At 48.7% G+C, this 117,462-nt stretch overlaps 1 protein-coding gene across 1 annotated transcript; it reads right to left on the bottom strand.

The window, feature by feature from the left end:
* Positions 1–17,764: 17,764 nt before the first annotated feature.
* Positions 17,765–116,488, bottom strand: LOC144175851 (sialin-like). Its single transcript, XM_077704868.1, has 10 exons — positions 114,690–116,488; positions 78,558–78,892; positions 38,674–38,931; positions 35,803–35,977; positions 34,609–34,745; positions 26,551–26,751; positions 25,656–25,788; positions 24,436–24,591; positions 23,646–23,731; positions 17,765–19,580 (listed from the first exon to the last, which is right to left on the bottom strand). The coding sequence occupies exons 1-10, from the start codon at positions 114,730–114,732 to the stop codon at positions 19,335–19,337; spliced, it is 1,770 nt and encodes a 589-aa protein (XP_077560994.1). The 5' UTR covers positions 114,733–116,488; the 3' UTR covers positions 17,765–19,334.
* Positions 116,489–117,462: the final 974 nt, after the last annotated feature.

The raw sequence follows: 117,462 nt of genomic DNA, 5'->3' as shown, positions 1-117,462 counted from the left end.
GTGTACACCACGCAGTTATCAAGCCGCTATAACGCCGCTGAGTCGCCAACGCACGCCGCTGACGACGTAGTTTGAATGCGTTAAAGATATAAGGCGCGTCACTAACACTGATATCAGCGTCGCGTCCGTGGCTTGGTCGGTAGAGCGTCGCGCTGCGGCCGCAAAGTCCTCGGATCGAAACCTGGCGCCGGATGCTGTTTCTTTTTTAAATATAGAGGAGCACTGCGGACGCCGACGCCGCCGCCGCCGCCGGCGGTGGATGGTTTGGGGTCGCTTATAAAGTGCATTCGCACTTAATAAATTCAAGACGCCGTTTCAAGTGAAGAAGCGGCAGTGGCAACGCAAGCTCGAAGCCGAGGAGGCTCACGCGGCGCCGCCGCCGCCGCCGTCGCCGCCGGCGCTGAATATACAGAAGGGATGATTTCCCGGAACTCGCCCCGCGCAAGGCCGATAACCGCGGCCGGGAGAAAAGCAGAAACCGGAGCCCGTCTACCGGCCGCGCGGCGAGCCGCGATAGGTGCAGAGGCAAATCACGTGACTCCACGTGGGCCGCCGTCGCCACGGGCGGCACAGCTGCGGTGGCGCGCCAAAGGTCAAAGTCTAAAGCGCGGCGCAAGCCGCTCCAGCTCGCGGCACAACAGCACGAGACGCCCCGCCGCAGCAGGCGCCGGCTCCGCGGCCTCGGACGAACTACAGCAACTACGCACAATGGTTCAAGAACAGAAAGGCACGATCGAGAAGCTCACCAACACGATAGAGAGGCTCACCAGGCAACTCAAAGAGCTCAGGATCTCGCAAACGGGAGGCAAGAAGGCGGCAGCCGCGACCACCACCTCCGCCATCGGCCCAGCGCCGAGCCAGCCAGCGCGCCCCCCGCTAGGGCAAGCCCGGGCGCCGTAGCAGCAACAGCCGCAGCAGCGGCAGGCGACGAGGGAAACCAGCCCTAAGCCGCGCCAGCCACCGCAGCCACAACCGCCAGCGGAAGACCAGGACTCCCCGACCCCCGCCAAGCGGCGAGCGAAGGAGCACCACAACCACAACGTGCAAGAAGAGACGCTGGACACGGAGGAAGACGACGACGACGACGCCGAGTCGATCGTCTCGTCGGCGTCGATGCAGACGGCCAGCGAAACTAAGACCCCCGGGTACGCGGGTCTGAACAACCGCTGCCGCCAGCTCTCCAACGTGATGAACAATTGGGGCAAGAACCTAGAGGGCATGGAGAGACGTATCACCAGCCAAACGAATCGAGCAATCAATCAACTGGCACAACAAATCATCCCCGAAAACATGAAGGCGTTCATCCTCGACGTCGTTAAAGAACACTTTTACAACGGAGACGCCCAGCACCCGCCATCATGCCAAGCCACAACCGCACAGCCCGAAGCCTGAAGATTTGGCACTGGAACGCCAACGGCTTCCGCTGCCGAAAGGCAGTGCTGCAGCAACACCTGCGGACCCTGGCCGCGCCGGACCTCCCCGACGTGATCATGGTCCAAGAGACGCACGCAGAAGACGGCAACGCGATGTCCCTGCCGGGCTACCGCGCGCCCGCCCAGCGCCCGCACCTGCGGAAAGGGAGCGGCGCAGGGCGTGTGCACGTTCGTCCGCAAGGGGCTCGCCTTCATCAAGCACGAGCACATTCTCAGTCTCCGGGGCAGCTCCATCGAGCACTGCGTGACCGAGCTGTCGATCACCTCCACCCACAACAACAACAGGAAGAAGAAGACGACGCGCGACACCATCCTGGTGGTGAACGTCTATAGCAATCCGCAGCATCGCCAACAGAAGTTTCGCGCACTACTACACAAGGCACGCAACGCAGTCTCCCAGCACGCCGACGCCACCGTCGTCGTGTGCGGCGACTTCAACGCACAGCACCGGGAACTCGGCTACACCGTCACGACGGCCAAGGGCAGAAGCCTGCTGGAAGACGCCGCCGAGGCCGGATACGTCCTCCTCACGGACCCGTCCCACCCGACGTGCATCGGCACGTCGACGGTCCGGGACACCAACCCGGACCTCTCGTTCGTGCTCCTGCCCGGCAGCAGGACCGCGCGTTGGAGGAACACGGGCCACAACCTGGGGAGCGACCACAATATCATCGAGGTCACCGTGCCGCTCCGCTCCGGCGACGGCGGCGGCGGCGGTGGAGGAGCCGGGCACATCAAGCACCGCCTCACGGACTGGCACCAGTTTCGCGCCGCGGATCTGGGCGAGATCGACGACATCGAGAAGTGGACCGAAGGCCTCGTAGCGGCTACCGAGAGTTCGACGACGGAGATCGAGACGTCGGAGGACACCACACGCATGGACCCCCGCCTGGCGCACATGCTGGAGGCGAGAAGATCACTACAGCAGCGCTGGAAGCGCCAGCGCCACAACCGCACCCTCCGCAAGCGGATCGCGGCGCTCGGCCGCGAGATCGAAAAATACAGCCGCCAGATGTGCGCCCAGCAGTGGTTCGAGCTATGAAGCGAGGCCGACGGGCAGCTCCACCGGGGAGGCACGTGGAAACTCCTTCGCCACCTGATGGACGAAAGCAAGAGTAAGGAGTTCCAGCGCCACCGGCTCGCCCAGATCATGTACACCGCCACCAAGAGGCTGGGGGAAGAGGAGGTGCACAAACGCCTGAACGAGCGCTACCTTCCCGACACCCCGAGCGAGACGCACGCCGAGTACGCCGGACCGCCCAACGCCACCCTCGACAAGGCCATCGAGGAGTGGGAGGTTCGCCAGGCGACCCAGGCCCTAAACTGCCGATCGGCAGCGGGTCCGGACCGAGTGAGCAACAAGGCGCTGCGTAACCTGAGCGACGCAGCCATAACAGCCCTGACGAAATTCTTTAACAAATGCTGGCAATCGGGCAGCCTCCCCAAGCAGTGGAAGACTGCAAAAACGATCCTGCTTCCCAAGCCCAACAAGCCGCCGGGCGTCGAGAGCCTGTGCCCCATCTCCCTCACCTCGTGTGTGGGCAAGGTGCTGGAGCACGTTCTCAACGCCCGGTGGCAACGTTACCTGGAAGACAACGGGCTGTATCCCGATTCGATGCTGGGCTTCCGCGCGAAGCTCGGTACGCAGGACGCCATGTTGCTCCTCCAACACGAGGTGCTGGCACTCCCACCCGTGCCCACCGCGAACAACCGCGCCATCCTGGGTCTGGACCTGCAGAGCGCCTTCGACAAGGTGAAGCACTCTGCGATCCTGGCCCAGGTCTCTCGCCTCGGCCTGGGGCGGAGGTCGTACGACTACATCCGAGCCTTCCTGTCCCGGCGCACCGCCCGGCTGGAGATCGGCCGAACGCAGCTCGACGAGCGAGAACTCGGCAGCACCGGCACCCCGCAGGGCTCCGTCATCTCGCCGCTCCAGTTCAATCTGGTGATGATCGGGGTCGCCCGGCGCCTGGACGCTCTCCCCGACGTCAAGTACGCGATCTACGCGGACGACATCACCCTGTGGGTTCCGGGTGGCAGTGACCGCCACATCGAGTCGACGCTGCAAGAGGCGGTGAACAGCATCGAGGCCAGCCTGACCGGCACGGGTCTCCGGTGCTCTCCGCAGAAGTCCCAACTGCTGATACTGCCCCCACCGGGCCGGTACCGCAAGCGCGCCGCCGCCGAGGCGGAGCGCAACATCGCCGTGCAAGCGGGGAACGGCACGGCCATCCCGAAGGTTCCGAGCATCCGGGTCCTCGGCATGCCACGATCGAGCGAATGACAACGAAGATGGGCATCGCCACGCGCCTCGTCAAGAGCGTCTCCACGCGCGTGCGGGGGATGCGGGAAGCCAGCCTCCTCCGTCTGCTGCAGGCTTTCGTGTTGAGCCACGTGGCGTACGTGGGCGCCTTTCACCTGTGGAGGACCCAAGAGCGGGCCCGGATCGACGCGGCCATCCGCAAGTCGTACCGGGCGGCCCTGGGCCTCCTCAACGGCACCAGCAACGCGGCCCTCCTGTCCCTAGGCGTGCACAACACCCTGGCGGCAGTCAGCGAGGCGCAGCGCATGTCACAAATCGAACGCCTGAGCACCACCAGATCGGGCCGGAAGATACTACAGAGGGTGGGCCTGAGCCCGCCCCTCGGACCCGCGGCGGAGGACGAGCTCGTTCCGCTGCGGGACGACATCGCCCGCCGCGTCATCGTGCCGCCGCTCCCGAGGAACGTCGACCCGGAGCGGAACGTCGAGCACAGGTCGGCGCTCGCGTGCGCGCTCGCCAAGGAGTACTACGAGCGCGAAGGCGTAATGTTCGAGGACGCGGCCAAGCACCGCGAGCGGGCCGACACCTTCGTGGCGGTGGTCGTGAAGGCCACCACGGGAGAACTGCTCAGCGCCGGGAGCGTGCGGGCCACGACCGCCCGCCAGGCCGAAGAGGCGGCGATCGCCCTCGCCCTGGTCCGGCCGGGCACGACGACCATCCTCAGCGACTCCAAGTCGGCGATAGCGAACTTCGCCCGGAGCACGGTGTGCAAGAGCACCGCGCGGCTCCTCTCCAGCATCGGGGAGGGAGCCCGCGCGAACAGCACGAGCATCCGCTGGTTCCCCGCCCACGTAAGGTCCTCAGGGACCTTACGCCCACGCGGGCCGGGAGCTGCGAAACGGCCACCGCATCCGCAACGAAGAGGCGGACGCCGCGGCTCGAGACCTCGCCACGTGCCGAGCCGCGCCCCGCCCCCTCGCCCGACCCCCCTCCGAGCCTGGAGAAGAACAGCAAGACGACGACGACGACGCGGAGCCCCTGACCGCCTACGGCGCCACGCTCCGGTGGTACAGGCACGGGAGACGAGCCTTCCCGCCCCCCCCCCATCCGGGGCTTACGAGAGGGGAGGCAGTGCTCCTGCGGCAACTGCCGACAGAAACGGTTCTCACGCCGGCGCTCGCGCGCCACGTGTGCCCGGACCTCTACGAACGAAGTGAGTGCAGTGTGTGTGCGCGAGTGCCCGCGGACCTTGCCCATCTCATGTGGGGCTGCGAAGAACACTGTGCGCGTGATGGAGGCCGCGGCCTCCCACCGGACGTTCGCGACATGATCGGCTCTACGGAGCACGGACTCCAGCTCAGGGCCGTCCAGCGGCTCTAGGCTGCTCTGGCGCGGCAACGGTGAAAGGAGGACCCGTGCTCCCCCCCGGCTGCTCCCCTCGGGAACGGCGACAGGGGGCGGGGCGGGGACACCCCTAGTAGCCCGAGCCGCAGGCCAGGCCCATTGCTTCGAGGTCAGCCCGATACCTAGAATAGGTAGATAGACAGGGGTGACGGCGAAGCCCTGCGTAGCCTGACCCGCACCCCCCGCCGGACAACGCAATAAAGGTCATTTCTCTCTCTCTCTCCTGACGACCGTCTCTGCTGGTTCGTGGCACACTCCCTCCAGAGAGAGAAATAACTTTATTATGTTTGTTGGGTAGTTGGACGTGGTGGGTGCCCCTAGTCCAGGGCTCCAGTCTCCAGGGCGCCGGTGGCTGCTCTGGCGATCGTTCGGCACTGCTCGTCGTAGTCGGCGCTAGACAGTGCCTCACCCCACTGCTCCTCTGTTAGAGGGTGTTTGTGAATTTTGTGGCACCCTGCTGCCGTATGGTAGAGGGTGGCTACTTGGTTGCACTTGGGGCACAGCTTCGGGTATTGGGTTGGGTACAGTTTGTGTAGACGGGAGAGGTGAGGGAAGGTGTTCGTTTGGATTGAGCGAAGTGCTGTTTGATCCTGTCTTTGCAACTTGGGATGAGGATGTGGGAATTTAATTCGGGTTGCTTTGTAGTAGCTTAGAATTTCGGAATATGTGGGCATAACAGGAACAGGAAACTCTGCTTGGGGGCTGTCAGCTCGGGGAAGGGAGGCGCGAGCCCAGGCGTGAGCCTGTTGATTGCCCTCTAGAGTTTCATGGCCAGGGGCCCATATGATTTTGATTGGAGTATTTGATTTGTAGCCGATTGCTAATCTGTGGGCTGTTTTGCCGATGCGCCCTCTCGCCCACTGCCTGCAGGCGTTTTGGGAATCAGAAACAATGTTCATTCGTGAATCCTGCTGACCTGATATGATAGCTAGAGCGATTGCCGCTTCTTCTGCTTCAATAGGTGATGATGTCCGCACGCTAGCAGTTATGGTGCGTTGCTGAATTGGGTTGTGCGCACAGATGGCGGCTATGCCACCGGTACTCGTAATGGCAGCATCTGGGTACCACGTGTACGATGAATTGCCGTATATTCTTTCGATATTGCGGCATCTGTCCAACCTTCTGCCGTAGAGGAGTGTAGGGTTCATGTTTTTAGGTATGGTTGCTACTTTCAGGGCCCTGGATATGCAATCAGGAATCTCGTGGGTGGTTGCGTGCATGGTGTCATCTACACGATAGCCCAGTCGCTTTAGGGTTTCCCTGCCAGTGTGGCTGGTTTTTAACCTCTCAAACTGGCCTATTCTATGTGCCTCGAGTATTTCTTCAACTGTATTGCTAATTCCGAGTTCATTTAATTTCTGTGTCGACGTCCATTGGGGTAATCCTAGCGCCATTTTGATTGCCTTTCTAAGTGCTGTGTTGAGTGTTTTGATGTTAGTGGCTGTTAAACATAAGAATGGAGCTGAGTATGCGACTCGTGAGATTATGAGAGCGTTGACAACTTTTAGAATGTCCCCTTCTTTCATCCCGTGTCTTCTGTTGGTTACTCGGTTGATCATTCGTAGTGTTTGTTCTATTTGTTTCATTAAATGGTTTAGGGCTGTTCCGCAGCCATTGTCCTGCTGTAGTCTTAGCCCCAGCACTTTTAGTGTCTTTACTGTTGGGATAGGTTTCCCGTCTATGTTGATTGTCATCGGAGTGGGTGGTACGAATGTTTTTCCCGGTGTTCTTTTGAGGATTTGGAGCAACTCTGATTTTTCCACCGAGCATTGTAGTCCGCACTGGGAGGCATACTTTTGCACGGCCGTTGCTGCTGTTTGTAGGGCTTCTTGCTTTTCTCCATCTGACACCGTGGTTGTCCATATGATTATATCGTCGGCGTAATTGCATGACGGATATTGGGGATTGTGTTTAGGGTTCCTGGAAGCTTGTGCATTGCTACGTTAAAAAAGCATTGGAGATATCACCGAGCCCTGTGGTGTACCTTTATTCGGTGCTTTGTGCGTGTCTGTGCGTAATCGTCAATTCCTATCGTGGCCGTCCGGTCCTCTAAGAAAGAACGCACATAGTTAAATATTCTAACTCCGCAGTTTAGGTCGTTAAGGTTGGATAAAACTGTTTGGTGGGTGATATTGTCGAATGCGCCTTTTAAATCAAGGGCCATGATGACCGCTTGATTTACACAAGAAGCTGCATCTAAAACTTGTTCCTTTATTTGGAGTAAAATATCCTGGGTTGACAACTTTGGTCTGAAACCGTATGTTGTAGTAGGGAAGAGATGGTTAGCCTCTATGTAGTTCTGCAGTCTATCCAGGACAACATGTTCCATTATCTTACCTACACAGGAGGTTAGCGATATTGGCCTCATGTTACCTATTGACAATGCTTTGCCCGGTTTGGGGAGAAGAATCATTTCTGCGTGCTTCCATTCCGGTGGCAGTGTTCCTTCCTCTCAGTGGCTATTGTAGTAGTTTGCGAGAGCTCCTATAGATCTGTCGTCTAGGTTTTTCAAGTATTTGTAGGTTATTCCGTCTTTGCCGGGTGTGGTGCTCTTTGTTATCTTAGTAAGGGCCCTTCTAATATCCGCTTCCGTAATTGGCCTGTCTAGGGTTGGGTTGGCGTCGCCGCTGTACGTGTAGGTTTGCGGCCCAGTCCGTGTGGGATTTCGGAGATATTTGTCCACGAGTGCTGTTTTTAGTTGTTCCTGTGTTCCCGGGAAATTGTGTATAATCTTGTTTACATCGTGTTTTTGTTGCTGGCTGCCTTGTACTGGGTCTGCTAGTTGTTTAAGTAGTGCCCAGGTTCGAGAGAAGTGCAGCGTACCTTGTAGGTTGTTGCACATGTTTGCACAGTTTTGGTTGTTTAATTCTCTCGCGTATTCATTTGCTTCCGCTGTTATCTTCGCTATTTTAATTTTGAGCTTCCTGTTGTGTCTTTGCCTTTTCCATCTTTTCTTCAGGCTCCTGCATGCATCCCATAGATGGAGTAGTCGTTTGTCAACTGCTGGGATGTCTTCTGTACCCACGATCTCTCTCGTGTGCTTTTTTACGTCCGAGATTAGTTGCATTGTCCACTCCTGTATGTCCCGTATGGGTTCACTATCCGTGGATCTATCCTTACGGACAGCGTCCCAGTCGGTGATTTTGTTAGTTCGGATTTTTCGTTTAGGTGCTGTTTTCTCTATGCTAGTAATTAGTATGTGATGGTCGCTACCGAGGGTTTCCCCCGTGTTTTCCCAGCTGACCTGAGTTACGTTTTTAGTGAAGGTAAGATCGGGACACGTATCCCTGGTTACACTCGTTCCCATTCTGGTTGGGTATTTGGGATCGGTATGCAGTGTCAGATTGAGTTGACTGGCTGCTTCATACGTCTTCCTTCCTTTACTGCAATGTTTGGAATATCCCCAGTGAGGGTGCGCGGCATTGAAGTCCCCTACTACAATTAGGGGGTCTTTATTTGCTATTTTGGCTGTAGCCGTCAGCAATTGGTGTATTTGGTAGTTTTTATCCTTGGGGGGGGGGGGGGCTATAAAGGTTAAGTATCCACGTCCTCGGTTGGCCTTTGTTTTCGGGAAGAATTTCGATTAGTGAGTGGGCGATACCTGCTGAGTCGATATTGTGCTCAATTGCTGTGTGCGTTTTCTTTACGAGAGTAATGACTTTGGTGGGATCTGTCCCTTGAAAAGACTGGAATCCAGTTATCGCCACTTCGGCATTGTTTTCCTGTAAGGAGATAATGTCGGGGGGTTTAGCGTTTGTTTGGGCATAAAGCGAGAGGGCGCTTCGTTTTTGCCTGATGCCCCTGCAATTCCACTGCCATATGTGGAACATGTTTACTTCCTTTCTTTATTTACGTTTGCCCATCATGTTAATTCGTTTCGGTTTCCATGGTGTTTTCGTTCGGGGATTTGAGTTTCCTTCTTTTTTGGTCATCGGTCTCATTCAGTTTGTCCATGATGCGTTTATACAGGACGAACAACTGTTGGATTTGCTCTCTGAACTCGTGGAAACTCTGTGCCACAAAGACAGGGTCAAGAACAGCTGGGGTTTGAGGTTGGGGATTGAGTGGGATTTCCATGTGTGGTGTTTGTGTGGGTGAGGTTGGCACGGCTGGTGTGTGAAGTTGGGCAACGAGTGGAATTTCCATGGACTGGCTTTGTTGGGATGAGGGGGGCAAGGTTGGTGTGATGGGTTGTGGTTGGTGATGGTTCGGTTTAGCCATAAGGTGCCCTAAGTTGTTCGTTTTCCTTTAGTAATTGCTTGTTAAAGTCTTTGGTTTGCTGCAGTTCGCTTTTGAGTTGTTTGATTTCTGCTAGAATTTGACTTAAAGTTGGGTCGTTTTTGTTGGTATCATTTTTGGGAGCAGTGGAGATGAGGCGGTCTGCCCAGCTTACCGATGATGATCGCTGCCCTTGGTCCGCCTTCCGGCCGTGCCTGGTTCCTGACGGGGATCTTGGTCTGGATCCGGCTCGCCGTCCATTGTCTCCATCCTGGGCCATCCCTAGTGGTGCTGTGGTGGATGAGGGGGTGGCTGGGTTTCTTGTTTTAGACCTGGACCGGTGTCGTTGTCCGGTTTGTCTCCAGTCGTGTTTTCCGGGCGCCGGTGGTTGAAGTCTTGTCGTCAGTGGTTTGTTTCGGTTTTACAGGCGGTCTGTATCGCTGGTTGCAGGCCTTGAACCCCGTGGAGTGTTCTCCTTGACAGATGGCGCATTCAGGAGTGCACAGCTGTTGAGGGTTGTGTTTTTCTCCACAGTCACCGCATGCCCCCTCTGATGAGTTCGGGCAGACATCCGCCCGATGTCCCATCTTTCTGCACACGTGGCATACAAGGGTGGATCTTCTGTAGGGGTAGCATCGGATGTATGCACCCCAGTAGCAGATGTGGTGGGGCAGAGTTTTGCCCTCGAATGTGATCACTGCTTCAACAAGGTGGAAATTTGGGCTGGTTGGTACATTTTTTGATGAGCGAAAAAACAGCGCGAAGAACGGGACAAGGAAGGACAAACGGACGAAGCGCTGACTAACAACCAAATGCTTTATTTCCGCGCACGGCTATAAAGGCATCGAAGAAAAGGGGGGGGGGGCGACACAAACACACACAAGCTTGAAGATTACTAGGCGAGGGGTTCAGATAGATAACTTATTTCTTTTGATAGTAAGGCCAATGATGGGGCACTCACGCACGTATCACCGAGCTTCTGAATTCTGTGCGCCTCGCTAATCTCACGAGTTCGTTGGTCCCTGTACTTTTTTATTATTTCGCACTTTTCAAATAAGGGCTTGCACCCGCATTGTCGACAATGGTCAGAAAGATGACTGGTGGGCACGCCTTTTAACGTGTTCGCATGTTCGCGCAGGCGGTCATTAATGCATCTGCCTGTTTGGCCTACATAGCATCGACCACACGGAGAAAAAGGGATTTCGTACACAACGTTGACACAGCATTTGACAAACTTTCGGGCGTGATTCTTCGTACACGATGGCTTTTTGTTGCCTTCGGCATTTACCCGCTTACAAAGACCAGATAATTTGTTCGGAGCTGAAAAAACCACCTTCACACCCGCTTTTTTCGCTACTCTTTTTACATTGTGTGAGACTCGGTGAATGTAGGGTATAACGGCAAGTTTTTCTTTTTCTTTCTTTTCAGGCTGGTCACTATCTACATTGGGCTTCTTTTTTATGTCACGAACCAGCCGTTCTGCAACACTCATGATGAAGGCATTAGGAAACCCCGCATCAATTAGACGGTCGACTTGCCTCAAAAAACTAGACTCGACCACATGCTTACAAGAGCGCGTAAGGGCTGATTTTAAGCAGGAATTTGCTATGCCTTGTTTCACAAGTTTAGAGTGCGCCGAAGAGTAGGGTAAAAGCGCCTTCTTCGACCGCGGCTCATACGACCAGCAAACGTGATTAGGGGTGAACGAAAAATGCATGTCTAAAAACCTAATTTTGCAATCTACCGGAAGTTCGTTAGTCAGGTTAAGTGGTTGAAGTTGAGTTTTAAAAACGTCAAACATTAGTTCCGAAAGTTAGTTCCGAAACTGCTGAAGTGGAGCGTCCGAGCATTCTCGCTTGGATGACGTTATATCCGTCCAGAGCTGGTTTCGCCACCCCGCAATAACCGGTTCCCAGCCTTCATATTTTGATACGAGACTGTGTATATTGCGCACGGAGAAATGTCTTCTCAGCAATGCCTATACGTTTAGAGGTGAAGCCCACTTTAAGGAGATCGACGTACGCTTGGGCTTTGTATGCTGGCTTTCCACATGCCTGCTGCGCAGTGCAGCGTGACCATCTGCGGAGGGAGTGTGATTACAGAAAACGGCGCTAACTCTTGAGTTACCGAAAGTATCCCGAAAGAAATGATATGACAGTTAGCCACTAAGACGACCATTATTCCAAGTTTCCTTTACTTGTTAGTTAGTTCACAGCGAAGTTGTAAACGTTACAGAGTAACTGTTTGCTGTTGATACATCCATCTAGAGAGGGAGCATATATGGTTACAGAAAACGGCTGTAACCTTGGTTTTACGGAAGTATTGGGGAAAAAATGATATTATATGACAATTAACCGCTCATACGACTATATATACATTACTCACAAGAAAGAAACCAAAGTTAAACGGAATCTTCATAAAGACAGCACAAGCTCCGCTGGCTCAGCATTGGTGGAATTTGGTTTGTTTGTCCTAAATTTGGAATACAGTAAAATTTTGTTAAACCGTACCTACATAACCCGTAGTTTCTTTTTATACGCAGTTAAGCCGAATTCTCAACTCGGTTTCCTTTTAACTTATTGCATTCGGATAAACCGTAGTGCCGGTTAAAACGTACTTTCTCGGCGTCCCCGTCATGTACGGTTTAAAGGCCCAACGCCCAACCACATGCACGCGTAAAATCGACGTACTCGCGCAAGGATTTACGCCTGCGGCGACATACGCCGCTGCCTTTACGCCGACTGACGACTTCGGAGAGGGCGAGTAACCACATATCGCCGCAACGCGCGCGTAAACCAATGCGCCGCGCAGTGTGGCTCGACTACCCCGGACTCAGCTTTGTGGCGACCAGTTCAACTGCATTTTAACTCAAGTAAAACAAATAATGCCTATCCTAAAAAAAGTACGCATATTTAATGCAGAAACAACTAAAACAGTTCTTGGGACATCAAGAAACGTTAAGAATTAGTATGCATACTTGGCAGGCAAAAAACCCTCCGCTACATTTGGCGTAAACTGCCTTGCTCCCATAGTTGGTCGTGCTTCGCGTGTTCCGGTTATTTGCTCCCCGTATTTTACAAATTACGTCGTTTTAATTTGCTGTCTTGTTATGCGACCTGACCGCCACCGTCAGAGGTCTACCGTGCGCCCGAAAGTTTACGTCGATGTCCGGCGGGCTCTGACTTGGCCGTAACAAGCGCGTAGCAATGCATTCAGCGTACGCCGGATTACGCCGGTTCCTTACGCGCTTACGCCGGTTTACGTCGTTGCGCGAGTTCGTCGGTTTTACTCGCGCATGTGGTTGGGCCTTCACGTAATTTGAGCGATAAACTGAGGTGCGAATCGAATCAAATAGCAAGCACTGGCAGTGTAAAATGGCAATTTGTTGTTCCATTTTTTTAGCATTCTGTCCGCAGTCATCGCCCCCCCCCCTTTTTTTTTTTTCGAGTGTATTGCACTTTATGTTCGTTCCCACCCTAAAATAATGCCCGTGAGCGCGATTTATGTGTCAGTAACAATAAATAAATATATAAATAAATACTGTTCGCAAGGTACATAATTGAAAACTGAAGGAATTCCAAACTAATTGCTTCGCAGCCAATCCGTGATTCAGCCCTTCCGCGTAATAAAGTACCAGAAGATGTGGATGAACAGTTGTCGTCAGTACTGACCATATTTACGTGAACTAAATCGGGTGTAGGATAAACATGTAGGGCCCGGGCTGGGGTGCATTCATCAAGCAACCTCAAGTAGGGAAGGTTGGGCTACGCTAAAACGAACAGCATACATCCTATAAGTATACCTTCGGTAATGATTTATTGGTCAGCGGCTTGACTGAAAGGAAAGCTTGGGTCAGCCCAATGAGTTGTAGGAGAGAACAATGGTACGAGTAACTCTTATAAATAGGAAAAGAGCGTCATAAAGTACGGAACAAAGTCTTAACTGTGGGAAAGAAGCAGGATGAGTACAGGGCAGCAATGTGATGACGAAATTTGGCTGCAGAAAATGAATTTAAAGAATGTATGGTAAAGGTAGATGGAATTTTATGGGAGAGGTCCTGCTGTGGGCATCAGCAGACTTAAGATAAATCGTGTAAGTGCTGTTTGCACAATAGTGTACCTTCGGCCATCAAATAAAGCCAATACTTTTACTCGGCGCGTCCCTTTAGTCCACACGTGGAATTGTCATACGAGGATCGTTCCGTGACGGGCTTCCTTCTTCTAAAGGGACCATATTCCTCGGATACCAAAGCGGGGCATGGAGGGGGTGGGGAGGAGGGCAAATAGCTTAAATGACAAATTGCACTTTGCATTCCTACATCTGCATCATGTGGCCTTCCTGGTCCTCCAGGTTTTTTCCTGATCAGTAACTAATACTTCTTGCTGGAATGAATTGCCCTCAACATTTATTCGTTTTTCCTGATGTACAAATTCACTTTAAGCAACAGCATTGCTTCGAGTGTGGTCGAATAACGCTGCGGCTACTCTGCAGTCCGCATCTTTCCGCTGGTGCGTTTGTGCCTGGCAAGCGCATGGCGTACTCGACGATTGTCTTGATATCTTTGCAGGGCTCGAAGTGGCAGGGCCCGTCCACCCACTCTTTCTCAAACGCAAAAGGGTGTGCTGAACGGCTTGTTGGTACACTGGAACTTCAAGAGAACAGCTGAGACGTTGGAACTAAAGAAGAAACACAACACAGACGCTATGTTGTGTGTTTCTTGCTTAGTCCCGTCGACCGCGCTGTTTACTTTAAGTTCCTCAAACGGTTTCTTTGGCTCTCCCATTCCTCCAGCTCTTCATTCGTGACACAGGTCTTTATACCCGTCTTCATACTTTCGGCCGAAGGCGGGACAAAACACCGTCCCACAAGCGGGCTGCCGGGACAGCGGGACCACAGCCGCGAAACCGAGACATGTAGCGCCTAAATCGGGACGTCTGGTCACTTTATCTTGCCTTGAATGTTTTGTGCCGAACTCCAAAGGAACCAATTAGGGCTTTCAAGAAGTTGAGCTAGGGAGGCCGGAGCGATACTTAAAGCTTTGTGCTGTAGTTTAATGCTAATTTGACATTGCAGCCCAGCTAGTAAGATCGCGCCTATCTCCTTTCTTATCACCCTTTGTGCCGCTGAATAGCATTTACAAGAATATTCAGAATGAATTTTACAATCATGTCATGCATTTGCACCGTACACAGTTTGGACAGCAGCGATACCCACAATCTAAGCATGTTGGTCTAACGTGGTAGTATGTTGAAGACGGGGTAATGACGATGAAGGGAATTCCTAGGCGTATGTATACGTATGAACAGACATATTAGCCCTTTAACTGCCACTACCGAGATAACTCGTGAAACCTCCCACGCGCACCCCCTGCTACTCCCGAGTATACGCCTCGAGCTTCGCGATCGCTGCGCCGCCTGCCGCCGCTTCTCCGCGGCGTTGGGATTTGCGCTGCGTGACTGATAGGGGCTCGTGCAGTGTTTTGGTTCTATTTGGCTTCTTTTCGCCTTTCCGCGCCATAAAAAAATGTGTTATGGTGACGACTATAGGCAAAGAGTACGTTTATGTTACTTAAAAAGCAGCTGCGTCTTCGTAGAGTACGCGATCGCCTGCAAGAGCTACCCGGGGACGCGGTTCTGCGCGCTTCATCGCCGCTCTTCCGGGCGTCGGCGACGGCAGCAACATATCACCCATGTCACCTCCAAAACATCAGGCACAAATTAATTCTACTGACGCCTCGTTTAGACCTGATACTGGCACAATGAGAGGTTGGCTTCATTTTGCAGCGTGGACAACGAATGCGGCTTCGTTTCGCATATATACGCGGCAGAAAAATATGTTTCGGGGACGTGATTACTCAATCCCGGACAATAACTTATGCCTTTTATAAGAATATAAACCATGCGAAAATGTAAAGTATATTCCAAGCCTGTGCGTCATTAAATATGTGCCCACACGTACGCCATATAGCCAGAACCAAGAAAATGAAACCACAGAAAAATAAATGCTGTGCCAATGCGGAATTTAGAAACATAATAGCTCTAACGGAAATAAAAAAAAACAGTGCAGCTTCTGGCATGCTAAAGACGTTCGTCTAGACTTAAGCCAGGTAGGTTTCACTAGACCAACTATACGCGAAATGCACTGCTATTTCGCGAGAAATCGGGGGGGGGGGGGGGGGGGGCGGGGAGGGGGACGCCGTGTACAAATGCGGAGCGGAATCAAGCAATGAACGTTTTATTAATCCCACACATAAATCCAGTGTTCACTTTCCTTTTGTTTTTCTACTTCAACGAAGAGCTGATCGTACGGCGGACGCATTTTTGGAAGTATACAGGGTAGGCTGTTCAACAAGCGATGAAATGTGTCTTTGGAAGAGTGTGGTATGTGATAAGGCCCTCTGATTTCAGTTTCTGGTTTATTCTGCAGGCTCCCTGTGCCATATGACAATATTTTGAAGAAGCATTTAGTCGCGGACGCGGATTATATTGTAAGCCCGTCTCCGCGCTGCTCGCAGAGGATATATGTTGCAAATGAATTAAGGTCTGCGGGCGCGCACCTCATGACAAGACGACTCTGTCGTGTGCTGATCCCCGAGTATAATTATGCATTGTCCATCGTACTTTTGTTGAATATTCCCGAAATTAACCCAGACTGGCTTGTAAATGGTCGTGATCAATATCTGAGGTATAATATTGGCAAACGTAACTGGTGTGCTGTCAGGTATGAGTGCTCCGCTGATTATGTAAGCGCACAAAACCGATTTAAATCGTAGTGTATAGCCGTAGCATGAACATCTGAGGAACCGGTGGTTACGGAGACACGCCTAGTAAATTCAGGTCAGTGTAACTACAATCGGCTCCATCATACGCCGGTTCCGCGACGCTGGCCTGTGACACACACCTGGCGCTTATACAGACCGAAAATACCACACTAAGATCGCGTCGGAAACATTTGCACTCTCGTAAACACACCCCATTTGCGAACAGAGTGACTGCTACACAAAAACATGAATTTCAAACGCCCACAATCGGTAAATCTCAGTCGTGAACGTGCCGCAAAAGCAGCGGCGGCACTGGGGAGCGGGGCGCGGACTCCCGCGCCTGCTTTCGAAACGGGCCGCTAGGGGGATTTCAGTGGCGCCCCTACAGGCCGCGCTCGAGGCGTATACTCGTGTTGCTGTTCTAACTCGCCCCTGCCACTCCCGAGACAACTCGGGCGAAACAAAATGGCGTTCATGTGCCGCCATCTATGGAGAGGTCACCTAAAAGCTGCGAAGGGAGTCCCGCTATTCTAGGGACCATACCCGCTATGTGTGTTCAAGCTGCCAGGTGCCGCTTTGTGTGGTTCCTTGTTTTGAAGAGTTCCACACTAAAAAGGTTTTCTAAACGGCTGGACATCCTACTTTGCAGATCATTCTTATGTTAAATATTGTTAATTATTTGTATTTAGTAAGCCATTTTTATTTGAATAGGGTAATCCTGAATAAATATCTTTACATGTCCTGTGGAGTATCATGGTGCATTCCTAGCATAAAATTTCCACTGAACCAACATGAAAAAAATACCCGGCAGGGGGTGAGGAGCAGGCAGAAAATAACCCGGCAGTGAAAGGGTTAGCTTGTAGCTGCACATTATTCATATTTTATGACAAAATAAAAATCAGTTAAGAAAAATCACGAGGAAAAAAGGGAAGAATCAATATAATCCCGACTACACAGCGCACTTATGCCTCAGCTGCTTCCGTGTACTAGATGAGTTGGCTTCTTAACTCGCTAAAACCTCACACCCAGCACTTACCGACTTCAGTCGCATAATCAATTGTACAATCATGCAGCCGTTTTTCACCTATTTGGTAATAACTGTCCCCACCTCCACTTGGGTCGTGCTCATTGCGGTGCCAATATGATTTTTTTTGGAACTGCTTAGCTGGCCCTGCGTCATTAACCCTTTCACCGCCCCTCCCGAGATAACTCGTGTAACCACACGCGTCCACCGCGTGTGGCCACTCCCGAGTCAACTCGTGTGAAAAAAATCACTGTGGGAATGTCGTGCCATCTGGTAAAAAATCACATAAATGCGCAGATCGTGTTGGATATATTTTAGACAACAGGTGGAACGCATGTTTGCACAAAACAAACATGAACTTGCACAGAGCGAACACGAAAAAAATACCCGGCAGGTAGTGAGGACCAGACATAAAAAAAAAAAAAAACTCAGCAGTGAAAGGGTTAAACAGAAAACTGTCACTATCATTTTGGTACCAAGCCGTCGAGAACAGGGCCAGTGGCCGTTTGCAGAAAGGAAACCTGCAAAAAAGAAGAAAACACAGCGCACAAAACGCCAGGGTTTGTACCGTCAACCTATCCGTGTACTGAATTTTTTGTTCCCTTGTTTTTCTTTCTTGGTGCATGTTTTACTTGAAAGAATAATGACAAAAAGCGAGTACAGTTCCTTGAAAGGTCTCCTGCAGACTTTTATTTCTGTCTTACCCAGAGCAGACCACATTTTAATAGACATATTACAACAGCAACAGTAGCGTACTTTCTTTGCCCTGCGGCACATAGCACATGCATAATTATTTCGTAGGACTAGCTTCGTTGCATCCTGTTGAGCATGGCAATCAGACAAGTTCTCAGTCATACAAGCTTGCACCTGTCAGTGACTTCGAGAAAATGCGTGCCGTCAGAGAGACCTCATGGTGGATGCATAGTGTATAACGTCGTTATTATTTCGTGCTTCAGGCTTTGTTGGCAGTGTTGAGTGCGAGAAAACAATAAAGCACAAACTTCCGTACTGAACGATTGGTGGTAGATCTTTCATTGCGTCCTACGTTAGGACAACGACATTACTGAACATGGAAAAATTAAGCAGAAACGCTTTTTCGGGAAATCTATATCTTCGGTTTATATATGTAAGAGGGTCTTTGCATTAGACTGTGCAAAATTATGATGGGATGACTGTACATAAAAGAGATTCGTGTCTGTTGTTTGCGCCGGATGGCGTCGTCATTCTCAGTTGCCTGTGACATGAAGACACCATTGCAACAAGCGGGAGGGCCGTGACATCAAAGTAATTGACTATGAAGCTGAGATGGCGCTTACAACGAGCAGTTCGGCTATCTCCCACGTCCCAATGCTAGTGTGGCAAAAGTAATTTTGCCGGACATTGAAGAAGCAGAAGCATAGAAGCAGAACCTGTGAAAATTGACTGCTCTGTTCAGGGATTCCAGGGCAATCTCAATCTCAAGGGAACAGTGTCCAGCTGCCCAGTCGGGGACGTTGCCCAGCCGACGGGGACTACGATCTTAGTGCGAGTACAATGCCTGGAAGGTCCTTGTTTTCTCTTTTCTGGCACGTTACTTGCATCAGAATCGTTTGAGTGGGAAACAATTTTCGCTAACGAGTATGTTACGGTAGAGTGCAAGTTGCTGCTTTCGCACTCTTTCAAAGCACTATACATTGCCTGATTCTCAGAGGCTTCTGGCAACTGTTCCTGACAAAAAAGAACTATATGACGTGAAGAGATTGTTGCAGTGGAAGTCAGGGGGAAAAGAGTCACCACTTGACAACTCGCGTGGCACTTGCCGTCATGTGAGTGCGGAGATTTCAAGTGACGCATAAAAAAATACCCTCACAATTCATACCTGGTGAGAGTGGGGCAATGTGGTGTATGTCATTGCTTCTGATGTAACGAGCGTTACATAGTGTCCGTGCATTGAGACTCTTACCGACGAAAGGACACGTGGTGTATAGGATGGACTTAAAAGCCGGCATTATCCAAGTGGTTCCAGTGCAATAACAGTCTTAACCCGCAGGCACCGACAGTACAGCAGTACAAATAAACTACACTTCGCACAACCTCAAGAGTCAGTACTGTCACGTGATCTTCATTAGCCGTGACCAGTGAGGAAATCAAGATGGCGCTTGAATGTAAGCGATGTGGCAGGTGCTTGTGCGGGGCTGGGCTTGTACCACATGGGGTGTGCTGGATCTTGGAAGTAGCGAGCCTTGCCCTTGATCAGAACATGTGGAAGCTCTCGGCGAAGCTGGTGGTCAGATCGAAGCGGTGTGCGTGGTCGCTGTTTTCGAGCGCAACCGCTGCAGCTGCCGCTGCGGCTGAGGTGGCGGCCACGACCGACTCATCTGGTCGCGGCACTGCCCATGGCTGCAGCTCGGCTGAACCGAAGACCAGGAAGGCCACCGCACCCATCAGGTAGATACCGCACGTCAGGTAGAACACCGTGGCCCAGTTCTCCAGGCTCGGCTGCACGCAAAGACGGCAGGTGACCGGTTCATAAGGGACAACTGGGCTCGTTGGAATTGCATTTGGAACATCATGATCGTAGCGCACTTACACACGGACACTAAGAGAAGAGACGACACACCACAGCGCTGGTGTTTGTCTCTCTTTTCTTAGTGTCCGCGTGTAAGTGCGCTACCATTAAGATGCTCCAAAGATGGGTTCCGGTCTAATATGATCCCTTTAGTGTCGTCATCTATGTTCGAACGCTTCTATACACGCCTTTAAGGGGCCCTGAAGACAAAATACAACTTTGTTCGGTTTGAAAGAACCAGCCTTCGGTAACACCTTCAGCCCCATTTCAGCCACGGAGGGTGCTTTTTTTTAAAAAAAAGTAAGTGCAAGAAATATTGGACAACTTTTGAATTTCGGTTTCAGTGACATAATATGGGGAGCAGGGCCAGCAATGAAACATTTTACTGCGAAGCAAAAATACATGCCTAACCGTCCCCCTCCCCCAGTTTTCATTCCGGTGAAGCCGCTTTGCAGTCAAACCCGGTTACAACGAACAGCTTCATTCAACGCGAGTTGTTCGCTATACGAAGTATTTCGATTTAACCGAACCCACTTATAACGAATTTCTGTATCAAATTCGCTATAAACAATGTGAACAATTGATTGCAAAAATAAAGAAAGACCACGCCACTCGCCATGAATAGCAATCTTCTAAAAAAATCATTGCAGAGAAATGTACACCCATTTGCAATAGACAGGGATTTTCGTCTAAATAGTGCGTTTAGCACCATCAATGAGCATCGCATTCTCGACACGCGACATCAGTTCAGGGAACTCCAGTCTAGTTCTTTGCATTTTGGCGCACTATCGTCGCAGCACATCGGTAGCAGAAATGGCTTTTTGCAACGTCAGTCGAGGTCGATCGTCTTCCGGCACCAGACACCATCACGTCAGCAACAGTTTCAGAATCCAGCGGGCTCGCTGTCACAGGGACGTGACATCGCGGCGGCCGTTGGCGGGCGTTTGGTGTACGATCGCGCGCGCTGAGTTCGGTATATCCAATGTTGAGTCCGTTATAAAAAATACATTTTACATGCATAATGGCAGAAGAACTTTGAGTGTTCGCTATAAAGCATAATTCGCTCTATCCTATCCTCTTTCACAAGTTGCACAATCGGCTGGACAACGGTGGCAGTGTCGTTTACAGATGATTGTGGAGATCAACCTGAGCGCGAATAGGCGTAAAAGTGACTGAATGTCGCCGTTGTTTCCGCTTCAAATTCCAATATGCCGAGCACCTTCCGGTTGAAGAGCAACTTTCGCGGTTGAAACGCCGGCGTGAGCCCATAATTCTTCAGCTTGAAAGGCTTTCCCAGCTACATTTTCGCCTGTGTATTTCACGCCTAAGTATGCGCCCATCACCGGTTGCCGGTTTATGCGTGCACGCACAGCTGGGCTTCATGCCGCTACCAATGACATGCCCGTTGTGCTGGTGAGAGGTCTAAACGTGGAAGACCCATGGCTCAGTGCTCCCTGTCTGCTGTCCTCCGCAACCGAGCGGTTTGGGTGTGGGTTGGTGTGTCAGACAGCAAGATGCATACGACAGGAGAGGGAAACGGACAGCCACATGCTTGTCCGCTGGAACAAAGCTCCAGGCCTTCCAGGCTTTAACTAGCTGTAAGACGGACGCATGTTGTTCGCTTGGAGAAAGAATAGTGGGAATAGAAGAACCGTCGGGCCGAACGGAAGCGCAAACGGGCACGAAAACAACGGAAAGCCGCTGCCGCTACCGCCGCCATTGCCCCCTCAAGTTCCCCTCCCGGAGAGAGAAAACACTTTATTGAGCTAACAATGCTGGCGCCGTTAGGTGCCAGAGGGAGTGGGGCCCTCTTCACGGGCTCCATATGCTGTTCGGGGCTCCAGGATGAACAGGAACCTGTCCGCTTGGAACGCTGACGTGAGCCAATATTACTTGTTCAGTTTGCAGGGCTTTCAGAGCAACATTTTCGATGGTTTCTTTCGCTTCTAAGCAGGGGCACATAACCGGTTGCCAGTTTATGCGTGCACGGGCTGGGAGTGGACGGAGAGGGGGACGTCGACGTGCAGGGGCACATATAGGTTTCATGTCCTAACTGATGACATGTCTGCTGTGCTGGCGGGAGGTCTAAACGTGCACGTCCGTTGCCTAAATGCAAACTTTCCGGGGTCCTCAGTGGTCGAGCAGATTGTGTTGGTGTGTTACGCAGACAGTAGGATGCATACGGCGCGGCTCGATAACACACAGCTCCATGTTTGTCCGTTCGAATGAAGCTCGGCTCCTACCAAGTTTCTGTCAGCTAATTGGCTAGGAAGTACGCTCAGTAGCAAATTATAGACAACCGCCTTCTGTTTCGTGGACTCTGTGGACTGCGTCCATGCAGATTTGCAGGCCATCCTTCTCCTCACAGTGGACGGGCGCTATTTTTTTATCAGTGTTCTAGCTGCGCATTTGCATTCAAGTGATACGATCAAATGGAACATCAGGCCCCACTGCAATTGCCTGTTCATGTTTCTTGGAGGTGGCTAAGGTCGGCGTCCGCCAATCGCGCAAACAAGATTCTGTGACGTTGTGGAGAAATCTCCAGAAAGTGGCTTGGAAGTCGTTACTCCCTCATCTGTTTTCTTCAATGTCTACACTACTTGCTTGAAGGTTACAATAGAATTGGTATCATTGTTATCGAGACAAAGCAGACTTTTTAGTGAACAAAACTTGTGTTTTGACTTCATGGCCCCTTAAAATGTCGATCGAAAATATTTTTTATTGTGTGGAAGTAAAACTGCAGCACCAAGCATTAAAATTAAACAGTTGAAATAAAAATTTCGTTAGGTTTCCACGTGCCGAAGCTACGCCGTGGCTGTAAGGTTGTACACTGTGGTATGTTCGTGCGTAGCGGTTCCAGGCTGTGTGCTGGCGAGTTGTGCGCAACGCTATGTTACCACAGTATATAAGTTGATTGCAACCAGTAAAGGCTCTCTTTGTTGTTCGTCGCTCCTCTCGAGAGACTGAGGCGGAAACCGTTTTGTCTCACTTTCACGCCCTTTTAAAGCTACCCGAGATGCACACCGCCTGCTTCTGTGTTCCTGGGTATGAATTCCTTGACATATATAGGCATGCATGCCTCTGCACTCAATCACGCACACAGCTATGGAGGAGGGGGCGCCCCCCTGATCATCTATAAAGGCTCCAAGTCTGCCCCATCCCTACATTGCCTTTACTCAAACAGACATTGGGCAGTAGCAGGCCCGAAATCAATTTCTCAGGCAGACCTCTTCTCCTTTTCAATAAACAGTTACTCTCTCTCTCTCAAACAGACATGTCCCGTCATTGTTTAAAATGTATGGTAATGGGCGTGCAAGTTTTTAAGGATAACGGCGGCTGAGGACTCTTGATTTTGCAAAACTTTATTACTGTAACTGTATGCTCGCCACCTCCGCCACCGGAAAGTTGGTGTCCAAAGTCAGGTTGCTGTGAGAAGCACGGCATCGCTTCATTTTGACCTTTGCATCCATTGAGAAGCTAATTTTCCTTGAGACCCGACCGGAGTTTCCCAAGGGAGCCACTTTCTCCACACCAGATCTGCTGAATACGAGGAATGTCACCATCGCTATATTTTACGATTGGGACCCAAGAAATTCGAAAATACGCCAAATATAATTTAAATAGTGATTCGCAGTTAGTGACACTCATTAACGGTAATCCTGCTCAGGGAAACTCAAACCATTTTCTGTTTTTGACCATCCCACCTATCTCCCATGCATCGTGTAGAACGTAATTAAAAAGCCGCATAAATATGTTTTTACAACAAAAAAATCTTAAAATCATTATTCATTGATTGTTTTTAAACCGATAATGAACAATAAATTACTACAAATATGTCATATTTATTGACTAATTTAACTTATCTAAATTTATGAATGGTGGACAGTAAAACTTGGCCACCCGATGAAGAATCCTGAGCAGGAGGATGCAGGCGCTGGCAATAAGTCCTTTGCAAGCAACTTCGTCCCGCTTATGGAAGTAAAGAAGGAACTCACAGTGGGAGACGTAACCATGCCGACGACCAGTGGCGCCAGGAAGCCCGACGCATTGGCCACGGTTCCAGAGATGCCGTACAGGATGCCTGCGGTGACGCAGCGCACGATTCGTTCTTAGAGTGGGTAGTGAAAACCTCTTATGCACTGCTAAACTGTTAAAATAAATTCGTATATCACTTAAAATCACCCAGGGGCATAAATAGTGCAGGTGCCTATGAACATAGTTCGGAATTCGTAGGCATTTCATTATTTCACGGAAACTTTCATTTGGCAGCTTTGAACGCTCACCTACAGTGGGCCCTATGTATTTACAATGGGGCACTCAATAAAAAATTGCGTCAATGGCCTTCGGAAGGCCTTTGAAACGGCCGTGTGGCACAGGTATCGGTTAAATGAACGCTGCCGTGCTTGAACGCATTTTCACGAAGTGCTCAATGCGTCTTAAGACCGTAAATTTATTGAACTGATTTTTGCGGTCCCAACGCGTGCTCATAGCATGTCCAAAACCAAATCTCAAAACTAGCATATATTTCCCCATTGAGCCGATTGAATGAGCACCTATTGTGTAGAATTTGTTGTGTAGCTGGAATGGCTGGGCCTACACTTAAAATTTGTGGAGTGCATTCCTTCTGTGACGTAGACGCTTCCTAAACCAGGATTTTCTGTAGTTACCCTTCTGACACATAGGACTGAATGAGTTTTTGTCAATACCTTAACATAGCGCACGAATTTTTCTGCGGACAACCCCACCGTGGCAGCCACTGAACAGGCGGAAGTAATGAAAGTGTACCTGCGTGTGCGGGTGCCATGTCGACAAGTGCTGGTGTAGCCCCGCCTGAGGCCAGTCCGTAGATGCCCATGGCGAGCACCAGGAGACACGAGACCAGGGCCTGGTTGCAACCGGCCCAGGGAACCAGCGCCAGCACCAGGCCGGCGCCCGTCAGGGCTGTCAACGAGACCGCGATAAGCACGACCGCTATGCACCACCACACCCTTAATTGCTGTGTTCCTCTAGCAGCAAAATTGATTTAAAGAATTAGTCAGAAATTGTACGTAATGTTTCTGTTCGCTTTACCAGGGCGGCTCAAGTGCTCTTTACCAATGCACGCACCGGCTACACCACCAGTGGCAATATTGCAGCACGTTAGACGCACTACATGTAGCAAAAATCTAGAAATGCCGCCCTACCGGCTCCCGTGGCACAAGTGGCGCCAGGAACCACTGACTCTACTCTGGTATTGCCCAAACTGGCAGATATTTGTGACAAGCACACGCCTTTGCAGGCGCGAAGCCTCAGTTGAACGATATACCTAAAGAACCAACACAAATACACGCTGCTCACGATGTGGGCCTTCACCAAAAAGGCACACCTCGTGGGAAGGCAATCATCTGCCCTTTCTTTCATGCCCCTTTTCCCTTCAAGCAGCAGCGCTATCCTTATGAAATAACATTCATTCATTGTCTCTATCACTTACAAACAGACTGCCCGATCATCGACAGCGTTAACTGATGATTTGTAACACGAAAGTGTTTTATGCCGGTATACACCAAGGTTTCGCTGGCGTCATATCCGTCACGGAAATTACGCCAGTACAGCGGAGCAAGCGGCTTGTAAAGGGTGTACCCCTCCACACAAGGTCTTCTTGCGGGGAAGCAACCTTGAGTACTAAAGAGTATGTTAAACTTAGGGTTCTTCGTTTTCGGGTTTTATATTTTAGCACAAAAAGTGCTTTACGCCGGCATACACCAAGATTTCGCTGACGTCATATCCGTCACGGAAATGACGCCAGTACACCTTTGCCGAAGCGACCCGCCAGCAGGACGTCGCTCGCCAAGCACACCCAAGACAGCCGCCGACCCGCAAATCATGCTCAGCTGCAGATTTCGCTGCACATTTCACTTTCGTGTTTTACCGATTCCTATGACAGAGGAATCAACCACAGTTTTTTCTGTGTTTCCTGCACACACGTTTTGGCGGAATGAGCGCTGCTTTTGGAGAAGCGCACTCACCTGCGGTCTGAAAGAGCTTTCGGATGAGCGTTGTGGAAAGGCGCCCCTGGCGTCGCATACGGTCGCTCAGCAGTCCGCCGGCAAGCATACCGGCGCTCTGGGCGCCAAACATGGCAGCATTTACCAGGCCACTCTGCATGGGCGAAGAAACAAGAGAACGAGCTCAGAGGAGGGTATTCTTTAAATCACGCGCCCCTGTTCGCACTACCCATACTCAAAGCAGAGGTCAGATGAGCATTAGGGATTGCATGACATAGGCTATTGTTGTGGAGCGAGATAAATCAAGTGAGATGGAGCGGTCCTAGGACATGTGAAGGGTTTTAAATGCGGGTCAAATTTATCAATCTCGAGTGGCTTCAGGTACCACGGTTTGCGCGGCAGTTCATTCTGCCGTAGACTGTTCGTATAGCGACAGTAATGGTTGTCTGCCTCGATGAAACGCAGCGATAACACGCTAGCTGCTACCAGAAAATCTCAGCGCAGCAGCAAAAGAAAATGGCGCCGCCATGGAGGAACTTTCCTAGGTGGGCGCCACAAACACGGCTGCGGCGGCCATCTTTACATTCCTGCAAGACTACGAACGAACTTGGAGCCGCGAGTGGCCGCGGTGGTGTAATCAGTAACAGTGTGTACGCTTTACCGCTTGTGTATTCTCCGTGGTATCCTCCATAATGGGCCCTACTGTCATATTTAGTATACGAAGGTTAGCTAGCAGAAACGATCGGTTAGGTACGCTTCCCTTCTCAAACCAGTATTGCAACGCAAAAGTCGGAAGACAACCGTTTTTGCAGATAAGCATTGCGTTACTTTGCTCTTGAGAGTAGTAGAGACTGAGAGGTCCTTGGGAACTCAGGAGGACGACGGCAGCCACAGCCCTCGAGTTCACGACACATACCCTTGCCAGCGGCATGTGCAGCACTGCGGCCAGGTAGGTGGGCAGCCCCGTGAGCACGGTGAACTGTCCCCAGAGGCAGGCGAAGCGCGATGCCGTCAGGGCGATGAGCGGCACCGAGGTGAGCAGCGACCACCACGGGGTGGGGGACGACGCGTGGCCGGCGGCGATGTCCAGCTGGCCTCCCTCCTCGGCTGACTTGGCCTGCCGGAGAGACCGTGGGACCGTTAACAACAGTGTGCGTTTACAGGCCTCAAGGGACACCGAAGGCTACCAGCAAGTTGGTTTCAAACTAAAGTCTGACCTTTCAATAGCCATTTCAGCGTTTATTCGGCACCAAAAGATGCCTTAATTCCTGAGGAATCGCTACTCAAACTACGTATTTCTCTTCCTCATTTCCTTCGCAAGGATTGTATGACGCAAACAACTGCTGCAGCCGCGGTTTGCATCGCGATAAACTGAAAGGTAGCGAGGCAGCAGTGATATTTACCGGTATAGAAGCGACCGAATGCAATGCTACCACGTACCGAGTGGTTTCGTCTGTTTCGGTCGTGTTTTCGCTAACTCCCACGCCCTTTGCTGCTCCACACCACTAAGCGGTAGTAGTAAGAACTTTATTACAGGAAAGTAGGCACGAGGACCCCGGGGAGGTAATGGAGGTTCCTTAGTGGTCGAGCAGCGCTTTTTATGCTGCTCGACCACTATGGGATCCCTGGTCAGTATTGCCGCTCTGTTGAAGAAAAGCATATTGTCCCTTTTAGGCCGCGCGAATCTTGGCGTCCAACCAACCGCTCTTGCGTAGCTCTTGCACTCTTCCTCGCGTAACAGCTCCGCCCCGAGTGTGAACAAGTAGTGCCATCCAGCGGCTGCCAGGGGAAACGCTACATTCGCCAGATGTTGCGTGCACTTGAAAATGCGGACCTTAGTCAAAATAAGCGTTCCCGTGTTTCTTCTGGCGCAGCAAAAGGATGCCTTTGGTCATAATAAATGTGGCTATGCCCACAGTACTGTGCAAGAGTCGCACAATTATCTGGCCGAGCTACCAGGCATCGCCAAGCATTATGCCGAAACCTAAATGAACTTGTTGGCGTTTGGGCTCGCCGCGCGATATATTTTTTTACCTTTCTTTTTGTTCTTCGACATTCAAACATGACACCACGAAAACTTTCCAGTTAAGATTTCAAAACTTCTGACGGCATATTGATAAATTATTTGTCACGAATTTTAACCCCTTCCGGCGTAAGTTGCGAGGTATAGCCAGGGTCAGTGACACCTGTCTTCACGGTTTCGCCATTTTGTACCGTATTTTAGGAAAGCTACGCGCAAGAGTAATATATTCGTGTTCTCGGTGAGCTAATCTATCGATCTAGAACAACCTGTATTTTGCCTTCAGTGTCCCTTTAAAGGGGCCTTGAGGACAAATTCCCAACCCAGACAATACAAACACATCCTGAGTACGTCCTCTTTTGATACTCAATTGGTACGAGAAAGGTCCTATTGTCCGGCCTCAGGACATCCTCAGAACATCCTAGAAAGGCAGCCAGGGATGATTACAGTACATTCACAGGACTACTGTACGACGCCAGGACATTTCGAGGACTACTTTCTAGCCATGCTTTTTTTGGCTAGGTGTTATGCACAGGGTGTTCGTGAAAGAAGGGGCCTGGGCTTGGTACTGCAGTTGGGCTTGGTATTTATGCAGTTGACTTTTAGTGAGCTTAGTGCTTTAAAGGCTGCTTTAAAAATGAGCAAGGTACCTTGTTCATTTTTAAAGTAGCCTTTGGTAACCCACTATGCATCATTTCATCCACGAAAGACGTTTTCTTAAAAAAAAGCACGACATATTGAAAAGCTTTCTAATTTCGCGCTACATGATGTCAGCCGTGACGCAGTACAGGGAACACTAAAAACACAGTCATCAGTGTTTTAACCGAACGTCATCATTCAAGTGATACGATTAAACCGAAATAAAAATCCCGCTGCATCGCCCAGTAATGTTTCTTGGCGATGGCTTCGGTTGGCACCCGCCAATCGCAACAAACAAGATGCTGTGACGTCGTAGAGACCTCGCAAGAAACCAGCTGGGAGCCGGTCGGGCAGAGGAGTCGCCACGGCTTCGTCTTTGTTCTTAAATATCTCCATTATTTTTGGAAGCTTGCGATGAATTTGTATCATTGTTATCGTGACAAAGTAGTCTTTTTAATAAACCAAAGTTGTATATTTTGTCTTCATGGCTTGTTGAACATAGAAGACAAGGAAACTTATTACAACGTGAACAGCATTTACAGGCCCCGTCAGCTCGGCTTTCCTGAAGGCCACGTGGAAAGGCCGCTTCACGTGGCCTTTCGTTCGGTCCATCGTAAAAGCGCTTCGGCGTCACCCGCTTGAGCGTCCATTGCGGGTGAGGGGGCGAGTTAATAAAAACTTGTGATGACTTGACCAAATGTTGTACCGCACTGGAAGGGATGTCATCAGTGAGGTCAAGGCCATGGGAGTGATGTTTAAATCTGCCTATGGTGACACTCCCGGCGATGCAATCGCCAAATGTCGTGAGGGTATTGCTCTATCTTAAAGCTGCAGTGAGTAGGTTCCGATCGGATGAATCCCGTTGCCGAAGAGAGATTTTGCGTTTGGATCGCTCATAAAGGGCTGCCGTAAAAGAACTAATAAGGAGGGTGCAGTGACTGGACACGCGAGCAGAGCGTAGAAATCTAGTGGTTGCAGGGCTTAAGACCTGGCTAAACTCTGGCTAGGACGCATTCACGAGGTAACATGCTTGATGGACTGTTTAATGCATGTTGGGGGAAGAGGGCAAAGGGGAGGGGGTTGTTTTACCATGCTGCGTACCATGATTTTCACTGGCATAAAATACTACCTTTGGTTTCTGATTTTTTCCCATAAAGTCGTACGGTTTAAATATGGTAGTCGGATAAGAATAACTTATGAAAGCTAGGATAATGCTGCCTGCTGGGCACATGCACACAGTGGGTTTTTAATTTGCTACGGACATACCTCACTTTTTTTATTGTGTTTAACGTGCAATATATTTGCACAGAACCGCGGGCATTGACGGTCCACTGAACTGAGTGCCAACCAGATAAGACGTGCCTCTTTTTGGATGTTGGGAAGTTTCCGTGAACTTTCTTCGCATATTGATAGCCGTGAGGAAGTAGGTTATGGCGTTGGTATTATTCTTCGTACGGGGGAACCGAAGGGGCTGGTTCCGTTACCATCTGATAAAGGACAATAGGATTTTATCGGGATACACTCTTGGATTGTCTCCACTGGTTGTTTTCACTGGTCGTATGTTGCACAATAACTCACCCGCGAATTTCTCACTTACAGGCTATTGATTATCTTTTCCATGCGGTGATTTCTGTTACCGAGATGTGCATTCTTTCGTGGTTTTTCGTCGTAAGCTTGGCCTCCACAATTGCGAAAGTTGTAGAAAATTCACGGTTCTGTTTATTGATTTTCCGGTTCCTAAGGTGCACAACTTGCGCAAAACTTGTTACTGCGGATTTGTGCCCAGCTTTTCGGTCCATTGCTTTATTCAATGGTAGTGCCCGAAAGTTACTTATTTTTCTGCAAAGTTCTCACGCACAGTCCGCGTTGAATGTAATACCTTGCTTCGCGTTCAGTATCCCCTTTAATAGGGCGTTCTATCCCACTGGGTTGGGAGGCACCAGGCGTAAGTCTATCGGGAGCAGCTCCCGACGAATAATTCCAAAAGAACCTTAGATATTTCCATAAAGTACTCTAGCTAAATTAGCAGTTAGGAGAAAAACTTGTGTACTCAAAGTAACGCCGTTAAAAAGTTCTCAAGAGCGGCAGCCAATATGAAAAAAAGAGGTCCCCAATCCAAGCTGTGAACGTTGTTGGGCATCGAAGCCGCCGAAGGAGGCCACGGAACAACGCACGATTGTTTGCAGGTTTCGGTTTAACATAATACTTAATAGTTAATTAAGTTAATGAAACTTGTAAGGACTACAGCTTCATCCCTGCCCGTTTCATTATGGTTTTCTAAGGCTGCTTGAATGGCTTACGAGCGGCGGCTTCATTTTGTTTGTATTAAAACTGCGACTGACGATTATTTATTATAACGGCTCAGATAATCCTCCCTACTTGTGTGTAGTCGTTTGAGCAGTAAACCAAAATCATGTACCCCTCCTTTAAACGACGACTATGGCTGAACGCGAAGCTTTCTCGTGACGGATTCTTTGGTTGTCTTCTAAGTTTTCCAAACCGCTTCGACCTTGTTGAAAGGGAGCAGTTTTGGGTATTAACACTCAAAAGATGAACACAAGCTGAGACCTATAGAGGGCTATCGGCCAATCTCCCTCTGCAATGTTGACTATAAAATATTTGCAAAAGTTTTATCTAACCGTCTTCAACATGTAATTTCTAGTTTAGCTGAGTCTCACCAAACGTGCAGTATTCGGAACAGAAGTGTTCAAACGAATAACATATGATTCGGTTGAACAGATATGGCCCTTATCCAAATTTACCTAGCAGAAGCATTTGATCGGGTGTCTCACGATTTTTTATTCGCACTTTTGGAAGCGGCTAATGTAGGTGATGTGCTGTATCAAGGCATTCAGCTTTGCTACAAGAATCTGGTCGTAAATCGCGTTCTCTCGAAGCCAGTTCAGATCAGGTCGTCTGTTCGACAGGGCTGTCCACTATCGCCTCTACTGTTTGCACTGTACATAGAGTCTCTTTGCCTTAGCATACAACAGAGCCGAAGGGTACGTGGTTTTTAGTTAGCGTCATGTGAAGTTAAAGCTCTTGCGTATGCTGATGACATCGCCTATTTTTGTGCTGACAAGCGTAGTGTTCACGAAGCCCTCATATTGACTAAGGAGTTTTGTGACGTGTCCGGAGCGGTCATGAATATGGAGAAAACTAAGGGGTTTTGGTTGGGCCAGTGGGGAACCAAACCTTCCAAATTTGCAAGTATTAGTTGGCACAACACGCCGCTTGAGTACCTTGGCGTGCCTTTGCACCAAATAAGGAACTCAGGACCACACTCGTCTTCAGCAATCACGCATGTCAACCGCGCCTCGCAGGCATGGATGGGGCGAGGACTTTCTATATTTGCCCGTGCGCAAGTCTGCAATGTCTTCTTGGTAGCAAAGCTTGTTTATGTGCTTCAGGTACTGCACTGTGCGCGGGCGAAAGTCCAGGCTCTATACATAGTATTTGCTAGCTTCGGGGGGGTGGGGGGGGGAGCCAATGCGCAGGGATGATTTGTTTCTTCCTTTAGGGTCTGGTGGTGTTGGGTTAATGCCTTTGTTTGTGCACCAACTTGCGCCTCGGTTTTTCTTCTGCAAGTTGGTGGAGAATCCAATTTTACTTACTGTACTCCAAGAGCGCATAAGTTACCATTTACCTTTTCTCCTTGTTTCTACAGGTGAGGTGAACAAGAAGCCGCCATGGGGTTTTCTAAAAGAAGTTGTGGATACTTTTCATTTCCTTACTGCGCGGTTTTCTCAGGAGTACCTGTTTAGTCTTTAAAGTAAGGCTATGACGCAAACTTTAATTCATAATCTGTTCCTCATGCCTCTTTATCGCCAGCCATACTTGCGGGACCATAAGAATAATGTTTTAGATCGTGTCAAGCGCATGTGCGTGCTGCAAAATGCCAAAACGTTTTAAATGCAGAGCATTTCTAACTCACGATGTCACCCGTTCTAGTTGTCCGTAGTAGTCCGCACCCCTCCCCCTACACTATATAAAAAAAATAATACTTACCGGTGCCTGGTTTCGATCCCACGACCCTGCGGGCGGAACGCAAGGTACATGGTGCTCTACCCACTGCGCCACAAAGCCGACACAGAATGGAAGGCTACGAACGCGCCTGATATCCTTGACTCATTCAAACTACGTCAAGAAGCTGCTGATACAACGCATTCACTACCTGTGGGCGGAACGCGGGGTACATGGTGCTCTTCCCACTGCGCCACAAAACCGACACAGAATCAAAGGCTACGAACGCGCCTTATATCCTTGACTCATTCAAACTACGTCAAGAAGCTGCTGATACAACGCATTCACTACCTGTGGGCGGAACGCGGGGTACATGGTGCTCTTCCCACTGCGCCACAAAACCGACACAGAATAAAAGGCTACGAACGCGCCTTATATCCTTGACTCATTCAAACTACGTCAAGAAGCTGCTGATACAACGCATTCACTACCACCAACTCCCCAAACACTAAACGTTAACGCAATACACCCACCCCTTATGCGACGCATTAACTCGAGTCCCCCTCGCGGGGAGATGGGCCCAATTTTTTTCTTTAAGCCCCATTCGCAAACGCTTCGTTAAAACATGGCTGCGCGAAAAAGGAATGCGCGAAAAAGGAAAGAGGAATCCCTTGGTCAGACAATTGCCGCTTGTGCAATCAACCAGAGACTATTGACCATTGTTTTGTGCTGTGCCATGACGCGGTGTTTTTCTGGGATGTTTTGCAACAGACACTAAAAAAGGACATTGACATCACCCCGTACACCATTCGCTTCTTGCCATTTGAAGACGTTAATCAGGTGCCATAAGACGTTTTTGTTGTACTAGTGTTGTTTAGCTTGTGCAAGTGCCACATGATTTATTGGCATGCGGAACCCCCTAAGCCACCCCAGTGCATTTTCCGGGAACAGGCGGCGTTGGTACGGAGCGTTTATGCGGCGCAGCAAGTGATCCACCGGAATGGCTGCCTCTTTTGGATGCCTGAGTTTTGAAACCGCGCCGACCTTTGTTAGGCCGACGTGCTTACCCTTTGCTGTCTGTTAGTGTTTATATTGTGTGTTAATTGTCTTGTCTGAGTTTGTCTAAAATTTCCATCCATTAAAGAAAAAAAAAAGAAATGGAGCAATCGGATAGACGCCATCTTCATAACGCAAGGGACTCAGGTTCGATTCCGGCTCGGGAAGCGTTTTTTTTTTCTCTTTCACTTCGGCTTTTTCGAGTTACAGACGACATCAGTGAGAGCACTAAAGCTTCGCTTTAATATAGTCCGTTTCGAGACAATCCGGGTAAAGCCCGAGTTGCAGCCATTTTCTATAACCATGCGGCTTCCGTAGAGTGCCATGTGTTGACGCCGTCAGACAGGAATTCCGAAACGTTTGCAACTCCACGGCTAACTATGAGAAGTAAATGAAACACGGCGTAATAATAGCGTTGTCTTAGCGGCAAATTGCATTATGATTTTTTTCAAGAAATGAGGATTAAATTAAAAGCTACAGAGAACCCGCGAGAAACTTGTTTTTGCCGAAAAGCGTTCACGATGGGGGCAGCGCAAAGCAAAACTTGGACAAGAAAGACCACGGGGTGAAGCGCTTCGTCCCGTGCTTTATCCCGTGGTCTTTTTTGTCTAAGTTTTGTTTTGCGCTGTCCCCATCATGAACCTATACCAACAAGCCCAACTCGTGGCTCTTGGCGTATTTGGCTGGCGGACGCGAAAATTTCGGGGGCCGAGCCGTATATGCAGCTTCTCTGCAAAGGCTGAGTGTGACAGTGTGCGACAATTCTGCTGGTCTAATTAGTCGGGAAGAAATGCTACACTTCTCGCTCAGAGGGCAGCGATAACTTGCATAACGAACTACATTACTTCGGCCCCCCTCCCCCTCCACCATAAATCCCCCATTTCTGTCGCAAGGTTTGTAACCTGTTAAATGCAGAAATCAAGGCGTAAAAAAAAAAAACAGCGTGCATGTGCCCCCCGTGCATGGAACGGATAATAGGGTAACGTTAAGGGACAAGAAGAGAGCGGAGTGGGTCAGGCAACATATTAGTGGAAATCAAGAAGAATAAATGGGTGTGGGCAGGGCACGTAATGCAAAGGCAAGATAACCGTTGGTCCTGGGCAACAGTGGATCCCTAGAGAAGGCAAGCGTGACAGGGGGCGGCAGGAAGATAGATGAGCAGATGTGATTAGGAAGTTTGCGGGGATAAATTGGCCGTAGTTAGCACAGGACCTGGATAATTGGATATCTATGGGAGAAGCCTTTGCCCTCCAGTGGGCGTAGATGGAGTGATGATGATGCGCCCCCAGAACGCACCTGTAGGGGTGGCAGCGGCCTCTGGCATCGTCCTCGGGTGATGTACTCTCTCTCGTCGTCGCTGATCCAGGGATCCTGTTCGGGTGAGCTCCGGACCCGCCACGCGTACAGCACGAAGTAGCCGCATCCCACAAGGCCTGCAGATCAGATAGCAACAAAATATTCTCATGCTTTCCGCACTTGTTGCGCGAAGAAGTGTGCAGCGAGGGCTCAATTACTTTAGCTTTGAAAATACGCGTGGTACCTTCGTAGAAGGGTTCCGACGGAATGCGGTGGGTAATTTAGGGCTATTTTCAAATTGCGATTCAGCACATTTTGGAACTGGCGCGCCAGCGTCGGTCACATCACGAAGCAAGCTCTTCGGACTGGTTGCAGGCAGTTTTTTCGAATAAACCAAAGATGGTAGTTGTGGTCAAGAGTCTCTGCACCCAACATACCCGCACTGATTTAGAGCTAAAATTACCGTTCTTGAAGCAAGTAAAGCGAGCGTTGTATCTGCGTTTCCTCTAACATGGCGTGAGATTTGCTGCTTCGGCGAGTATAAAAGCAAGCGGGCTCCAAAGACGGGCACCAGGGAGCTATTTTGCATTTGGCATTTTTTCATGTCATGTGCACGTAAAAAAGTTTGTCGTCTTTAATTTGGCCCCACCTTCCTTATAGCTTCCTGGTTTTAATGATATCCCTTGGACCGACAGCACCTCCTAACAGTAAACGAAATAAAAGCACAATTGTGCTACAACCGACATGCACAACGCTACTACAACCAAAGTCCTCTCTCAATCAAAATTGTAAAGCGGAAAGTGACATAGAAAGTTTTCTGGCGTTATTACACTCGTCAGAATTGACCACTTTCGTTCTTAAGTGTAGTCATCTCTTCTCGCCGGACTACGGAACACTTCGGTACTCTGATGATCCCTTACTGCCTCCTTCTGGTCAGTACGGAAGATTACACGCGTTCCGGGTTTCGTGCTTCAAGAGCTACAGTCAGATAACCAAGGACCTCGTATTCTTCCGAAGCTCCTGTTCATCTCGTAGTCTGAGGGAAAAGAGGACGGCAACGACACGCTCTTTTACTTTTGGTTGATGTTAGCTGGTTGATGTTCCCAAAGTAAGGAGCGCTGGCCTTTTGCTATGCGTTACCGTTCTGTGTTGTCATCGTTTAGGCTTAGCGGAGCGGCGCGAATAATGACTCACCAAAAACGTAGAAGGCGGCTTCCCAGCCCAGGGAGTCGCAGAGCAGCGCCGTGAGGGGCATGGCGAGCACTGCGCCCACGTTGGCGCCGACGTAGGCCACGGCTAGCAGGGACCCGCGCTCGTGGGGGGGCGCCCACTGGGCCACCATGCTGAACATGGCCGGGTACGTCACGCCCTGCGCGTGCGCGGCCAAGGTATAGAGCCTTTATCAGGCGCGCACCCGACGCAGTCATCCAATGCTGGATCAATCGGAACAAGTATGTGTTTGGACAAGGCATGCATCCTGAACATGATGATGATGATGATTGTGGGGGTTTAACGCGCCGACGCAACGCTGGCGATGAGGCGCGCCGTAGTGGAGGGCTCCGAATTAATTTTGACCACCTGGGGATCTTTAACGTGCGCCGAAATCTCGTACACACGGGCGTTCCTGCTTTTCGCCTCCATCAGAAAAGCGGCCGCCGCGGCCGGGAATCGAACCCGCGATGCATCCTGAACACGGAAGGGAAGCCCGGCATGGGGTAGTGCTGGAACGCATTCAGCGTGCATGCTCCCTAAACCTTTGCGATTTGCGCAGAAGGTAGGGCAATCTTACCATTGCACAGAACACGAATGGATGCTGCGACGGACAGTTGGTACAAAGGCGTGCTCGCCACAGCCATCACCTAGATTGATGACTCAGACGAATGATGAAACGGGTAGGCTGATGGGTTGAGATTTGATTAAGCTTTATTCATTGTTTTTTTTTTCGGTGAGAAGGACGCGGGCCGAAAGGTTTATATATCTCAGCTATGGTGCTACCGCTCTCTGTGACATTTTTCGCAGGGGCTTCCACTACAGATGCGGCTATTTTCGACTCGACTAGCCTATTAGCAGCACGTGCAATGAAAACGAGTGAATATATATATATATATATGATGCTACCACCAAAAAAGACGCACGGTCAAAGCGGGGGTATATACAAAACGTGTGTCTGGCAGAGAAGGCCCTGAAACGTATTTTTGTGTTACTTTCGTGGGAGCTGACATGCCCTGCAAAAGGTATAGTGGTGAGCCGTGTTAAAGCGGTCATCTTCCCGGACATTGAACCACACAACTCATCTGTGAAAAGTCATTCGTGAGGCGAGTGTAGGGTTTACGTTTCAGCGCCTAAAGCAAATGGCAGGGATTGCGGAAGAATAAAGACCGACAGAAAGTGCGAACACACCATGTTTTTGTGAACGGTGTTATCCCAACGATTGGTGACTTTCATTGAACTTAGTACTGACTCGTTAGACGCTGCCGCGTCTGTGCCGAGTACACCTGATGATGGAGCTGTTTCATAAGCCGTAACAAGATATGGATTCCAAACTCTTTCACGACTGCATGACTGAAGGCGTGACTAGCGCAGCACTATACATTGTCATGTATTTGGCGTTAGGCCTATTTAGCGGATCATGTGCGCGTAGTAAACCAGCGCAGAGCGATCTCACTCCTTCCCCTTCTGGCTTTCTGGGAAAAAAATAAAGCTGTTTTTCTCTCCCTCCCTCTCCCAAATATCTCCATCAGTTCTCTGATCTCGGCCAGTTAACGAGCATAAGAAGTGAGTATAAGAAGTCATTCAGGGGCTTATTACGCACGGTAACGTATTCAGTCCATTTCAGTCATTCTTCCTGTGCTAGGAAGAGAGAAATTACGTACACAAACCGCCGCTAAATTCTAATATCAGTCTGCCCTGAATCTCAAAACTTCCATTTTAATGTGCCTTGAGCTGAAACGTCCCCTGCTGCTGGGATCATTTCTAATAGGAGAAAAAAAAAATGGGCTGGAGATAATTTGTGCCAACATCATGATAACTAACGCATGACATCTTGCCCTATAAATAACAACTGAGATGCTGCGCGCATTGAAATTGACTTGAATAGCTTGCCAGTTTGATGCCCACCAACGTACAAAATGTAAGTCAGTGAGGATACCGGATGTGACTGGTAGCAACCATCTTTAGTATTGCAGGAGGTTGCATATATATACAGTAAACCTCGTTATAACGAAGTCCTCGGAACGATAAACTGACTTCGTTGTAAGGCATACTTCTTCAAAAGCAGGCATGCTGGGCTCTTTGGGCATCATGAAACACTTGCAATAGAGCAAAATGTCGAATAAAGCGATTTCCTTATAACGGGGGTTGGCTGTATTTGAGTACAAATACTACGAAATATGTTTTTGTAGGATACTCACATGGGCTGCATGAAAGCTGAAGTAAATTGCACTGGGTCTGAACGGTACACTGGAAGAAGGTTTTCTAGCGTCGCCGTTAAATCGTCGTTTACATTGATAACAATAGTCTGACCTGAAATTCACCCCGATTCTCGCTGCTGTGCCTGCGAACAGAGCGCAACAACGTACGCTATCCTGTGTTCTCGCTAGAGCGCCTGCCGAGGGTCCACGCGCTACCAGGGTAGCCGGTGTGCAGTCATGTGACCATTCTTGCAGTGTCACACAGGATCACTTACGCGAGTAGCTATTACCTTGGAAAAAACGTGTATGCAACTAAAAGTCATCTATGGTTCAGTAACTCTTCAGGTGTTTTGGCATATCTCCCTCCGTGTAAATGAAATCGGGTCATAGTTTTTTCCAGGCAATTTGTACCTCTAAAGCCCGAAGCCACAATGAGAATAATTGTGCGACCTTTTTGAGTACACAGCTGTAATCTCCCTCATCCTTTAGTAGGTGCACGATTATTCCGTTGTCTACTGATCATTTCCTTCTCTTCATAGGTTCCTTCATGCGCCATTTCCGCCTTTTCAACCTGAATGAATGAATGAATGAATGAATGAATGAATGAATGAATGAATGAATTAATGAATGAATGAAAGGGGAACGAGGAGCTTGCCTCTCCGAGTCCCTCGAGCACCCGGACGGCGACGAGGGTTCCAGCGCCTCCGTTAGACGCGACCGAGGCCCTGGCGGCGGCCGGTGTCACCAGGGATCCGAGCGCAGTGCCGAGCATGCCAAGCCCAAAGGGCCACTTTCCGCCCACCACTCCGGCCAGCCAGCCGCCGGGCATCTGGGTGGCCGAGTAGCCGTAGAAGAACGCGCCCAGCACCACGCCCTGCGTCCATGGGCTCCACGAGAACTCGCCCTCGCCCGCCTGCACAACGTTAATCGAAGCATAAAGCAACGAGGTTATCTCATTTCACTCCTTCCAGTCGGTGTTCGCATTCATGCTCCCGCTAACTTGAAAGCATGCATCAACAACCCGTTTGGAAATATGTGCTCAGTGTATAATCGCTCGTGGAACCATCAAAGATTTGTAGAAGATGGGAAAACCTGGGCAGATGTATACACAATAGAGCACGGTTCTACGCATGCGCAGGGCTAGGGTTGGCCGCTATGTGCATGCGCACCTGACTGACCGTACACTGGCGCCGCACCGGGACCGGGTTTTCTTCATACCGCATCCTTTTAATGACGTCAGAAGAATCAGACCGACCGGATGGATTGCCCACGCTCATTGATGTGTTTCCAGCCGGATGGGGGAGACGTTCTTGGGTTCATTTTTAAATTCTCTTGTAGTGCTTCGCTGAGACAAAGTTAAGGGTTGAGTCTTTCTGCGAGTAAGGGTCATTCGTAAACGCCACAGCTCAAAGGTATGTCGCAAGACAAAAACTTCAGCGATTGGTTTGCCTGCCCGTCACGTAAAACGGGACATAAATAGATTTTGCACATTGTTGCTGACATGATCAGAAGGAAACACAACCGCTGCGGCAGGTTCAGGATGACACACGATGAACGTTGCATAAAACGTCATATGTTGGCATAAGACTTCGCGGATTTATCGCTTCGAGTAAAAATAGTTCCAATGCACAAGCCACTTTCATGTCTAGTTGTTTTAAAAAGAAGTTTTTCCACCTTGAATACTCGAAGCCGCACTTGTTAAAGCGCGACGAGGATAAAGCGTGTAAAAGCGCAGCAAGCGACTTTGAATGTAAACAGAACATAAAAAACTGGCAAATGAACGAAAACATGTAGGGAACACAAACAAGCTGATTATGATGACACCAGCTTGCGTGATCGACTACTGTTCTTCCCCACAAGAAACTCTAGTTGTGGGCGTAGCGGCCTTGTGATCTCACCCTTTGAGCTTTCGTGGTGGTGTTGTGCGTACCTTGTTTATTGTATGCGGTACTAATTGCAATAATTGGCATTAAACGCGCTGGGAACTAGTTTTGCAAGAGCTATAGGCTATATGAACAATAGACGAATGCATCGGACCTATCGACCAATACACCTATAGGAGTCTATAAACTGATTAAGCCTTATGGTTTGATTCAACTCTACGGTGAACTCTACGGTTTTTAGATGCAAAGCATCTCTTGCTCTCGGCTCCGTCGTCCATCGTCCGTCCATCCACCGGCCCAGGAAGACACCGGCAACACTGTCGCTCCAGCATCTCATGGTCGGGGCTATTTCCCTCCCTTGTTGTGGCGCCGTCCACACCGCCACTGCGCATGCTTGGCCCGGCCAAGGAAGACACCGGTAACACTGTCGCTCCAGGAGCCATTAAAGGGTAAGACACCACCGGGCGTTCAGCAAGCCGAGCATGCGCAGTGGGGGTGTGGACGGCGCAACAACGACAACGGAGGGACACAGCCCCGTCGCATCTAATAATATTACACCATCTTCCCATAGGGGAACCCTGAGTAGTGTGCGAAACAGCCATGAGCTCAACACAATTTCCCATTTTGTAGTTCCGGTAAGTGAAAAGTGTGGTAGTTACCTCGGAAACAAAACTGTAAATATAACGTTAGCTACGTACCTCAACTTAACGGAAACGACGAACTGAAAAATTTCCCCGCATTTCCCCGAGGGGAAGAATGTGAAAGTGCGAATGCAGGAGTTGAATTTGCGCGGTTCGGTAATGTTCGCGAAAGAGAGATCACACACACACACACACAGCTACAAAGAAAGAAAGATGCATTTATTCACAGACACCTATTTGTGTTGTCGTTGTACTTGATTGCTAGAGCGGATCTCAGCTTTGAAATTTCGTGTCAGTGCTCCTTTAAGCGGGTGCATTAGCCCTTCTCACGCCCGATTCCTGGCCAATCCCCCATGTGGGTATGTGCCATGCACAGACACCTATTTGTGTTGTCGTTGTACTTGATTGCTAGAGCGGATCTCAGCTTTGAAATTTCGTGTCAGTACTCCTTTAAGCGGGTGCATTAGCCCTTCTCACGCCCGATTCCTGGCCAATCCCCCATGTGGGTATGTGCCATGTCAGCGGCCAGGCAGCGCGCGCCCATCTCCCCCCGTTGCCAAGGAAGACGAGGAGCGCGCGCACCCGCAGCTGTTGCTATGTGGACGGACGGCGGTCAACGGAATTCAGGGTCGCTTATAAAGTGCATTCGCACTTAAAACTAATGGGCACTTGAATCGACCCCATGGCTGCTTTGCATACTACTCAGGGTTCCCCTACGGGAGGATGGTGTCATTTTTATAGGGAACCAGATAGCCTTGCCTGACGTTCTACGTAATCTACTGGAATACAAAGCCTTGCGGAAAGTGATTGTGAGCTTGGTTCTTATAGACTTATAGCTAAGCTGAGAACGCGCACGGGTGCGGTACTCTGTAGCGGACCATGGGGACGCTATCCCTCTGATACCGCCGAAACCAGTTATTCCAGTGAAGGTGCACCGGAATCCAAAGGGGTGGGCGCCGAACCTGGGAAATTTATCGGACAGCTGTAAAATTGCTCCATAAATATATCGGTGAAGACATTGAGCGAGTTTTCCTGTGTGTGTGTGTGTGTGTGTGTGTGTTTGCGTGTGTGTGTGTGCGTGTGTGTGTGCGTGTGTGTGTGTGTGTGCGTGAGTGCGTGCGTGTGTGTGTGTGTGTGTGTGTGGGTGTGTGTGTGTGTGTGTGTGTGTGTGTGTGGGTGTGGGTGTGTGTGTGTGTGTGTGTGTGTGTGTGTGTGTGTGTGTGTGCGGCAGCTTCCGAGGCTTCAGAATTTCTATTGAGGCTTCTATACACATTTTTTTGCAATCACATGGTTCTTTTTAAACGCTCCTTGAAAAAATTGACAATTTGAATGCACATGTTGCGGAGAGGTCGCACCTGCACTTCCCCGTCCCCCGTTCTCGTGTTTCTGCGCCAAAAGCAGCCCCTCGCTTATACCTGCACGTGTTCATTAGTGCACACTCTACACACGACCTCTGAGCTTTTGTTGTTTAGAAAATGTTTTCGCCTTCTTTGGTCACTCTCCTCTTTTGTATATATCTACACATTTATTTTCTACCCATTTTTTTATTTATTTCTCTGCCCATGTGTTGCCGTCTTGTATGCCTAATACTCATGTACCCAGTGCACCGCCCGAGAAGGCCCAGCGCTGTTGGTGAGCAGTTCAAATAAATAAATAAATAAATAAATAAATAAATAAATACATAAATAAATAAATAAATAAATAAATAAAACTCAAGTAGGGCTTTCAAGCAATGACGCTCAATTGGGATGGGACCGAAGCCAACTTGCATTGTGGTCTACGGGATACCTTAGTATACCAAGGGACATTTAGCTTGCGCCGAAATCTATGAACACATGCACTTGTGTTTCTCGCCCGCAGGAGAGAAAGAGCTGTTCCCGATCCGCTCTCTCACTCACTCTCTCTCTCTCTCTCTCTCTCTCTCTCACGAGTAATGTGTCACTTGCCATTCCACTCTGTGAATGCGGATGACCAGCTCAGCTGTTTCTGGCTTATTGATTGGCCAAATGCTCCGTTCAAACGGCGCCGTCGCGCCGGGAAAGCGTTCAGTGGAATTGTAGCCACGCCGACGTCTTGCATTTTCGGCCTCGCGGTATTCGGGGTCCCGACGGGCATCGCGCTTACGCTTGGCCGCGCGGCCCGATCTTCGTCGGTGGTCTACTCCCGCCACGTTCGCGTCCATTACCGCCTATTTTTTCATGGGTAGGAATGACTTTGTAACACACGGTGTGCGAATGCCAGCTTACGAAGGTCAAGCTTACACTGATCTCATTTAGATCATATCAGATCAGATTTATTTCCAGTTTTACATCAAAAGAAAAACGGCGGAAAGAAAGGCAAAAAGTGTCGGAACACCTGACGGAGGCCAGCCCTCCCTTAAACAAGAAAATTAAAACAAAATACACAATCATTAAAATACAAAATACAATACTGACAAAAAAGCAAAAAAACCAAAAATGAAACCGAAACTGTGCACATAAGAGGCTTGAAAGCGTGAAAGCAAAACTAAGAGAATAAGGACAAACGTTGGGTTCATTAAAAATGAACGAAACGAAACGGCACAAGCCAGAACCAGTAAGCATTTCAGGAAAATTCGTGGACGTTGTCATCCCACTGGTTTGTCTCCGTAAACTAGCATTTCCTGAACATATTTTTCTTGAATTTGTGATTCGGTATGGTTGCGTTTGCTAAATAAAGAATGGTGGGGTGTAAAGTTAGAGTTTGCGGTATTCGAGATGCTGAAGTCTGAATACCATATTTGGTACGAGCTTTAGAGCATTGAAACTGGGAACACCGAATATTATAATATTATAAACGTCGGCTTCGCTTCCAAATATAAACGCGTTGCTAGAAATGCATTTCCCAGGGGCAATATACAACATGCAATATATCAAAATATGAAGCGCCGGAGGTGAACGTGTGGCGGAAGGAGAGGGTGTTCCATAGGGAGGAGGAGAGAGCAGCTTTTCGCGGTTCACGCGTGGAAAAAAAAAAAAGGGCGCAGCCTGCGCTAGTGTTGCAAGGCTGGAGGAACAGCAGAGCTTAGGGCCGACCTGTCTTTTCCTCACACTGACAGCGGACCGCAAGAGAGAGGGAGCAGCCGGACCCCAGCAGCGCAAAGCCGTTTTGGACGGCACTGTAGCCAACGACCATTAAAGTATGTACAGTGTTTATTCAGTATATCGATCGCCGTTATCCCTTTCGTAGTCGTCTTCCGAGGGCACAGCCGAGTAGGGCAAATCTTCTTGTAGCGCGTCCTCGCCTCGCGATCGACCTCCACTTCTTCGTCAGCTGGTCCGGTGGCCGTCTCCACGTGTGGGTTGTTACGGGCTGCTTTGAAAGATTTGTCCTCAACGTCTACGGCACGACATACCCGTGGCGCGCCGGCTACAAGATGACGACGAAGGCGGGATCTTCTCATGTGGGGTAAGCGCACGCGCAAGCCTGGACGACGCCGGGCTGTCACCGCGAGGCACGTGCTCACGTGCGCTAGGGGTTTTCTGTATATTTCGGACGGATTTGTGTCGGCCTAAGCAGCTCTGCTGATAAAAAAATTGCGCCCACCTCCCCTCGCGGGAACCCTGGTGTGATGCGACGCTGAAGGGGGTTCCATTGTGCGTTTTCGTTGGGTCGATTACTCGAATTGCGTGAGCAATCGTCGGGTAATGCGAGAGAGACAGAGAGACAGCACGCGTAGCGCCGAGGACCGTCGACTGAGAGACCGGCCGGAGCGCAGCACTCCGCGCAGCGCGCCCGAAGGAGAGGAGACCGCGGAGAGAGACGCGCTTGCGCCGCGCGCAGCGCCGCCCACCGGCGGAGTGAGAGTGCGCTGCGCCACGCGCCCGCAGATGTTGGGCGAGCGTGTTCGCTATCGGAGGGAGGAGAGAGGGTGAGCGGAAGAGAGACGCAGCTGCGCGGACGCGGACGACGATGACGCAGGAAGGACAGGGACGCCGGCAAGAGATGCTCCTCTCAGCGTCGCATCTAAAAAACATAACATTAGAGTTTGACTGTAACAGCTAAGATTGATTGATTGATTGTAGGGTTTAACGCGCCGACGCAACGCAGGCGATGAGGCGCGCCGTAGTGGAGGGCTCCGGATTAATTTTGACCACCTGGTGATCTTTAACGTGCGCCGAAATCTCGTACACACGGGCGTTTTTGCTTTTCGCCTCCATCAGAAAAGCGGCCGCCGCGGCCGGGAATCGAACCCGCGACCTCGTGCTCAGCAGCGCAACGCCTTAACCACTGAGCCACCGCGGCGGGTAACAGCGAAGATGTAAAAACGTCCTCGTGAGGGTTAAGCACTACTATACAAAGACAGCAACTAGTACGTGGTAAAACGAGCATGCATTCGGCTTGCCGAAAAGGAAACACGTACCTTCCCAGCGCCTTTGATAAAACTACTAAGCTACGGGTGCTCTGACTCGTAAAATAACAGATGCGTTCTGCTCCCGTATCAAGGAAACACCGTGACAGAATTCGCGTCGGCTTGAATGTCGTCCGGCTATATAGAAAGCAATAAAGCTGGCAGAAAGATGCGGAAATGAAGCGCGCGGCTTCTCCGGCGTGTGTTCACGTTGTTTTCCACCCGAAGTTCGACCAGGAAACCTCCCGGGATGCATTGGTTTCAAATGTGCGTGTGCTAGATTTGAGATGTACGCGCTCTTCCTGAAAGCGCCTCAGAACGTCACTATCTTCGAATCGGAGCTGTGCGGTGCTCTCTCGAAGCCGGCGACTGTCTGAGAGAGACAGGACAAAAGCGATGCATCCGTATGCATAGCCCCGAAACATTGTTTTTACGTGTTGTACTTCCAGGCGAATCAGAGGCGTCTTAGAGTGCGCTCTGAGCAGGTATAGCGGTAAAAGACCACAGTGCTTTGGCAGATGAACCAAGAAGTGCTTACGTTCAACGTATTGAACGAGCACTTCCGTAATAAAGCGTTTTCGGATAATTTGAACTATGTAGCGTCGCATACCGTGTAGCCTACGCTATTTCATTTGCCTTTTCCCATTGAAAGTATGTATTGAAGAGACCCCGCATGATTTCTCTGTTGGGTTTTCGGTTGCGCCTTCTTGAAGCCGAAATGAAGTTCCACGACGTCAGCGCAGAACGGCTGTGTAGCTGTAGTTTTAATGTAAATGCGCCAAAGAAAGTCATACCAAGTTCGGCTGCTATGCTGACTGCATGCAAATAGATTTACTAACCTGGTAATGTAAAGATTACACAATGATAACAGCACCCTTTTTTTTTCGTTTTTTATAACCTGTTGGGTTTATTCGTACGGTTTCCTAGAAAAAGGTATGTGTGGTTCTCGCTCAAATGGGTCCTACCTTAAAGAGACTCTGAAACAATTGTGATAATCGCTTTCACTCTTTCCTTCGCCTCTGGAAGCATTGTGGAAGCTGTTGTTATCGCCAGCACGGAGCTGCACTGGGTGACTTGTTCGTCGCGGGAGACCCTCCTTCCGTTTCTGCTTTGCTTTTGTGTCTATCGAAGGCTATCGAAAGCCTTGACTGCCGCAATTGAAAGAAATCCTGCCAATAGCTCTCGCATTGCTGTAATGACGCAATTTGGGCGCTTCAAGAACGCAAGAACCGGGAAAGAGAGAAAAAGCTTTTGAGCAAGTTTGTAAGTTATCTTATGGTAATTTTTGGCGGCGGCACTTTGTGACTCCCTATTCCAGTACTGGATGTGTTTGTTGGCTACGCTCTGAAAGCATTTAGGATTTAGAAAAAAAAATCAGAAGTATTGCAGGGCCCTTTAAACAGTGTTGCAAAGCTTTGACGTATGAAAATATTGTACGAAATCTTGTGTAACTGGGTAAATTAGAAATGTATTTCATCGCAGTTTGAAAACGAATCTCGTCTCGCGCTGGGCCGTGGTTTGGTGGCGAATGGTAACGTTAACTCAAAGCAACAGGGTCGCGTGTCAGTGCAAGATCGTGGTGTCATAATGTCGCCCAGACTTGCTTCACTCAAAACGGGACGAATTAACGATTCCTCACGGAAGAACCGTTAATTCGTCACGGAGGAATCGTTAATCGTCAACATGCGCTTCCCATCTCTTGAGAAATTTTCGGAGATTCACGCTTGTCAACAGCTATAGATGGACTCATTCGTAGGAGCGAGTTTTACGTTGTGATCATATTTTTTTTTTAATTAATGGTGGTTGGATTATTGTGGCGCAAGGCCAGTTAGGGCAAAGAGCGCCAAAAAACACTTACTTACATAACTTTTATAAAGATTATGGGCACAATTCGTGCGTCTCACCAATTTCGTCTTTGCCACGTTCCTGCCGTGGACCGAATAGGAAGCTAGACGCTGTCATTAAGTAAGCGGTGCGCAAAAAGCGGAAAGCATGCTCAGAGTCCTCACCGGCACAGCACGTCGGGCCGTAACCTAATCAGTGTAGTGCGACATGTTACGTTGCAGGCGATGCAACGTATGCATTTAGTCCGTGGGTTATGAACACTCTAGAATCAGAATTCGGATGAAGATTTAAAATCGCAAGAATATGAGGGCCCCGGCAGTTCAACATTAGCCTACTCCATTTAAGTATAGATGCAGATGCATTGATATGCCTCCGGGAAATTGAAGCAACTGGTAGACACGCGGAAAATAAAGATTTCTGTTGTGCTTGATTCTTAGAACCTTCTGGGAATGCGAAGGCAAAATCCTGGTTGGACCTCGCGTTGACTTGCTGTTGAACGTTCTGTTAATCACCACTTGACTGGATTAGTCACCCTGAGCTGGTCAAGTGGTAACGTGCTCGTTCCGCTCGCTGGCAATCGTCATTTTCCGGAGCGCGCTGTATCGCCCTTTCTCAGAGCCTTCCTCTGATCCTCCTCTCTTACGGCTGTTTCCCTTACCCGGCGCGCGCTTCCGGGCTCACACTCCCTGGCTCGCGTTACTTCAACTTTTTTGGACCACCTATTTTCTAAACCTCACAACGCGCGTGCTTCAAATATTAAGGATTTCGCCGTTAAAGCGTAATTGAAGATTTATTTGCAAATCTTCAGAAATGCGTAAAAATATTGTCCCTCTCCATCGGGAACTTGAAGCCCTGCCCGATGAGGGCGCATTGCTCCAGCCTCGGCAGTCCACAACGCGGCTTTTCTGGCAGTTTTACGAGAAAAAGAAATGCACCGACCAAGGCGCGACCGGAAACCTGATTTAATTGGCACAGACAGGGCCTATGAACAAGATTTGATACACGAACACCCGTGTGTACAGGTATCAGCGCCACTGTACGGGCAGTTAAGAGGGGCGGAACGTAAATGCAAATTACGCGCTCCGAAAGGTGTGAGGTTTCCTTCTCGTCAAGCTCTTCTAGCGCAATTTTCCCACGTCGCGTCGAGGAGAAGTGGCGTTGGCGGAAGCGAAGATCAGGCAGCGAGTATAAACGCCGGGGGAACGCCTCCAGTCTTCTCACGACTGTCAGCCCCTCGGCTATTGTCCGTGCACGGAAAGGAATACCATTAATGTGGGCGTCGTTACACGCTGTTGAACGCATAGCTGCACGCCCTACACGCACGTACACACCTGCACAAACATCGGCCTGCTCTCCATTTCTGGGGCAGCGCGGTTGACCGCTGGACGTCGCGAGCGAAATACGGAGGCGTTTATCCTCGCTTGCGCTTTTGGTTGTCGTTTTCGACGGGCGCGTTTCAGTCGCGGCCGACGTGTGGCCGAAAGGGAGCGTGTCCGGGACAACTTCCGGATCAACGCAGTTCCGGTGCTTCGGGCCGGAAGCGTTGGAGGAAAGACACGTATCATTTCCGGCGGTGCCATCGAGAACGTGCGTGTCTTTTGTGTTGCGCCGAGGAAGGCTGGAGCGCCCAGGGTCATCGCTTCGGGCGTTGCAACGGACGTAATACTTCTTTCCCCGGCGGTCATATGTGGGCAACGTTACGTATACGACGATCTCGAAGTCGTGCGTGCGCTGTGGGGGCGTGGTGTAGATCGGACTGGTGGATTATTTCCTGTTGAGAACCCATAGCAGCCGCAACCATTTTATAGAGGTGGTTGTGTTTCTATTAGCAGCGGGTTAGACATTTGTCCGAACTTAGATTTTTCCGTTAAAAATACAACAAAGTAACGCCTATTTAACAGGCGTAAGGCTGTCGCCTCCTTCCGAGCTCAAACGTTTCTGTATGGGAGTAGCTGGAGGTTAACGGTCACAAAAATATGAAATTTTAGTTTTTGGCAACGACGTCGATAGCGATAAACGTTTCAGATAATGCACGGTTTAGCGAGAATTTTGGCATTTAAGGAAATAATGGGGTGAAGCTTCAAATATTTCTTGTTTTATCTGTAACTGCCAGTATAAAAAAAAATGGGGGCCAGCTAGGTGCTTCCAGATGTCGTAAACACGTTTCTTTCCTCGATGGTCGTATAGGCTGTACTTCGGTGCTCTTGACAAGAGTCAACCGACAGAAGAAAACTGTTATTCTGGTCAATAAATTCACAATGACCACAGTTGATTGGGCAAGCTACTGGGTCGTGACTAGACCGGATAAAAATATAAATGTGTAGAAATAACAATGCAAGTCTTTAGTTAATTCCTTAGTTAATGCACGCTTATATGTTATTACAAGAATTTTGTAACCCCACCCTGTATTGGCCTCACCGGCCAACAGTATGAGTAAATAATAATAAAAAAAATTCCCATCACTTGCAGCTTCACAGAGATTTAATGTGAATGGGCTATGTTTATAGGAAATGATATCCGAACTTCAGGGACAGATGGAACTAATTTAAATCCAGCCGAATATATATACACCACCGACAGTTTCTGGGAGGATAGCCTGTAAACTCAGGAAATTAGGGGGATTCGGTCGTTTAAGGTGGACCGATATGGGCAGTATTTTTTTTTTAATGTCAAAGGGAAAAACTACTCATAATGTCTGTGAAGTGTCCCAAGTTAGGAGGTTTAGGCACAGATTAATTACAGTTACTTTAAAAAAATTCATAAGGACTGCAAAGTGCGCGTAGCACGGGGAGAAATACATAAGCAGCTGGTTAAAAGCCTTACACCGTCAAACCGGCACTTGGCGCCCACTTCTCTGGCAGGGATAAACCTTTGCTCTGCAACAATCCAGGAGAGATTAAGAACTATGAAAGTACCGTAAATAGGGCAGTGAAGTGTTAAGGGGGCGCTCCATGCACAGAGTATAGATAAAACCAAAAGATGGTGGCGGTGACTGTTTGGACCTTAGCAACGACAGTCAAAAACTTGCAAAAACAAAAAACAGAAACGCTTGCGAGCGGGACGAAGTCGGATATGAAATGTCAATAGGCGTACAATAACCTCCAAGTAAGATACCAGAACGAAAAAAATTAAAGCTGTTCCACTCAACGCGAAACTGTCAAGTGCGGAGCAGTAATTCGATGATGATGATGATGCTTAGTGGCTTCCCCTTTGTAACGGGGTGGCGTTGCACAGCGGCCTTAGTCGCAACGCCACTGTACAATCACCTCGCCAAAAAATACAAACAAAATAAATAAAAAATAATGTCAAAATAAAAAGAAAATACTTTTACGAAATTTTTGTGCTAGTCTGACTTCTTTGTTCGCATGTCTTCCCAGATATTCTAACCTTCTTTTACTAACCTCTACTGCTGTCCAGTTCACTTTTCCGCTAACCTTAAAGCCAAGGGCTTCCGGAAGCTGGATGGCTCCATCACTGAGGACTGGACGGATACTTTTGCACTCTGTTACAATATGTCGCATGGTTTCTGGCTCATTTCCGCAGCCTGCGCATAGTTCTTCCTGTACCGGCTCGAGGATAAGCGTTTTTGTCCGCAAGCAACCCGCTCGGGCTTCAAAAAGCAATGCACTCCCTTTGGTATTATCGAATAATTTTTCCCTTGTGATCTCCTGCTTCCCGATTCTGTAGATATCTAAGGACTTCTTCGCATCCATCCTCTTTTTCCACGTCGTTGTTTCTGTTTCTTTCACTTCATTTTTTATTGCCTTGGTTGTTTCCCCTGCACTTCCAGGTTTCATATACTTTGTCCTGAGCCTTCTGGTTCTTTTCCTCCATTGTGTGTCCACGCTTTTCATGTAAAGATACCGCCAAAGGGGCTGTGGCGCCCTCTCTTGACTAGTTTCAGTATCAGTTTGGCGTCGATGCCGAAAGTTGTCCAGAGAGGGCGCCGTAGCCCCTTAAAAGGGCCTATAAAGAGATACCTGAGTGAGTTTTCATTAATTTGGGGTAATTAATGCGTTGATTCATGGTTTTTCTCATGTTTTATTTTATTGTGTAATTACTTGCGGTCTGGCAATGGAAGCCCCCATGGCAACGGCGCAGCGCAAAGATCACCCCAACATTTTGCGTGTGAGTAATGTGTGCCTGTGTGGCCAATGGGATTGACATCGAATTCGTAACGCGGAGGAGCCAGGTTCGAAGGCGACCTGGGCAAGCGGTGGTGTTTTCGAAGCCTCTGTCTGGGCGCGTGACGCCGCATGACGCGTTTCTACGGTGGCTACATGCCGTGACCCCGGAGGAGCTACGACGACAAGCCGGACCCCTAAAGTGCGTCGCACTTAAAAAAATATCCGTGGTTGATTCCTCTGTCATAGGAATCTGTAAAACACGAAAGTGAAATGTGCAGCGAAATCTGCCGCGAAAGGAGCATGATTTCCGGGTCGGCGGCTGTCTTGTAGGATTGCCGCTTTCCCCTGGAAAGAAAACCGACCCTCCGGGGGTGGGGGCGCGGTATATAGAATGTTGACTTTGCGTTGACAAAAAAAAAAACAGCATGTTGTTTTTACATCCAATTTCATCTATTGTACCGTTTTATTGGAGAGAAAGCAACATAACGTTTGGACTGAAAGTGACTGAGGTTTTGGGTATTGTTATGAACGTGCTGCACTGAAAAGTAGCAGCACGTACTTCGTATATTACAAGTTGCTTGCATCTGAACCTAGGCGGCGGCATTTCGTTGCGTTGCTCCTCCCATTGATCCATCTCCATCCCAGGGAGACCGCTCGCCTGCGTATTTTCTCTGCTCGCGTGAATTTCCGCAACTTGTGGACACACATATTTATCGTCATTGTTGCTGAATTGGCGCTGATAATACGCCCTAAAAATAACCCAGGCACGATGACCGAAAAACCAACCAATGACGGCCGGTTTTTGGCATGAACCGGTAACCAGCCCGCTGTTTAAAAACTCGTTCGGGCCGATCAAAAACCGGGCAGGTGGCAACCCTGTCTTGTGGTTGTGCTTGGCGCGCGACGTCGTGCTGGCGGATCGCTTCGGCAAAGGTGCGAACACTTCGGCCCTGCTTCGTGGTGTGTACGGCAGACGGCTGCGCTGCGACGAGCTCAGCTTAAGGAGCGCGAGAGGCAGGGTTCGTAGCTTGCACCGTGAATGCGCGAACGCCTTCCACTTCCCGATGGCGTGTCTCTTCGCGCCAAATCAGTCACGTTCACAGCATTCGCACGTCGGCGTGGTTGCCCTTTTGCGGCGTCATCGCGCTGAGAAATGACGCAGCTTACGCTGCCCGATCGAGGTGCCAACTATCGGCGCTCGTTAGCGTCATACTTCGCTTCACCTCTCCCAGACGGAAACACCACCTGCGTCAATGAAACTTTTTCTGCCGTTTCTTCTGTTATCATTGTATTGGCGTCATTTCCGTGACGGATATAACGCCAGTAAAATCTTGGTGTTTACCGGCATAACACACGTTCGTGTTAAAATTATGCTATTTCTCTAAGGGTAGTGCTGTACTTTCTGGGCCTCGAGCGGGCTCCATGGCAACAAAAATGTTTGGAAGCAGGTACATGAAAATAAATGCAATATAGTATAAAATGGGTTAATATACATCCAAATTCGTGTAAGGAAAGTAAGCGTGTTCCTAAAGCTTTGAAATACAACTGCAATAAGTACAAACGGGGCAGTGAAGCTGTTGATATTATTGAGAAGATAGAATACTGGCGGAAGAAAATCATACAGGAAAATAGCATAAAACGACTGCAACCTGGCACGCACAAAAGTAAATTTATTTAGGACTGCTCTTATCACCCGCGCAGAAATACTACACTATCCTTTCCAGCAGCAGTTTAAATGCCCCGCAAAGGTTGCGTATGCCACCACCCCCCAACACAAAGGGGGAGTCCACAACCGCTATCTCCACGCCACAACCCGCACTAAGACAATGGGCAGTTCTTACGCATATAGACGCTCATTCAATTTAAAACCACGGGGCGGCTTTTTCCGGCCTGTTCCGGCCGCCGGAGATGACTTCTGGCACGGGGGCGATCACGCGGCCAGCATCGACCCGTGGGGGGTGTCGCGTGACTTGCTCCGGCCGGAGGTCACACAGCGATCCGCACGTGTACAAGAGTCCCGCGAGACGCTCACATGACACCCGCGGAGATAACGTTCCGCTCTTCCCTCGACAACGGCGAAACAAATAGATGTTTACTTTCCGCCCCACGCCTGCGAGCTGACAAACAACGAGGCGGAGTCTAACAACAGCCAGAAAACACACATACCGCATGTACGCGTCCTTCGTTTATCGGCTGCAAATATCGTCGAGCGTATCAGTGTGGGACCCTTCGCTGCGCAAGAGTGCGGCGCTCGCATTGTCCCCCTTGGTTGCCTGACTGGGTTGTGCGTACTCTCCCGTTCTTTGGGTATGCTAATAATGTTTCCGAATTCAACAGACTGCTGCAGACAGTTATCGGCGGCTGCGATTGTTGCGTAGAGGGCCGTCTTTGATAGCGATAGCGAAAATACCGCTGCTAGCTTCCTCCGGTTGCGGCCCTGGACACACGCTCAGGTCGCCGATAAGTTGTTGTGTCGGACGTTTCATAGATAGTAGTTGTAGAGGCCCGAAGCAACGCGCGGCGAGTATTTCTTATCTCAGCACACGTCTGCTCTCTCAGGGAAGTGACGCAGCGGGTCCGTCCTGCACGTTTTTACGTTTTTTGCACTTTGAGTGTAAGCTTCGAGTATTGTGAGATTCGTGGTGCGTGCTGCGGTGTACTTCGTTAGTGTCCTACAACACATCCAACTTTACATGCACTTTGTTGTTGTTCCTGTTGTTGTTGTTGTGGTGGTGTTATTGTTGTTGTCATTGTTGTTGTTGTAATTGTGTACATTTCGCAGACTCAGAGCTTAGTTGTTGCGAAACAACATTGGGATTTTGGGCTATATTCATAAAGCTTGGCTAGCATCCCAGATGTAGTCTAGTAAGGCACGAAAGGAAGGCCTCTTGCCGCAAATCAAGGCATGCCACCATCGCATGTTTTCACCGCACGTCCTGGATCTTAGCGCATGTCCACAGTAAAGGTCCGCGAGAAGGTTGGGGCATAGATGTTACTAAAGGGAGAACTGGCGCCACGGTCTAGGGGAGCCCTGCTTCAGCGAGCGTTCCGTCATGTACCGGGCAGGCACGTTCCACTTGTCCTTGGCATGGCTCATGAACCGAGTGAAAAGTTACCTCTGGCTGCAAAAATGCTATGATATCACTGTAGAAGATTAATCGAATTTGTTTTGTTATTGTAAAATTCAAGTTATTGAAAGATCTCTTTGCCAGGGATTAATTAAAAGCCTGATCCAAGATGAACAAAAAATGATGCTACCCTTTTTTGTTGATTTAGGCTTAGAGACAACAAAATCAGCCTTGTGGCTAGCCAAGCCAAGTAGGCGAGCTGCAATGGCGCGGCCCATGACGGCCGGCGACTGCAGCGCCAGATTTCCCTCTAGTATATATTAGTTCGAAACTCTATGGGTTGTGAATCCCACAGGCCCGCGGTAGTACCGTTTTAATCAGTACATGCGGACCGGAGCAAGAGCCACAACATCCTCTATCCTGGTGAGGTCAGGGCGGAGGGCAACCGAACACGGGGGTATAAGAGCTCGCGTTCGGCGTTTGAGGTCGTCCTTTGCAGGCATACGTGTAACCCATATGTTTTTTAGAGGATAGCGGAACAGGGGTATTATGTGACTGGAAGTAAGCCTGTTCATTGCCTGCAGTAGTGGTGCGGCCAGCCACCAATGGCAATATAGCACCTTTTGATGATATTTGGCTATGGAGCATAATAAATTTGTTGACAACCTATTTGAGGCAATAGATCACCCCTATGGAGTTTTTGCGAACTTGTATGGTAGAAAAAGATGGATGGGAAGAATTTGCACCCTGCCGGGCGTCGTATATAGCCACCAATTCGAGCAGGATTGGTGTATATATTACAGAGGTGTAGGAAATACGGCCTTCTAATCCTTGGGTGAGTAGGGTTCATTCACTGCGTGATTCAACATGATCCTGTGCGGCAGACAGATAAGCGACAGATAAGCGACAGACATCGTCTGAAGCCTGGTTATTTGGAAGGGAAGAAGAGTGCCCTCCGCTCTAATCCTCCGCTCTTACGGCAAATGGCGTGTTTTGAAGATGTTAATGATCGTGTACCCACATGGTGGAAAGGTATCCAGTGCTTCCCGATGAGCCAAGATGGCGGGATTGTAACAGTCGTGCAGTGCGAGATTGTTCTTAAAGCACGAGCATTTGACAGTGACGCTGCTCGGATAATTGCGTAACGAAGTCGTCAACTGTGAAGCTGGGAGGACCGGTATCGAGACCGGTAATTTCACGCATGTCTTTCTGATTTACGGCTTCCGGCTTGGCATGTTGGCAAATGGTGAGACGCAGAAAATGGGCTCTAAAAGCCAAACGACATTGAACACCAAGCGTCAGTACTTGTATACCATCTGCTTTTGGTGCAGTGCAATGCGGCAGATTTGAGCGAATGTGGTATTGCCCGGCTGTTTTGAGCCATTCTGTAGTGGTAACAGACTGGTGAACATGCAGTTTAAGGATACGGAACTCTTTTGCTTCTACAAGCTGATGTGTGCCTTTAGAGGAGAAAGTTGGACCGCGAGCTTCCGACATGGCACGCCTTTAGAGAAATGGTGAACATAACATCACACACTTTGGTGCACGTGTGCGCGCGAGTGGTAGCGCGCATTCGTCATTTTGTTTTGAGCGTGGCTGCTTGAAATAAGATCTTTTTTTTGTATTTACTATGCGAATATATCCCACTACCAGGGCTTGCTTAACGGGAGTCATATAGCACTAAGCAACAATACCACTATCGTCCTAGTAGGGATGCATTTGTATACAATATTTTGTATGCTACTTAACAGCTATTGAGAGGCGGTAGTTATTCACCTTCATCCATACACCTCACTTCACTTGTGAAGAATCCGTTTCTTTTATTCAGCGTAAGAAAAGCAAAAAAGAGCAGGTTACCGTCCACGATAGCGGCATCTATTGTCAAGCAGGGTGTCGTACCGGAACCGAACCTGGCCGGAAAGTAGGAACTGAATAGTTGTTTTTTAGCGGGCCAAATTCGAACTTGAGCTGAACCAAACAAGGGAATAACGGTTACCGGCTCACGACGATAACACTTCGAGAATAGTAGGAGAAAAGAGTGCCGACACTCTGTACCCTTATCTAGTGACACTAGCCGAGTGCAATCGACAAGACCGCCGAGACGATGAAAAACATTTCATACCCTCCTCCATCACCATTTGTAGTGGATTACAACAGCTTTGCTGGACATCAACTTTCGCAGAGCGAAATGGCGACCATTTTTTTTAGTGTTGCGGTGCGGCGCACATTCTGTGTCCCAAGTAACGAAAACATTGCAGCGGCGAGCGGATTGCAAATCACGCATGCGTACAAACACTGGAAGTGCGAAAAGTCATGCTCAGCCAAAGCGGTTTCAGCGCCGAATCATGACATGGCGCACTGATCGATAACGCCGGCTTCAGACATATAATTAGGGAAAGGGCTCATATTAAACCCAGGTGACATGGAAGCGTTTCATAGCGTGTGCTTCGCGTAAAGCAAACACAAGAAAAGGACAGCGGTGATAAGCGATGACATTGTTTGAGACGTGCTTCGCATTCATCTAGGCAGCGTCAAAAATACGCAATGACAGCGACGTGTTTTATACCGTGGGCTTCGCACCAATTTAATCGCGAAATTTGGAGACATGCCGTCAACGAAACTCGAAAACATTACTCGCAGTGCAAATCCGAAGGGCCACTTAGCGGTTTCAAATGTACGTTAATTATTGCTTCCGCGTTCCCAATTCATTAGTGCTTTGATGCGCTTAGCGGTCACCAACCACCGTTTTCCTCACGCGTGACGCTATATTTACTTTCGCGTTCACTGTCGGGATACAAGCAAGTGTGAACAATGTCAGTTTTCAGTGCCTTCGGAATTGACCCACCGCAGTGGCTCAGTGAGTAAGGCGTGCTGCTGAGCGCGAGGTCCCGGGTTCGATTCCCAGCCGCGGCGGCCGCTTTTTTGATGGAGGCGAAAAGCAAAAACGTTGTGTGTACGAGATTTCGGCGCACGTTAAAGATCCCCAGATGGTCGAAATTAATCCGGAGTCCTCCACTACGGCGCGTCTCATAGCCTGCGTTGCGTCGGCGCGTTGAACCCTACAATCAATCAACCTTCTGGATTGTTTCTAACGTGGCAAAAAGCTTGTTTTGTACCAACCAATTAAGATTAGATTTCGGCGGACGTTTGCTTTTGCTATCTCTTTTGTCTGTTTATGCGCATCCTGCGTTCACTTATCTGTTAAAAAAAAGCTTACCGACATGCAAGCAAATATTTGCGCGGATGAATGTTCTATTGTTCTATTTTATAGCACGCACAGGTGTCAACAAGTGTTTATAAAAGGTGCTACGTCGGGAACCAGCACAAGTTCCTATTTATTAGGGAATGTTAAAAACATAGTAGGACGTATGTATACATGGCGCTAAACTGACACTTCCTCTTTTTTTCCTCACTGATGACCATTGTAGTGCTTTTAAATCCCATGCCTTAAAGGGCCCCTGAGATGGGGGTTTTTGGGGGGTCGATGGTATCGGAGCGCAACGGCTATTTCTTGAACTAATCGTGACGTGTTTGTGCGCTCTTGATTTAATCAATTTTTTACGAGCGTAAAAACATCAGAAACCTACAAAAAACATCTTTTGTGTGTGTGTGCTTTTACACAGTCACACATATTTATTTTATACCGCAGCGTAAAACACTTACACACCGGGCCAAACCGGGCTTGACGCTCCTCCGTTCTCGGCGGAAGGATACAGTGAGCGCAGGAGCAACGACGCTTGCAGCCAGCGTGATCGCTCAGCGCTCCGTGTCTGGTGTTAGAGTATCATCAGTTTTCTTTGCATTTGCTTTCTTGGACGCTGTACCCGAAAGGATTCTTTGCACCATCTGTGTTTCGAGCGGAGCCTCGACGTTGTTTCAGAGGTGGTAACGAACGGCGCGCCAAGGGAGCGCCGCGCCGACGACGAAGGCGGAGCGCCGCACGCAGCGCTTGGACGACGCCGGGCACTGCTCGTGATCACGAGGCGCACGCTCAAGTGCGCTGACGCGGGCTGAATAAATCAGTTCAAGCCCAAACGCTGTCGCAGCTGATTCTCTGCGGTGGTCGCGACAAGGGCAAGAGCATGCTCATCCCGTAACGACAACTGCCAAAGAGTTTCATTTCATTGCTTCCCATCAAGTCATGATCGCAGGAAAGTGTGGTTTGCTGCACCGGCCTTCTGAATGAACCTGTTGCCTAGTGTCCTTAGCGCGCTTTACCGTTTGCCGTGTTAAATGAAGCAAGAGTAGCCGTTTGCCGCTGAAAACGAAAGGATTGCACTCTGCGGTTTCTGCATTCCGTCTTACCGGCTCTGCCGAGTAGCGACATCTGGCGAATTTGTCTCAAAGCAAATGACACAAACGTTTGTTGCCCAGAACTGTTCGCTTACGCTTGAAATGGCTCGAATCTTGGACGTCTTAGATTGAACTCTCACAATACAATAATTTTTTTTTTTTAAAAGAGCCGTATACTTCTACTGTAGAGCTTAAAAAATTGAAAACATGACGTTGACGCCGCCATCTAGTAGGAACAATTAGGACCAAGTATTGCATTAACCAGAATTCACGCTACCGCTAAATATTTCGATATAAAATGAGTAAGATATATTGTAATGATTGCGCAGTTACCTATCATACCTTGCCCAAGACGATTTTGAAAGCATAAAAGAGCTATGCTAGTTCATAAAGTCATCTGAACCATTGGAAGCGTAGGAAGCTGGAGTAAGGGCGGAAATTTTGCTCGCTCATTCTAAAAAAAAAATGTCATTTATCGTGCTCCTGATCATCATTTAGCAAGAATGTAGTAAACAACATTAACTAAGATTGCTTGCATGAAGCGCCGAGCACAGCGCATTTGCTGTGCCGTAAAGTTCCGGAAGAACGCCCACCCAAATTTAAGTACAGTAATATCAAGTGAAAAATACGAGATGGGCGAAATTTCGGGTCAAGCGCGGAAAGGACGAATAAGTGACCGCATCTACACATGAAGAGATGATTCGGGTTTGTTTTGTTCACTCATCGGCGCTAAAGCCACGGATTTTACGGGGTGGGCGCGCGTCTTTCAGTAAATTGAATATTTCACCCGTACAAGGGGGTGGGCGATGTTTCGGGGGAGGGCGTTCACTCGGAACTTTCCGGTAATCTAATCAAAACGCGAGCGTACATTTCACCGGCGCAGGGATTCTAGCCACCTTAGCAGGGGGCTCGCTACTACAGTCGGTAGAAATTCTAGCCTCTGTATCGCTATGTAGCGACGCTAAAAATAAGTTACCGTTCACGGAAACTCTCGCGCATGCAAGGTCGACTTCCGCAATCACCAGTATCTCCTGCTCAAAGCCTCAAAAAAAAAAAAAAACCAGTATCTCCTGCTCAAAAAAAAAAAAAAAAGGACGTCGTCGTCCCATGTCGACCCACTCGCTGAAGTAACCATGGTAACGACGACGCTCTAAACCAAACCGCCGCCGTCAGAAATCGCGGACATTCCGGCGGCCAACCATGAAATGAGTGCTTCGCCTCGGACGAGGTCGGACTATGTCGTCATCGCAAGCCGCCGAGCCAACAAATAGTTCTGTCTCGTCGGGGTAATAACTTTTGTTAGCGTGAGCGAATATGCTTACTATTTTGGGACTTGTTTCTACAAGAACTATAGAGTAGTTTTCTGACACAAACAAAAACACTTTGAAGTCCATCTCAGGCCCCCTTTAAGCACCGATTTGCCTCGGCAATGAAGCAAAAACCAGAAAGTACGAGCGAAAGAGAAAGTAAATGCAGTAAAAATGCTGGACTTCCCAAGCGAATTACAAGATGGTAACCAAAAAACATTTATTTTGTTGACCATCCACGAAATAATGCACGTAGGATATCAGAGATGGTGTCAGCGCGCAACATTTTACATCGGATTGTTGAAGTCTGTTCGGTAGCCTAAACATTAACGCCTTGAACACACTTTTTGTGTTAGTGAAAATTCAAAAGCGAAGCTGTACACATTACCACACAAGACCTGTACGTTAAGAATGATCGTTGAATGAAGTGGAAAACAACAACAACAACAACAACAGCAGCAACAACAAGAACAACAACAACAACAACAACAAACCCACAGTACGGCTGTCCTTATTTCAGAATAGCCTCTTATTTTTCTTTTATGTTTTTCTTACTCTGTACTCGTAATGCGTTTTTGTATTTTGTGCTTCGTTTTACTTCCGTCCCGCAGTGTGTTCTCATTGTCTGAAAGCTTTCTCGACGCCACAATTTATCACAGAGAAAAAAAAGAGACGCGTGCACTTCCGACCGCAAATTCAAGATCAAATCATTCGCACACAAGTTTGATTGTACAAGGGGAAATATACGTGGCTTAGTTGTTTTGGTTTCCACAACACTGAAACAAGGGCCCCCCAAATAAAAATTGCTGCGCTGTTTCATTATATTCCACCGCAAGAAATCTGGAATAAGAGAACAAGAACTCAGCCGACGAAGTCGTCAGCTGAATCTGAGGTGTGAATTTGAGGCCGATCGAGTCTCTAAGGGTCTGCGGAGGCGAATCCAGTGGTTGCATTGTTTGCTTAGATTCACACAATTTTCTTGTGTAGTTTTTCCTTAATCAAGGGTTCGACGAAATGTCGTCTGTTCAGGCATGAGAACGTACAAAAGAAAAGCGAACACTGATCACGAATAAAAATATATTCGACGTTTCGGAACCACATACGGGTTTCTTGTTCACTACGTAAGACAAGAATGTTGTATCCGCCGCCCACCGAGTCACCATACGTGGCAAAGAGGCGCAGACGCCACCGCGTACCCACGGAAAAGAGAGCCTTTATTCTTGTTACACGATATTTATAACCGGGCTTGCGGTTGCTGATGAGGATGCTGGAAATTGGCCACCTTAGCATTGTACGCAACCTGGTGGCATGAACAGAACTACATCACACAACACAACAAAGAAGGCGTCGTCAATTACTATGTAGCCAGCACGTGACGTAGAGAGCATGCGTAGACGGGAGGCAGAGTCCCATCCGTCCGGTTCATTGTGGCTGGCGTTGATTGGATGAAAAGTGATCTCAGCAGCCGTCGAGATAATGTGTTCTTTTCCTTAGCTAAAATAGCGGTGTTTTCCCAGTCAATCCTGTGGGAAGTTTTGTGCGCGTGCTCCGCTATGGCATTCGTCATGTGATTGTTATTTCTAACATCACGTCGGTGCTCTTTTAGTCGTCGCGAAAACTTCCCTGTTTCGCCAATGTACGCATGACTGCAATCAGCACATGGTATCTTGTATACCAGACCAGGGAATGACTCCCTCGGCACTTTGTCTTTCACATTCATCAGCCGGTTCCGGAGCTTGCTGGTCGGTACATGGGCAATGCGCATGTCGTATTTTGAAAAGACGCGCGACAATGCTTGGCTTATTCCTGGGAAGTAGGGGATGGCTGCGCGTGCTCGTAATGTCCAGTTGTTGGGCGTTCTTGGCTGCAGTATCTTTTTCTCAGTTTCACAAATAAGTCGCTCAGGATAGCCGTTGGCGATTAGTTCGCGGCAGATCATTCCTAATTCACGTTTCAGTGCACTGCCATCTGAGCAGACGCGTACGGCGCGCGTTATCAAGGGCGACACAACGGACGTCTTGTGGCCGAGGGGGTGGCAAGATTCAAAATTGAGGTAACGACCCGGGTGTGTGGTCTTCCTGTACACTGAGAAGGTGAGAGCGCCCGCATCCCGGCGAACAAGAACATCCAAGAAAAGAATCATGTTTTTTCTTGCTCGAATTCCACGGTGAACTGTATATGCACATCCTAGGCATTGAGGCTGTCCAGAAGACGTGGGACATCTTGCTTTTTCAAAATACAAAAAGCAGACGTCGACATAGCGGCCGAAAAACCTCGGTGCCGGTGTGAAGGTTGCCAATACCTTCCCCTCTAAAGCCTCCACAACTAGATTGGCCGTAGTAACAGATATCGACGCACCCATCGCCGTGCCATGGGTCTGCTGATAGAGGCTTCTTCCGTAAGAAAAATAGGTGTTGCTCAGACAAAAACATCAGCAACTCGCAGAGCTCGCACGGCTACATAATTGACGACGACTTCTTGTCTTACGTAATGAACAAGGATCCCGTATGTGGTTCCGAAACGTCAAATATATTTTTATTCATGGTCAGTGTTCGCATCTATTTCGTAAGTTTTTCCTCCAGTTTCACGCCTTCTAATGTAATGATTCTAAGCAGACGGTAAGCACCACAACTAGAATATTAAGTGTAGAACACTTTAAAGCTCGCCTTGTCGTCGTAGCTCGCTCGCTGTACCCAAGTAAAGCCACACGGCGTTCGGTCGTCGCGGTGTCCCACAGAGGCTTCGAAAGTCAAGCGTTTTATATAGTCATAAGGGTTCGAAACTCGTGAACCGCTGGCGCTTATTGTCATAAATCTCCCCTTTGTTTAGCGCAAGTAAAAGTGCCGGTATATTTCAGGCAAAATATAGGCAATTAACCGGCACCACCCGCGTTCATTTAGTTAGGAACGCTTGTTGGGTTGGTTCTTACGATGATAAGCGAAAAAAAGTGGAAGTGCAACCCCGGCACGTGGGGGAGGAAAAGCAAGCACAAAAAGAACCGAACTCCCGCTGGCGCAGTTTCAGGCAGGGGGCGCGCGAGCACTGCGGAGGCGGGAAATTTGAAATGCGCTGGACAAACCTCCGTTGAATTCACCAGGAGAAAAATGAGACAGGGCGGCAAAGAGCGTGATGGGTGGCAAGAGTGAGCGGATAACGGCGCCGCAGCCCATTATGGTGAATCACTGCTTTGCACTTCCAAAAGCTTTCATGCTGAGTGGAACGGCTTTAATTTTCTTTCAAGATCATTTTAATTCACTAACAATTCAAAGAGAATTCATTACGCGTCCCCCACACAAATCATCGATTTTCGGTAGCTGTATGTCCACAACTGTGTGGTTAACGGAATGTCTCCGACATTGTGCATAAGGAGCAGGTTTAAGCTACTCCGAGCCGGCCAAAGTTTCCGACGCTGGCTATCCCGCACATTTTCGAGCTTCGATTTCAAGTCAGCATTTTACACTCCCGAGTTACCGCCGCAGTAAAGGAGTGCAGAATAATTTATACCACCTGGTGTTCTTTAACAAGAGCATAACTCTCCACAAGCAGGCGTTTTGTTTTTAGCCTCCTTGATAAGAACCGCCCCTGCGGACAGGAGTCGAACTCGGGACCTCGGACACCGAATATCAGTCACGGAGTCACCGCGATCACTGTTGTATACCTCCTAGTTTACAGCGAACCTTGATAAGGCCATGCATTGGGCCATTTTATGATTTGTTACCTTCTAAGCACAGATAAAGGGAGAGAGGGAGAGAGAAAAAGGGTAATATAAACATTTAAATTGTACGCAGTCAGAAGTTATTAAACCGAGGGACGTGGTGCCATCCAAGGGTTTGGATCCGTAGTCAAGTACAGTCGGGATCAATTTGAAGGTTATCGCGAGAGCGCCGACCGACCGCGACGACAGCGCCTTTGCGTGACACTTCTTAGCATTAGCCACAACGAGATTATGCTGGGTTTGCTTCTCCCGTAGCTGTTCCATGCAGTGCGCGCACTACCGTCAGAAACGATAAATGCCACGTACGCTCGTTTTTTTTTATTCTTTTCTACCGTCACCGATATAACACACACTGATACGCAGCTTTCTCAGGGTAACTATGTCGGCATGCCGCGGCATTCTAGTATGTATATAAAAAAACTTGTAATTTGCTTCCGCAATTCCGCAATGTCGAGATATCTTCGTTGTTATAAAATTGCCGAGGGGCGAAACGCGGATACGTCACCCAAAAAGGAATGAAGAAAAAAAACTGCGGCAGTCGCCCTTTGCAGTTGGGGGTGAGCGAATTCTATGTAACAGCCAAGGAGTGAGAGAGGGTAGCATAATCTTACCTTCGCGAATGAAAAAAAGTGCCACGGAACGGCGCTGTCGTCTTGCTTGGTCGGTGCTCCCGCGATAACCTTCAAATTGATTCTGACTGTACATTTCCTAATGTATATTCGAATCCGCCGCTCTGCTATTCTCGGTGACATTCAGCAGAGTTTTATCGCCTTCTTTTATCTTGTTCTCTTCCGACCGCACACCGTGCCACTAGCTCCCAATATCAGTAACTCATTCAGGGCACGTGGAGTGCTCGATAACGTAGGAAGCGCGCCGACATACCGAAAATAGCGCCCGTGCGTAGTGCGTGGGGCCCTGCGCACGGATGCCGTGGAAGCTTGGCCTGTTGAACGCGGTCGAGTGGGTTGGGAGTGCAGGCAGTCGGGTTAAACTGGTCAAGCCCGCACGCTTGCACAGAAAATCGAGTCTTTGTGATGGCGAGAGTCGAGCGTTGTATGGACGCACCGAAGCCATCCACCACGCGACTTGGGCGTGGAAATATAGGTCGGTGAAACGTATAGAGCCGCTTCCACGAGCGTCCGTTTTTCCTCCATGATCGTATCTTTGCCGCCCGTGCTGGGCGAGGCACAGGTGTCCGCTGCTCCCTGCCTGTACGTCGGTTACAAAATGATTGAAGCGGCGCGCCGGGGAGCGAGCAAAGGAAACGCCGAATTTGTGGGGGAACGAATAGAGGAGGGGCTGCTCGATAAGAAACCCAGGGGGGTGCATACTAGGAAACGAACTAGACGAAAAACAAGAGACCTCGAACAGACGCTAATCGCAAGTAGCGAGTAAGCAGCAGAATGCCTACGTCTATTCTGGCTACCTAGTGAACTCGACAATAGGGAGGTGAAGTTTTCTCGTGGTGTGGCGGCTCTTAACGGTCAGCATCAATTTACAAGGAGGGTGGGGGTGTTAGAAGTGTGTGCTTACACAAAGGCCCCGCCTTTGCCGCGACTGAAGCTGACTGCGCACAGCAAGTTCGGTTAAAGCCATGCTACGTGCTACGTACCTCTGTTGAAACTTTTTATGATGTTAGTCTCTCAAGCACGAAAAGCTTGGTGTGGGTCTCTGTATGTCACTCGATTGGACTACTTTCCGCCTGGCCAAGACATTTGCCGTGTATGTGCTTGCTTCGCTTCATATGAACTGCAGCCATGGCTTGCGCTTGTCCACATTACTCAGCGCATTGTATATTCCAGGTATACTATATATAGATGCGCAATATGTGTACATAACCGAAAGAACCACCGTTCTTGTAATGAAGAATACGCGTTGGAATGAGCTTTACTATTGTAAAGTAGTAGTAGTAGCACTTTCAATATGGAAGAGGAGAATCCGTGGTCCATGATTGGGTAGTTGGTAATTGGGTAGTCGGTAATGGGGTGAGGTCTAACGCAGGAAAAAGAACGTGAGTTGCAACGGGAAAATTTCTCCGCGGACACCGTTAACTGATATTTTTTTACCCGTGGTTAAATCTTGGAGGGCGTAGCGGAAGATACAAACCCAGCATTCACCGTACCTCTGCTCTGTCGTTCTTAAAGGAAGGAACGGCTCTTTTAATGACGAAGCTGTTAAGCAAATCGTTTATGTATGGGGTCCGCAGTTATAAATACCGAGCGAATTCCGAGCTCTCGTGCACGCGTTCGTCGAGCTAAGCATGGACACTTCCGAAGATACCAAATATTGGCCACAAAAAAAAAAAAAAAAACGAAAAGGAAAGAAAACTCCGGCGTCCGCTGTACCAAGGCAACACGTGCAGGGAACGAGAGAGATACGTCGCAGCGAACGCCCCTCGTTCGTTCGTCTTCATGTCGTCGTGCGCATGCGCTCTGCACCGCTGAAGAGCCGTGCGTACAGCTTCCCTACATTCAAGTTTTATTTCATAAAAAAATGTTTCCTGCATTTTTTCATGAAGTGGGTCCGGTAAATATGCAAACAAGCGACGCGTTAAAGACGTTGTCAAGGAGATGCGAGATAAATGTAAGCAGTGAAATAAAGGACTTCGGCTCCTGCACTTTCAAGGGAAACGAAAAAAAAAAAAGGATAGAAGACGCGCGCCGCCCCAAGAGATGGCGTGACAGTGTGCGAACATGGGAAAATTGAATCGCATTCATACTGAGAAAAGCGAAAAGGAGAAGAAAGAGCGTGAAGAGGGGAAGAGGGAGAGAAAAGAGATGACAGGCAGTTAAGTGGCAATGCAAGGAAATGATTATAGTATTAAATGAAGCAAAGCAAGCGGGTACGCTGCCAATGTTTCTTCCACATGACACTAAGGCAGCGAATGCAGGAAGTTGTGAGGGATAATGTTAAGAAACTATTATGGGGGTCAGACGTGGTATTGGAAATCAATGCAAATACAGCTGTTTAAACCACGACAAAGGCATTTTTGACGTGTCATCGTGGTGCCAAAAGCCGTGAACAACGAACGAGCATACGTGTTTCTATTGGACATTATCAATGCCGGGGAGAAGAAGAAGAAAGTGATTGTGGACCAGGGGGCGGGGGGTAAGAGGAGATAGAGGCTTGTAATCTTCTGGCGTAGAGCCGACACCTTAATAGGCCGAACAGAAAAATTGAAATAAGAGAGATAGAGGTTAAAGAAAGACCGAAAACTGAGAAAGCAGTCGTTCTAGGCCACGCAGGTGGAATAGAAGCGAGTCCAAGTGGAGCGGGGTATGCAAAATAAAACAGGTATATATAGTGCTATAGAGTGCTATATATATATAGTGCTATATATATATAGAGGCCTTTGCCCTGCAGTGGGCGTAGATAGGCTGGTGATGATGATGATGATGATGATTATGATGATGATGATGATGATGGTGATGATGATATAGTGCTAAGCCCCCAGAAGCGCCAGCCGCAGGAACCGGCCTAAAGGAAGAGGAAGGAAGAGATCCAATAAACAGTTTACAATAACGCGTAAGACTTGAAGGTAGCGAAGCTGTACACAACCTTCACGACCATCAGGACGGTGTACGTTCACGATTGCAGCCGATTTGCTTCTCCTTCGCTGCCGGAACGAACGACTTTTACTCCATTATTGTGGATACACAGGGTGTCGAACCGGAAGTTTTTCGGGTTCGGTTCGGGTTCGGGTTCAAGCCTTTCGGGTTCGGTTCGGGTTCAGTTCCGGCGCACCATTCTGTTCCGGTTCGAACCGGTTCAAACGGGTTCGAACGGGTTCGAACGGGTTCGGAGAAAAAAAAAAAGCAGGCGTGTTTTTTCCTGTTAATTTTTTTTGTGCTCGGTTTTCATTTCCGTGTCAGGTTTCCTTGTCAAAAACGAAGCCATAATGTAGGTTTTTTTGTGCAAATGTTTTCTTTTGGCCAAAAATAAGCAACCCTGCAACAATTTTTTCAACTTTGTTCGAAATCTTGAATGCTTGCAGAAAGTAGTCAACCAACACAACCAGCACTTTTATCAGGGAGTCGGAAAGTCCCTCAGACAAAAAGTGCTGCTCTGTCCCCATCAGATAACTTACAAACTGTTTTAAATAATTTTCTCTCTTCCGAAGTCTTGGCGTCCTTCTACCGCTGGAATGACGTCATTACAGCGATGTTGCGGCTATTTGCCGGCTTTCCTTAAGTTGCGACATTAAAATGAAACCACAACAGCGAAGCAGAAACGGAAGGCGTATCTGCTGGGACGAGCAAATCCCGCACTGCTTCTCTGTGCTGGCAATAGCTATAACTTTTGCAATGCTTCCAGATGCGAAGATAAGAGTGAGAGCGTTGATCTAAAGTGTTGAAGAGTTCCTTTAACTATAAAATGTACGGCAAAATGTTTTCTATGGTAGGTCCATGATTACAACATTAACTGAAGCGAAATAAAAAATTCGCTCGGACACATAAGACTGCGTATTTTTTTTAATTTGAAAGCCCGGCTTTTTATGGCCGCAAGTTTATTTTTATTGATTTAGTTTCTTTCATTTTTATAATTTAACTTAATTTATTCTTGGATCATAACACTGCAGTTTTATACCCCGCAGTTGTTTTCTTGAGGAAGAAAATGACGGACGATTACGACACTCGCTAATGCGAAATTTGAGTGCAGCGCGAACTGTAGTCTTCTCGGCGACGGCGCATAGATGCTGTGCCTCAGGAAGTGATCGCGTCATCAGCTAATGCACGACAGCTCGCGGCATACTCTGTCGTTATCTCGTAAGGGGTCGTCACTGTGAAGCACGTCTCGCACGGTCACGGAATTGCGCCCTCCCACTTACACTTTCGTTATACTTGCAACCTCCGTTTTCCTGCCAGCTCTATCTTCGGTGGCGTCTTCGTTCTCTCGGTTACAACGAGTCCAACGCTGAGGGACTACGCGTGAAACCACAGGAGCGGGTGCCTAAAGGCTGCGCTCTAACGCATGGCTCTACGTAGCCGCTGTGCAGCCATCTGATCCCCTCCCTTCATTGACAAGTGACATGCCGCACATCGTCTCCAAATAATGCGTTCTCGCCACAGTCTTCTGGAAGGCAAACAGGTAGCCTCCTGACCAGTGTGCAGCACACGAGTGCCTCGGACGCCTCCCCCTCGGTGCATCTTCGCCAGATTCTTCTGGTAATGGGCAGCCTCCCTGCAGACTGCCTAGTGGCCCGTCCTACTAAGCAGACGACCCGTCCGTCCACAATCGTTTTAATGCGTACCATTCTTTGCCCACAGCCAGGACCATGTAACCCCCTTCATTCCCACAAAAATACCGATTTCGTGGGAGTTCCACCTGTAATCGCTATAATAGCGTAGAGATAAATGGTCGCAGAAAATTTTTGAAAAACTAAAAAATAAAAAAAGTAATAACCGAAACTGGCAAACCGTGTGACACCCTGCATTTCCACAATAATGAGAATTTCGCGAAATTTCCACCTGTAATCATTATATAGGGTAAATGGAGATAATTAGTCGAACAAAATTTATAAATGTAAAAAATTAAAAAAAAATGTAAAATAATTGCGGAAACTTGCGAACCGTGTAACACCCTGCATTTGCACGATAAGGCGGATTTCGCGAGTTACAAATGTAATCGTTATAACAGCGCAAATTGGAATAATTGGTTGAACAAAATTTCGAAAAACTATAAAATAAAAAAAAAATATTAAGCAATTAAGAAAAATGGGGAACCGTATAACTGCCTGCATTTCCACAATAATGAAGATTTGGCGAATACTCCATTTGTAATTATAGCAGCGTCAATTGAGATAATTGGTCGGGCAGGATTTATAAAAACCAAAAAATTGGCTGTCGAAACTCGCACTGAGGACAAGCGGCATCGGGATGCTACGCATTAGTAGATAATTGTTTGAATTTCCGCAGAAATTTTTTAGTACCCTCGAGTGTCGCCATGGTACAGTATTTTGCGTCTCCGCCGCCTCCCCCTCCGCCCGGGCGTCTCGTGGCGGCCCGCCCCTCGTCCCAAAATCACGCATTCTCGCAGGAATCGCCTGCCTGGCAGGCAGCCAGGCAGGCAGGTGGTTTACTGGCGAGCGGGAAGTCTTTTTGGCGCGCAGGAGAGCCTGAGCGCGCAACATCTTTTTTTGTTCCACCAAATGTCTAGGCACGCACGCGCGCATGCACCCCTGTTTTCGCACAATGAGGCAAATAATTTTGCATTTAAATAAATTGATTGGTCTGCTACGCTTTTCATGTACAGCCGGTAAAACGCTTGTCTATAACAGCGATTTCAACTTCAACCAGCTACATCCGAAAACTGCCGAAACATACTCGTTCCAAACATGTCTGAGGCAAAAGCGAAGGGCTAAGACTTCAGAATTCCGCAGCAGTTTTATTCAAATCCCGCTCCGGTGGGGCAGGATAGGGCTGAGAGTACGAACGCTGTGTTATAGACAAGCCTTTTACCGGCTGTACCCCTTGTATTAACGGCGCTTTAGCTTTAACACGAAATCATTAGCACTGCTAGAAGTCGAAAACAGTCCCGCGTCGGCGTCAACCTCCGACTGTCAAGCGTGGCTGGTGGCGTTTAAAGCGATTTCCTTCTGCTCATCTTTTATATGCTGACGTACCAGTTAGAAAGAAAGAACGGCTTTAATGACTCATTTGACGCCGCTACAGGACGGCATTGGATAGACAACCACCGGAGATACGAACTTGCTAAATGGCACTTCAGCGACAGGTGAGAGCGGTTGGGCTCTACGAAAGATAATAGCTGAGTTTAGTCACAAGCAGCAGTAATTATCCCTTGCAGAGAGAGGGAAAATGAACTTTAATTAAATCGAGGAAAAGTTTCCGAGAGGCATCCTCATTCAAGGGGTAGAGTCGACAGTCGTTTCCATCAAGAGAAACTGATCTTCCAGGCCGGAGCTGGCCAAGGCTCTCTCCCAAATCTCTATGGAAACGTGTAGGTTGGGTGGATCTAGGGTGGACTTGTCGCAGCCGCCTACTGTGTGTATGAGGTTCCTAGGCTCCCCACAGAAGCGGCAAAATGGAGAGAATTATATCCCGTCAAAGAGGTGAATACTGGTGATGTGTGGGAAGGTGTTAATCCGCAGTGCACGCAATAATCTTTCCTGGTTATTCGCTAGCGATTTGTGCGGGAAAGAATGCGTTCTACGGGAGAGCCTATAGTGCTAATTAATTTCCTCGTATGTATACAGGATGCATGCGTTCAGGCTCGGCTTCATCAGCGCTGGCTAAGCGGGTCAAATGTCCAGCCACGAGGTTGGTGATCTTGTCTGCCGGCGATGCCAGTATGAGCTGGTGCTCATACAATCCTGGCTGGTCTCGTTGGCGGTCTCTGCTTGTTCATTCGAAGCGTTGTAACATGCAATAGACTGTTGGAAAAGTTGCGCCACGCCTGATAAGAGTCTGTTATTAGACTTTTGGCGGCCCTTTGGCTAAGCGCACGTGCTATCGCCTCTTCCTCAGCTTGGAAGGGGCTGTGTTCGGGGTTTGAGATGCTACACCTGTGGAAGGCTGCAGAACGGTAGCACGAAGAAAGAGAACGTATCGGAGAATGCTATCGGGTGTATTTCGCATCAAACCAGTTGATCGTTCCTTTTTTTTTCTTTCAGTTTAGTTGCTTCCTAGTCTTACCTCATATATATGCACATTTTGAGAACCTTTTGGTGAATATAAGACATACATTAGGCAATTAGTTTTTAACTTCATTGCGAGATTTAAATCTTACGCGAGAAATAACATAAGAGTGTAAAACATGCATAAAAAAGGAATTTCTAGCATTCAGGTGGTCGACACATAACTTTCCGGCTATTTTGTGCGTAACTAAATTCCCTGATTGGTCGAGAAAGAGAACGCTGCAAAATATACAAATGCCAAGGACCCCAAATCTATCATGTTTGGTCCAACCCTCTAATCGGCCTTAACAGACCCGCTAATTCCTCTCATCCATATTAATCAACACCACAGTCCTACTAATTCACATTAGTTCATTCACTCATCTCACTAAACCTCCCTAGTCTACCCGCTAATCCGCGTTAATCGACTTAAATCCATACATCGAAATGCTATCGCATTTACTTTAAAAGTGAAAATGAGAAGGCACCAATTTTGTTTTTAATTCTCATGTTCTCCTAGGGCAGTAACCAAATGACACAGCGGCACTGTACAAGAAAAAGTGATGGTGACGTAGAGAAGTGTGAGTGTTTGTGTCTCAGTGCTGTTTTTATATAAGTACCCACTCAAACTAAAATAAGTGGAAGATACGGACTTATTGTTGATGGTGTCCCGGAAGGCCTTCACAAGCGCACACGGATGCATTCGAATTAACAACATGAAAACTTCACACGATTTTAAACACACTGCAGATAGAAACCATAAAGAATACCCCATGATATGTTGCCACGGAATATGCGTTCTAACTTAAGTTATTGAAAATGCAAACAGATAATTTGGGGAGATGGGCAATAACTAAAGCAAACTAATAGTGTATACGGACTTTACATTAAATTTAGGGTAATAATAAGAGGAGAACCTTATGGGCCTTGGGAACTGCAGACTATACAAAATATCGCGTGGTGCCGTCTGGCGAATGGTAAAAATATGAGTTGGAAGTAGCGCTTGTCCCTGTGTCATTAGTCTTGTGTCTAAATTTGTTGCGCTTTAAATTTTCACTATGGAGTACCAACTAGCTCGAACCCTCACGTTGTTAAGGTAAAAATATCTTCGGATGCAAGGTAGGGTACCGGGATGGAAAACTAGAAATCACAGCTTTGAGGCCCCGGAACCGGTTCGGAACGGTTCCTTCAATTCGTTCCGGTTCGGGTTCAGTTCCAAAATGACGGAAAAAATACGGTTCCGGTTCAGTTCCGGTTCCGGGCAAAAATTCGGGTTCGGTTCCGGTTTTCGGTTCGGTTCCGGTTCCGGTTCGACACCCTGTGGATACATGTCTGAGCTTCCTTCATTTTTTTGAAAGTGATAATCATTGGGCATCGCCTTAGAGGGACGTACGCTATGACGTGTCTTTCTCGTTCCCAGCAAGTGTCACCACGGCTACGGCGAACGCTGGAGTGTTTTTGTTGGCCAATCTTGGCCAATCTCCTTTAATTAAGCGGCTGTTCTTGACTTGACAAACGTGCGGCGGGGACGCTGGGCGGTCGTCGCGAGGCACGCACACACAAGCGCTAGGCATTTTACTTGTTTTTTTTTTTTAACTGCGGATGGTCGCCGCGCGGCATGCAGTTACGCGCGCGCGCTCACGTGCTATTTTCTTGCTATTTTTAACTGCGGACACGAAACAACGATTTGCTAAACAGCTTCGCTGTTGAAAACGATTAAATACAAAAAGAGAGAGACAAAACTGGGGACGCAGCAACGCTGGAACGCGGGCGTGCGATCAGAACGAAGTCAACAACCGAGCTCGAAAACGGGGCCAATGCTTCGGAGCTTAACAGAACCTTGAACGGAACATGGCTACGCCTCAGCCATACCATATCGGTGACAGGCTATTCAAAAGGCAGCTATCGGTTCGCTTGCGTCCGTGAGCTGCTCAATCCTACAAAACACACCCCACAACGGGGCGCTACGGACACAAATAACACCAAACCGTCTGATAAGCAGGGCAAAGCCCGCCGTCACGTGACCAGATGGGCACCGACGTGGTGCGAAGTGTACACCGGCTATTCGTGTCGCCCATAAAGCCCATGCAGGTAGATCCAATGGAGCGTATCCATTGGGCGCATCTATGTACACCTGCAAGCGCGAATGTCTGGAGCGGACTTAATGAAGTGCTCGTCCATGGGGCCTTTTATGCGGAAACACATGTTCACATTTCATGTATAAAAAATAAAAGTGCTTTCCTTGCCCGCCATCCTCGGTTTTCAGAGCGCAAACGCACGTGCACATTTTATGTATAATCAGCGATTATATTGTGCACCTTCTTTTCTGTCCCGCCCGTTCGCGCGCTTTTTTTCCCCGTAAGATGTGCTTTACCAACTAGCCCACCTTTAAGTTTTGCTTCGTTTTATTGAGTTCGGGGTCACGGACGGACGGACAGACATACAGACGCACTACGGGGCAGTATCCTAAGATGCTTGCGCAGTGAAGCTCTACGCGCTATGATTGCGAGACTGATCTGCGAAGCGAATGCTGCGGTTTTGAGACCATAGCATACCATTAAAAATGTTGAACTTAAACTACGGACTTGATTTAATGCCCACCGTGACGTTGAACGGCATGTTCTGCAACGTTTGGCTGCGTTTGGTGGCTTGGCGCGGTTTGGATCTTTTTTTATTTCAAAATGTCCGGGAGGAAGACAATCTCTCCCTTGCTCAAGTAAGATGTGTGGACCTTACGGGTAAACTATATTCATTTCGTGGTTAAAGGAAGGCATTCCTTGAACAGAATACAGCCCCCCCCTCACGGTTTTAAAGGAAGTAATAAGTCGGTGCCCCCCCCCCCTCCTCCCCCAAAAAAGAATAAAGGCGTCCAGAGTTTCCTCTAACGGTGCCTTGGATCACGAAACCGAGAGCGGCGTTTTAATATGTCTTGGCTTCTGCTACGCCTGATGCCACGTTCCTTGCGACTTTGGGAATCTGAGAGCTTTCTTCTGATTCTCTTGGAAACCGCAAGTTTTTATTAGGGTAGCCACTAACGCCACACTTTTAACCACGCACCCCCAACCGACGTGCAAAGCCAGTTGACACCAGCTCAGTGTCCTAGCTTACCCGCAGCTGTGGCTCAGTGGCTGTGGCGTTGTGCTGTTGAATCCAAGGAGGCGTGTTCTATACTGGTTGATTAATTGATTGATTGTAGGGTTTAAGGCGCCGACGCAACGCAGGCGATGAGGCGCGCCGTAGTGGAGGCTCCGGATTAATTTTGACTACCTGGGGATCTTTAACGTGCGCCGAAATGTCGAACACACGGGCGTTTTTGCTTTTCGCCTCCACCAGAAATGCGGCCGCCGCAGCCGGGATTCGAACCAGCGACCTCGTGCTCAGCAGCGCAACTTCAATACTGGTTGTGGCGACTGATTTTAAGATGGACGCGAAAGGCGAAAACGTCCGTGTGTCGAGATTTCGGTGCGCGTTAAAGGATCCCCAGGTGGTGAAAATTAATCCGGAGCCCTCCACTACGGCGCGCCTCATCGCACAGGCGTAGCTTCGGCGCGTCAAACTCCACAATCATCATCAGTAGACCATAAGTTTAGGCAGAAAAAAAAAGTTATGGTTTTAGGCGCCTAAAATAGGCATGCAGAAGTGCCATTTAGGCATATCATCATCATCATCATCATCATCATCATCATCATCATCATCATCATCATCATCATCATCATCATCATCATCACCGTCATCATCATCACCATCATCATCATCCTGTCTACGCCCACTGCACGGCAAATGCCTCTCCCATGGATCTCCATTTCTCCCGGTTTGTGCTAACTGCGACCAATATATTCCCGCAAACTTCTTTATCTCAACTGCCCACTTAATTAACCTTCTGCCGCCCCCTGCCACGCTTGCCTTCTCTAGGGATCCACTCTGTTGCCCTTAATGACCAGCGGTTGTCTTGGCTTTTAGGCGCTAAAAGCCCATATAATCGAAATAGGCACTTTAGGCGCAATAAGCTATTGCTTAAAATGCTCTTCTTCCCTAGTTCGTGCTTATATGTTAAATAGGCTTGATACGGGCAGAACAAAAAATAGGCATTTTGCCTAAAGTTCCGGTCTCTAAACATCAGACTTAGGTATTTAGCACGGAGCAAGAATATACAGGAGGTGAAAGGGCCCATTGCCGCAAGCACGAGCGAGCGACCAGATAATGTCACAATGAAAACCGAGGTGGACTGCACAGGCACTTTATGGACGAAATGATAGAATGATAGCAGCCGCAATTCATCAAGTGGCTGCGCAGTGAAATACCGATCGCACTGGCAGCGCAGTTTCTTCACCCGCGGCAGATGCTGCTAGCCTAACTATATGACGAGCGCTTGTGACATTATCTGGCCGCTCTAGGAAGCCTCGTTTCCCCCCGTGTCTCATTCTTGCTTCCTGGTACTTAGTCTTAGGTACTTAGTCTTAGACTTAGACTTAGGTACTACATTCTCTTGTTGCACAGAGAATTCCTCCAAGGCCCGGGTCAATTTTGCGTAACGTTGCTCCGCTCCGCGCCCACTTAATCCGCGTTTCTTTTTTCCCCGTTGCGCGCTTCAGCGGATTTCGCGTGCCACACAATCACCGCTGGGAAGTGAGCGTTCTAAAACAAGAGGCCGCTTCGCAGCGGCGGCGATATTTAGATATGCGCTCGCGGGTCAGGTTACAAAGAAAGACGTCAAGAAAAAGAAAGGAAGCGTTGAAAGCTGCCCGTTTGTGGAAAGCGGTCGCCGCGTTCAAGCGCAGGCGGCTCTGACTTGGAAACGGACCCTTGATTTCTGGCGGACTCCCTCCCCTTCGCTCTCAAAGTCGTGTTTTCGTGTTTTTCCCCGTTGTTTCTTCCTCCGTGCTTTGGAGTCGTGCTAAGCGCACGCAACGCCGTATGCGCGCACACGCCTTTGTTCTGGGTTCGTGGCCGCCCGTTGCTTATGTAGGACAGCTGCAAATGCAACTCCGGAGTGCCGTGAGAGTTTAGGGTTTTTGCCCTTTTTTTTGGAAACTGCAAAGAGGAGGGAAGCCATCGGGTAAAAGAAGCCCCTTAGCAATTGAGGAACCTACATGCACTAAATAGTCGCATTCCTGTTCTTCGCGCTTTCCGTGAACGTAAAAAAAGGGACCGAGGTTACGCTACATATTTTACGAAGTTAAAATAGCAGTTTCATGCGCCGAAGCAATGGCTCTAAGCGTGCTATAAATACTTTGGCTAGCTTAAGCTAGTACGTTCTATGAAATTTAATGTTTGACGAAATCTCGCCTGGTCGGGTTCATAGTTAAAAAAACATTAGCAGTGGCTTAGCTCGGCTATGCCAGGATATACGTAGCGTGAGCTAAGGTTCAGCTGGTTATTCTTAGGTTTCTTGGTCGTCTAGGATTAGCTTGATTATCATGCTTACTGCTGCTTCAATGACACACACACACACGGTATACGCATTATGTGACACATGTGTATTTATAAAGTGGCTCCGGCGCAGCGTCATCAACTGCCGCAGAGCTAAGCTGGTTCCACAGGCGCACGCCGGTATTGCTGCGACGCACGAGTCATAAACTCACACCCCGCAACCCCTCGCATGATCATCAAGTGGACCGGGCCGCCACGTGCGGAACGGAGGTCAGCGAAGACGCTGGACGCGTGGGGTGTGGTTACACAGGCGCACGCTGGTGTTGCTGCGACGCACGAGCCATTGGTTCCACACCCGGCCATCCCTCGCATGATCATCAAGTGGACCGGGCCGCCACGTGCGGAACGTAGGTCGGCGAAGACGCTGGACGCGTGGGGTGTGTGAGAGACGCCGGCCAGCGAGCAACGTTCTGTCCACCGTGTGACGTCACTGCTCCTTGCGCTTGCGCAGCATGGCTCTCCAGGAGCCACGCGAAACAGCTCAACCTCGACCAGTGTAGCTCACGGTACAGAAGTTGTGGTCACCGGCCAAATATTTATTAAAATAATAAGAAAGACGTTCTGGCTTCCGTACGGAAGCCTTGTTCACTGAGCCTTGTTCATGTTCTATTTTGTGCCAAATTTTTTTCTCTCGGCCTTTTCATTACGGCGCTAAAATATCATCGCTGGTACTGTTTGGTTGCGTTCACTCAACAAAAAATAATCACAGCATATCAGCGAACTAACTGATAAAGCGAGGCTTAAAATTATGCGTCAGACATTGCAAACCATCGTGAACGATTAAAACTCGCCCTATTCATTGTCCCATTCACTGCCTGACCGACCTATAAGAGGAGCTGCCCCACTCTGAAGTTTTAAGTGCGAATGCACTTAAGCGACCCTGAACCTGCGTCCACCGGCGATGTCCGCGCACGTGGAGATGGGCGCGCGCAGCCTGGCCGCTGACATGGCACATACCCACGTGGGGGATTGGCCAGGAATCTCCTCGTCTTCCTTGGCAACGGGAGGAGATGGGCGCGCGCTGCCTGGCCGCTGACATGGCACATACCCACGTGGGGGATTGGCCAAGAATCGGGCGTGAGAAGGGCTAATGCACCTGCTTAAAGGAGTACTGACACGAAATTTCAAAGCTGAGATCCGCTCTAGCAATCAAGTACAACGACAACACAAATAGGTGTCTGTGAATAAATGCATCTTTCTTTCTTTGTAGTTGTGTGTGTGTGTGATCTCTCTTTCGCGAACATTACCGAACCGCGCAAATTCAACTCGTGCATTTGCACTTCCACATTCTTCCCCTCGGGGAAATGCGGGGAATTTTTCTCTGATGTTCGCGCGCATTGACAACTTTAAATTTTCATTCTTCTCCCGTACCATAAGTGATTGCAATGCCATATCCGGCCAAAACCTCCGTAAGTAACAGTGTTCCTGAATTCACCGACAAGCTGGTCGAGTGATATGCAGTGTTGTTGTTAACATCTTGTGCTGTGTCTTGGTAAGTCCAGCTTTGTTGTAATGTGTGAATTTTTTTATGCTCTAAATTTGTACATGATCGCCCCACTCTTTCGTTTCCTTGTTCCTATCTCATTAGTTCTATGGCTGAAATGTGGACTTCATTATATGCGTGTTCTCTTTTATTTCCTTGGATGGCTCGTTGTTTCATTATTAATCGATTTCACTTTTTTTCTCTCTAGACGGGTTCATTACATAGGTGTACGAACACACCACTCCTGTTTGGTATAGCCCAACGCCCGCAGCATTGTGGAAAAAATTAATCAAATAAATGCACTAAATCTAGTCGGAAATTACGATAAGAAAATTTCCGGCAATCTGTTGTATTTTTGCGTGTCGTACTGTCGCATTATTGTGCCGTGATCCTGCAGTTATGTCACGACAGCATGACGGCTGTCGTAGCGACACGCAGTTCCGTTGAGACTGCAGGAGCGTTTGTCGTCGAGAAAATTGACTGTCGTCACGACATAAATGCGTGTCGTAACAGCAGATGGCTTTGTCGTAACAACAGGGCTTCTGTTGTCGCAACAAAGTTTTTTGTCGTACCACAGGAATTCTTGTTAGGTTTCTGCGGTATTCCTGTCGTCATTTTAGATTGAGAAGTAGGATGCGCGCTACGCTGGCTGTTCATACTTCAGCCAGGCTCTTCTCGTAAGTAAAGGAAGCGAAGTGCACATTTTAACCCCCAAGTCGGTGTCAGCATCCCTTCATAAGCTTACCCTGTGCGTGGTGCTCTCGTGCTGAGCAGGCGCGGGACACTGTCCTCCGTGGAGGCCCCTGTTGACGCTTCCCCCGGTAGGGGTGCTGCCCGTCGTGTCCACTGGGGCCGAGGAGGTGCCGTTGCCGTCTTGAGCTGCCAGGGGGACTGCGGCCAGGGTGGTGGACTCCAGGGCGGCCGCCACCGCCGCCATGACGGGGCCCTGCGGGACGCCGGCGTTGGCGGCGACAGTCTGGTTCACCATGGCCACCATGGCCACGCTCAGGGAGAAGCGGAGCGCGTAGGCGAGCAGGAGGCCGCTGAACAGGAAGCCAGTCAGCACCCAGCGGCAGGGCACTGCGCGACAGCGGGGGCATTGGGGAAATATTACGCCCAGTCACACCCTTTTAATCCCACTGAATTCCTGTCCTCTGATCTACGCATTAGAAACCCCCCCAAAAAATATCGGGGACAAAACACGCGCCAAAAAAGCTATCGCAGGTTTAAACCAATTCAAAGTAAACAAAATGGGCTCTGAACAAAAATAAGTTTTAGAAAAAAATACCGCATCGATGTTGATTAAAAGAAATAAAAAAAATTACACTCCACATCCAAGAGCGCTACAGTCTACATCCACAATAAAAGAATCGTGTACATCGGAGCTGCTTTTTAAATCTAACAAATGCCTCCTGGCCCTTAAGGATGAATAAATGAAATGAAATGAAATGAAATATGAAACTGAAGGTGCGAAAATAGTTGAAGGGCGTTATGAGATGAGAACACACCAAAAATACATGCAAAACACTACACTAACATTGTGATTACAGCACATTCTGGAAGTATACGAAATTAGTTGGTGCATCAGTGAGCCTTTTCTCAACGCATGCAGACATAAAAAGGTTGACCCGGCTTGCACGGCTTGACCCGGCCCCTTTAGCAGCGTCGCAGGGCGAAATCCTTAAGAATGGTTCTCGGCATTTGTATGAGTAACATATGCTAGCAAAAATCAGTTGGATAAATGAATCGGTGAAAGATTTATTTGAGAATCTTTAGGAACACCATTTTTTTTCCGGAATGCGGAGTCACCTCGCTAGTGTAGGTTAGGGTGAAATCCGACGACTACTTTCTAGATATTCTTAAGGGCTACATATATCCACAAAAAGCGCTTGAAAATGTGAACGGGTGAAGGAGGTAATCACGAATATCGGAAAACACAATTTCCCCCTTTCCCTCGGTTAGGAGTGCAATGTCAAAAAGTCCCCCCTTAGTGACCTCTATACTCCATGTGGCAAATGTATTCCCGAAATTTCAAGTTTCTAGATGTAGCAGTTCTCGCTGGGCGTTGATGAGTCAGTCAGTCAGTCGGGCACTTCATTTTATAGGTATAGATGGAACAGCAACAGCGCAAAAAGACCAGATACAAAAAAATAAAGCAACAGAGCTCGTCCTGTGTTCCTTCCTTTTGTATCTGGTTTCGAGGTACATTCGGCAAAACAAGAGTTACGGTCATTTTCTGTAACCACACTCCTCCCGCCGTAGATACAATAACCGTGTACTGACAGCAGACTGGAATTCTGTAACATGTACAACGCCACTGTGAAATGCTTATTCGGGAAAAGTAAATTAAACCGGACGGATTGATGGCGCCGTTTTACAGGCCAAGTGCACCAGGATTTTATCCAAAGTACGTATCAGATTGAGAGCAACAGGGCAGTTCCACAGAAGAGTTGAAACTTGAGCTGGTCGGTACATGACTCCACTCTTAATAAAAAAAGGTCGTATAAAGGTAGTAACGGCCGTATTTACTAACTCCTTACGAACCTTACTACCCCGCGGTTTTGTACGTAGGCTCTGCTACTAACAACTGCATGGTTAGGAAATTAACTGAGTGTAGGAAGTAGTATCCACTAGATTAAGGTCGTGCTTGTGGCTAGGTTATGCACGGCCAGTTAGTAAACGCATGTAGCTCAGAAGAGTGTTATCGCTAAGACTTTACTAGGGGAGGTAGTGGTGCTTACTGCCTGCTTCAGTTAGTAACCCTTACTAGTACTAAATTTACTACCTCGAGTTACTAAGTACCTAGTCTATACTGGGACAAGTAACTTGTTTGTGTTCCATTAGTGACCTTTTTTTAAGAGTGTTCGGAAGAAAGCGGCAGTGCAACAGAAGAGAAGGGAAGGAGAAGAGCAAGTGTTTGTCTTCTGGTTTCATCCTGTCTGTGGCGCCGCCGCTTTCTTCCTAAGCTACCGAATATTTTACTCTAGCTCTGTAGCGAGGTCTTGTGGTGTTCTGAAACCCTCCTCCAGTCGAGTCTCCAGTCACGAGATCCTCGAAATCGATTTTTTGCATGCAAAAGCATTGCGGCATCCGCCGCTCAGCCGTGTCGAGGGAACACGTGAAGTGCATGGACAGACTCAGAATACGGCAATTTGTCTATGCAACCCGACAGGCTCACGCAATTTCGGTGCGACGCTTCTGTTATAAACATTTGCCGTGCATCTGCTCGCGTAGTTGCAAATGTCGCCAAAAATGTATTCTGCTGCCTTCTGTCTCATCCGTCCACCTCACGCTGTTCCCTCCTGTCTCGGATTGATTGATTGATTGATTGATTGATTGATTGATTGATTGATTGATTGATTGATTGATTGATTGATTGATTGATTGATTGATTGATTGATTGATTGATTTAACGCTCCGACGCAACGCAGGCGATGAGGAGCGCCGTAGTGGAGGGCTCCGGAATAATTTTGACCACCTGGGGATCTTTAACGTGCGCCGAAATCTCGTACACACGGGCATTTTTGCTTTTCGCCTCCATCAGAAAAGTGGCCGCCGCGGCCGGGAACCGAACCCGCGTCCTCGTGCTCACCAGCGCAGCGCCTTAGCCACTGAGCCACCGTGGCGGATCCCTCCTGTCTCGGTCCACCCAATCGAGGTTTGCGGAGTTCAATCTTGCCGCGTTCGCACTGCTGCGCCGTCTGTTTGAGCCGTTGGGACTTTGCGCTCCAGCCACAAGCACGTGGTGTGGGCGCGAGCCTTGTTAAAACATTATTTTCACGTCGTTTTTTGAAGCGAAGCTTTCTTTGCCTTACTGATTGCTTTCGAAGTCGCGCCAAAACGCGCTGCAGGAAAGCCGAGTTTAAACAATGGGTTTCACAAAACGATGATGATGATAAACGAAGGCACATCAAGCGCCTCAAGACAAAAAAAAAGAAAAGAAAAACGCTTCCTGTGGTCGGAATCTAACCCGGGTCTCTCGCGCAATGTCGCGGACGTCTACTCAGATGCGCCATTCCGACACGGTTGACGCAGTTTGGATTTTGGACCTTGACTTGGACTCAGGTTTCATGTGAAAGAGATTCGTGTTTTGCCATTTTCTTCTCTCCAGAAAGGGGCTTCCATATTATTCGTTTGCTAGTGCAAAAATCGAGCACACATCCAGGTTTAATTAAAAGAACACTGCAAACACAAGTTGCGTATTGACGTTCTTCCTCAAATAACGTCAGTATTATCTTTTTCTGAACAATGTTGACGAATAGAGAGTATCTTTCTGTGGATTTATTACACTTCAAATGTTTTGCCTATATAAACGTCCCCCTCCAGATGCGTTTCAACTTTCGCCGAGCGGCTGAATCGACGGACAGACAGGCAGAAGGACAGACATACATACGGACAGACAGGCCAAATTTTTGCGTTGGAGTAGCCTAATAAAGACTACAATCTTTGAATTGATAAGTGGTGCAGGGTTACGGCACGAGCATATCTCCAGTGCCACATCTTTTTCAGCGCATCAAACTAAAATAATTATTGCCAAATCGGTAAAAAATTCCGTTGCCCACGTAAAAACTCCAATTCACAACACTGTTCGCTCAACATTTAGCGCGCAATGTTTTCGCCCCCCAATTGTTCAAAACTAGTGGTTCTTGCATGAGCACATGACCAGCTCCTTCAATCGAGTCCAACTGTATTGAAGCACGTTATGCGCTCATTACCCGGCATGCAGCGCGTCAGCAATCACGGCGGACGTAGCAAAGGACGACTTACATGCAGACATTACTTAGGAATACCGGGGCTTTAAGTAGCGCCACGCCCATTTAATCGGAGTAAATTCAAACTTCGCACTCTTCCCGCAGCGCGCAGTGCGCCCCCAGTGCGACGGGCAGTCGCCGCCTCCAACTCCTTGCATGCAAAAAATTGTTCTTCTTCCGTGACGCCGTGGGTAAAAGAAGGAAGCAACTTTATTTCCCAAAAGGAACCTCTAGAAGGGAGCTCCAAGAATAGACGCCATAGCGTACGTGTTGCGCACTTAGCCCTTTGTATGACCCCTGCGTTTTGCAGTCATACATATGGCCGCGTGCACTGCAATGAAAACCCCTCTCAGCATCGCGGTGGCTTGCAAGAGATTTATTTCATTTTTCACTCCTCACCCGTCACGAATTGACGCGGCTGAAATGATTAAGCGCTTAAATGTGTTCCATGGCAATAGCTGCAACGGTCCTCTGACAGAGAATGCGAATATCGGGCATAGACCCACACGTCGAGGTCCAACTCCTGCACTGCAGATTCTCTGTTCATCGCCACACTTTTGCCTCGTTCACACTGAAGGTCGTATGCGCATAACTTTGCATCACTCTACTCTGCAGACAAGTTCTGAGGGTTCCTTATTTGGCTCCACCGGTCCGCGCCGGCTTGCCGGGCCGTAGTTACTAATAACACCTGCTGTTGCTATAATTACGATTAGCGTCTATTTGCCCCAGCTACTCACGCCGCCGGACCTAATTATACCCACCGAGACATCCTTTGGCTGAACACCTATTGCTTGTTTCCGTAAATGTTGTGGGACATTCCTCAAAATTGCAAATAACTGTCGCACCTGGTCCATGTTGGTGGTAATTCATGACCGAGGACGTTGTTGTGTTTGCAGTTGTAAACATCCGTGTCTAGCTCGTAATTTTAAGCGCAGAAATGTGCGGTAGCATCGCCATTTCTCGCAGGAGCAGGGCCCACTCGGGACATTGTCTCCTTAATAGAAGACGAAAATGCCATTGTCAATTGAGTCGGGGCGTTTCAACAAGGGTATCTGGGCACACTTCACGTCTGTGATGGTATGTGATTTCATCTCTTGCGGACCCGAAAAACAAAGCCCTTCTTTACACCACAGCTGTACCAGGAAACGAGAGAGACTGCCACTGTTGAACTCGGTGAACAAACGCCTGCCGTCAGCGCGTTGCGTTTTGTGTCACCTTTTGAATGCTGGATTTAAAGTACGGGAAAAAGGGGCGGGTACTCTGAACGTGCCGCTGGATGTCGATGCGACGGTGTTGCTCCGTACTCGAAGCCATGACCACGATCGCGCCTCATTCGTTTCAAGAAAAAAGACTGCAAGCAGAAGTCCGTCTACAAGCTGCGAGCAAACGTGAACTCATCGCATGCTGTCCCATTTTTCTAAACACCGCAATGTGCCGCAACGACAAGATCGCCGTGGTTGAAAGCGAGCTCCATAGACGCAACACCGAGGTGATTGCGGAAGAAGACGAAGGTCCGTTGCTGGTGTCCGATGCTTTTTACTTTTTATTTGTGTTTCAAAGTCAGTGTATGACGATTAATGGTGGTTATTGCCGCAATGCTGGAGCATCACAAGTCGTCGCAGCATCGGCACAACTGTGCTGTATTAGGGGCGAAGCTCTTAGGGGCTGGTGCTGTTGGCGTCTCCTGTCGTCGTCGTAATCGTCGTCTCATGTAGTCACGGTACTAAAGAACCGGAAAACTCTTTTACGCCTCGTGCTAGAACGTAACGCGCCCGAAAGAAAACTCCGGGAAACTCCTTTACGCCTCGCGCTAGAGAGCTTCGTGCTTCAAAGACACGAGGCTTTTACAGCAAAGCTGTATACCTGTACCCCGCAATGGTTTCATCTGCGTTGGCAAAAATGCCCAGGCGCCAAGAATACACTTATACGCTGCATGCTTCGCCCATCCCCAGGTTTCACGTCAGTGGAGATGGCCCGAGATTTTTTTCACATTATAGGTCGTTATAGCAGCCCGCATTTTTTTCCCGAACGCTGGCCAGGCCGACCGAGTAAATTTCTAAATATACCTACAGCGAGAATCAGCTCACGAGTATTGTAAGAATAAGGAACTTCCTGATGAAAGGTACCCCAAGACTCCGCGTTTCTTTTCATTTTTCTCCTTCCGAAGTATTGTAATCCGAGACTCTCCGTATTGACGCACAAATAGCTCTTAGCGTACCTGCGCGTTCCCCCTTTTCGCGTCGTCAGCGACGTACCAAGCGGAGCGGCGAAATAAGTGCGGGCCAATTACGGTACACAGCTCCTGAGTGCCGGGCGCTTTCCTTCACTTGATACACCAGTGAACACGCGCTAATTTAGTTGCGCACATGACGCTTCTCAGTAACGAGCACATGTTCCATTCGCTTGCGCAAAACGCGTGCTCGTCGAAACGTGCTGCGTGATTTCGATTCGAAAAAAAAAAAAAGACACCAATTTTCTTTACTGACCTGTGTAAAAAAAGAAAAGAAAGACAAGAGGCTTGTTTTTATAATATTTTCCTTCGCGTTCGTAGCGGACGCAGGTCTTGGAAGTGCGCACTCGGGAACTGCCTGTCGTGTATAAAGCGTGCGTACTGGCACTCAAAATTCGGGAAAGTTTAGCGCCGATCTGCAGGTTACCCACGAACCTCCGTTCTTTTATTTTCAGTCGTGCCATCTCCATGACAGCTACAATGTGCCAGTGTACCACGTGTCGGTCACCTCATTGGCTTGACCATTCAGATTTGGTTGAAGTCACTGACCGGTTCCTCCCCCTTACTTGCCGACAGCAACATCGATCAGCGCGACATTAGCTGTACTAATCATCATCATCATCATAATCATCATCATTACCATCCCCATTACCAGCCTATATACGCCCACTGCAGGGCAAAGGCCTCTCCCATAGATCTCCAACTATCTCGGTCGTGTGCCAACTGCAACCAATTTATCCCCGCAAACGTCTTGATCTCATCCGCCCATCCAACTTTCTGACGCCCCCTGCCACAGTTGCCTTCTATAGGGATACACTCTGTTGCCCTCAATGACCAACGGTTATCTTGCCTGCGCATTACATGCCCTGCCCACGTCCATTTTAATTTCTACTAATATGTCCTTAACACGCGCTTGTTCCCTGACCCGCTCTGCCCTCTTGAAGCGGTACTCAGCCCATCATTAATCAAGCCACAAACATCTCGTTCCCGGCCTACGAGGGTGTCCTACGCAATGCGGTAGTACACCGGCCAGCAACGGCCTCTCTGCCTCTCCCCTCCGTCGGTCAGCTATGCGCCCCTCCGACCACTCCTCGAGCTTCGACCCCGGTTATTGGGTATGAACCCCGCTAGCCTGGCTGCTCGACTGCCTTAAGCGAGAGTTGCCGATCCCCAGGGGATAGGCATGAGCGGTCAAGGTGCGGCTCCGACTGTTCTTGGACGCCGCATCCCCTGGCCCAACTGGGCTCGTATCCTCGGTCCCTTTCTTAGGTAAGCAACTATTGGACGGGATGTCTAAACCGTGCGCGTGGCTATACAGGCGCTGCCGCCTAGACTTGTGCGAAACGACACCCGCTTAGAAACGTAAAAAAAAAAAACAAATACGGGAAGTGAACTGCGATTGTTGTTGCAAATGTGCAAAGAAAAGACTCGTCCGGTCAAGCAACGCGAGCAACGACGAGTTCGCCGACACAGGCACATGCCCTCAGGGGTGTATGTAATGTACATCACTTTCCAAAATGGCCACTAAACTTTAAATAAATAAATAAATAAATAAATAAATAAATAAATAAATAAATAAATAAATAAATAAATAAATAAATAAATACAGCCAATTTAGACGGAAACATTGCGAGGGTCGAACACAACCGTTCGTGTTGTGCAGCACACATTCGTGCAGCCAACAAACCGCCTGTCAATGCTTTCCTTCCCTTCTGGAGTGCTGTTCCTACACGTAGGCGCTTCATGTTACTAGCTTCAGGGCCGCAGCCGCTGAAGGAGTTACCCTTGTTAATTAAAAGCGATATAAACAACTGGTTTAACAGAGGAGGATCACAAGAAAGCGAGGGGAAAGACCGAAAGACAGTTTTTACAGCGAAGCTGTCTGTGCCTATTTCCTGAACATTTTCGCGTCCGCGGAGACTGGAGTCTCCTCGACAAAGAATGTGGTGCATTGCGGCAAAGCCAACTTTCTGGCGAATGCTCCGTTGCTCCCAATCTGATATAAGTATTTTGAAAAAAAAAAAGACAATTAAATTGGCTGCTAGGCCTGCTCTATAATTACGGCGAGTTCCATTGACTTGTCATAATGAGTTATTTCACAGTTTAGTTGTAAACGTTACAGAGAAACCGTCTGCCGTCAATACATGGTCATGTATACGGAAGGAGTATGGTTGCAGGAAACGGTTACAGCTCTTGCTTTATGGAAACTACCCCGAAACAAATTATGACAATTACCCGCTAAGACGACTCTAATATTACGCAGCCTCTTATCAACTTTTCACAATTACGTAGTTCACATTGAAGTTTTGAATATTGCAGCATGCCCGTCTGCTGTCAACACATATGGGATTCTATACGATAGGGAAACGGCTCGCCCGATGTGTTCCACTGGAATTAAGCTCTAGCCTTTCCAAGCTTCATCCAGCTGCATAGTTAGGAGCAGCGGTGGCGTAGAGGTAGAGCGTCCGCCTCGCGTGCAGAAGGACCGTGGTTCGATTCCCGGTGCCGGACAATTCCCACCGGATTAAAAAAAAAATCCGCGTATTGATGGATTTGCAGAATGGGACTTGGGGTGCGGCCTGATCCCGGCGGCCATTGCCGGTAACGCACGCCCTCACCAGAGCAGGATTGGCCACCCTGGTGTAGTAACGGCCACAATCTCCCATGAATACGCCAATTAACATAATTATGAAGTATGATCAATCGCAGATTACAAACAGATGTGTTTTGTTTCGTGCAGTCCTTGTACTGCCCCCAGCTTTGTCGGTCATTCTTCTCGGCAGATTGGAAGTGATCGGAATTTGTAGGTCATGAAGCCGCCCCTCCATTGCGGCTTGACACTGGATGCTTCCTACTCCGAGGCTTCCACCGCAGGCTTTAAAATTGTTTTAATTAAACCAAAACCAATCTTCTCGAGGTCATACACACGTTAAAAAGAACATTTTTAGCCGCAAGAGATTAATGACACGACGTAGAGGTGTACGTGGTACTGCAAAAAAAAAAAAGAAAGGCAAAGCGGACACACAACGTTGGTGCTGGTTACGCGCATACCTGCCGAACGCCTACACAGTCAGCTCACTGGGCTCTAAAACGTAGAGGGCACCGAGAAATGCACGATGTGAAGTAAACATGATTGAAGCCATGACCTATTATGTAACTTCGCTAAGGCGTTGTGCCACCGGGCACAGGAAGTCGTTTGAATTCAGCGCCACGGCGGCTATTCTTGTTGCGAAGGCGGAAATCGGGAGCGCCTATGGTGGCTGATATTCGGTACGCGGTAATTATTCTCAGGTCATAGAGAACATACAACAGCCCTCGACTACTGCCTGCTTGAGAGACCAGGTGCAGCTCTGGCGCGTAAATCCTTCATCTGAACACTGGGATTTGCGCTCTGTTAAGCGGAGCGGCAGTGTAGTTTGCGCACATCCATCGGGAACCGGAATCGGCTGCGCTACATTCTGTTTCCATGTATGTACTACAAGCCCGACACTTCCAGTGTGATGAAGAACGTCAATTTAACGTGGTCATAGGCTGCGCCCCGTTCCTAAAGCGACCTTAGAGGGGTCGCGAAGAGATTAAAAAAAAAAAGTGTTGTGTGTGCGCTTATAACCGTGGAACCTTGATAAACAAACAATGCATACCCGTTTTGTAGCCCGATATCGGCAAATAGGAAAAAAAAAAAATGCTTTTACGGTTACATCGAGGCTTTCCTCCTCAACTCATGAAGTGAGTTGTGACATTAGCCTTGCAAAGAAGCCAATCACAGTTCCCCTTCGTCTGCACGACATGCCGACAAAGAGGGGGATCGCAAAGGGTCAGATATATCTCCAACGTCGGCATCATGATGAAACTCGCCCTGCAACTGAACGGGAGATGTCTGATCTCTGATATAACATGGTCGAACTTTCAGTCAACAAAGCGGGCGAGTGGTGCAGGCAGATGTAACCACGCTTAAAGTAGACTGGGTATTTGTAACTGTGTACTCTGTTTCGCACGAGTCTAAACTGCCATTCTGCTTGCCGGTATTCTTGAACAAGCTTGACAACGTCTGTCTCACGGAACCTGTAATGTGAGTTGTGCGAACGTGAAACTTCTGACCTGACGAGATAAATTATCGAAAACTTAAAATGAGAATTTACTACATAAACACATTTATCGAAGGAACTTAGAGTAGTCGGCAGTTAAAACCAACCTGTCGCATACTCATCAAGGGCAAAAATAACTAGCGAGAAGCAGTGATACAGCGCCGAGTAACCGAGTCCCACCATCACGCAGTTCGGTTGCTTTCCTCCAATAAACAATGCTGTTAACGTTGCTTCGTCGATTGCGTATGCTCCGCTTTGACTTACTGCAGAAGCGTTCAATAGTAAGCTGGTGGTTAAAGCTCTGGGTTGATTCGAATTTATGAAATCAAAAGAACACCTGAGCGCTGGGTTACTAATGCGAAGCAGCTTTTATGGAGAAGTTTTCTTCCGCGTGCGCTAATTTCGTAGATAGTGCAGTGGATATAGAGTCTGGTTTTAATGCACGTTGGCCGTAACATTGGTCTGGCCCGGCGGCCGCAACTTCAAATCGGACACGGAGCATTTTTTTTGCTTGAGCGGTATTGTGACTTTGATAGAAAAAAAAGTAAGATTCCGAAGGCAATTCTGCGAAACAACGTGAACTTTGGGAAGGAAACTGGCTACAAACCGTACAAACAGCCAGTACGCGAGTCTGTTACAATGGTTGCCAGTCAACTGAAGCGGTCGCGACACTGGTCACGTCGATAGCAAACTGTTTATGGCAATGAATAAAGGATGCATTATTTTTAAAATATCCGGTTTGCAGCTGTACAGAAAAATATACACAAAGAGCGTTTAACTGGCTTAACTCTCGAATGCTCTTACTGTGACGTCACTGCTAGTTTCTCTGCCGCCCGACGATGCGCGTATGGTCGCTTGCGATGCGCCACGAAACGCGAATTTCAAAGGCGTTTCCAAAATTCTAGAAGCAATGAATTGTAAGTATACTTGGGATTGATGTTCTCAAAAGGTCATTTAAGCAGGCAAAATTAAGCTAAGGCAAACGCATTTTCTATTCACGACCCCTTTAACGCCACCCAGTCACCCTTATTAACAAAAACAACGCCCAGAATAGGTTCAAGAAAACGTTTTTATAAGAAAAGAAAAATGAAGGAAGCTCACACTGACGCGTAAGACTTAAAAGTAGCGAAGCTGTACGCAACCTTCACGACCATCGCGAAGGTTTAAATCCGCGATTGCAGCCGGTTTGCTTCTTGTTTGCTTCCGCAACGACCTCAGTAATGTTTGACCGGATATTGACTTCGCTTTTCTCACAAGCTGGTGACAAATCGCCAAGTGAACTACAAGGCCATGGAAACTGGAAGGATATTGGGAGTACCGGTGGAGGTAAAAGCGGAGACGGGATAACGTGGGCGCCTAGTATACCTGATGCGGGGAAAGTCAACTTTACGTTAGCGTGACGCTAATAGCTAGAAGCAATGAAATTAGAACTGTCACCGTTGACGTTTACGTGTTGAAACGTGCGGCCAGATGCTACATTCCATCACCCGACGCGAAGAGAGTCCCAGTAACAATGTATCACCCACGAAAATGGGTGCGCGTTCATTGAACGCACGAGCAAAAAAGACTCTTATGCTAGTAATTACCGCTGTTAGGGCATTGCTTAGCCTCGAAGTCGAACCAGCTGGCGTCACGGTTCGCCATCAATAAAGCGTTAAGCTCACCTAGCTTACGCGTTAGGCTTACGTTCCCGACAGACTTAACAGGTGTCTCGAGAAAAGCATGCCCTTGCAAGGTTTGTGACATGTTAGTTACGTGAGGTACCATAGGCCACAAAATAGAACAGAAAAGCGTTCGATCGCCCCTTGCTGGTTGCAGGCCCAACTGACGGAAATTGTTCAGAGCACCAACCTCCTTTTCGGTGGCATGAGAGGATTTTCGAGAATCCTATAAAGCAGCCAAGTGGATAGAGGGCTACGAATGCATCGGGCATGCCACGCAAGAAACAAAGCTGGAGCTAATCAACCAGATTTAGGGGAGACGTCCAAGGTGGAGTAAGATTCTGCGAAGGAAAGTTTGACATCCACCTTAATGCAGCCTATGGCTACAAAGGAAAGCTGTAGAGCTTTCGCAGAAACTTCGCAGTTGAAGAAAAATTCATCCTGGTTCAGGATTCGAACCCGCGACCACCGCTTAACCGGAGCAGTCGCTCAACCAACTGAGCTAAGCAGGAGGCTATTCGTTTGCAGCGCGAGAGCGAATTGATCAACTAGAAGTGAAGGACTGGTGTTAACCAACCAGATTTAGGGGAAATCCCCAAGGTGGAGTAAGTATCTGAGAAGGAAAGCTTGAGTTTTGAAAGTTTGAAAGCTGTCAGCTTTCCTTTGTAGTCGTACGGCTGCGTTGACGTAGATGTCAAAGTTTCCTTCGCAAAAACTGGAGCTGCATGCTTTTTAGCTGCAGGCCTCGTGGTTGCCTTTCTTGGGGGCTTACGCGCGGGCATTTTTATTTTCTCCAAACGTCACCGCAACGCAAAGGCAAAAGATTGCAGAAGCCACCCGCCAGCGCTTGCATAAATTTTGCAAATGATCGGCGGTTATCCTCTTTAACACAGAGGGAGAAATCCAGCAGGGCTTGCTACTTAATAATAATAATAGGCTGCCCAAGCCAAGAAAAGGTTTGTGGGGCCGTTACCGGCAGTTGGCTTCACACCATAGATACACAAATTTTGCAGATGTCGTTAATGAAGGAATCGGAAAGAAAAAATAAAGAAGGAAAAGCGCTGAAACACTGAAGACCAAAAGAATTGAGGAATGTTTAGGCGATTTGAATTGTAAATAAAATAAAGAAAGGAAAGTTCTGCGAGAATGGCGCCCTGTTTTGAGGGCACTTGGGTGGAAAAGAATTGAGCACTGCCAGCTTGTCTGTCAGCTGAGTGTCCCGCGCCCAACGGTATTGCACAAAGGACACTCCATATCGCTGCAGTAGCTTCCTGGGTCACAGCATGGTTAAGGGAAATGTCGTGTCTGACTCTGTGTTCAGAGAAAGCCCTGCCGCCATTTGAGTTGCCCGAACCACATTCTCACGAGTGAAGCGTGCAACCCGTTCGCGCGCTGGCGTGGACGCACAACTGCCACGTTGGCGCGATGCTCGTTCCCAGAGTGCCGCTCGGCACTCTGCCGACCCTCAGGGGCATGTCCTGCCGTCAAGGTCTGAGTAAGAGGCTTGAGTTCGGCATTCGTCATACACAGCTTGCACTTGAACGATCTTCTTCATTAGGTTCTGCGTCCAGTATCCGCATGGCGTGTGCGACGACGTTAATCGTACTTTTAACAGCGAAGCTGCTAAGGAAATCTCAATTTTTTTTGTGTCCGAAGTTAAAAATACCAAGAAATTGCCGACCGCGCCACGTGAGCGCGGGCCTCGCGGCGCCCGCCCGGCAGTTACCAAAACCAACAAAATGAGAGCGCACGTGTGTGCGTGCCTCGCGACGACTGCCAAGCGTCCCCTGCGCACGCTTGTGTAACCAAGCAAACGCCCTTAGGGAGATTGGCCAAGATTACGGCGACCACGCGGCAGTTTACAAAACCAAGAAAACGCTGAGCGCTCGTGGGGGCGTGCCTCGCGGCGACCTGCCAATGTCCCTGGCGCACGTTTGTCAAGCCAAGCATACGCAGTTCTTGAGGGTGGCCTGGCAAACAACAACAACAACAACAACAACAACAACAACAACAACAACAAATAAACAAACTCCAGCGTTCGCCGTAATCGTGGCAACACTTGCTCGGAACTAGAAAGACACGTCATAGCGTACGCCCGTCCAATGTGATGCCCAATATGATTAACACTTCCAAAAAATGAAAGAAGCGACCACTTACAGCAAAAATTAGGGAGGAAATGTCGTTGGGGCAGCGGAGAAGAAGCAAATCGGCTGCAATCATGGGCTTAAACCTTCTTGATGGTCGTGAAGGTTGTGCACAGCTTCACTACCTTCAAGTCTTAGGCGTTAGCATGAGCTTCCTTCATTTTTGTTCAGATGGCCACGATATACGTCGGCAGGGCCAGTGACGCGTTCGGGGCTGTGTGAAAGAGACTTGCGCATGCAAAACGTTATTGGCCCATGGAATCACAATGAGTGCAAAAGCCCTCGTTGGTCTTAGTGACAAATCCTAAGTGTCGGTGCATGCCTGCATACCCGCGACGCGTATGGCCTTGCGTGTGTGAGGGGGTGCTCTCCCCTTTGATTTTGTTTCTCTCTCTGCTCTTGGAGCATATAGCACGGCAGCCGCTCCGTGCACGCAAATACCGCCACTGTTTTCGTTTTCCGCAACAACATTCCCCCTTCCCGCCCGTTGTTTCGTTCCACGCGCACGACTTTCGGCCAAGCAAGCGGCCGCCCGTGCATGCGGGTCATCGACAGGCGGGGCCAGCAGTTCCCCAAACAGTTGCCGCTCGCAGGCCGCTGTTTCACTACGGAGCCCGGAGCGTGCACGCCAGCTTACCAGGGCGCACTGAGAGCGCTCAAACAGTGCACGCTTTGCGAAGGGCTTTCTCACGGAGACACCGAGAGGCAGACGCGCGTGCAGGATGCGGCATTCCTCACGGTGCGAGCGCCCGAGGTCGTCGTTGTATTCCTGCATTCCAAAGCGGGGCCGCATCCTCGCCACTGGGCCCGTCAAAGACAATTCTCAGCTTCTTAGTCGTGGGAGCAACCATTTTGCCCTTGGGCGGTGCAAACGCCCATTCGATTGGCGCTATCGACAGGATGACCTAACTGTGCATGCGCAAGCAAAACCCAGAACATGCGAACGCGTTGTCAGGGCTTTCAAGGATATGAAGGTGTTAACATGGCGCCCTTTGCCCTTGTGGCCCCTTCCCTTGTGTCATTGAACACAATAAAAAAGGCTTAAGGAACAAAAAACGTCCTAATCAGTTTGTGCCCAATGGAATGAACTGTCGGAAAACGTGTGAGGTGAATTTAGGACCGATGGGAGGACGCTTGGTGCTTTGGTACGTATTAGCGGTAACACTCAGTGAGCGTCGCGAAATCCTTCGATATGTGTGTGGAAAGAAACTTAGATGCAGAATATCAAAGACAACGTTGAGTTCGAGCTGGTCTCAGCAATGAGTTTTTTTACATCTGCACTTGAGGCTACTTCCAATGATCTCTATAATGGCGGAGCATGTGCACGTATAAGTTAATCACTACTGAACCTGCAGAGGCATCTCATCAGGGGATTCCTTTGTCAGATAAACAGTCGTCGCTGCGTAACTATTGTAACTATTAGGACAAGCGAGGGACTTCTAAAAAGCAAAGTTAAGAATCGGATTCATGCAGGCATGAACTCGCTTAGAGGAACACTGCGTATACTCCACCCGGTTCTCGAATTCCAAAAGTGTTTTGTTCGACGAATACGATTCTCACAACCAAAGGATGCAGTTCAAAAAACCCAAAACTCGGGCGGAGTATCCTTCCCCGCTCGACTAAGCTCGTTTGTACTTTAATTGCCAAAAGCCGCGGGCACAAAAAGATAAGATGCGGCTGCGACAAGCGAAAATGCCTGCTTTTTAAGAGGCACTGGAATGAGCGTGTGCTTTCACATAGGCCGCTGTAGAACGGCTACAGGGTCGTACGTTCGCGAGTTCCGTTTTTGAGGTTTACACGTATTCTGCGTAATTTTGCATTATTTTTCATTTCTAGGTGTAACCCACAATTTTGGGCTATTGCGTTTCCACGCTTTCCGGTACACGAGCCCCTTCACGCTTAGTGTGCGGTCACCGCTCCGTTCCGCGAGCGCAAAATGTCTAAGGTGGGCATGTGCCCCATGGTTTAAGTGATGGAGAGAGGTGTTCATGGGCGCGTCCAGGGACAGTACGGGAGAGAGGGTAGACGCCGGTTAGAGTCTGAGGTAAAATACTAAAAAAATCTAGGTTCACTGCTAAGGTTGGTGCAAGGGCTTACTGACTGTCCACATTTCTCAAAAAAACATTTTAAACGTATACGCTACATCTCTGTTCTTTTCCCGTTCAATATTTCAATCGTAGTGGCTTCTCCCCCTCCCCGGAAAACCTAGGTATGGTTTGCCCTCATTTAGAAAATTTTTGCCAGAGCCCTTGGCGCTCTGCTTGTGCTCACATAGGCCACGCGGTCTTCCAACAACACTAACTCAAATCAGTAAATAAGCGGCAGACGCTCGAAGAATAAGGAGCGAATTGGTTCAAAATATTCATTTTGAATATTTGACGTTTTCATCTGGCAATGTTACGCTTCGGTAACATGTAACTAAATTAGCAATGGCTATAAAACAGGATTCCGTGTGCGTAGTTCTCTGTGTAACTGCTTTTTGTCGCCGCAGGCGGGAGTAATGTATAGATGATTTTTTCATTCCCCCCTTTCTACACACACACACACACACGAGAGCACGCATGCATACACGCAAAACTTTTATTTCAGTTGATCACCTTCATCCTAAGGGCCTAACCATCACCGACGGTGCTCGGCTGCGCATGTTTTCGTCTTTGAAGCCCAATAAAGTTAAACGTTACAGTCTGCAGGTAACGGCCTCCATTACGTTACCACGATTGGAATGCTGCCTTGTTCGGCAAGGTGTAATATCCCCGGTCACCAGAGGGAGGATACAAAGGTAGGTGCAGCCATACTGGGAAGGTTCCCAGGCACAGCAGCAACGTTCCCTCACCCGTACAAGATTAGCCTGAATCATCCCCTTTTGGACAAGGTATTCGTAATGCAGTCATAGCGGCTACTGCACTGGACGTAAATGGGCTACTGCGGCTGCTGCTTCTGCTGCTGATTATTCTGACTATGAATATTGTCGCGCGTTGAGTCCGTGTCGGAGCACGAAGACCACGCACATGCCGAATATCCAGGTAACGAGTAACTTTCCTGGTTGGGGAACTATTCTTAACTGTCCTCATCAGGATATATTTGCTCCGGACCTGGATATTCGGCATCGGTGTGGTCTTCGTGCTCCGACACGGATTCAACGTGCGACAATATTAGTTTTATATTGGTATATAACGATATTTTAATAATTACAAAACAGCCGTGTATGAGCAATGATATAATGCCACTCGAGAGTAAATAATTGCAACAGCGCAAATACGACCCGTGTTAAGCATGCACCGTTATGCACAGAATTTGATCTCTAGCGGTTTATGAACGCGAAAAGTACACGGACATTTTAAGAATTCACGGTGACTTACTCTCGCGTGCATCATCATCATCATCATGAGCCTGTTTGTGTCCACTGCAGGACGAAAGCCTCTCCCAAGGACTTCCAGCCACGCCTATCGAGTGTCAGCAGAGTCCATGTTTTTCCCCGAAATTTTCGTAGCTCATGTCGTCGAGTTCTCGGCCGACCCCTGGTACGTTTGTGGTCTATTGGCAGCCAGTCTGTCTTAGAACCATTTTACCAGCGAAAAGCGGACAGGGACACGGAAAGGAGGAGACGGGACACTCGCTAGACTTCAACTGATCATCTTTTACTTGAGACACGTAGTATATGCAACCGCTACCAGACAGGGGTGAAAAGATAACAGTTACAAATAAAAATGATAAAAACAATGTACAGTCGTAGATGTGCACCACCCACACGCCCAAGCTACGTCCCGCGCATGCGCCCTTGTAGGAAGCTTAGCTCTTTTTTTTGTAAGAGCGATAGACGGCACGCTGATACACTTCTCTGCCTCCCTGTGAACATGGAAGGCCTCCGAAATCTCTCGTTTCACTCGGTCGCGCCCGCTGCCCAATACACGTGTGGCACCAAATGCTGGGACACAACCAGGACACCGCTTGCAATGGTCGGCCAAGTGGCCCCCCGCGGCAAGCGATGAAACTGAAGCTCGATGCTCCCTTAGACAGCATTTGGTGCCACACGTGTATTAGGCAGCGGGCGCGACCGAGTGAAACGAGAGATTTCGGAGGCCTTCCATGTTCACAGGGAGGCAGATAAGTGTATCAGCGTGCCGTATATCGCTCTTACGAAAAAAGAGCTAAGCTTCCTACAAGGGCGCATGCGCGGGACGTAGCTTGGGCGTGTGGGTGGTGCACATCTACGGCTGTACATTGTTTTTATCATTTTTATTTGTAAGTGTTATCTTTTTAGCCCTGTCTGGTAGCGGTTGCATATACTACGTGTCTCAAGTAAAAGATGATCAGTTGAAGTCTAGCGAGTGTCCCGTCTCCTTCTTTCTGTGTCCCTGTCCGCTTTTCGCTGGTAAAATGGTTCTAAGTCAACACCAACTAGCCCAACTTTCAGCCTTAGCCAGTCTGTCAAACGGATGGTCCACCTGTTGTCCGTCAGTCGCATTACTTGACCAGCCCACCCAAATTTCCTTCACTTAATTCCAACTAGAATGTCCTCCACCTTGGTCTGTTTCCTAATCCACGCGGCAGTTTTCCTGTCCCTCAACATGACCCCTAGCATTCGGCGTTCCATGGTCCGTTGTGCCGATCTAATTTTAGTTTCAAGTCATTCAGTGAGACCCCAAGTTTCTGCCCCATAAGTCATTACTAGAAGAACGGATTGATTGAATACAAGCTTTTTGAGTGACAGGGGAAGCTTGTCAGTGAGGATGTCGGAGTTCTTACCAAACGCAGCCCAACCCATGCTTATTCTGCGGGTAATTTCCCGTTCATGGTTTGGATCAGCAGCTATAACTTGCCCAAGATATACGTATTCGGTGACTGTTTCCAAGACCTCATTGCCTACCTGGAAGTGATGTACCTTCGCGTGCCTATTCAAGACTACCTTGGACTTTTTCGCGTCTTTTTAAGCCTGAAATATTTCAGCAAGCCAGTGTTTGAGGAGTGCATACACCTCGCGTGCATACACCCCGAGAAACGCGACACTTTGTGCAGCCGCTTGACGACGTGGTCAGGCGCACTTGTAACCCAATAGTCACCAACACATTGATTTTCACGCCCGGAGCTTTCAAACGAGGTGGAGAAAAATCGTGAGTCATTGCACTCTGTGAAGGCGGATGACTAGCGAAGCTTTTGATCACACGAAATAGCTGTGACAGATATTAGGCGAGAGGTGTGACGGCGGAAGTCACACACTTTTATTTTGACTCTACTCATCTGGCAAATGCGACCCATTATTATCGAATGTACTCAAGATGAATATACACACCAGGAAAAGTATAAGCTTGAGGTCTAAGCCACATTTTGATCTCGAAAATGGTGCCTGTTATTAACTGATAAACTCAATAAGCATATTGTAGCGATGAAACGTATAAGCTTGCGGTCCAAATCACATATGGAACGGCGTGTGAGTTGGTGTTGACCGCGGGCTACTAGCACACACACTGGGACACTTTTATACAAGGCCTTGTGTTTTAAACAAACGTGGAGCCTCCTCGAGAGTTTTTGTCCCCGGACATAAAAAGTACATGGAACTCTAGCTTCGCTTCACTTCGCTTAAAAGCGTCAAAATGCAGAAAGGTTCGAGATTAAAATTCCGTCTGGCCATGCGACCCATTCGAAGAAAATTTGTCGCTGCAGCTGTTTGGATGACTGCTGTACTCTGACGGCTCATCGAATCGATTGCACGGGCAAATGGAAGTGCAATTTGGATGCTACTTCCTTATGGCGCCTCGTAAGTCGTCCCCGTATCGCTCTCCGGCACGAGAAGCTCGTCGTGATGGTCCCTCGAGGTCACGGGGTGAAACGACCGCTGATGCACACGCAAGCGGGACGGCTCTAACTCGCCGGCGAGTGACCAGCTGGGGCCGCGGCTCCCGGAAAAGCAAGGCGCCATTGAAAGTGCGCTGGGTGCACGACCCACTTAGGTAATGGTGCTTCTCGCTTCTGGCCGACGCTGCCTGCTTCTGCTGGGAAACACGAGCGGCCGGAGGAGGGAGGTATGTGCGGGCTCAAATTGCGCAGCATTGTTCTCTCGGGGCTTTCACATTTATGGGCCTCGCCATGCGCCCGCTGAATTGGATGCTCGGCTCTCCGTGCACCGACCGTGCCTTCCTTGATAGAAACGTCTGCGACTGCTCCTATCTGAGCATTCTTCGTTGCGAGGGTATCAAGAGAATTTATTGCTGAGGTGGGCTGCTGCTATGTACGGTGAGATGATGTAGACCCAAATTGGCACATAACGCGTCACAAGTAACGCGTTACTTGCATTGGATTACTTTTCAAAACTGTGGTCTTTCCCGGCTACTTGAACGTGAAAATTTTGGTCTGTCTGTCTGTCCCTCGATTAAACCGCCCGGCCAATGTTGAGACAAGTGTTAATCGAAACGTTTGTATACCCACAGCCATTTTTACACAACTCACCGCGGTGGCTCAGTGGCTAAGGCGTTGTGCTGCTGAGCACGAGGACGTGGGTTCGATTCCCGGCCGCGGCGGCCGTTGTTATGATGGTCGCGAAAAGCAAAACCGCCCGTGTGTTCGAGATTTCGACGCACGTTAGAGATCCCCAGGTGGTCGAAATTAATCCGGAGCCCTCCACTACGGCGCGCCTCATCGCCTGCGTTGCGTCGGTGCGTTAAACACTACAATCAATCAATCAACCAACCCATTTTAAACATCTCTTTCTGGTTGCAATGTTCATGCTTTTGCACACTACTGACCAAAAACAAAGCTTTACGCATATCTGAGGAAAAACAGCAGTGCATATGTGATATTTGCAGTGGTCCTTTATTTAAAAAAAAATACATACACGCTTTATGAAAAATTTTGAGTAGCGGCGTAGTTACTTTCTGTACTTTCTGTGTAAGGAACGAGTAACGAATTCTCGTTACTTTTTATAGTGACGGCAATAGGTTACTTCTGGGCGGGAACGGGTTTCACTCGAGTTCACGAACTCATCTTAGGCCATGCTCACGCACTGTGACGTTCACGTTTTGAAAGTCGTCGGTCCGACGGTATAAATACCGTTGGCCAACGATGGTGGCACCAAGAGCGGCGGCACTGAGGGCGTAAGCAAAATTATAAAACTGCTTTTGCGTTGAGCTTTTAGGGATATTGGAATGCGTCATTCTAAGTTTTTTTTCTCTTGACACTCCCCACGCTACGTTAACCTAATAGCGCACGTAGGTTGCCCAAGCATTCAGATATATGATATAAGGTTGATCGGACACTGCTGTGTTACATTGAATAATAGCGGGGCGGGAGTATAAACCTTGCTATTAACATCCAACGCAACGCTTAGACGAATGACAATACTGCAGCCTTGCTTCAACCACTCAAATAACATTGAATGCGTGCCTCATTCCCACCGTGAGCGACAATCATTGCAATATAAGGAAGTATCTTGCTAGGGTCACCGAGCAGACAGCATGTGCTTCCTGTCACGGCAAAAGGGGAAATTATATGCTCCAGCTGTATATACCACGAACCGTATCATGGTTGATTTGAAGTTTAGAGTATGACGATTTCAAAGAATTGGCAAATTGCTCACTGCTGGCATGTGCTTTGTTACATACCATGTATGAAAAATTAACATTTACGAAATTGTTTGCGAGCGTACGTGACAGCGTTGAAGTATATGGCCATGAAAGATATCTATTTTTTGATGTTGCAGGGTTTTCTACCCGTAAACGACACAGTTCGAGCTATCGTGGATCGCAGCTACCTCACGTCACGCTGCGCTGTCAACACCACGTTCAATAAAACTCTTTTCTCCTCCTCCTTCTCTGACATGGTGAAGAACTTACTCGCAAAGTCCCAACAAATGACGGATGGAATAGCGCGCTCAAAAAACGTGGTAAAAGCAAATGCCTGTCAAAAATCGTGGGAGAGCTAAGAATCAGGGGGTGATGAAGAGTGTGCCGTTCCGCAGAACACACGTCGTGTGGACAGTCGTTAGGTGTTTCTCTCGTCGCTGTTTATCTTCCCGCTTTCTTTGTTATAATCACATCCCCGCTATCATTACTACTTTAAAAGCTTGGTGTTGGGCCAATTGGTATCGGTACAGTCACGCAAATATTTAACTAGCCTGCGCAAGCGACGACTTTTCTGTGGCGGCGTATGACGGAGCCAAGTTCCAAAAAAGTCGAGGCTAAGCGCATGCTCAGAAACCTCGCTCAGCCGGCCCATCATCCGCTAAGCCAACGCCGCCTGTATAAACAATGCCTAACGCGTGAGCGAAAAATGGCCAAACAGCCACTCTCCTGTTGCTCTCTCCTACCCTTCCCCGCTCCGTAGCCTTCCAGCGTGCTGTCGTGTCCGCCAGCCAGCGCCGCTTCTCGGAAACTATGCAAAATAGTGGAAAGTTTGTTTAGCGTTTCCGAGGCGGCTCTCCTACGCCTTCTTGTTTTTCACCATGCCTGTCTGTCTTGGTCTGTCACTGATAAAACTTCCTTTGTCACGAAGCACAATCCTTTGCGCTGCCGCAGGCTGATCCCGGCTTTGCGCGCTTATCTACTCGGATCACAGGCCCTGAAATTTTCTGAGTGGGGCATCCCACCTCTATCCCCTCCACATTTAGGTATTGTTTTGAAACCGCTGTTCGCACTCCGCATCGGTACGCACTTCTGAAATTGAGGACTGTACTGTAAAGCGCCCGGACAGCGTGGCGGGATCCCAGCTGCTTATCCTTTTGTTTCCTATAATTTTCTGAAGTTTACAAGCACGTGATATTATTGGAAAGTGATCGTAGAAGTGAGCGCCTGAACAAAAAATGTGCACGCAAGTTTTTCTTCTGCAAATACTCCAGAAAGAAAAATATCAGTAAAATAATGGCTGCCCCAGCAGAAAAAAATATCGTTTTTCGGTTAGCTATACGTCTACCCGACAATCAGTATGTTCTTACACTATTTCAGTCTGCCTCCGTCTTTATCTTTGGAAAGATGCAACAAGTATGAAGCGAGCGACACGTTGAACGAGATCCCCAGTGCGCCACAGAACTAGCGCCCCGTCGCGGCTAAGATGTAAGAGAAACGGCCCTTGAAGCCCAACAGGCAAGCTGACAGACACACGTCGTAGAAGTGGGTGCAGCGTTCGCGACTCGCGAGCAGTGACGTAAGGCGAGATGTCCGCCGGCACGCGCCACATAGCGGATCAGTGCCTGAACTAAGCGTCCCTACCCTTCCCATTGAAAAGCGCGCGACGCGTCAGTCAATGTTAATACAGGCGGCGTTGGCTAAGCTGTTCTTTCGTAAGAGCGTCACCCAATGTGAGGCGCTCTGCAAACGAACGGGCAGCCTGACTAAGCGAATGGTTTTGCTCGTATTTTATGTTTTGAAGAGGAACGTTGCAGCGAAGAGGGTTGATGACTGCTCTTTCTGCAAATGGAAGACGCGTTTACGTCAGGAAGTAACAAATGAATAATCCACGTTTGTTGGTTTATCTCATGAATGGCCGTGTTTGGCGTATCTTTTGACTTAATTTCTTCCATTGGTTGGTGGAAGGTTAATCTTGGGAACATAAAATGTCAGAAAAATTAGAAGTTATGCTCTGCTATGCCAGGATATACGTAGCGTGAGCTAAGGTTCAGCAATCCAGTCCAATCCAGTCCAGTCCAGTCCAGTCCAGTCCGATTCAGTCTAATCCAGTCCAGTCCAGTCCAGTCGTGTCCAGTCACTGCTCCCCACGCGTGCTCAGCACGGCTCTTCACGAGCCACGCGAAACGGCTATCAAGCCGCTCCGGTGCAGCGTCAGACTTGGATGCTGCGCAATTGAGGCGCACACCTGGGCTCGCGCCGACGCCAGTGCGTCTGCCGCGGCTATGACGTTACACAATCCAACACAATCTTTTTTAATCCAATCCAATACTATCCAAGCAAAGCCAATCCAATTCAATCCAATCCAATTCAGTGCCCCTCGCGCTTGCGCAGAACGGCCCTTCACGGCACACGCGAAACTGCTCAACCTCGGCCAGTGTAACTTACGCTACAAAAACCGTTCGCTTAATCACGCTGCCTGTTCGTTTGTAGTGCGCTCGTTTGGGGTGACGTTCTTATGAAGGAACAGCCCAGCAGACGATGAGTTCAGCTGAGCGCGCTTTCTGAGCATGCGCTGAGCCTTAACTTTTTTGCAACTTGGCGCCGTGATATGGCGCTGACTCACAGAAACGCCGTCGCTCGAGCACGCTAATTAAATATTTGGCGAGGACGCGGGTTCGATTCCCGGCCGCGGCGGCCGCTTTTCTGATGGAGGCGAAAAGCAAAAACGCCCGTGTGTACGAGATTTCGGTGCACGTTAATGATCCCCAGGTGGTCAAAATTAATCCGGAGTCCTCCACTACTGCGCGCCTCATCGCCTGCGTTGCGCTGGCGCGTTAAACCCTACAATCAGTCAATTAAATATTTGGGTGACTGTACATGTTCAAACATAGAGCGCTGAAATTTACGAGACAAGCACATAATAAAGAGACAGTAAGAACGATTGATGCACGGGCCAAATGAGCGTTAACCATTCCATTCGTCGCTTTATTTTGTGTTGGTCTCGTAAATTTCAGCGCTCTATGTATACGATTAAACATGTACCATTCTCGCTTCACGGAAAGAGGTCTAAGAGTTTCCGGTCTGAACTTTCACTGGCGCTGTGGGTAGCCAAAGCGCTAAAGGCACTTTAAAGGGACCCTGCAACACTTTTTTCAACTTTTTTTTTGAAATTTTAAATGCTTGCATAACGTAGACACCCAACACACCCAGTACTTAGATTAGGGGGTCGCAAAGTACCTCAGCTAAAAATTACTGCTCTAAGCCCATCAGATAACTTGTAAACTCGCTCAAAAGAGTTTTCTCTCTTTGCCGGTCTTGACATTCTTCCACGGCTCCAATTACGTCACTAAGGCCAAGTAGCGGCTGTTGGCCGGTTTTCCTTCGGTTGCAGCAATGAACACTTTTCGATAGCAACTAAAAAAAAAAAGCAGAAATGGAAGTCGTATCTGGTGCGACGAGCAAATCACGCAGTGCCGCTCCATGCTGGCGGTAACTATAGCTTTCGCAGTGGTTCCAGACGCGAAGGAAAGAGTGAAAGCGCTTGTCGAAAGTCTTCCAGGGTTTCTTTAAAGTGTCCTTGGGGGCACGGCTAAGATAACGGTTCCATGAATCTCATAAGCACAGCCATTCTTTCTTTTCTTGAAATCCGCCCCGGTCAAACCGGGCAGGACTCTGCCTCGCACGTTGCATATCGGTGCAATTATCATTTAAAAAACTTTGAAGACACGTGAATGTACCTAATGATATGCCTATAATCAGAGTAAAAGGTGGTTGCATAGTGTTTGTCTGTCAGCCATTATGTAATGCGTTCGCGTGCGAGTACGCATTTTCCTGCGACGCGCGTGCTTTTTAATTCTCCGTACAGCTGTTGTTTTCAACATGTTCCGAGACTCGCCTAAGCCTCGCTCTCCTCCGGCAATAAAAGATGGAATGAAAAAAAAAACGCTGATAATAAAGTTGTTCAAGATGAAGTTCTAGAAGGAGTACGACCGAAAATGGACCGGAGGATTTTATTGAGCATACAAATCTTCGTATGTACGAAAACTTGCACATAATTTGTCAGGGAATATTTTCCTACACTTGCGGCGCAAAGGTGCAACAAAGGCTCAGGCAACAATAGAAGACCACTTGATCACGTCAACATATGAAGCCCACATCCTGTGCCCTTATGGTAGACATAAGACGCGGATGTCCTCTGAAACTCTCACACTTCCTTGGATCCTGGCGAAATCCTGAGGAAGCAGTGCTGGGTACAAAACTGCTTACTTTTCTTGCGGAAACAGGGCTAGAAGAGGTTCTGTGAACCCTCTGAGCATATACAATTTGTATATGTGTGCATTTCCCCTCTCCATCTCCCTCCCCCTTTCTTTCTTTCCTTTTCTTTTTCTCTCTATTTTTCGCTGTCACCTCACTGTATTCACCCCATATAGAGTAGCAAGCCCGGCACAATATCCGGGAGGGGTAAATTGCCGGCTGCCGGCACAATATCAGCGACAGATAAAGTCCCACCGTTAGTGGGGCTGACCTCTTCAGCTTTCATTAAAGGCATTCTGTCTCTCTCTCTCTCTCTTTCTCTGGCTAAGGGATAACAAATACCTTTCAACTCTATTTGTTGATTGTGAATAGCGTAAACAACCATTCTTCGAAAATCTGGCTTACTTATATTTGGTTTCTCAAAGGAAAAAGATAACACCAACGTCTTCGCCGAATACGAAAATCACCAGAAGGTTTTCGCAATAGGCGCACCGCTCAGCGAACGGGCGGTGTTAAAAAAACTTAACCGCCCCTGCCTAAGGAGAGTTAATTGTGAGAACCGTGAAAGCTTCCGCACATCAAAACTGCGTCAAGTCTGCGTCAAAACCTTCGTTAAAAGTGCGTCCAACCTCCGACGTAAGTGCGTCCAATCGACCGTCAAACCTTCCAATACCCAAATCGCGAACAAAAAACGAACCCATGCGACGATTTTTCGTGCACTAAGTAAACGCCTTTACAAACGATCTAAACGTATACCGATATGTGGTTGGTGATATAAAAATACAAAATTGTACTCCTTCCTAATGATCGATGCGTGTACTGTCTTATCCAGAATCGTTCCACTTTCGCGATTTTCATGTAACCGGTCTGACACAACGGCATCACGGTTTTACGCACCCGCCATGTGTCCAGAGATCTCAAGAGAGCTTTTGGATCGACAAACCGGTCTATCGGGACGTGCATTAGTTTTTTGACAAGACGCCACCCTTCCCACCAGGAAAGCTTTAGCTTTAAAAACGGTAAGCCCTGGCAATCCGTAGAAATACCAGTGTATTACGGCGTCATGCCAGCCGAAGCTCCGCGTGGAAAATACGGACGACTCGCGCGGGGCCTGCTCCAATGCCCTACCAACGGACACCCTCCTCTCCCCTCAGAGTGACTGGCCTCGTCAACACAATCTAGGACGGTGTGTGCGTATGCAAAGAGGAACAATGTAGCAGACATACGCAAACACTATCGCAAGGCAGATATACCTATTCAAACAGGTCGGCTGCCAAACCGTTTTCCGTTCTGTACCACTTTTTTTCTTCTGGCGATATCCCTCCCACCTCGCGTGCCCCGATCCTGAACAGATGCTTCACGACAGATGCCAACCAGGGTTCTGCTTGAATACTCACACCGCTTGTACAACGCACTTCCAGAAGTCTAAGACCATTTGAGAAACTTTATATAATGTAAATTTCGCATCTGAAGGCAACTACGACCGCGCGGCCAGAAACATTCCTCGGGGCAGTAACCTCTACTTCCGTGCTTTGAGGGCGACAGCTTAGGGATACTTATTCACAGGTTTATTACCGTTACATCGCATTTGCGTGTGTTTATTCGCTTTGCTTTCTTTGCCTTTTGGCGCGAATTACGTCTCTCACTACTCGGTTACTCCTCAATGCAACTTCTCCCGTCTTCGCGTATTTTGGCCACGTGGCATTCCCTGTATAATAAAGGGTTGCAACAGGAACAACAAATCTTCTACATGCGTGGTATCACGTTCTGGTATAACGCAGCAAGAACTTTTTCACAATGCATAAATTGAATGACCCCAGCATGGCACAGAGTGCAGAGTAATAGCTGCTGTTCGCTGTTGCTCTTCTCTGTGTACCGACTAAGCGCTGTTAAATTTATGCAATATACCAACTCGCCCCGCTAAACTTTCATGCTGTTTTACTCTTTTAAAGACGACAGTTTTTATTGGGCTAGTTAATCGGGAAAATTTAGGCCTGTCCTTCTGCTCCTCAATTAGTCGTTCGAGTCAAAAGTTGAAACAATTCGTCAAGAAGAAGTTTTTAGGCATAACCGTCCAAAACACTAAAACTGATGGTTCAAGCGGAAGAGTGGACGTAAGTGTCCAACTACGTCTTCGGCTAACTTCGCTGCTTTTTGTGAAATCAACCAGAAACGTTGGAGGGTGTGTATAATAGATATCTACTAACCGTTTGCAAAATTTCATACATGAATATTTAATAAATGTTAGAGTAAAACCCTACAGCTTTCTACCCTTTTTTTAAAGAAGAACTACAGGCACAGAGCTGAAACATTTGCTATTTCTGTAATTGCCTCAGGCTTTCTTATGAACCATAAAAATAATAGTGACAACAACCGTTGATTTCTCTAAAAAATATGTTCACATACTGCAAACAAAATGTTAATCATTTTAGACGAAAAAAAATGTGAATAAAAAACTAATTGTGGTTAGAACATATTTATTTTCGTTCAGAATGGGTAAACGAAATTAATAAACAACTAAAAAAATGGTTTCGGAACCTCGAATTGTGCAAGACAAAATGTTCCTTTTCTCGGCGGAAATGTTGTTTTAAGAAATCCCACTTCAACGTTTTCCTTTCATTTTTTCTAGTTGTCGCTTCTTGCTCGGATTCTGAGAAAAGGGAGGCAGTGCTACTGGCACAGTCCACTTCACGCGTGAATATCTATAATCTGTCAAAAGAGAAACCAATTACGTGTGCACAAACAGAATGACAGACGACCGACCAGAAGTAAACAAGCGTTTCGCAATGCATGCGGAATGGTATTTCAACTAACGCAGCGCCATTGCGGCGTATACTAAACTACCAGAAAATTGAGTAACTAAGTGCCATATTAGTAAGTAATTAAAAAAAGTAAGCGTTATTACACTGTTTAAAGAAAAAAAACCACAAAGAGATACTTTGCGCTTCATACGAAACTTGCAGTGGATAGGCGGGGCAAAATAGGGGTGCATTTGGCGCCATTTTTTAATTTCATTTTGGTGCGCATCTGAGGATGCCACTCGTGGGGACGTTTTCGAAGAATGTTAGCACATTTTGGCCCTATAATAAAATAAAATCCAATTTTTGTTTGTTTTGCCCTCCGTCCTCCCTCAAGTCATCAATGCACCCATCAGTTTTGAGGCAGTTTCGAGGCAGCACATTTGAGGCAACATATAAGTACTTAACCTGTAGTCCCCACGTTCTTTTAGTTAAGAATATACGGTGGGTTGGTTCTTACGACAGCAAGCGAAAAACCGACGCGTTAAAAATGGCGCAGAAAGGCTCCAGCCCGTTCGAGAATAACGGAACACAAAGAGAACAGAGCTTCAGCTCTGGCTGTTCCAGGCCGAACAAGAAACAAAATATACGGAAAAAGATTCGCGCAGTCTCAACAGATGGCGCGCGATCACGGCGATGGCGGGAAAATTGAACTACACTGAACGAACCTCTATTCAATTCATCGCGACGGGATCGAGAGGAAAGGGGTAGAGCGCGAGGTGTGGTAGCGGAGATCAGAGGAGGGGTTACGTAGCAGAGGCGGCAGGCGGCCACCATCTTTCCTGGATATTTGCAGCGAAACAAGCAGACACGACAACTTCCCACAAGATTCAAACCCACAGGCCAAGTTAGTGATCATTATCGCGGACTCACAGAAACATGTCGGCAAACTATACAAAACCGAGTTACAAAGGACACCATGATTGTAATAAATGAACCTAACAAACGTACACACGACATCATATTTACTCCTGGGCATGTTGGAATGCTTGGGATTGAAACAAGACACTTGCTCAGCGCCCGTGAGGTGAGAATTCGGGCACCATGTATTACGCATGTGGAGGTCTACCATAGTCCGAAAATACTCGAAAAGTTGAAACTGAATAGAAGAGAGTTTCGTATTCCACCCCAAGACCTAACTAGACAAGACACGCTAATTTGTGAGGCACAAACAAACACCCCCACCCCGACGAGACTGCACGTCCTTAGCTTTCATGGGTCTGAAGCACCCCCTTGCAGCCACTGTGAATACTTTAAAAATGCCCCCGAATTATTGCGATATATTTTCAGTATTGGCCTCGAGGACATACCGTGGCACCACCTACGAGTGACGTCACATGTATACGACGCCGAGTCGTGTGGTCGTCTGATACAACACATTTCCTGTGCGTATGTGACAGCGTGTTTTTTGTTGTGGCCATCGACTCCACCCTCATTGTGGATTTGATGCAAATTGCCCAAAAAAGTTGTCTGCAGACCGGATAATCCGGGCAAGCAATCAGCGACTCGCTCGTTCCCGGCGACACCGCCGCGTTTAGGTAGTTGCTACCATCGCGACCCACAGCAGCCAACTAACGCCAAAGACGATGCAACTGACGCCGAGAAAAGTGCGCTGTAAATTCATTATGAAATACTTGTGACGGCACATGTACGAGGCTGTGTGTGCACGGAAACAGCTTGTAACGCAACGGAAACGCGTCGCTCACTTGTGATCGCACCGCGCGTACTGGTCGCATTGCCTGGTAAATAAATGACTACGCGAGAACGGTGATCGAATTGCTTCGCCGCACATGCTTAAAAGTGCTGCTATGATCTGCAGTTTGGCTTAAGCAGTGCCTATTTCCCCTACAATGTTTTTATAGTTATGCCCTGATTTGATTAACGATTTCTGCCACAGCCTGTACTCTGCACGGCTGATGTGTTTAGTTTTCGCGACAACTTATTCGCAATGTATGAACGGCATGAACGCGAGTTTTCAACGGCTTCGAGCGGGTCTGCACATGGCTATATTTAGTTTTCATTAGGACCTCGGGGTGGGAATTTATAACTGCAACGTGGGCTTTTGTCTTTTTACAGTGAGCCGGCCGTTCTCAAGCATCAATTTTGAAACTCATGACTGCTCACAGAAGGGGATGCTGTGTACGAGGCGAAACACGTCGTTAATGATTTGGGGTGATGGGTAGCTTTAGAATAGGAGAACCGAGCGTTGGGGGCCCCCAAGAAGTTAAGGGAACGAAAAAAAACACGTGGGCGAGTGACCAGAGGGTCGTCTCCAACAGCTCGCCACCGGCTACAGATGCACGCAATCGGATGTTGGGAACTTTAGGCTTAGCCTCGCGGCAGGTATTTCATCACCGCTATTGTTACAGTTGCAAATGGGAGTCTCTAACACAATTTTTAATTGCACTGTCACCCCCCTTCTCGTATGTAGAACTCTGTTTTCGCTGCGATTGCCGTTTGAGCGATGGATGGTCAAGATGCCTCCCATGGCGCCTCGGCCGATACTTGTGCGTAGGTATCGCCACCCTTCGGCCACTTGCAAAACCGCGCGTGAACGGGCCGGCGATGCCGGGACCGACCTCCGTGGCCGGTCGCCGTAAATCGCAGCAGATATTTGAGCATCGCTTTGAAAACCACAGCTGATGACACTACATAGCACAATTTTTCACTACACTAACATACACTTTCACCAATCTGGAGCTTCTTTTCTACGACTTGTGTGATTTTAAAAAGCGGCGACAAGTTGCTGCCGCGACCTGCATCGGTTCAAGCCGTTCCGTCGGCCGTGCGGACAGGCACGGCGCGTGCGTGTGCGGAGCGTTTCTGCGAGAAGTAAACGCTTCATGATTTCCTGATTTATACATTTCTTGCAAACAAGGAAAATCTAGAAACTTAACTCGGCGATCGTCGTAGTCTACATTGTTTATCGGCGAGACAAGCCGCAGCTTACGCTTCGGTCGCATACGTCATACACCACCACGCTCAAGTTGTTTGCGGATAATGTAGCACAGTTGATACGGTAATAAAGTTCCCATGAGGTCGAACTGCGCTTGACGTACAGAGAATAAACTTCAAATGACGGATATTAACACGAAAATACTTTTAGAACGCGCGTCCTAAACGAAGTGTCACGCGCTGCAAGCCCACTGCGCAGCAATATAGGATCACCGTTCAAGTGACGTCAGAACGATCGCAGCGCCAGCCTCTCCAGTGGTGGGCCTCGTGGCCAACACCCAGAAACAATGCAGCGAATCCGTCAGGGTCTCTCCTGGCTGATTCAGGTTACATCCTTTCCCTACTAGCCCCTTCTGGTAACCCACATCAAGAAGGCGCTGGATCTCTGCATTTCAGAAGACAGCCTGGACTAGGGCTGCCCAGGTCACAACCTGATCACGAATAAATTTTACCCTCTCTCTCTCTTTCTCTCCCTTTCGCTCTCGGGCCTGGATGTCCTGAATGCTGCGGGGACGTTTTTGAGAAATTTTTCTGTCGCGAGTTCCCGCGCCCTTCGGTCGCATCGGCGGCAGCGCGGAACGACATTCGCGAAGATGATGATGATGCTTAGCAGCTTCCCCTTTCTAATGGGGTGGCGTTGCATAGCCACCTTAGTCCTAACGCCACTGTGCAATCACCTCGCCATGCAAGAAAAAAAAAAAATCCCGGGCCTTCTCACGAAACGTGAAACCTGCTGAGGGGCGAAGCATGCAGTGTACAAGTGTATTCTTGGCGCCTTGGCGTTTTTGCCAACGGAGATGAAACCATTGGGGGTTACAAGCATGCAGCTTTGCTGTAAAAGTCTCCTGTATTTGAAGCACGAAGCTCTCTAGCGCGAAGATGGGTAAACGAGTGTCCCGGTGTTTTTTTAGTACGCGTTACAAAGCGCTCCAGCGCGAGGGGTAGACGAATGCCCCGTTGTTTTTGTAGTATGCGTTACGTTCTAGCGCGACGAGTAAACGAGTTTCCCGGAGTCTTATTACCTTGACTACATGAGACCGAATACGATTACGACGATGATGACGACGACGACAGGAGTCGCCAACAGCCCCAGCCACTAAGGGGCTTCTCCCCTAAAAAAACCCGTTGTGGTACTTTTGTGCTAGTCTGACTGCTTAGTTGGGATGCCTTCCTAGCGTCTTGTCTGCTATTTTCCCACCAACATTCTAACCTTGTTTTGCTGACCTATCCTGATTTTCCAATTCACCTTTCCGTTAAACGTAAAGCCAGGGGCTTCGGGAGCTGGATGTCTCCCTCGCTGAGGACTGGACGGATACCTTCGCACTCCGTTACAATATGTCGCATGGTTTCTGGCTCCCTACCGCAACTTGCGGACAGTTCTGCCTCTACCTTCTCGCGGATAAGCGTTTTTGTTCGCGAGCAACCCGCCCGGGCTTTAAAAAGCAATACACTCCCTTTGATATTTTAAAGACTTTTTCCCTCGTGATCTCCCGCTTCCCGATTCTGTCGATATCTAAGGTCTTCTTTGCGTGCATTCTTTTTTCCTAGTTTGTTGCTTCTGATTATTTCACTTCATTTTTTATTGCCTCGGTCGTTTCCCCTGTGCTTCCAGGTTTCATATACTTTGTCCTAAGCCTTCTGGTTCTTTTTCTCCACTGTGTGTCCACGCCTTCAAGTAAAGATAGCGTAACACTTTCGCCGCCTATCTCTGGTCTTCAATATTTCTAAGCCGTTCTTCAAAACATATTTTGCTCTGTGCTTCTCTCACTTCGAAGGATGCCCATCCCATGTCTCCCTGCACTGCCTCAGTTGTTGTTTTACTGTGGGCTCCTAATGCCAATAGAGCTCCCGACCTCTGGTTCACTTGTAGACCTGATTTGACACACACTACTGCGTTTGAAAAGGTGAGTGCTGGTATTATTACTCCCTTCCAGATTTATCTCACTACTTCATATTTGTGACATCTCCATAGTGCTCTATGCTTCGCGATAGAGGCGCTTTTTTTTTCTTTCTTTCCTAAATTCTCCTCGTGCATTTTTGAATAGGCCTGGTTTTAGTTTATTCATGTTACGAGTGTCCTCAGTGAAGACCAGAACTCTGAACTTTGCTGTGCTGAACTCTAACCTCCGTTCACTGGCCTCTCCCCCGACACATCTGTGAGTGGTTGCAGAAACTGTTCGCTATCTGCTAGTAGTACTATGTCATCTGCGTATGTAAGTCCCGGAGTATGTTTCTCCACTTCGTGTCAATAGCGGCTACAACATTGATTGAAATTTATTTTAGTCTTCAAGCTTTCTCTTTTATCTTGCCATGTACAGGATGAACAGCAATGGATACAAAGGAAAACTTCTCTAACTTCCGGTTCGGTGCACTTTAGGTCCTCCCAGGTAACTTGAACCTCTATCGCTATCCATTGCACCTCTATCGCTATGCACCGCTATCCATAATGGCCGCTTTTGAGCCATTGACACCTTGTTGTATTGTATTAGGACAAATAGCTTGTAAGCGCCTGCGCCTGGTCTGAATCCATTTTGCAGTTCTCCCGGTATGCCGTTCCCCTCTATCCACGCTTGTAGTTCCGCTTTCATGGTTTCCATTGCAAGCCTGTATGCCACTGAGGTAACTGTAATAGGCCTGTGCGAGTTCGCATCAGCCCTGCCACCTTTACCTGTGCAGATCCGCTTCATCCTGCGCTTACACCAATGGTACGGTACTTGCTTAGATTTTATCACTTTTTGGGTTGGTCGAATCAGTTGTGTTTTGATGTTTGGACTCAGCAGCGTATAGGACCAGCATATAGGACCAGCCGTATAGATTCGCGGAGACGAGCGCGCCATCTGGTGGCTTTGCTAGAAACACAGGGTGCTCCTCCTCATCCCCGAGGAGGCGGGTGTGGATGAGCCGCCGGTCACGAGCGACACATTCGGGGAAGGGAACAGCAGACAGCAGGATCCCCTCAAAAAACCTCGAGAGAAGGAAGTAAAGCTTCGTTTCGAAAAATGTCGAAGAAAGGCGCAAAACGTTGGTAGGGAGCAGACTCCAACTCGGCTTATCAATAGAACATCGGTTAGAGCGCAGTCGTAATCTGCCGCTCTGACGGTACTCTGACCTCCGTCCCATCGATCCACGTGCTTTGGCGTTTGGCAGTGCATATAGCCTTCGAGTAGGTGCTACGCCTTTCCTCCTGCACGACGACACCATTGGCGGCAGACATCACCCTTTGCGCGGGAAACTGAAAAGCTGCACGCGAGCCACGAATCCATGGGCAGACCGGCTGAAACCCTACTTCCATTTCTCCTATGTGGTCAACCGGCCTCCCCATTCCTAATAAAGGACTTTGCTTTGACTACTCCTTGAAATGCACGTGGCGGCACTACTTAGTGGCCTTGGGCCAGACCGTCGCAAACTTCGAGCCACCGCATTTTACCAGCTGCGCCGTGCGCATGCGCTGTGCGCCCGGCCACAATGACTCCCGTCAGCTCCGCAATCCACGCCCACGGCTTTTCTAGGGCCCTAAAATGAACTTCTATTACAGACGTTCGCTGTAGAGGGCGACAAGTATTGTCACAACATTTTAAACACATTAGCATTTACGACAGGGTTACACGTGAACAAGAGAACAAGCGGGTGGTCTGCGAGGATGCGGGGCAGTTATCGATGCGTTTGATTAACGTGATGTGAGCTTGGAATGGGAGCAAGCGACCTTTCACGTATGCATATACTTCCAGCACTATGCAACCAAATATAGGGCGACATAACCGCGCTTATAGACAACGAAGGCCGCTCTCCGTCTGTAGGCTTGGGTCGCCGGTAGTCTTCTCTGTGATGTCCGTGAACATGTGCACGTCCAGTGTGCTCGCTCGGCATGGGACCTCATACTGTCGCGGAGCGCATTGACGGTGCTCCTTCAATTGCTATTGCGTTAAGAAGAGGGACAACCAGTCATCCTCACTAGTTCGACCGACGTTCCGCAACAACACTCTGTTGGTTATAAAATGACCTTTAATTACGCCTTCGCTCATGATCCCTTTGGATCATCCTCCATATGACACGGCATACCACTTCAACGGCCCTTACATATTCTTTTGGTTCTTTGAAACATTGCTTTTACTAATACTGTCTTATCTTTTTTTGCTTGCCTTTTCAAATTACATCCCAAAGTATACAGTGATGCACCAACCCGCCCTAGTTTAAATCCTTGTTAGCATTTACCGGGCGGAAATGACACCGCGCTAAAGGAAGGCTCGACACATGAGGGAAGATATGATGAACTGCACTACAAGATATGTCCTACGATTTCTCTGCGTTTGTTAGCAACAACACCGAGAACGTGAATTTAAGTGCAGCATGCTCAATTCAAGCCTTACTTATATGCACTGCGGCAGAACAGGAAGTCTTGAAAACAATCGACACGAAGGAAAACCTGTGTGGTGAAATACTTACTGATTGAATTGCCGCTTCGAGGAAGGATCGGCCTCTTTTCCATGTTGGCGAGTAGTCAAGGGCGTCCTTCGCAGACTCTCTCTGTCCTCACGATGGCACCTCGGCAGGAATGGGTGTCCTGTCCGGAATGGGTGTCCGGAATGGGTGTCACTGTCCTCACGATGGCACCTCAGCCGGAATGGGTGTCCGGGATCACTCAACGGAACAGCGACGTGGAAGCCACACAGTACTTCACGGGTCTGTCCCACACTCCTCCTCAACGTTCTCCCCAACGACGCTGGTACTCAGTCTTTATGGGTGTCCACCTGCCGTTTTACGTATAGCTAACTGCAAGGGATATATGATCCCCGAATCATCAAACCTCCCCCAGATTGGCGTATTTTGCTCTGTCCACGTCGTCCCCAAAGGCTTTGGTGTGTTCGGTAACTTCGCAAACGTCAATTCGGGAGATGGCGCCACTGGCGAAGATAGCGTGCCGGCTTACAACGCAAGAAGGATGCCCGAGGCACTCCGGACGTCTCTTTGGGAGCTTTTTACGTGGAACGGCCCTGTCCTTCCCTACACGTGCGTTCTACGTTGCCTTTGCAGAGCCAAGGATTACTGGCGTCACTGGCGCTCTTTCCTTCGGCACTTTCAATGAACCCAAGGACAGATAAGCTTCCAACACAACTCAGTGCGCTGTTTAGCTGCGTGATTCAGACGGACTCCTCTGGCGAGTCTCTGGATTGGCGACTATCCGGCCGTTTCCCTCTTACGTGTCCTCTCTCTGTTCTCTCCAGTATCGCGGGTCACCCTGCGTGGCTCTTGACCTGTGCCTGCCCCGTTGCACTCGTCTTCACTCGAGTCCCCCGTAGTGCTGCCTCCCAATGACGCCGGTTTTGAAAGGAGACGAACCGTCTTGAGCCGAGGGGTTCTCTGCTTACCGTTCAGTAGCCTGAACGGAAACCTCGTTTCAGTTCTTGCTCTGCGGAAGAAAACTTCACGGCGCTTGCAAAAAGCTACGCTTGACAATGGTAACGACAAGATTGTGTCGCTAACGCTGTAGACTCGATGCTTGCTTCATCTATGCGGCCATCTTACGAGGTGCCTCTCAAATCGCAATTCCGCAACGGCCGCATGCACTCCGGAAGCTGGTGAACAGTGCTAAACAAGAGAGTGAAAGGGGGTAACTTGCTGACGTCCAGGCGCCCTACCAGGCTTCGATTGGAAATCCTAAAAGTTGAAGGGCTTTCAGACGCGCTTTTACACGACCGAAATTTGTACACATACGTGAGTGTATATTCAAAACACTATAAATCGCTTAAAAATGCATGTTTCGACGTTAGCGTTGGTTTTTGAAGTGAACGTCCACCTGGGTGGTCTTACAGAGAGCCTAAATATGAATATTTTGGTCGATGCACAGTTCCCTACCTGAGGAAGCTTTCCCTCTAATTAGCAGATCGTCCTATCCCTCTGAAATCCCATATACCGCAGAAAAACTAAGTCACCCAAAAGTCAGCGGTCGTGCGGGATTCGCCGGAACTTATAACAACTAGTGGCGAAGAAAGGAAAGTCAGAGAAAAACAATCGCGCTTGCAACGGTGCTTTGCTTGAATCAATAGCTGGGTGTGCCGTCACACCGAAGGATCAAACACGCTGACGTAGAACGAACCGGGGTAGACAGGAATCCTGGGAGACGTTGCAGCGTGCGGTTGGTGACAGAGCAAAAGACAAAGCTGTGGGCGCGATCGGTGGTGGCTCACGCACTGCTGTGTCTCATTGAGAAGAGGGAACAACGGAGACTGCCTGTTTCTGATTTGCTTGTTTTGTTCACTCGATAAGGATAACCTTGTTTGTGACCACGTGCGTCACTACGGTCTGCCGACGTCCGGTCGGCCAGCTGACGTGCCGCTGATTGGAAGCTCCCGATCTGGCGCAAACTGACGACGGCAGGCCGGAAGAGGAGAGGGAGGGCGACATTGTTTGTTCGCTGACACCGCCTTGGTCGAAGCCAGCTTCGCGTGCTCCCCGCGACGAGGGCTGTGCGATATCTCACTTCCTGAGACTGACATCGCCGCCCGGGGACTCACTACACCGCGCGCTCTGTTGTCTCCACTGTCCTGTCTTATCGTCGGAATTCTTGTCCAAGCGCGCTCGCTTTCGTCTGTTTGGATTGCAAATGCTTAATCGCGATTTATATACAGGGTCAGACGGCGCCGCTCATTGGTCGATTCCATGCTTTGTAAAAAGGGACGTTCGTCTCCTCGGGCAATCTGCCCTTGCGTGCCCTGCTCTAGTGTCATTGAACCTTGTGCGAATGCGAACAAAGGACGTTCACGCGTCAGTACTGCGTTTTGGTTTCCGTTACTGGGTGTAATCTGTTACAAATAGTTTCCCGGACTTTCCAGCAGTTAACGGGTCCTGACGGTGCATTTATCTCGTCTTTTCGCTGCCACCAAGAGACAGGCGGAGATTTTTCCAGGGAGGGACGGAAACTTGTACTCATATCCCGTTGAGTTCAGATAATGTCGCCAAAGGAGGCAAGTCATGGCATCGTGTCCGTGACTCGGGCCCGGTAGTTGGAGGCCTATACCCGATGTTTTCAGCATAGGAATTTGACCGCTTAGTCTAGCCGATCCTTCACTTCCCCAGCTCCTGGTTTTCTTGTTCAGTTCCCAGTGGCATTCTAGGAGAATACAAAGGGTGAATGTTTCGAAAACACGCTACTTGCTATAATTTTTAAAATTCCCTAGTGTTAACGTGCGAATGCGTCATTAGCATGCGCGAGCAAGGC

Source organism: Haemaphysalis longicornis, unplaced genomic scaffold, assembly GCF_048455015.1.
Source record: "Haemaphysalis longicornis isolate Haplotype H1 unplaced genomic scaffold, Haemaphysalis longicornis Haplotype H1 scaffold_3, whole genome shotgun sequence".
Taxonomy (NCBI): Eukaryota; Metazoa; Arthropoda; class Arachnida; order Ixodida; family Ixodidae; genus Haemaphysalis; species Haemaphysalis longicornis.
The sequence above is the reverse complement of the archived record's forward strand: the minus strand, read 5'-3'. Positions and strand labels throughout refer to the sequence as shown.

Excerpts from the sequence above, each read along its gene's own strand:
- LOC144175851 (XM_077704868.1), bottom strand. The coding sequence starts at position 114,732 with ATGGAAAAGAGGCCGATCCTTCCTCGAAGCGGCAATTCAATCA. Across the intron at positions 24,592-25,655 it reads AAAGCTCTTTCAGACCGCAG|CCCTGACGGGCGCCGGCCTG; the intron begins GTGAGTGCGCTT and ends TCTCGTTGACAG. Across the intron at positions 23,732-24,435 it reads CATGGCACCCGCACACGCAG|GCATCCTGTACGGCATCTCT; the intron begins GTACACTTTCAT and ends GCGTCACCGCAG.